Source organism: Phytophthora ramorum (assembly GCF_020800215.1).
Source record: "Phytophthora ramorum isolate Pr-102 chromosome Unknown Phyram_PR-102_s0009, whole genome shotgun sequence".
Taxonomy (NCBI): domain Eukaryota; phylum Oomycota; class Peronosporomycetes; order Peronosporales; family Peronosporaceae; genus Phytophthora; species Phytophthora ramorum.
This window is the reverse complement of record NW_027150655.1, coordinates 817,182-926,619: the sequence shown is the minus strand read 5'-3', so window position 1 is coordinate 926,619 and position 109,438 is coordinate 817,182. Positions and strand designations below refer to the sequence as shown.

At 53.9% G+C, this 109,438-nt stretch overlaps 36 protein-coding genes across 42 annotated transcripts; 24 read left to right on the top strand and 12 right to left on the bottom strand.

Annotated features, from left to right (window-relative positions):
• Nucleotides 1-17,380: 17,380 nt before the first annotated feature.
• Nucleotides 17,381-18,076, bottom strand: KRP23_10000 (uncharacterized protein; the record flags this gene model as incomplete). Its single annotated transcript, XM_067895629.1, has 4 exons — nucleotides 17,381-17,525; nucleotides 17,585-17,687; nucleotides 17,771-17,855; nucleotides 17,921-18,076. The coding sequence occupies 4 exons, from the start codon at nucleotides 18,074-18,076 to the stop codon at nucleotides 17,381-17,383; spliced, it is 489 nt and encodes a 162-aa protein (XP_067741829.1).
• A 221-nt stretch (nucleotides 18,077-18,297) lies between these two features.
• On the top strand, nucleotides 18,298-20,412 carry KRP23_9999 (Transmembrane prolyl 4-hydroxylase; the record flags this gene model as incomplete). The annotated part of the gene is made up of 1 exon (XM_067895628.1): nucleotides 18,298-20,412. One exon carries the CDS (start codon nucleotides 18,298-18,300, stop codon nucleotides 20,410-20,412), a length of 2,115 nt encoding a protein of 704 aa, XP_067741828.1.
• Nucleotides 20,413-22,558: 2,146 nt separating this feature from the next.
• Nucleotides 22,559-23,098, top strand: KRP23_9998 (uncharacterized protein; the record flags this gene model as incomplete). The annotated part of the gene is made up of 1 exon (XM_067895627.1): nucleotides 22,559-23,098. One exon carries the CDS (start codon nucleotides 22,559-22,561, stop codon nucleotides 23,096-23,098), a length of 540 nt encoding a protein of 179 aa, XP_067741827.1.
• Nucleotides 23,099-23,529: 431 nt separating this feature from the next.
• Nucleotides 23,530-24,150, top strand: KRP23_9997 (uncharacterized protein; the record flags this gene model as incomplete). Its single annotated transcript, XM_067895902.1, has 1 exon — nucleotides 23,530-24,150. One exon carries the CDS (start codon nucleotides 23,530-23,532, stop codon nucleotides 24,148-24,150), a length of 621 nt encoding a protein of 206 aa, XP_067741826.1.
• A 468-nt stretch (nucleotides 24,151-24,618) lies between these two features.
• KRP23_9996 (uncharacterized protein) lies at nucleotides 24,619-25,038 on the top strand (the record flags this gene model as incomplete). The annotated part of the gene is made up of 1 exon (XM_067895626.1): nucleotides 24,619-25,038. The coding sequence occupies one exon, from the start codon at nucleotides 24,619-24,621 to the stop codon at nucleotides 25,036-25,038; it is 420 nt and encodes a 139-aa protein (XP_067741825.1).
• Nucleotides 25,039-25,277: 239 nt separating this feature from the next.
• KRP23_9995 (ATP synthase subunit 4, mitochondrial) lies at nucleotides 25,278-26,347 on the top strand (the record flags this gene model as incomplete). The annotated part of the gene is made up of 3 exons (XM_067895625.1): nucleotides 25,278-25,511; nucleotides 25,586-25,710; nucleotides 25,780-26,347. 3 exons carry the CDS (start codon nucleotides 25,278-25,280, stop codon nucleotides 26,345-26,347), a joined length of 927 nt encoding a protein of 308 aa, XP_067741824.1.
• A 462-nt stretch (nucleotides 26,348-26,809) lies between these two features.
• On the top strand, nucleotides 26,810-27,202 carry KRP23_9994 (Transcription elongation factor 1-like protein; the record flags this gene model as incomplete). Its single annotated transcript, XM_067895623.1, has 3 exons — nucleotides 26,810-26,922; nucleotides 27,000-27,070; nucleotides 27,138-27,202. 3 exons carry the CDS (start codon nucleotides 26,810-26,812, stop codon nucleotides 27,200-27,202), a joined length of 249 nt encoding a protein of 82 aa, XP_067741823.1.
• Nucleotides 27,203-27,563: 361 nt separating this feature from the next.
• KRP23_9993 (uncharacterized protein) lies at nucleotides 27,564-35,087 on the bottom strand (the record flags this gene model as incomplete). Of its 2 annotated transcripts, XM_067895621.1 has the most annotated exons (12): nucleotides 27,564-29,891; nucleotides 30,855-32,021; nucleotides 32,096-32,189; nucleotides 32,273-32,715; nucleotides 32,804-32,886; nucleotides 33,607-33,703; nucleotides 33,776-33,979; nucleotides 34,052-34,080; nucleotides 34,151-34,171; nucleotides 34,243-34,276; nucleotides 34,341-34,760; nucleotides 34,836-35,087. In XM_067895621.1, 12 exons carry the CDS (start codon nucleotides 35,085-35,087, stop codon nucleotides 27,564-27,566), a joined length of 5,172 nt encoding a protein of 1,723 aa, XP_067741821.1. The 2 variants fall into 2 exon arrangements, with proteins under 2 accessions (XP_067741821.1, XP_067741822.1); XM_067895622.1 differs by having other exon boundaries at nucleotides 34,052-34,171; nucleotides 34,247-34,276.
• Nucleotides 35,088-35,770: 683 nt separating this feature from the next.
• On the top strand, nucleotides 35,771-40,414 carry KRP23_9992 (the record flags this gene model as incomplete). 3 transcript variants are annotated; one of them, XM_067895620.1, is made up of 2 exons in its annotated part: nucleotides 35,771-38,530; nucleotides 38,610-38,714. In XM_067895620.1, the coding sequence occupies 2 exons, from the start codon at nucleotides 35,771-35,773 to the stop codon at nucleotides 38,712-38,714; spliced, it is 2,865 nt and encodes a 954-aa protein (XP_067741820.1). The 3 variants fall into 3 exon arrangements, with proteins under 3 accessions (XP_067741820.1, XP_067741819.1, XP_067741818.1); XM_067895619.1 differs by having other exon boundaries at nucleotides 35,771-40,414; XM_067895618.1 differs by having other exon boundaries at nucleotides 37,583-40,414.
• Nucleotides 40,415-40,606: 192 nt separating this feature from the next.
• Nucleotides 40,607-44,425, bottom strand: KRP23_9991 (Kinesin-like protein KIF15; the record flags this gene model as incomplete). 3 transcript variants are annotated; one of them, XM_067895617.1, is made up of 3 exons in its annotated part: nucleotides 40,607-40,780; nucleotides 41,010-44,337; nucleotides 44,406-44,425. In XM_067895617.1, 3 exons carry the CDS (start codon nucleotides 44,423-44,425, stop codon nucleotides 40,607-40,609), a joined length of 3,522 nt encoding a protein of 1,173 aa, XP_067741817.1. The 3 variants fall into 3 exon arrangements, with proteins under 3 accessions (XP_067741817.1, XP_067741816.1, XP_067741815.1); XM_067895616.1 differs by having other exon boundaries at nucleotides 40,665-40,888; nucleotides 41,006-44,337; XM_067895615.1 differs by lacking the exon at nucleotides 40,607-40,780 and adding an exon at nucleotides 40,886-40,888.
• A 2,395-nt stretch (nucleotides 44,426-46,820) lies between these two features.
• KRP23_9990 (uncharacterized protein) lies at nucleotides 46,821-47,729 on the top strand (the record flags this gene model as incomplete). Its single annotated transcript, XM_067895614.1, has 1 exon — nucleotides 46,821-47,729. The coding sequence occupies one exon, from the start codon at nucleotides 46,821-46,823 to the stop codon at nucleotides 47,727-47,729; it is 909 nt and encodes a 302-aa protein (XP_067741814.1).
• A 187-nt stretch (nucleotides 47,730-47,916) lies between these two features.
• Nucleotides 47,917-49,216, top strand: KRP23_9989 (SRR1-like protein; the record flags this gene model as incomplete). 2 transcript variants are annotated; one of them, XM_067895613.1, is made up of 4 exons in its annotated part: nucleotides 47,917-48,064; nucleotides 48,206-48,573; nucleotides 48,669-48,850; nucleotides 48,940-49,216. In XM_067895613.1, 4 exons carry the CDS (start codon nucleotides 47,917-47,919, stop codon nucleotides 49,214-49,216), a joined length of 975 nt encoding a protein of 324 aa, XP_067741813.1. The 2 variants fall into 2 exon arrangements, with proteins under 2 accessions (XP_067741813.1, XP_067741812.1); XM_067895612.1 differs by having other exon boundaries at nucleotides 48,203-48,573.
• Nucleotides 49,217-49,700: 484 nt separating this feature from the next.
• On the top strand, nucleotides 49,701-52,316 carry KRP23_9988 (putative myosin light chain kinase; the record flags this gene model as incomplete). Its single annotated transcript, XM_067895611.1, has 2 exons — nucleotides 49,701-49,988; nucleotides 50,073-52,316. 2 exons carry the CDS (start codon nucleotides 49,701-49,703, stop codon nucleotides 52,314-52,316), a joined length of 2,532 nt encoding a protein of 843 aa, XP_067741811.1.
• A 112-nt stretch (nucleotides 52,317-52,428) lies between these two features.
• On the bottom strand, nucleotides 52,429-54,565 carry KRP23_9987 (K(+) efflux antiporter 5; the record flags this gene model as incomplete). The annotated part of the gene is made up of 2 exons (XM_067895610.1): nucleotides 52,429-53,355; nucleotides 53,435-54,565. The coding sequence occupies 2 exons, from the start codon at nucleotides 54,563-54,565 to the stop codon at nucleotides 52,429-52,431; spliced, it is 2,058 nt and encodes a 685-aa protein (XP_067741810.1).
• Nucleotides 54,566-55,130: 565 nt separating this feature from the next.
• On the top strand, nucleotides 55,131-56,090 carry KRP23_9986 (uncharacterized protein; the record flags this gene model as incomplete). The annotated part of the gene is made up of 1 exon (XM_067895609.1): nucleotides 55,131-56,090. One exon carries the CDS (start codon nucleotides 55,131-55,133, stop codon nucleotides 56,088-56,090), a length of 960 nt encoding a protein of 319 aa, XP_067741809.1.
• A 1,807-nt stretch (nucleotides 56,091-57,897) lies between these two features.
• KRP23_9985 (uncharacterized protein) lies at nucleotides 57,898-59,681 on the bottom strand (the record flags this gene model as incomplete). The annotated part of the gene is made up of 3 exons (XM_067895608.1): nucleotides 57,898-57,953; nucleotides 58,021-58,302; nucleotides 58,373-59,681. The coding sequence occupies 3 exons, from the start codon at nucleotides 59,679-59,681 to the stop codon at nucleotides 57,898-57,900; spliced, it is 1,647 nt and encodes a 548-aa protein (XP_067741808.1).
• Nucleotides 59,682-60,008: 327 nt separating this feature from the next.
• Nucleotides 60,009-60,467, bottom strand: KRP23_9984 (uncharacterized protein; the record flags this gene model as incomplete). Its single annotated transcript, XM_067895606.1, has 1 exon — nucleotides 60,009-60,467. One exon carries the CDS (start codon nucleotides 60,465-60,467, stop codon nucleotides 60,009-60,011), a length of 459 nt encoding a protein of 152 aa, XP_067741807.1.
• A 1,533-nt stretch (nucleotides 60,468-62,000) lies between these two features.
• KRP23_9983 (uncharacterized protein) lies at nucleotides 62,001-62,450 on the top strand (the record flags this gene model as incomplete). The annotated part of the gene is made up of 1 exon (XM_067895605.1): nucleotides 62,001-62,450. The coding sequence occupies one exon, from the start codon at nucleotides 62,001-62,003 to the stop codon at nucleotides 62,448-62,450; it is 450 nt and encodes a 149-aa protein (XP_067741806.1).
• A 930-nt stretch (nucleotides 62,451-63,380) lies between these two features.
• On the bottom strand, nucleotides 63,381-64,788 carry KRP23_9982 (Pre-mRNA-splicing factor cwc2; the record flags this gene model as incomplete). The annotated part of the gene is made up of 2 exons (XM_067895604.1): nucleotides 63,381-64,399; nucleotides 64,476-64,788. The coding sequence occupies 2 exons, from the start codon at nucleotides 64,786-64,788 to the stop codon at nucleotides 63,381-63,383; spliced, it is 1,332 nt and encodes a 443-aa protein (XP_067741805.1).
• A 435-nt stretch (nucleotides 64,789-65,223) lies between these two features.
• Nucleotides 65,224-66,011, bottom strand: KRP23_9981 (GTP-binding protein SAR1B; the record flags this gene model as incomplete). Its single annotated transcript, XM_067895603.1, has 3 exons — nucleotides 65,224-65,636; nucleotides 65,695-65,814; nucleotides 65,969-66,011. The coding sequence occupies 3 exons, from the start codon at nucleotides 66,009-66,011 to the stop codon at nucleotides 65,224-65,226; spliced, it is 576 nt and encodes a 191-aa protein (XP_067741804.1).
• A 253-nt stretch (nucleotides 66,012-66,264) lies between these two features.
• KRP23_9980 (Vacuolar-sorting protein SNF8) lies at nucleotides 66,265-67,065 on the top strand (the record flags this gene model as incomplete). The annotated part of the gene is made up of 2 exons (XM_067895602.1): nucleotides 66,265-66,768; nucleotides 66,829-67,065. 2 exons carry the CDS (start codon nucleotides 66,265-66,267, stop codon nucleotides 67,063-67,065), a joined length of 741 nt encoding a protein of 246 aa, XP_067741803.1.
• A 140-nt stretch (nucleotides 67,066-67,205) lies between these two features.
• On the top strand, nucleotides 67,206-67,603 carry KRP23_9979 (Zinc finger matrin-type protein 5; the record flags this gene model as incomplete). The annotated part of the gene is made up of 2 exons (XM_067895601.1): nucleotides 67,206-67,335; nucleotides 67,404-67,603. 2 exons carry the CDS (start codon nucleotides 67,206-67,208, stop codon nucleotides 67,601-67,603), a joined length of 330 nt encoding a protein of 109 aa, XP_067741802.1.
• A 130-nt stretch (nucleotides 67,604-67,733) lies between these two features.
• KRP23_9978 (Serine/threonine-protein kinase SRK2H) lies at nucleotides 67,734-69,090 on the bottom strand (the record flags this gene model as incomplete). Its single annotated transcript, XM_067895600.1, has 5 exons — nucleotides 67,734-68,027; nucleotides 68,102-68,209; nucleotides 68,286-68,507; nucleotides 68,581-68,679; nucleotides 68,746-69,090. 5 exons carry the CDS (start codon nucleotides 69,088-69,090, stop codon nucleotides 67,734-67,736), a joined length of 1,068 nt encoding a protein of 355 aa, XP_067741801.1.
• A 935-nt stretch (nucleotides 69,091-70,025) lies between these two features.
• On the top strand, nucleotides 70,026-84,891 carry KRP23_9977 (uncharacterized protein; the record flags this gene model as incomplete). The annotated part of the gene is made up of 7 exons (XM_067895599.1): nucleotides 70,026-70,253; nucleotides 70,319-70,457; nucleotides 70,528-70,653; nucleotides 70,711-70,833; nucleotides 70,903-71,025; nucleotides 71,086-84,606; nucleotides 84,680-84,891. 7 exons carry the CDS (start codon nucleotides 70,026-70,028, stop codon nucleotides 84,889-84,891), a joined length of 14,472 nt encoding a protein of 4,823 aa, XP_067741800.1.
• A 362-nt stretch (nucleotides 84,892-85,253) lies between these two features.
• On the top strand, nucleotides 85,254-86,217 carry KRP23_9976 (putative calcium-binding protein CML22; the record flags this gene model as incomplete). Its single annotated transcript, XM_067895598.1, has 2 exons — nucleotides 85,254-85,565; nucleotides 85,642-86,217. 2 exons carry the CDS (start codon nucleotides 85,254-85,256, stop codon nucleotides 86,215-86,217), a joined length of 888 nt encoding a protein of 295 aa, XP_067741799.1.
• Nucleotides 86,218-86,540: 323 nt separating this feature from the next.
• Nucleotides 86,541-87,949, bottom strand: KRP23_9975 (putative acyltransferase; the record flags this gene model as incomplete). The annotated part of the gene is made up of 4 exons (XM_067895597.1): nucleotides 86,541-86,689; nucleotides 86,776-86,863; nucleotides 86,941-87,739; nucleotides 87,813-87,949. 4 exons carry the CDS (start codon nucleotides 87,947-87,949, stop codon nucleotides 86,541-86,543), a joined length of 1,173 nt encoding a protein of 390 aa, XP_067741798.1.
• A 451-nt stretch (nucleotides 87,950-88,400) lies between these two features.
• Nucleotides 88,401-89,681, top strand: KRP23_9974 (uncharacterized protein; the record flags this gene model as incomplete). The annotated part of the gene is made up of 7 exons (XM_067895595.1): nucleotides 88,401-88,451; nucleotides 88,516-88,737; nucleotides 88,813-88,920; nucleotides 88,993-89,088; nucleotides 89,154-89,237; nucleotides 89,303-89,508; nucleotides 89,594-89,681. The coding sequence occupies 7 exons, from the start codon at nucleotides 88,401-88,403 to the stop codon at nucleotides 89,679-89,681; spliced, it is 855 nt and encodes a 284-aa protein (XP_067741797.1).
• A 970-nt stretch (nucleotides 89,682-90,651) lies between these two features.
• KRP23_9973 (uncharacterized protein) lies at nucleotides 90,652-91,359 on the top strand (the record flags this gene model as incomplete). The annotated part of the gene is made up of 1 exon (XM_067895594.1): nucleotides 90,652-91,359. One exon carries the CDS (start codon nucleotides 90,652-90,654, stop codon nucleotides 91,357-91,359), a length of 708 nt encoding a protein of 235 aa, XP_067741796.1.
• A 128-nt stretch (nucleotides 91,360-91,487) lies between these two features.
• On the top strand, nucleotides 91,488-93,965 carry KRP23_9972 (Serine/threonine-protein kinase PLK4; the record flags this gene model as incomplete). The annotated part of the gene is made up of 5 exons (XM_067895593.1): nucleotides 91,488-91,520; nucleotides 91,592-92,049; nucleotides 92,122-92,283; nucleotides 92,356-92,458; nucleotides 92,538-93,965. The coding sequence occupies 5 exons, from the start codon at nucleotides 91,488-91,490 to the stop codon at nucleotides 93,963-93,965; spliced, it is 2,184 nt and encodes a 727-aa protein (XP_067741795.1).
• Nucleotides 93,966-94,067: 102 nt separating this feature from the next.
• KRP23_9971 (uncharacterized protein) lies at nucleotides 94,068-95,414 on the top strand (the record flags this gene model as incomplete). The annotated part of the gene is made up of 1 exon (XM_067895592.1): nucleotides 94,068-95,414. One exon carries the CDS (start codon nucleotides 94,068-94,070, stop codon nucleotides 95,412-95,414), a length of 1,347 nt encoding a protein of 448 aa, XP_067741794.1.
• A 213-nt stretch (nucleotides 95,415-95,627) lies between these two features.
• On the top strand, nucleotides 95,628-95,996 carry KRP23_9970 (uncharacterized protein; the record flags this gene model as incomplete). Its single annotated transcript, XM_067895591.1, has 1 exon — nucleotides 95,628-95,996. One exon carries the CDS (start codon nucleotides 95,628-95,630, stop codon nucleotides 95,994-95,996), a length of 369 nt encoding a protein of 122 aa, XP_067741793.1.
• A 101-nt stretch (nucleotides 95,997-96,097) lies between these two features.
• KRP23_9969 (Calcium/calmodulin-dependent protein kinase type 1D) lies at nucleotides 96,098-97,150 on the bottom strand (the record flags this gene model as incomplete). The annotated part of the gene is made up of 1 exon (XM_067895590.1): nucleotides 96,098-97,150. One exon carries the CDS (start codon nucleotides 97,148-97,150, stop codon nucleotides 96,098-96,100), a length of 1,053 nt encoding a protein of 350 aa, XP_067741792.1.
• Nucleotides 97,151-98,024: 874 nt separating this feature from the next.
• KRP23_9968 (uncharacterized protein) lies at nucleotides 98,025-99,048 on the top strand (the record flags this gene model as incomplete). Its single annotated transcript, XM_067895589.1, has 4 exons — nucleotides 98,025-98,079; nucleotides 98,169-98,522; nucleotides 98,601-98,735; nucleotides 98,807-99,048. 4 exons carry the CDS (start codon nucleotides 98,025-98,027, stop codon nucleotides 99,046-99,048), a joined length of 786 nt encoding a protein of 261 aa, XP_067741791.1.
• A 486-nt stretch (nucleotides 99,049-99,534) lies between these two features.
• On the bottom strand, nucleotides 99,535-100,623 carry KRP23_9967 (Serine/threonine-protein kinase ark1; the record flags this gene model as incomplete). Its single annotated transcript, XM_067895588.1, has 1 exon — nucleotides 99,535-100,623. The coding sequence occupies one exon, from the start codon at nucleotides 100,621-100,623 to the stop codon at nucleotides 99,535-99,537; it is 1,089 nt and encodes a 362-aa protein (XP_067741790.1).
• Nucleotides 100,624-102,691: 2,068 nt separating this feature from the next.
• Nucleotides 102,692-104,007, top strand: KRP23_9966 (Golgi reassembly-stacking protein 2; the record flags this gene model as incomplete). The annotated part of the gene is made up of 5 exons (XM_067895587.1): nucleotides 102,692-102,886; nucleotides 102,959-103,162; nucleotides 103,232-103,386; nucleotides 103,455-103,645; nucleotides 103,715-104,007. 5 exons carry the CDS (start codon nucleotides 102,692-102,694, stop codon nucleotides 104,005-104,007), a joined length of 1,038 nt encoding a protein of 345 aa, XP_067741789.1.
• Nucleotides 104,008-108,715: 4,708 nt separating this feature from the next.
• Nucleotides 108,716-109,057, top strand: KRP23_9965 (putative adenosylcobalamin-dependent ribonucleoside-triphosphate reductase; the record flags this gene model as incomplete). The annotated part of the gene is made up of 1 exon (XM_067895586.1): nucleotides 108,716-109,057. The coding sequence occupies one exon, from the start codon at nucleotides 108,716-108,718 to the stop codon at nucleotides 109,055-109,057; it is 342 nt and encodes a 113-aa protein (XP_067741788.1).
• Between the last annotated feature and the right edge of the window lie 381 nt (nucleotides 109,058-109,438).

Genomic DNA, 109,438 nt, shown 5'->3' with positions numbered 1-109,438 from the left:
GGTGCCGAGCCCGCCTGAAGTACGAGCTGAGCGACGACACCCAGCCAATGCGAGGGGCCGTACCGAACTATCAGCAGCGGGAAAAGCGAGGGAAGAGAGCGAAGAACCCTGCATTCAAGCCAAAGCGCTCGCCCAAGAGCCGCTTCAACAAAGTCAAGAAGCCCGTGCGGGACTCCTAGCGCGTCCACAACATATCACGCATGCAAGCATTATTTATTGACACGTACTTAAGCCTATCTAGCGTCCAAGAATCAAGAGCACCACAGATCTCGAGCTCCTTACAGCGCTGGCACGTCTCTAAACTTCAATCTCGTTCCTCGGGTCGTCGGCTTCTTCTGCGTCACGTATCGGTCAATCCCGAGGTGTCTGCCAGTACTTCTGGCGCATCTTCTTGCCTATGCGACTGCGTAGGAAAGTCTCATCGTGCTTGCGACGCTTTCCGCGGTCGATGTCCTTCCATGCCCACGCGTAGTCTTGAGCCAAAGCGGGGCCATGGAGACGGCAGTATATCCAAAAGCGTCCGTCCATTGCCTGGGTATTTTCAACAATGAAGCGCTTTGTGGATTCACGATCCTGCGACCTGTAGAATCGGCTATTGATTGGGTGGTTTCACCACGTGTGCGTTGTTCATTGGCTGTTGACCCAACTACCGTGACGAATAGTTACGGTAGTTGTATCGTAGTATCGTAGTGGCATTCACGGTACTTTTATGCATAGTACCGTGATTGATCAATACGGTAGTTTGTTGAAGTCATGGTAAAGCCGCAAATTAGCGGTATGAAAGAAGGCAGTTCGGTTTCATTGGTACTTTAGATCAGTCTGGTGCATATGAGAACCGTAAATCAAAAGCTTGAGTATTAACGCCTCACGAGTTGCTATATTGTGCATCCTTAAGTGTCATTTCTGTGAACCACGAACTCAAGAATTATCCCAGACTACCTATCGCTTACGTCATGGCAAGCGCGTTGCCGTTCGCAATAGGTCGTCCTGGAGGTGCGGCTGTCGGTTCTCCAGTGGGAGCCCGCTTTCGAGATGGTGTGCGGTCTACAAGCATCTCGTTTCCGAAGTAGTCGACTACACCGTACTTCGCCAGTATGTGAATCAAGTGTACACAGGTATTGAACTTGGAAAACATGTTGCACTGGCATGTCTTGCGCGTTTATGTCCACTAGCCACCCCCGGCGCGGTTGATTCTGCACCTCCATTCCTGCGTAATTCAAACCCATCTGGGCTGACACAGCGACACCTTCTTCTGTTTTGTCGCGCGCCGTCACGGAAACACGTCGGGGCTGACCAGAAGCTACAAACTTGATGTTAGTAGCAAAATGCTCGCTTGAATCAGGATGGGGAAATACCTCTTGAAGCAGCTCCAACTTGACAAGCTCTCTGGATCGGCGGGCTACAGAGCTTGATGGTTCAACCACAACACGAAATCCCCGCAGCGAACTTGACTCATTATGTCAACACGATAGTAGCTGCTGCAGAAGGACTCCCATCTTCAGCCGTTGTCGCAGGGTGTAGTCACGTTTCAGCTTCTTGTTAAATTGCTCCACTGGGTTGTTCGTTGTTGCAAACGCGCCAGGTCTATGAAACGCCTGCCACCGCACAAACTTTCCGTGAAGCCACTGCGTGACAAAATACTCCGCAAATTTCGCGTCTCCGCGTCGGCGCGCCATTCCGCCACATTCGCTTGGACGAACGCGATGCATTGCTCCATGTTGCGACTGAAGTGAATGCTGTAGACTCCCTGATACACGCGGTCCTTGGTCTTCGATGACATACCTTTCGTACGTTCGACCACATTGGCGACTAAGTGATAGAAGCACATTAGGTACATGAAGTTGTTGTCCGCACGAAACACCTGTTCGAACGCATTGCATTGTGCGTCGTCTGTATTCCCCATAACCATGTTCACCTTAAGCGCTTTTCCCGTTACCCGGGTGGTGTTGTGATTCGCAAAAACTTCGCTAGTGCGGCTTCCACGCAATAACACAACAATTCGCCGAGTCAGGTCGGCGTTGTTGGGCTTGCGCAGGGTTCTGTTGTTTCCCTTTGCGGTTCGGCCCAGCCGGGTCCAGTTGAGGCCCTGCTCTCGCTGAGTACCAATCCAAACTCCAGAAGCTCGCTTGAGCGGGGCAGCTTCCATTCCTCAAACCCTGTGACCTCCACCAAAGGATGGACGTCGGCGCGCGAGCGCTTTTACAGGTCACCGAGCGCAGAGTACGCTCAGCTAGAAGATTGCGGTGTCCTGGGTTGTGCAGACCCACCGACTCGTCGATTCGACGAGGTTTGTCTTCGCTGGTAGCGAGAAGTGCCCACCCCGGGCCGACCTTGATCTCTTGGCGCTGCCAGTCGATTCCCCTACAAGCTATGCTTCTAGGGGAACGACGGCAGACATAATCCAGCCCACACAGGGACTTACCGGAAAGTATACGCTGTTCTTGGACTTAGAAGATTCTGCTCTGTTTTGTTATCTCTGTGTCTTCGGGGGGTCCCTTCGGGCTCCCCCGTTTGGTCTCCTATCGATCCTATACAAATACCTAGTGAAATGGAGTCGTTATAGATCTTCCACTGACTCTTCGCTCAGCTTCCCAATTTCCTCGACGAGTCGGGTCGTTATGGATCTCCGCCGACCCTTCGCACCGACTCCTGATTTATCCTCTTCCACTTGGAATAACCCCTTAATGGAATACGCTCGCCGAGTTCCGCTGCTCGCTGAGTCTCGATGCTCGCCGAGTCCGACCGCTTCGCCGAGTTCGCCGCTTAGGTGCGAAGTTCGATTAGGTACGACGTACTTAGCTGAGCCAGAATGGGTGGTCTACCCAAAATATGAGTTTCCCTACACCACAACTGCCCCGGGCATGATATGAGCCAGGCTGGTAAGTGTCTCAACCATCATTTTGGTGTCAACTGTCCAAAGGTGAGAAACTCTCTCCGTCTTGTTTGGTGCGTACACCAAGCGCCTTGTCGTCTTCCTCTGGTGACCAGGTACACCTTGCTCCTCCGTATATCGCTTGTTCTTCCCGATGGACTGCTAATCATTTACCCTTGTGCGTCTGGTTGTATTTCTCTACCTGCCGCCATTTCTGCTGACGTGTCCGACCGTGCCAAGACATTTGACCCCCTCTGAATCTCGTTTCTTCCATGTCGAACCGCGTGAACCCTCCTCGTGCGTCAACAAGTTCATCGCCGAGCTGGGCAGACCAGTGTTGCCCCCCGCAAACGTCCGACAAGTCTGTTTTGGAGTCGTAAACATGGAGAAATCGCTGAGTCAAGATGGGCCTTCGGCTGCGGCTCTCTCGCCGACTCATACTGCACCATCGGAGGACTCGTCGACACCTGGTAGAGCTGGAGCCTCTGCTCGCTCCCACTCGCTGAGCTTCTCGGTCCGGTCCGGCCCGACTCGTCGAATTTCCGATAAGTCGTCGGATCTCGCTGCAGGCAATTCCGCTGGCCTCGCTGGCATCCAGTGCTTTCGCATCAGCCAAGAGGAGAGCCAGGAACAGCAGGACGCGTCCCTTGTTCAGCTTGTCTCTCACCGTGAGACGGGTTCGACACGTCCGGACGAAATTCCGTCGCGTCAGTCCATCCTGAGCGCCAATCCACTGGCTGACACCCCGACGGTGCTGAAACAAGGCGCAACATGGCTTTCAGATGCGACCAATCGCTGAGATTTGGACGAAAATCGCCAAGTCCGGACTCGCTGAGCTTCGGACGGAACTCGCTAGCTCGACGAGTCCAGTGAAATTACTCCCCACATTCGTCCCGTCAACACGTCGATTCGCACTACCGCCGGCTCGGCGAACAAGGCTTCGGTTAACTCGGCGATTCTCGCTCCCATGATCTCTTCGACAGCTTCCGCTACTACTCCGAGGCAGCCTCGCTCCAAGCACTCGAACGTCCGATCCCAAGCAAGGAAGTCCTCAGCCTAGCGACGCCTTTTCATAGCACAGCGGTATTTGACGAGTCCTCGGCTTCTCTTACACGTTGCTACGTCAGAACTCGGCGAATCCGGCAATCGTTCGCTGTCCTCGCTGAGTACGACTAATTCAAGCACGGCCATCTCGTCGGTTATGCTGGTGGGCTTATCACGTGCTCAAGTGACTCATTTCGATAGCTCCAGTCCTTCGTCGAGTGTTGCGTCTACATCTGCACATCTTCCAGACTCGTCGACCTAGACAGCTTTATTTGCGCTGCCTCGGAACGCATCGAGTGGCGCTTCGGCGGGATCAGCTCAGCTTTCGTCGCTTTCGGGAAATGTTTCCTCGAGTACGAAGCCAAACAGCTCGGCGATAATAGCTCAGTTGCCTACTCCAACCGTTTCGACACCGGTCCAAGCTCGTCTTGTTGCTCAGTTTGCTGTGAAAGGTGGAAGGGCTCCAGCTGCTTCCGACAAGCCATCTAAGAAACGTGTAGCGTCGAAGTTTTCTCGCCGAGTTACCAAGAAGGCCAGGAGCTCGTCGAAACCTGAGGCAAGCCGAAGGCTAGTTTGACTGCCCCTGCCAGCAATTCATTGATGACCGCTATGCATTCTTCGGTTCGACTGGTCCTAGCAAGGTTCGCTCAGCAAATCATACCTGACCGCTTCGAGTGTTTTTCCGTCAAGTTCACCCCATGTTCGAGGATATTTGTGACGAGTCATAGCCTGGCTAGTCGAGATTCAGCCGGCAGGTTTTCGCTGAGTACCTCTCCCCGAGCCACCAAGACTTAGGCTCGTTCAGTTGCCGATTTCGACGAGTCTTGGTTTTTTCTTGTTCTTTCGTAATTCGCACCTTATCCATTTCGTAATACCAATTCATATAATTGACGGAGTAGCTTTCATCCACTCGTCCTGCCTGTTGTCTTCACAGGTCGGTGATCAATCTTCGTATGCAATAGCTTTTAACTCTCGTCTGCAACTTGCACCATTTGCAGACGGCTTTCACGTTTTATTTGGCAGAGGTAGCCAAAGCGAAGGCTTCCCCATCATAAATTCGACAACGGTTCCCACCTGGGTTCATCGCAATCGACCCATTGGCTAGGAACCGACGTTGAGCACGGCCGGTACTCGTCCAATTCATCTTGCAAGTACTTCTAAAGATCTGGCCACTTGCATTCCTCGTCCTGTGTTGCTGATATTCGTTCACGGTGTTCTGTCTGAACGACTACTGGGTCGATGTCGTGTTCACTTCGTGATTCCAGTCGTTTGTGTTCAGGGTGACCTTGCTCGGTCACTCGCTGAGCTTTTGGAGGCTTGTTCACTACTTCCAAGACATCATCGGAACTACCAGCATCGCGAAAATTCGGCGAGACATCATTGTATCGTGCATATGGCACTACCCGTTCATTCGCTGAGTCATCTAGCTCTTCATCGGCGAATCTGACTCGGCGAACGTGGTGAGCTTGGCTTCGCATGGTCACTGAGACTTTTGGAACTTCTTCTACGTTCGTTGAGTCTTCGACTACATACAGCTTCTCTTGGATTCGGTTTAATGTTCGCAGCTCTGTTTTTCGATCTCCGCTGAGGATAACATGTCCTGTCATGGCTTCGAGAGCTTCAGTGGCTAATGCATCTGCCGCCAAATTATAACGGCGGACCACATGTAAGTAGTGGACCGAACTTAAGCGTCCGACGAGTTTTTTGTGGCGTGATAAACCAACTTGCAGGGTCTCCATCGTGCATGCCATCACCCCCATGGATTGCTGGAATGCGAACCTGGAGTCGCCGACAATGATCAAATCGGTCACTCCTCGATCAACAGCCGCAAGGACACCGTGGTTCATCCCGGTGTACTCAGCGATGTTGACCGTGGTTGACGGCAGGTGAGCACTCACAGCGATCACAATGTCCCAATTCGGTAAACGCCACAAAATCCACGAGCAACTTCCATAACCGCCGTACTTCTCCGGCTTTGCTGACCCGTCGAAAGACAGGAAGTGCCCCTCAAAATCACGCGGCACTCGGGTGTGCAACAACTCGGGATCCAACCGTTCACTCGCCGGGTTAGCTTCGGACAGCGTCGTCCGACGATCACTCGTCGAAACTGTAGAGTCAGCTTCACCCGGGTCCCATTGATCACCTCCGTCCATCTCGCTGGAACACCTTTTCTGTTTACCGTTGCTTGGAGGAGAACGAACCATGGGGTGTTTGTGACCTACCAAGTGCTCTTCTTCAATATTTCCATCGGATGCAGCTACTGTAAGCGTCGGTGGTGGCTCATCAGTAAGACTCAGTGAACTTCGTTTGTAATTGACCGGTTTGAGTCCCGGAATCGGACTCGCTGAGTCTATTTTGGCCTCACGATTGGGCGAATCATCGTGAAATTTCGCTGGGTCCAACTTTGGTACATTCTCTGAGTCGTCAATTTCTTTCCGCAGTCAGCAAGCGCGGAACTCCCCTGATAGTCTGGGGGCTCGCTGAGCTCTTCCGATGCTTGTACCCCCGCTTCATCCGTGAACTCGCTGCGACTCAATCGTTCCTGAATCGCCTTTGGGGTGTTGTAATGATGTTGCTCGACTGCGGGAGGCTGGCGACTCAGCCATTCCATGTACAAACGCTGCTCTCGCTTGAGAAGCCTGTTGTCGAGAGCGCCTTCGTAGGCAAGTATTTGCCAATCGCGATATTTCGCTGAGTTCACTCGCACATACCCTTCACCTCGTGGCAACACTCCGTGAGGAATCCACATGATCACCGGAAAGTGAGCAGGACACCACGTGAGTCTTGACGAAATATTCGTCAGCAACACTCGCACTGCTCGTCCCTTCGAATTATGTTCGATCGTCGGGATCACCCCTTTCATCTGTCGAACCCACAGTTCGTGAGTTGAATCGCTGGGTTGCCTCCGTCGTAGCTTGAACTGGGCGATAGCTCGGCTTGTAATATTTAATGACACCGGTGGACCACCGATTACTTCACGCCCGTACTCTGTCTCGTCGAAATCTCTCGATGACTTGATCAATGGAACTACAACCTCATCGGGCAGCTTTGCCGTTGAGTTGTACAGGTCCAACCTAATACCAGCTGGTATCATGAAGTCGGTGCCTAGGATCAGGTCCATCCCTGCGTGGTGGGGCATAATCCACACCTCGAATTCGTAAGCTACTTCCCATCTCAGCGTGATTTTAACCATTGCTCGAGAAGTAGTCACCACTTTGGACTTCGCAATCCCTTGGACATCGATTCTCTTGTCTAGGCTGGTTAATCGCTTCAACCGCAGCCTTCTCGCAAACGCTCCAATTACTGCGGAGACGTTTGCCCCAGTATCCAACAATATCTTGGTTCGTTCATCATTCACAGCTCCCATAACAAAAGCTCGCATCCGTACTCGGCGATCGAACTTCCTCGATGACCACCAACCGAGTCGCTCGCCAGGGAGCAGTTTCCACCTCTTGGCTTGGCCAATCGATATCATCGACCGTTGAGTTATATCCATACTACCAATTACTCGTTCGTCGTCTTCGTTCGACTGGCCGAGTCCGGCATTCTTATCCATATCCATCCGTTCCGTCTCCCCGTCATTCTGTCTCCACTCGTCGGGCCGTTCCGCTTTACCAACGAAAGCGAACACATAATTCGCTTCCACTGCTGGTTCAGCTGACTGTGGCAGCCCGGTTTTATCCAACCCAGTCAACGTTGGCGAGCCCACTAGTTTAAATGGCTAGACGAGTAAATGTCCTGGAGATTTTCCGGGACGGTGGACTTGTCGACTGACGTCTTGACGAACTTGGCGAGTTTCTCGAAGCGAATAGCTCGCACCGGTCCACGTCATGCACTTGCTTGCAGAATTTGCAGTGTTTGCGGCAAAGGTGTGCATCGTGGCCTGAGGCTCCGCATGGGCCATATGCTCGTCGCTCGAGAGACCCATCTTGGCGGTCTCGGCGATCCGGTCGGTCTCGACGTTCGCTTAATCGGTCTGGGCGATTCGCTGAGTTCTGACGGGACCGGTATGATTCCCCGCGCTCATTGAACGAGCGGGGTCGATCGCTGGTATTACCAGCATCGATGTAGTCGGACCCATAGTCAGATTCAGACTCGCTGAGTTGATCTTGATCGCTTCCGCCGTTCGACGAGTCGTATAGATCAGTGTCTCCCGTTGCACGGCGATTGTCGAGTGTGACCCACAGGTCGTTCACAGAAGCGTCTGCCAACGTGACACAGCGATCGCGATCGTCTTCTCGACGGCTTCGGCGCTCATCACGTCGATCACGCCTGTCTTCTCGACGATCGTCGCGTCGGTTATCTCTGCGAGACTCGCTCCGACGACTTGGGTTTTCGGGTCTCCTCGCCGAGGTTCTCGGCTACGGGCCGTGCTCAGGCGGTCGCGCTGTTTCTTGCGCTTCCCGCCGAGTAGTCGCTGATTGATTATCTTCTCCACCTTATGGATATCGCTGAGCCGCTGTGGATACAGCAGGTCCATGACGTCGTCATCTCCACAGCTTAGCAGGAAATGCTAGACGTGATCAGCGGCGTCCGCGCCCCCTCTCTCATATTGGATCTGGGCCGTCCGGGCATAACCATTCAGTCGCAGCAAGAAGTCGCAGAGGTGTTCGTTCTCCCGACGCCTTGCTGAGTAGTAGCGGGACCTGGCCGACTGGTCGAATTGCGAACAGTAATAGTCCAGGAAAGCTTCGCTGAGAAGACTCCACTTTTGCTGGGTCTTCTTTGGAAGCTGGCGATACCATCCCTTGGGAGCCTTGCCCAGACTCAGCGAAAATGGTTCGCACCACTCATCTTGCCGCTTGCACGTCCATTTCATCTCATAGAATCGCTTGATCCATTGCAACGCGTCGTCAGACCGATAACGCTTGCCATCGAATGTTGCAATCTTTTCGAGCGGCGCATGCGTTCGAATCTCCAATACTTGACCTCGGTCCTCTCAGCTTCATCAAAGCTGAGTTGGCGAATGCGGTCGTACGGTGACTCGTCGAATTCGCGCCGATCCGCGTAATTGTCATCCTCGCTCAGCTCGTCGTCTCTACCTGACGCCATTACAGCATCAGCGCGCACCAAACGCCTGAATTCTGCTGCCTCCTCATCCTTCAGGAATTCCGCCATCGGACGCCGACCGCGCTGTTCTCTGACCTTATTGGGAGACGGCATGTGCGAGTTGACGAAGTACGGTGTCCCTTCGGAGCGTCGGAACACCCCGCGCTTGGTCTCGGGGGTCTTCGGTAGCGGGACCTTGGATGGGTCCTCGCTGAGTTCCGGGAACACATACGGTTCCGCGACGTACGGTTGTGCGGTCGCGAGTGGAGGTGCCTTCTGCTCGTCGAGTAGTTCATCAGCTCGGCGGGACTGCGGCACTTGTCCCTTAAGTCCACCCTGCATACCGAACAAGTCTTTCAGCTTTCGTTTCCATCTCATCAGCTCAACCCCCACCGAACTCACATTACACGTCGTCAGCGCAGGTTTGCTGGGCTTGTGGCCACATCGGTAGCCCATCGCTCGGAGTAGCAGCACCGTGTCCTCGACGAGTTGCTCAATAGTCTGGCTATTGATCGGCTGGCTCACTCCTCGCTGAGTTCCGGCGATTTCGCCTGGCACATGTACATGGGCGCGAACATGTTCATCCACCGGCTCCCAGTTCTCATTTCTTCGACGAGTCGGGCCAGGACTCGATTAGCCTTCGGAGTCTCGGCGTTCCTCGTGGCTTTCGGAACCAGTGGCGGTCGGTCACCCGGGGCCAGGCCTTGTTCATCATCAGCATCTTCGCTGAGTTCCGCCGCTAGGCTGCGCTCGACAGGTCGAGGGTTCCCTACGCCGCTGACTTGCAGCGATATTTCTTCCACTTCTTCGCGGAGTTCGGCGGCCGTCGTACCCCGTCTTCTCATCATCATCATCCTTCTCTTCTTCTTCTTCTTCTCTTCCTTGGTCATCGTCGTCGAACTCATCGAACTGGACGGTCCGCGTCACATCCGCCTCCATGGCGGCGACGCTTGCCCTCGTCGAGCTCGACTCAGCGAGCGGCGATCCTCCGACCGTCGCCGGACTTGTGTCGCTCGGACTTGTCGATCCCTTGACCATCTTCTCTCACTTTTTGCTCGAAACTTGGCTACTTGGTACCTACGAAAACAAAGCACACTCCTGAATCCCGGGCCGCGGCACCAGTTGTGGTGTTGTGATTCGCAAAAACTTCGCTAGTGCGGCTTACACGCAACAACACAACAATTCGCCGAGTCGGGTCGGCGTTGTTGGGCTTGCGCAGGGTTCTGTTGTTTCCCTTTGCGGTTCGGCCCAGCCGGGTCCAGTTGAGGCCCTGCTCTCGCTGAGTACCAATCCAAACTCCAGAAGCTCGCTTGAGTGGGGCAGCTTCCATTCCTCAAACCCTGTGACCTCCACCAAAGGATGGACGTCGGCGCGCGAGCGCTTTTACAGGTCACCGAGCGCAGAGTACGCTCAGCTAGAAGATTGCGGTGTCCTGGGTTGTGCAGACCCACCGACTCGTCGATTCGACGAGGTTTGTCTTCGCTGGTAGCGAGAAGTGCCCACCCCGGGCCGACCTTGATCTCTTGGCGCTACCAGTCGATTCCCCTACAAGCTATGCTTCTAGGGGAACGACGGCAGACATAATCCAGCCCACACAGGGACTTACCGGAAAGTATACGCTGTTCTTGGACTTAGAAGATTCTGCTCTGTTTTGTTATCTCTGTGTCTTCGGGGGGTCCCTTCGGGCTCCCCCGTTTGGTCTCCTATCGATCCTATACAAATACCTAGTGAAATGGAGTCGTTATAGATCTTCCACTGACTCTTCGCTCAGCTTCCCAATTTCCTCGACGAGTCGGGTCGTTTTGGATCTCCGCCGACCCTTCGCTCCGACTCCTGATTTATCTGATGGAAGGTATGGATCTTGGACACCGAATCTTGACGGAGCGGAGGGAGGGCAGCACTCTGGGCGAGACCGGAGCGGAGACTGGAAACCACTTGAGGGGTAGAATGAAGATTCGAAAGTGATTGATTGAGGTCTTTAGCTCGCTAGACTTCTCGCTACTCTAGACCTACTGGATATACACTACTTGATTCTTTACTGGATACTGAGTTACTTCAGCCAATCAGATAGCGCCACGTCGAAGCCCATCTTATACCTACAATCTTGTACCCACAGGTGGCGTAATCGACAGTGGCGTAATCCTTGGTGGCGTAATCGGCGTGGGTTCGGATTGGACCGGTTCGGGTTAACCGGTTCACGGTCAACAACCGATACCAAACCGGTAACCCTCCATACCCTCAATACGCCCCCTCAATGCGAAGTCCCATGAATGCCGAGAGCCGCCGTCAGCTCCGTGTGGCGTGGTCCCGCAAGCGCCTTGGTCATGATGTCCGCCAGCATCACAGAAGTCTCGCAATACTCGAGCTTCACTTCACCGCGTTTCACTTCGTCGCGGATGTGGTGGTACTTGATGTCGATGTGCTTGGCGCGGCCGTGGTTCACCGGGTTCTTGGTCATCTTGATGCACGACTGGTTGTCTTCGCGGATCATGAGCTCGGGTCCCGTCTCGTTGGCAGCCGCCAGAATCTCGCACAGCAGGCGATGGATCCACTTGCCTTCTTGGATAGCCAGACTGAGTGCGATGTACTCCGCTTCGCTCGTGGGCAGCGACACACTTGACTGCTTCGTGCTTCCCCAGCTTACAGGCGCACTCATCAGCATGAACGTGTAGCCTAAAGTGGACTTGCGGTCCGCGAGGTCGCCGGCCCAGTCCGCGTCCGAGTAGCCACGAAAATCGATCTTGTCGCCCGGCTTGAAGCAGATGACATGCGTCTTGGTGCCTTGCAGGTAGCGAAAGATGCGCTTGACCGCAACCCAGTGTTCCTCTTGGGGGTTCTCCATGAAGCGCGACACATAGCCAACGGCGTACGCGATGTCCGGGCGCGTGGCGGTCATCAGGTGCATCAGCGCACCAACAGCTTCGCGAAACGGAGCGTTCACCTTGGTCGCAGCGTCGCTTGGAACCAGTCGAGTGCTCATGTCCACCGGACTCACCACTGCCTTGCACTCGTCCATGGCGAAGCGTTTCAGGATGTCGTCCACGTAGCGACGCTGGCACATGGTCACGCTGCCGTCCGGGCCGTCCAACAGCTCAATCCCAAGAACAAACGCGCACTTGCCGCTGTCGGTCATCTCGAAGCGCGTCTTGAAGTCCGTCTTCGTGCGCGAGATCAGCTCGGGCGAACTCCCGGTAATCCGCACGTCGTCCACGTACACCAGCACGAGCACGCACTGACCGTCCACCACCTTGATGTACAGGCACGGATCGAAGGCCGATACTTGGAAGCCGATAGAGCACATGAACTTGTCGAACGTCTCGTTCCACACGCGCGAAGCTTGCTTGAGACCGTAGATGGCCTTCACCAGTTCCAGGCAGTCAAAGCCACCATCCAGTTCGACGCCTTCGGGAACCACGCAGAACACCACCTCCTTCATGACCCCGTACAGGAACGCTGTCACGACGTCGAGTTGGTCGAGGGTCCAGTCGAAGTACTTGACGATCGCGATGATCATGCGCAGCGTCACGTACTTGACCACGGGCGAGAACGTCTCCGTGTAGTCGATGCCGTACTTCTGCTTGAAGCCCTTGGCCACGAGGCGCGCCTTGTACTTCTCGATCGAGCCGTCCGCTTTGCGCTTGATCTTGAACACCCACTTGGTGCCGATGGCGCGCTGGCCGCTGGGCAACTTGGCAGCTTGAAACACACCACGCAGTCGCATCGACTTGAGCTCCGCGCGGATCGCCTTGCGCCAGTGCACCTGATCCTGACCGTTCACAGCCTCTTGGAACGTCGTCGGCTCCGATAGATCGGCTGCTGCTTCCACAGCGTTGGCACTGGCACGCCAAAACACGGGAGGCGTCGAGTCGTCGTCTTCATCTTGGTCCCCAGACTTTTCTTCTTCGTCGGGTTCAGCTCGGCGCGAGGAGGATACGTCCGGCGCACTTGCTTCTTCTAAGCCAGCTCGGTGGCGAACGGGGCGCGATCTTCTGGCAGTGGCATCGTCGCCACTCGGTCGGCTCTTGCGCTTCCCCGCCTGCTTGAAGCTGGTTTGGCGCGGTCCATCGTTGTCGTCCAGGTCCAGCGCAGCATCATCGACGTCTTCATCCGAAGTATGCGCCGAAAGTCCAAAGGCCGCCTCATCGAAGTTGACATCGCGACTGACAACCTCCTGCCCCGCCTCGATGTCATAAAGTCGATACGCCTTGGACACTTGTTCGTAGCCGAGGAACAACCCAGCGCGAGCCTTGGGGTCCCACTTGCGCCGCTTTTCCTTCGGCGTCAGGATGTACGTCTGGCATCCGAACACACACATGTGCTTCACACTTGGCTTGGACTTGTACACGATCTCGAATGGAGTCTTGTGCTCCACCTTGGGTGACGGCAGGCGGTTCTTCACGTAGATGGCCGTCATGGCCGCCTCAGCCCAGAAACACTTGTCTAACTTGGCGTGATGCAGCATGCTGCGGCCGATCGTAACGATGGTCCGGATGGCGCGTTCTGCCGTGCCGTTGGTCTGGTGCGCGTACGGAACCGTGGTTTGCTGCTCGATGCCTTCGTCTTCGTAGAAGGCCTTGAGCGAGTTGGTCGCGAACTCACGAGCTCCGTCGTGCCGCACAAACTTGACCTTCTTGCCGAACTGCGTCTGCACCTTCGTGATGTACGTCTTGATGCAGTCTTCGCTCTCCGACTTGGCACGCAGGCAGAACCCCTTCATGCATCCGCTGGCTTCGTCCACGATCAGCAGCAGATACTTGCTGCCACCCAGAGACTCTTCTTCCATGGGGCCGCAGATGTCGAAGTGGAGCAGCTCGAACGTGTCGTAGCGACGCTTGTCACGGTTGCTTGGGAACGGCTTCTGGACCATTTTGCCTTGATGACAGCCGCGGCACACGCTTGGTCCACTCGACTTGGAAGGTGCCTTCGCGTCCTTGATCATGTCGTTGTCAACCATCTTGCGAAGCACCTCCACCGGAGCGTGACCCATACGCGCGTGCAGGTCGACCGTCTTCCCACTGGTCGCCGCATTCGCCGATCGCTGAGGCGTCTGGAGCCAGTAGAGGCCATCCACGAGGTTCGCCGCCGCCACCACTTGCTTGGAGGCCTTGTGCGCAACGCGCATCTGGGTGCCGTCGAACACGACTTGGAACAGACCACTCTTGTTGATCTGTGGCACGGAGAGCAGATTCTTGCTCATGCTCGGCACGTACAGCGCGTTCTTGATCTCGATGTCGCGCTCGTCGCCGTTGGGCAGAACCACTCGTTCCACGATGGTCCCCACACCCATGATGGCCGCCTTGTTGCCGTCGGCCACCGAAAGTTCGCCCTCGTTTCGCTCAATCAAATCGGCGAACTTGGCCTTGTCGTTGCAGATGTGGTGCGTTGCGCCGCTGTCGACCGCCCACATGCCGAGCATATCCTTGCCCGTCGAAATGCCACACTCCAGTGAGACCGCGAACGCCACTCGATCATAGCCGTAGCCGTAGTCGTAGCTGGCGTCGTCGTTCCTCGACTGGGCATTGTTGGCCCCGCGTCCACGGCCATTGCCATTGCCGCCGCGTCTTGGGCCCCGATTCTCGTCCTTCTGCTTGGTCCAGCACTTGTCGATCGTGTGCCCCAATTTCCCGCAGTACGTGCACTGGCGAGACTCTCGGTCGGTGTTGAACGCCTTGGCCGCGTCCTCCGTCTTCACCGTCGCCGTCTTCTCGCCTTGCCGCTTGATGTGCTCATTCGTCAGCACCTTCACGACGTCTTGCGATCACAGCTCAGCGCTGCTCATCTCCAAGTTCAGCACGACGTTCTCGTAGCTTTTGGGGAGACTGCGCAACAGGCAGATCGCCACGTCCTCGTCCTCCATCTTGGCGCCGATGCTGCTGAGCTTGGCACTGATGTTGAGGACCTCGTTGCAGTGATGCAACACGTTCCCGCCTTCCGACATCTCCATGCTGAAGAGTTGGCGCTTCAGGTAGATGCGACCAGCCTTCTGCGAACCACCGTACAGCGTCTTCAGGCGCGTCCACGCAACCCACGCTTCCTCGCAGTCGTCGACCACATGGTGGTAGTCCGCGTCCATGTGGAGCAACATCAGTCCGAACGCGATGTTGCTCGACTTGACGTACTCGTCCTTGGGCCGCCAGTCCGTGAAGCTCGGCGTCGTCTCTCGGTTCACGACATGCCACACCGACTTGGTCAGGAACACGCCACGCATGTAGCGGTTCCACGTCGCGTAGTTGTCTCCGTTGAACTTGTCGATGGAGACCTTGGTGGAGGCGTCGTGGGCAGAGGACATGGTGCTTGGGCTCATAACCTGATGGAAGGTATGGATCTTGGACACCGAAGCTTGACGGAGCGGAGGGAGGGCAGCACTCTGGGCGAGACCGGAGCGGAGACTGGAAACCACTTGAGGGGTAGAATGAAGATTCGAAAGTGATTGATTGAGGTCTTTAGCTCGCTAGACTTCTCGCTACTCTAGACCTACTGGATATACACTACTTGATTCTTTACTGGATACTGAGTTACTTCAGCCAATGAGAGAGCGCCACGTCGAAGCCCATCTTGTACCTACAATCTTGTACCCACAGGTGGCGTAATCGACAGTGGCGTAATCCTTGGTGGCGTAATCGGCGTGGGTTCGGATTGGACCGGTTCGGGTTAACCGGTTCACGGTCAACAACCGATACCAAACCGGTAACCCTCCATACCCTTAATATTATCCTCTCCCACTTGGAATAACCCCTAAATGGAATACGCTCGCCGAGTTCCGCTGCTCGCTGAGTCTCGATGCTCGCCGAGTCCGACCGCTTCGCCGAGTTCGCCGCTTAGGTGCGAAGTTCGATTAGGTACGACGTACTTAGCTGAGCCAGAATGGGTGGTCTACCCAAAATATGAGTTTCCCTACACCACACGGGTGTACACGTCTCGTAGCCCTTTCAAGGAGTTCAGGTACTGATACTCCGTCCGCTGCGAGCTGACAAACATGGCGACCAGATGAAAGCTTCTACACCGATCCGAAATTCCACAAACAATCACTGGATAGTCGACTTGACTGAGCTTGAAAGTAGCATCTAAATGCAGAATGAAAGAGTTGGCGGTGCGATCCATCCTGGCTAGCAGGCGCTTCGTTGACACTCTGACAATGAACGGCTTTTCGTCAGATCCGTTGCCGACAAACATTTCCCCATACTCGTCCCGTTTCCAACCAAACGTGAATGCAACTGTGTCATTTTCATGGCCCGATAACTCGTTTTGGTGGATGAAGTTGGCGATATCCTTGTGCTTGTCGTGGTTCTGCAGTTTGATCTTGCCATAGTAATTCAGGAAGTTTTGCACATCGGAAATACTTGGCAGTGTCTCCATATCCACGTTGAGCTTACGCGGCATCTAGTTTCGAATACGCGAAGGTCTAAGGCCTTGAACAGCCATCTCTCGTAGATACACCTTGTGAGACTCTGTCACCTTGTTACTTTTTTCATCGCTGCTGACGCTCACATGGGTTTCATACTTGTGAATAGTTGATTCCCGCATATTGGAGCACTCCGGGAAACGGCCGCGCCACTGACACCTCCCATGAGAGCACGCCACCTTGCACGACGGCGATGAGCAGTCCAAAAGACGATAAATCATTGTGTGTGGGTCGGGAGACAGACACACGGTGCACGGGACCACGTTACACTTGCTGACTCGATACTGCTTGAACGTCTCAAGGAATGATGCTGCGTCATCTGGTGGCACATTCTCTGTCACCACGGCCCACTTCAGTGTCCTGGGCATAGGTGATGTTGGTCCAAGGCTCTGGTGCACCCGGCTTGGTCGTGATAGTGCTCCTCTTAGTTCTTGCCCTCTTGCTCTCGCTTGAAATGGGGAGGGAAGTGCTCGTCTCCATCATCCTGATTGGTTATCTGTAGATACTTAAAACCTACGTGATTGGTTCAAATTAAGGTTGTGTGGGCAACAGAAGCTTTGGGTGGCCCTTACCAGCCGTAGTGTGACTGCGTAGATCTATGTATGAAAGCTGCGCGGATAAGGTGCCAACCTTGACGTATTATGTGCGATCAGACGTTTTGTGTGAAAACTCACGCTTCCGGGTGATTATGCTATTTTCTCGTCAAATAGTATTTATTAGTAATACTATAATAGGATTATAGTATTCGCCCTAAATATTTGTAGGCAAAAAATCCGCCGGAGCGCAGCGGAGGCGCCTCCACCACCAACAAACCATGCCCATAGCGCTAGTTATACTATATGTACGTCGAATAATCCGTACAAGTGTAAAAAAAAAACTTGGATACGCGTCGTATCTTAGGGTGAAGTCCGTTAAAAGAACTCCAATGGATGAAGATTTGGACGGACAGCCCATTTACCATACTTCTGCGATACATGTGCAACGATATCTCTTTCAGTGAAGAATTCTGCTTGCTACGAGAACTGCTCTGATAGCTCGATCAAGTCCATGGCATCGTAGTCGACAAAATCCATGTGTCGTTCTTGCTCTTCTTTCCGTTCGGGTTGGTTTGTATTGCGTCCGTCGATTTCGTTGTCATATTTGTTGTCGCTGTGAGCACTTTGGGTATGTTAGGCACGAAACGAAAACTATGTTTACCTTTCCGATTTGACACGTACGTCTCGGTGGGGGAAATAGGTGGGGCGGCTTGAACACGCGGAGCTGATCGTCCTTCCTGCAGTAAAGTGAGCTGGAGGGCACGAAGGTGCGTTTCGCGCTGCTGTAAGGCTGGTTACAGAAACAAAGTACTCTGCGTTTTGGTATGCAAGACAAGCGTGCAACGAAGCAGGTGACAGAAAGGATATTGCACAGGAGATGGAGCTGTTGCAGCTTTCGCAGGGCGTGGACATCTCCTTGATAGGCGTCCACTGGGGTCAGCCTCTCGATCACCTGCAGCAATTGCATTGCTTCAGTTCTACTGACGGTCATTGTAAAGCTGCTTGATCGTCTCCTACCTCAGCCACCTTGGTCCACACTTGAAAACGATCGGCGAGAGCACCTTCCAGCGTCGCTTCATCGGCGTCAGGCACAGCCACCTCCACGTTGGAGGCGGCTTCTGAAGATGGCACTGATAGACAATCCGCTAGTGTCGGCGCATTCTCCAGCGACATGGAAGGGTGAAATTCAACGAAGCCTCTGCCCGGTCTCGTCACGGCTGAAGCATTGCCACGGCCCCGAGTGCTGGCTGTGGGTCTCCGGGACTTCATGTTCGGCGGCCGGCGGAGCAAAAGGTCGCTGCCATATTCCCAAAATTGTCCTTGGCTCGTTTCTGAACTGTGAGCAGTTTTTTTTTTTTTTCAGCCCAAGAGAGAGAGAGCACTGTTCCTTCGTGATGTCTCCAGTAACGATGGCGAAGACGAAGGACGCCGGGACCGACGCATCGGCATCCAAACCTGCGACTACGCAGCGCGGCTCCTTTTCGTCCATTCTCAAGCTTCTTTCGGTTGTCGTGGTGGCTCTCGCAGTCGGCGGCGGATGGTTCTTCCAGCAGGAAAAGTACCTGGAGGAGGTGGTGGAAGATGCACTGAGAGACACCGGACTGCTGTCTCGAATGCCGTCAAAGGTTCTCGACGCTCTGGGGCTATTGCCGGACAAGTACGAGTCGGAGATCGTCAACCTCGACGTCCGCCATTTGGTGAGTGACTTGGTCTGCAACGATTTGGACTACTCGGCCGCCCCACTCTTCGACGGCAAAACCTTCCACGTCACGGAACCCATGGAAACGCAGCAGCCCATGGCTGACGACCCCGTCTTCTTCATGCTCAACGGCGCCAACGACGGCGTCTACGTGTCGTGGAACGGTCAGTTCGAGTGCGTGGGTCAGGCGGCCGAGGTGGCGGCGGCGTGGCTGGGTGCAGACCGTGACGTCATGGTGAATGGCGTGCGGCTGTACAGTCAGATGGGTTTTCCAGTGCGCAATGAGGCGGAGCTGAAGGCAACGAAGAGCATCGTGCACGTGCTGCTGGACTTCCAGTTGTGGCAGTGGCCAGGTATCAAGAAGGGGTACAAATACGTGCTGGAGGACGGCGTGACGTTGACGACTGTGGGTATGAGTCCCAAGGTTTTCGATGTGGAGTATTTCCTGTCTCAAGATGAAGCAGACAAGGTCATCGAGCTCGGCTCCCCGTATCTTGATCGATCGAAAGTGGACGGCAGCAACTCGTCAACGGTGGTGACCAAGTCCCGCACGAGTCACACAGCGTTTTTACCCGACAACATGTTCACCAGAGAGTTTCGTGTTCGCTCCGCGAAGGTAGCTCGCCTTTCGAGTCCTTCGTTTGTCGAGCGAATGCAGCTCGTGCGCTACAACGCTGGCGAGTTTTACCGCAAGCATTTGGACACGTTTGCCTCTCGTGAGTTCTTACCTAAGGGGGCGGAGCACAAATTCGGTATGGACGCCTATAAGGAATGGGCAAACTGGGCTGCTGCCAAGCTCCGTTTACTAAGTACGACTCAAGAAATTCCTGAAGACTTTCGTGAGGGGGGGGCGCTCTTCCCAAACGCAGAAGATAACCATCGTTTCCCAAATGTGTTGGCGAAACTTTTCTACCCCGCAGCGAATATCAGCAACCTGTTCAAAGCCCTTTCAGATGAGGCGTGGTTTAAGTGGTTGGATTTAAACGTCGGGAACGACGCGCTTGGGCTCATGGACAGCCTTCTCGCTGCGGACAAACGGCCAGCGTACTTGCCGCTGCTCGTGAAAGCATGGGAAAACAAGCTCGGACTTCCGGAGTTCTATTACACGTTTCCGAAGCCCGAGGTGAATTCGGTGTCACACTTTTTCGCATGGGTGCGCTGGGCTAAAGAGCGTATCGAATTCTTGGGTACCGAAGCGCCACTTTCGGCCCGGCCTTCGGGAAAGCTGTACCCGAAGTACACTGTGCAGTTTCAAGAGGAGCTGCTGGGCTTCATCCTTGACGACTACACTCCAGGGCTGATCACACGCATCACCAATGCTGAATGGTACGACTGGATGGTCGAACACCGGGGTGAGAATCACGTTCTCTTCAAAGTGCTCAAGATGTTCCCGCAATTCGCAGAACTAACGATTAAGACATGGGAAACCCGCGTCGACGCGCCCACTCAACTGCGCTATACTCTGCCTGCTTACGTCAAGCACTTCAACCCGCAACGCTACGTTACCTTGTTCCTGTACTTGAACAACCAGACCAAGATCGGCGGCGAGACAGTATTTCCTTACTCGTTGGATCGGTACTCTGATGAGACGATTGTGCGAGACGGCATGGACGAGTGCTCCTCGGGGTTGGCTGTCCCTCCGCTTGGATTGCACGCCTCTCTTTTTTACGTGCAGTCGCCTACTGGGGATGTCGACATGATGAGCCGCCACGGAGGTTGCCCACCTCACGAGGGAACGAAGTGGGGAGCTAACTCTTTCATGTGGGACTCAGACGCCGATGAAGCAGCAGATCTCTGGACTACGAAGTAATCTACATCTAACGTGAGCAGCGTCGAGTAATTTGTTTCTCATCATACAAACGAAATCGTCTTCACAAATCCGTATTTCGGCCAGCCTACAATAATTATTTCGCTGATTCTCGTCCCGTTGGTAGACAACCCCATATCTACTCTTTTTGCAAAGCACACAGCGCTGGGAGGGGAGATTTGAACTTCCCAAGTTCTTCACTGCCACAAGGCGCATTTTCCTGAGTCGCGAGAGACATCGATTTTCCAGCAGTTCTTACAAGAGTTGTTGCTGCTTTCCTTCCTGTCAGCAATGGCAAAGTCGACGACTGATTCTGAAGTCGAGGGGGTGACGGCGTTTCCTTCACCTCGTGGGTAGCTACCGCTATGTAATCTCTCTCCAGAGTGAAAAGGTAAACATTTGGCTGGAGGACCGCTCGAGCAAGAAGTAATGGTACAATAAAGAGAACTCTTCGTTCTCGAGATTGAATCTTAAAACGCACTGTTGTGAACAACAGGCAAATAGGGTTCTCGAGTAAGGAAGACTGCGTCGCGGCTGCATACGTTTTGTTGATGCATCAGCGGCACACTGTGCGTCGGTAAGCTTTAATGTTGGCTCGAAGAATGGAGGAGCACGCTGACTTTAATATTTTCGAGCACGCAGTGTTTCAAGCAATGCCTGGATTGTTCACTAGGGGAAATCAACGAGAAAACTGACGCCGGGAAAGAGCGGCAAGTTGAAAATGGAGTTGGGTTTCAAGATCCGCCTTCTCTGTTCGGCGCGCAACATCAAATACGAATTTGAGCTCCAGCCAGTTGCTGTCGAGCGGATTGACATTCTGGAGTCGAAGTTGAAAGACCAGCAAGAGGAGCTGGAGAGACTTCGCCGTAAGATTGACGGAGGTGGTGAGAGCGTCAGTGCGTATGTCGAGAGTCTTGGGAAATATAAGCCCTAAAAAATATCGGGGCCTGAATGAGAGCGACGTCTCTAAAGTGTAATGGAAGAATGTGTCCTTCGATGATTTTGCGCTAAGCGAAGACAAGAAATCGATTAAGATTCTGCGTCCAGGTCTGTATGCTGTCGGGGTTGTTGTGAACCACGTTTCGAGCTCAAATGGTGCTGTCGGGTGTATTTTGCTGCGAAAGAATGATGTTCTAATTCAACGCGCAGCTAAAGGTGGTGCCCTCCATGCTGGAATTCAGCGTATCGGACCCTTTGGAGAGAATTGTTCCTCTTGCGCGACTAGCACCTCCACTGTGTGCATCGTTCAAGTTCAGGAGGAAGAGGAGATCGGCGTTGCCTGCGAGTCTACCTCGCCAATTCCAAGCGTGTCTTCGTACATGACGCTGGTGCGGGTCGGCGCTTGAGTGGCTGAGTCTACTTATGATGATTCCGACGCTGCTACATGTATGAGAAAACGAAGGCTCAGCATTTGTGTTTTGCTTAACTTTTCATTCTGTGGCGTGTTACCATTCGCCGATTGTCTTGTCCATGGTTTCGACTCGGTTCTCGGTAACCGAAAGCTTTGCTGGACACACAACGAGCGTGTCCACCTAAAACAACATCTGGGCAATCAAACCCGGTCATTCACTGAAATCGTGCTGCTACCAGCTTTGTAAATCCATCACCATCACGCAGCTGGAAGTCTAACCTCGAGCTTTCGGTGCTCGGTGCAAGACGCTCCACCACGTGCCAGCAATTGCTGTGGCAAACGCTGGTGATGGCCATCCAGCTCGATACGAGGGGCATCCCAGCAGGCCGAGGCACGTCAACTCGGATCTCCACGTACAGGTGAGGCGAACCTGCTGGTTGTGCTTGACAGATCCCATTGTCGACTAACTTTTACAGATCGTGATGCTAGTTTTCTACATGTGTGCGGTACGAAATAGTCACTGCCTGAGACTTTCGCTGATCGCCAACACGTTGAGCTCCGTTGCCCATATCGTCAATGAAAACAGATAGTGTACCAGTCAATGGCCACAACACCTGCTCACGCAGAACATGGATCGGATACTTGATGAACGCGTACCAGGTTGGACTCGTGCCAGAACTGTCAAGGACACCACCCTGTCCTCGGAATCCAAGTAACCTTTCGCATTGCAGCCTCACTCACTTTCCAATCGACCTCGTTCCCAACACCCACCAACCAACTTAAGACTCTCCACTCACCATGAAGGTGTTCTCGATCCTCGCTATGGCTGCTGCTCTCGTCGCTCTGACCTCGACGGTCGAAGCTCAACGTCTCCTCCGTTCGGAAGCTTCGACCACTTCGGACTCCACCGTCAGCACGGACTTTGCGGCGCTCAGCTCCGGTTCGGGCTTCACCCCGGGAAACGTCGCGGCGGGGAGTAGCTTTGGTGCTCTTGACCACGAAGGTTCAACGTCGGGCAACCGCCCTGCGGGCTCCATGCACGGTGGTCGTGGTTTCGGGGGCTCAGGCCATGGGATGCACAACGTCGGCTCTGGTGAGGGCTTCCACCCCATTGGCAGCGGCTCTTTTGATGGTCACATCGGTGGCGGCCACGGCCACCAGGGAGGTGGTTCGTTCTCGGGCGGCAACTTCGCAGGCTCCTTCGGCGGCCACGGCGGCGTTGGTGGCTCTCATTTCGGCGGTGGCTCGTTCAGCGGCAACGTGCCGTCCATCGGCTCGGGTGAGGCACCGACGGAAGGCTCGGGTGACGCCCCTGCTGCTGCTTCCGCTTCGGCGTAAGCGTAGCCACTTACCAAGTGGCGAGAGTGCGTTAACGAATCCATGTATCAAGCTCGAGAAGAAGAGCTCAAGTGTATGTGTGCTGTTTTAGTTAGATCAAAGGTTGAGTGGCTGCACTGACGATGCAAAATATACCATAGCCGTTCCCACAAACACGACTTGTATCTCTTTCTCGATTTCTTGTCGCAGCACTTCAACCGTTTGTCGATTGCACACAATCAACTCGAAGTATGATGCTGAAGATTGTCTGTGTGCTGCTTGGTGTGAGAGCACCAGTACTTCGGGGGGAAATCGACGCGAACGATTACGTAGATCGATTGAAGGTCGGGATTTTAAGGAGAAAGGAAACGCCATTTTAGCGTCGGTTGAAATGACAAATTTCAACCGACGCTAAAACGCCCGCAATGTAGATATACCGCTGCTGCCAATTAATGAATCTACTTACGAGATGGAGCTCAGGGGCGCTTCCGTCAGAGACCAGGAATCTGATCAAACACTCGCGACGCCTCGTTTCCACGGATTCACTACGGAACACGTTTGGTGGTTCACCAGAAGGTGGCACAGCCGTGTACGTGTTGGCAGAGGTTCCTGTCTTCGACTTCGAGCACTACGTTGGTGTCGACAACAGTATGATCAACAGTAGTGAGCCGCATCAAGCAGTCGCTCGTCGTCTCAGAGACCATCCCGAAGTCGACGAAAAGCTTATCCGTATTGCCAACGCGGAGCGTGGCCTTCACGACTCAGTACCCACACCGTTCGTCATGCTGGAAAACTCGGCGGAGACGGGAAGACACAAATGGCGTTCAATCTCCAAGCCTGTGGAGTATGTGACGTGTTTTACATCGTGTGCGGCGCATCGAACAAGGACCAATCGGTATACAAACCTTATCCGAAGCGGTCGTGCGCTTTCCATGTGTGCTGAGGAAGATGCAATGGATACGAAATTCGGAAGCCTTGAAGACTTCGACCACATTTGCCCCGATATGGTTGTGTACTCTTTTCTCGCCGCAGCTTCTGTGCAGCAAATTCAGCTTGGCCGACGAGTACAATAACCCGATCGACGCTCATTTCGCCCGCCTCATGCCATTGAAACCCTTCGAGCTGGGAGTCGATTCATCGGACACGTTTTGGCCCAAGCGAGAATTTTGGCTGCGTCAGTGCGCATGCACGTATGCTCTCCCAGGAACAGACTTGCTGCTGCATGTTGATTTGACGGCCGGCAATGCATTTCGACCGCTGCAGCATCCTCTGCATAACATAAATCAGCCGAACATGCTGCAACTGATGCAGTTCGACATGGCATTAGAAGCGCTGACCACAGCTGCTATTGTATTGGCAAGACGCCACGGAGGCGTTCATGGAGCAGGTTTTGCAGCACCTTTGGGGTGTTGCTGTTCGAGCTGGGCATGGTAGCGGAGCCCGAGGGGTTTCAGCTTCCGTTGGGACTTGCAGATTCCACAGCCAGTAAGCTTACCGTGCCGTTCCTGTCACCTCCGAACGTGGTGTGATCGGAGTGGTTTATGACGGACTGGGAAACCACCTCCGCGAACTTTGCCAGCCTGAGCTTTTCCGCTGCCGCTGACGCAGACTCCGACCGCATCGATTTCTGCATGTCTTCCGGTGCCATTTCTGGCGTGTGCAGCTATGCGTTTGACCTGACAGAGGTCGAGGAAGTGGTGTGTCGTATTTCGGGCGGTTCGTCGATCCACTTGGTTGTAGCAGATCTAACGGAGGGGGCGATATTGAAAACGACAACTAAAAAGTCCGACTCTGGCGAGGGTGTTCGGTTCGCCGCCTTGTACCTCGTCTCGAAAGGGTCAAACTTGAACCTACTCGAAGCGTCTGGTCCAAGTGGCAGTTCTGGTGCTGCCGGCGCGGACAAGTTGGTCATCGTGATCGAGCTGGCGGAGGCCGCGGTGTGGTATTATCTCCCCTTCTAGTCGTCACTGAAAGACAAAGTCGCGTGTTGCAGGAATCCCGCAATTTGCAATTTGCCTTTTTTCTGATCACTGAGCCACTCGTTACGTTGCATGTCCGGTGCGCAACATAATATGGCATCTCACGCACCTTAAACGGCTTAAGTCGCGCGAAGGGGGTGGCTATCGACCGCACAATTCTGGTCGAAGGGCGGCCACTTTCCACTAGAAGAAGCCTCGTCCCCAGCCGCTCTCTGTTGACCATGCTCGGCCGTATCGCTCTCCGCCAGGCGGCGCTCACCTCGTCCAAGCTGACGTCAGCCAAGCTCCTGCGCCCCATGGGCCTGCACACCTCGGGCGTGGCCCGTAAGCAGGAGGAGGCCTCGGAAGAGATCGCTGTCCCCACGCAAGGTCTGCTGGACCAGGCCGGCCTCACGGACTGGAAGATCTCGGCCCCGATTATCGGCGCTCTGTCCATCCCGGCCATTTCCAACCACGTACGGGGACCTGTTGTCACGGGGAAGAGTGCGACGAACTTACCCAAATTCGTGATTTGTGCCTCTTTGAACAGTTCTACGTGCTGAACGAGGAGTCGCAGCTGGCCTGCTGCTTCCTGCTCTTCTGCTCGGCCTCGTACAAGTTCGGCGGCGAGATGATCGCCTCGTACTTTGACGAGCGTGCTGCTGCCATCCTGGGGTCGGTTTTTGCAGGATCAGGGCACGTTAGGGGAGCCGAGATTTTGACTTTTTGTGCTGTGTGTAATAGGGAGCACAATGCCGTCGAAGACGCCAACCTGGACCTGGCTAAGGAGACCCTGGAGACCCACAAGGCCATGCTCAACATCCACGAGGACATCGCTGCCGTGGCCGAGGCCCACAAGGAGGCCGTCGCCCTCATGTGCGAGGTGCAGGCCTACAAGCTGCGCCACAAGACGCGCGACACGTTCGTGAAGAACCTCGAGTCCATCCGTGAGATTGAGGCCAGCTACAACCTGGAGCTGCAGAAGAGCATGGTGGCATCGGCTACCAGCAAGGTGCGCGCCGTCGTGCAGAAGGGTGACAAGAAGCTCAGGGACGCGGCCTTCAAGCACGCCCTGGACATCCTGGGCAACGCCAACATGGACGACACCAAGGAGGACGACGTGGCCGCTCTCTTCACCAAGGAGCTGCGCGCCTACGCCTCGGACCTGGAGGCCAAGCAGGGCCAGGTGGTCAAGCTCACGGAGGCCGAGCAAAGCGAACTCCAGGCCGACCTCGACGCTTACATGAAGCGTTTCGACCTCGAGAGCGCCGACTTCAAGGCCCCCAAGGAGGTCAAGCTCGAGCTCATGTAAGCTGCCGTTGACTGAGCTGTCGTACGGGACCGTACGTCCAGTGCAATGCAGGTGAAGCGAAATGCGTGCAAGTTAGCAAGAGCCAACCAGGGATGCAGAAGCCTGGCCCAAAGCCACTAGGCAGTTTAAAAATGAATGGATCATCCATCTACTTGAGAGAATACAGTACACTCGTCAAAGAGGACATCGACTGACGAAGCGAAGTCCACCATGATCACTTAGCTCTCATGTATCATGTCTCAGGATACCTGCTCTTTTCGGCTCCAACATATTCCTGCAGGGTATAGCTTTCCATAGGTTCAACATTCCTTGTAAAGAGGAATCCCCTCTCTTGAACAAGAACTAACAGTACACGTGCCGTTGTTGGTGGGAATTGTGTCATTTTTGAATTCTTCATCGAGGGACGCAAGGCCGACACAGGAGTGACAGCAGGGGGAGAGCAGCAGAGCCAGCGACAGAGCCATGGGCCGAAGGAAGAAATCGACCAAGAAGATCCAGACGCGCAAGAAGCAAGTGGTCTCCACCGTGTTCAAGTGCCCCTTCTGCTCGCACGACGAGGCTGTGGAGTGCAAAATGTGCGTGCACCGCCCATTCGACTCCCCCACAGTAATTCCTGACTGACGTATAATTCTATACTGATGCATGTGTGCAGGGACCGCGAACGCAACATCGGCCACTTGTCCTGCCGTGTGTGCACCGAAAGCTTCCAGACGCCCATCCATTGTACGTCTGTCGCTGCAGGATGAATCACCTGCTGGAGCTGATGAAGATTATCTACTACTTTGTGTAGATTTGAGCGCACCAATCGACGTGTACACGGACTGGATCGATGAGTGTGAGGCGCTGAATGCATAGACACAGGATGCAGTAGCTCACCGTCCAGGGGCCAGACAGGTTTCTCCACTACAGAGTGTCAAAGACCCCCTTACGAAGGGGAGGGAACAGCCGACGACCAGATATGAATAGGGTCAGCAGATTAGCCGCAGCGAACCCTGCAAGCCGGCCACCCTGTCACTGGCTGCCTGTACGCGATGGGTGAGTCTGGTGTGCGAGGCCCGAGTCATGTTTGATGCTCCGAGGTCAACGCAACGTGATTGAACTTTAGGTAAATAGACAGGATGGGCTGAGGCAGACTGATGACTGTGTTTCTGAGAATAACTGTCCTTGTTTTCCTCTGAAAGAATTGGTTAGCTGCTGAGCGCGGCTTATGGGATGCCTAGGTATTTTTCTGCTGGGCAGCCATCGCTTTCTTCTTCCTCTCCTTCTTCTCGCGGCGTCGTGTTTCCTCGGTTTCTCGGTGACGCTTACGCTCATCCAATTTGCGTATCCGAGCGGCCAGCAGCTCGCGGCGGCGATCGAATTCGTGCGGGTCGTTGCCACTTTCGGCTAGTTTGTCCAGCTTGCGCTGCTGTTTTGCGATGGCGAGCTCTTCCTCCACGTCTCGAAGCTTTTCGGCTTTGCGCTGCTCGCGTGCAGCCTCGGACTTCGCCTGCTTCTCTTGAAGAGTACCCTCTTGCTCCGCCAGTTTGCGTCTGGTGTATTCGTCTGGATCCTCTTGCCACAGACGTTCGAGCTCGGCTTCCCCATCAACACGTTGCTGGTCCTGCAAAAGACGTTGGGCCTCGCGTTGAGCTGCCTGACGTCGACCCTCAACACGTTGTAGTGCAATCGTACGAAGCTCGTCCTCCTGCTGCATGCGAAGACTCAAGTGCAGAACGCATGCGTTGAAGATAAAGTCTCGACAGAGAGCTGAGAAGGCTGCAAACTCCAGTGGTGGCCTCTCCGCGTCTTCATCCTGTGCGATATCGTTCTCAAAGAGCTCAGGTGCAATATATCCGAGCAGGAAGTCAAACACAAATTCGTCCCGGAAGTATACCAGCCGTTGGCGATGAGTATCAGGAAGCAACTTCCACAGCTCGGCAAAGACAGCACGGAGGCTTACCCGCAACTCTTCTGGACCTTGCTGTCGCCTGCGGTGCTTGCTGCGTAGCTCCTCCATTCGGGCTGCCTCTGCAAACTGGTGCTTTTCAAAGAGCACCTCAAGTGCTGCAGTGAAATCGCGTCCGTCTTGTAGATATCGTGCCAACGCAGTCATATCCTCATCGGATTGTGCACGCATCATGACTGTGTCGTCCCAGAAAACGATTTTCCCCATGGGCACGTAGTTTGCCCACCATGTCGGAAATCGCTGGTACAAGTTGACAGGGTGAACGCTGTCCACTCTATCGTCGTCAGTGATAAACTCCGTCTCGATACTAGCAGATTTGGTCTCAACCCTCGCTTCGCCCATATCTACTGGTTTCGCTGCTTGCTCACGAGTAACGACAGCATGGATCAAGAGGTAATTTTTGTTGGACACGATCGAGTGAGTGAACGTAAAGCGCTCGTCTCTCTGTGCTGCGCTACCCATAAAGGTAGGGCATGCTGTTCCATCAAGTGGCATATTGTCAAAGTCTGGCTCAACCCATGCTGCCAGTGGACCAACAGTAACGTTGCGAATAGATAATTTAGTCTCGTGGTCTTGTAGCAGCGTTTCGAGCCCGACGCGCATCCCACCGCTCAACACAATAACGTCTCGGCCGCGGTGTTTTGCTTTCCATCGGAAGAGCAGATTTAGCAGTTGCTCTAGCTGTCGACGGCATGAAACCCAATGCTGAGAAATCGTCTGACGATCGTATAGTTTCCAGCGGCCTGTAGCCTCTTCTTGAACAGGGTCAGCACCACCAGACAAAGTTGCCTCCTCGCGCATCGCGTCTACATGCTTTGCGTCTGTGAGGATCAGTGGAAGCTCCAAGCAAAGAACGAAGACCATCACCGCCTTCTTTTTTAGTGCCTTTTCCAGCTGCATCCACTGCTTTTCACCGATGACCGCGCGCTCATGTGGCGTGAGGGGGGTTAAGAGTCGATTATTGCAGGTAACAACGTCATTCCGAGGCGTATTCCGCATATCACACACGAAAATGCCCACTTCACCGTTATGAATGAATTGAGCAGTGTCAATACACTTGCTAGCGTTATCCACATCTCCCATACCTGCTTCTGCCTCCTTCTGAGTTTGATTTCTCTCTTCAGATTTTTTCAAATGTTCCTCAGTCATAGACTTCGGCACATTTATACCTTCAGAATGTTTTTTCTTGTCTTCAGGTTGCCCAGGCCTATTTTCTTCGGACGGATTTGGTAACAGGATATTGCCAGCCTCAGTGTTAGGCGATGAGTCTGTGGTAACATCAGCTACCACTTCGGGGTCTTGCTGCATCAGCGAGAGCTGATAGTCAGCGACGATGGCTTTCGCTTCACCCAGTACAATACGTGCAGCTTCAGTGAAAAGCGCTTCGTGGTTGCGAAAGAACGGTGCAACGTCGGCTTGAGAGCGTAGGAACCAGTTACTCGTGTGTGCTAGCGTTTCACGCACGTTCGGTACGTTCCAACACAAATGATAGCGCTGTTGCAGACGCTGCCTTACTTTCCGACGCAATGAGGCCAGGAAGAGTTCCGCTTCGCCACCTTCTGCAGCCGTCCCTTGGACATTTAGCTCACGGCGAACCTACTCGAAACACTCGAATGCAGCCTCATGCATCGGCACCTGGCCACCCAGATGTAAAATCATATCGAAACCACACCAGGACACTTGGACGCGCTTTCTAATCGCTGCCCACAAACTGTCAGTAGATTCGTCCATTTGCTCGGGGAAATTGGAGCTGACAGCTAAAGCGTTGAGTATCGTAGAAGAGCTCGGAGGTGTATGAAAGCTGCCACGGCGACTCTGAGAGTTTGCGATACCTTCAAAACGGTAGACATAGCGACGTTCCGGAACCAGTGCTAAAATATGAAACACACATGGATGGTAGCGCTTCAAATCTTGTGCTACACGTACGTCTTCGTTTGCAAGAATATCCGTCACGACGCATACAACGTGGGCATCTGCGTTAATTTCCAGTAGAATGGGCACAGAAAAATACTTTTTAATCGGATCACCAGGATCACCTTCAGCTAGAGGTTCTTCAGCTCCTTCTTTTGATGCTTCACCAAGAACCATTCTCCCAATAACAGGACCAATAACAGCTTTGGGCATGGCCAACCACGCTGGGAAAAAACGAAGGGTCTCATCAAAGAAGCCTCGGCGATAATCTGTGACGAAGCGGTAGCTCGCAAACGTTTTGCAGCATGCTTTTGTGCGACTTGCTTCAGCACTGCTTGTGGGTTGCTTCTCACGACCAACCGCTGACAAGTTAGAAGCAGTTGTAGTCACAGGAGTATTGGAAGTGTTCGTTATACTCCGATAGGAAAATCGTTTCGAGAAATGGCCCTTCGATATTGCTGCACTTTTTACTAAGCCGGGTACTGCACCCTTGACTTTCTTGTGCTCTCGATGGAGCAATTCACGGCATTCGCTGATAGAACCGATGCATGTTAGCGTGAGTTTTTCGCTAAGTTTTTCGTCTCTGACCTCGAACGTGATGGAGCTACCATTCGTGCGACTGCATATCACTGAAATTTCTCGACGAACTCGGTCAACGATTTTCCATGCGAAAAGTTTCTCGAACAACTTTACAACCTCGGATCGTAGTGCTGGAAACAACTTTGACCCACCCCACTCCATGAGGTCCCCCGAGACGACCAGAACTAGCTGCTGGACCGAGTTCTTAGGTCTCGCCGGTGTCGCCCCCGTGCTCCCAGCCTCAGATGCGGTATTAGAGTTCTCCAGAGCTTCGTCAATGATCTTCCAGGAGGCAGCAGAGAACAGGCTGATAGTTGGTGCATTACTTGCTTCGCCTGAGGTTTGAGCGGCCATTTTAGATGCGCTCCCTTCGGTTTCCACGGCATTGCAATATGCATGTACTTCATGATTGACATTCGCAACAACTATTCGGTTAATTCCAAATGTGGTGGAAAATGCAGTTTTGTTGCCGCTGCTCTTGGTATCATATTTTAATTCCCGTTCAGCGAGATCGACCCAAAGCTGATTTTGATATAGCTGCCATAATTCGAACGCGAGCCCCCTCAATATTGCCACCACACTTCCAAGTGCTGCATCAGATATTTCGTTGCGGTCGTCTGCACCAAGAATACGGAGCAAATTATTTCGGCTGAAGTAGAGGTCAGAGCCTTCATTGAGCAGCATGAGATTACTACAGTATCGCAGTAGTCGTTTCATGGGCGGGACACCCCATGAAACGCGGTAGGCTTCCTGCATCCGGTGGCGCAGTTCAGCTCGTAGCTTCTGAAACTCTTCAGTATCCTCGTTGTGTTGGCTGCTCTCCACTAGCCCAGCTAGACGAACTATCAATTTGGCAAGCTCCTCGTTGGTGAATGCACGGCTCATATCCACCTGACCGCCGAGGTGAAGCAGCAACTGAGGACTTGATAGCGGTTCAGAAAGATATTCATCTTCGATACTGTGCCAGGGGTTAAAATTTTGCTGCTCTTCGTCATCACGATCACCGAGTGGGTCACCGTTACGGTGACTTATATCTCCAGCTAGCTGGGCGGTGAAAGAACTCATTCCGTTGGCTAGAATTCGGGGCCATTGCGAGGTCTCCAGTGAATCGGTACGCTCGGTGGTCAAGAAATCCGCCATCGAATTACAATTTACAACAAGCCATTCCGAGGTCAGTGATACCCATGGAGGAGTTAGGACGTAACCCAACACTGTGTCTTTACTCTCCATTAAGCCCTGAACACACCGCCCACATCATAGTCGCCAGTCAAATATCATCTTCTCTTAGTTTAAAAACTTGTTTACCTTACCTCAAAATGTATAGAGTAGCGAGTACCCGGCTGAAGACCTTCAATTTTGAGAATCGTTGGTGTGAACGCGTCTACCTTCGCTTGCATCGAGTAACTATGTCACCATCAAATACGTTATATAAGTCAGGGCTCGACGTCAATAGCATGGTACTTATATAGCTATCTAAATTTGCCTACCTGTGTGCTGTTGCAGAGTCAGTGAGATGACAAACCAGATTCAGTACGGCTCGATCAAGTTCGACGAGAATTCTCGCGGTCCGAGGTGTAATTCGACCGAGTATAGGACCAAGGATCAACCGAGCTTCGCTGTAATTCTGGATGTAGAACTTCGCGTCACTTGAAGCACCGAGTGGGTGTGGTACTATCTCGAGTACGCAATACTGTTGAGACTTTGTTGCTCCCATCGGTATCTCTCGCTTAATCGAATAGCAGGTAGCCAGATCATCATCACTAATACTTGGTGGGGCAGTAACGGCTTGATCTTGCCATGCAAATGACTTCGACTTGGAAATAGGTCCCACGACAACTTGATTAAACGAAAGCTGCGTCGCATTATCGGTGATTGTAGTTCGTGCTGCGTATCCTCCGCTGCAAACATATATAACTTGACATTTTGGATTCTAGACGCAACAAAACCACGACAGTTTAGATCAACCCACGCCATCACAAAATATTGATAGCATCCATGAAAGTTAAGCACACTGGTACCTTCTGGAGCTTGCAAAAGATCAAGTGAAGTAATCGTGCTTGCTCTTTTGGATACAAATTCCAAGAGCTGCTTCCCACTCCAGCTAGATAAGAGCAACTCGTCGCATCAGCTTCCCTTTGTCCACTTCGATTCCATATTTGCCTCATTTCGCCTCTTTCTCCGCGTTCAGAGAGCAAAGGAAGGTCACACATAATCACGAGAGTGTTTGGCCCAGTCTGTGGACTCAGCCAAAACTCCAACGTTTTCCATTGAATAGCGGACAGCAGCGTTTCTGGTAGCTGCACGAAGGATGATAACTCGGCGCTATTAAGTATTTCTTCGAGTGTGTCAATCATCAGCACTGCCACACCATCTTGTAGACGACACAAATACTTCTCAGGAGGCAAACTGCTGTGCGATCGTAAATCACCTACTTGTTCGTATTCCGCCAAAGTAAGTTGGACCATTTTCAGGAATGATACAGGAATGTCCTCTTTCCTAAGAAGTGCTCGTAATACACCAATACCTGGAAACCAATGCGCACCGCGTGCAAGAAGCTGTTGACTTTTGTGTGTGTTCCAGTGGTGACGTACGCACTGTCGTACCGTATTCTGTAGTCGCTCGATATCATCTGGCTGCCCCTCCTGATTGAAGAGGGTATACGTTCGCTCAAGGTCATGTGCCAACGCAGCAATGCATCCTAAATGCACGGTCGCATCCGCTTGAAGTGTACCGACTAATGGTAGTATGTTGCCCGATACGTTCTCGATGTAAGAAGGAGATGTCCTGGCTTCAGCATCACTTGGATAATTGTTTGCTGTACCGTCCAAATAGCGGTCCTCGGATACAATCACCAGTCTAAAGGCAGGGAGATGTTCACGAGGTGTCTGTAGAACTCCGGTTTCTTTCTTCAATAGTCCCTAGAAAATCCTCAACAGAAAAAAGCATCAGTGAAGTCACTGACTACGCCTACAATTTGAGAGCAGTATTACCCGGTACGACAAGTCGTACGTGCGCCCTGGTGTAAGTTCTGTCATCACAAAGATCGCTGGGCGGTATGCTTTGACGAGCTGGGCGACGCAAATTTCTTCCAAAGTGAGACGATCGATGGCCACGCAAGCCACTTCAGCGTCCCCGTCGCACTCAATTAGGACACGAGCGGAGCGAGGCGACACGCATCCTATCACAGGACCGAGCTACAAAGCATCCATAAGATATAGACTTAGTTCGTTCACTCAACGTCCGAAGAAGTTGGTTAGGCAACGTACGATTTGGCAAACTGCATGCAGCTGTTGAACTGGTACGAGTTGCGCTTGGAACGGGGAGGACGATGATGGAAATTCTTTCAAATGTGCAGGAACTCGTACAGTAAACATCATCTTCCCTTCCTGCGTTGTAAGCACACACAAAAGGAAATGAGTGAAACGTTCACCACGTCTTTAGTGCTTCGCAAACGTACCCACCTCCAGCACGCCAGCCTCCGCTGCCGATACCTGTGTAACGTGGCAGCGAATAATGTCAGAATTAGTAGCATCCCAATATTATCGTGTTGCGAACCTTGCCAGCCATCGGACCCGCCAGAACTCCAACACCCTCCGCCTGCTCATCCAACGAACCAAAATGCACGTCGTTATAGCGACGAAATAACTCCACATTCAAGCTCCGCCTGCGTTCCTCCAGTGCCTCCTTCATCTTCCGCACTGCATCACACACAGAAAACAGACAGCTGACCCTCTCCAGTAGCTCCTTGGGCCTCGGGTGAAAGACGAACCACTTCAAGAACATGGCAAGCGTCATTTTGTCTCCGTCTTCCAGCTCCACAAAGTCAAACGCCTCGTAGGCGACGGCCATGGCGTCCATCTCCGTCATCTCTTCCTCTTCCTTAATCAGTCCGAGCCTCAGGAGCCCGTTGCAGCACGTGCTGATCACGAGCGCCAGCTCTGCCTCCACGATGTCGTCCTCCGTGTCCAGATCCACCTATGAGAACACGAAGCGCGCCTTGTCCGCCAGTGCGCCCTGTGCCAGCAGCGCTGCAGTCGTGAGCAGCGTCACGAGGTCCACGCGCGGCGACGAGATGTTCCTTGTAGAGAGGGATTTCCTGCACTGGAACGTATCGAAGAGGAAGGTCACGTGCTGGTCCAGCGCCGGGAACTCGAGCACGCACTGCAGCTCGCGCCGGGAGAGTGCCATGCCGCCCTCCACGCCCTCCATGTTCACCCACGTGCGGTACACGCGCAACATGCGCTCCAACCGCGGCAGTGCCAGCAGCGCGTTCAGCGCGCGCGCGCGATCCACCTCTTCCATGAGCGGGATCCAAGAGTGATGGTCCGGAGAGTTGAAGTGCGACTTGTCGGGCTCAATGTGCGCCACACCATGAGGGCGGACTTGCCATGTCGGACCAAATGGGTTCAAGAAAAGCTGATGGCAACGTCGGAATGCCTTTCGGCGTTTGCCTCGGCCCAGGAGTGCCTTCGTCTTGGTGCTCTGCAGGACTTGGAATTAAGGGTGTTGCTCGTGCATGCACTCTCTCGGATGTGAGGCGCTGTCGCCTCGAGCAAGAGCCGATTACTCCTCCAGAGTTTTTTTTCTCACGACCACGTTTGCGAGACCTCAAAGTCCTGCCGTGCTCTACGCGCGCCATGCCCACCCTGGCAGGCAGCTTACGCCTCAAAGCTACAATAGCTAGCCTTCCTTTTTGTGGACCATTGGACCGCGTCCCACCGCTGCAGCGCCAAGTTAGCGCCAGTTGTGGAGACGGCGCCGCGCTGAATCCTCTGCCATCTGTCTCGATCGCCGCCTGCGCCGCACTGCTCTAATAGCCCGCAGCTCCGCGACAGGCGCTCGTCTTCGAGCAGACCTCGATACTCGAGACAGTGGGCTAAACAAGCCAAACCACCGTAAAAAAAGAATCGAAAGAAGAAATCCCCCACAGTGGTTCTCTCCAACAACTTCAAATCGACACAAAACGCCCGACGCGATCACTCGCAATGCGCGCTCCATCGACTCCGCGCGGCGGCGGCGGCGGCTCGCTGCGCCGCTTCTTCTCTCGGCGCCGGCATCGAGCAGCTCGTATCGCGACTCCCGCGCTCGGAGCGGCCGCGCAGAAGATGCAAGCGCGACGCACGCGGCTGCTGGACTCCTGGAGCCTACCAGAGCTCTATGCGCTGCGAGAACTCGTGCACGTCGCCATCAACAAGAGTGCTATCGCGCCGACCGACCCGCTGGCTCTTCAACGAGCTGCTCGCGGGGACGAGCGGACGCGTAATGTCGTCAGCAGCTCCGCGAGCTCCAGTACGACGGCTACGTCCGTAACGCCGCCGCCTGTTGCCAGCCTCGAGGACCTCAAGCACCAGCAGCTGCTGCAGACGCGCGTGGACGCGGCGCTCGTACGTAGCAAGCGCTTCTATTTCAGTCGGCGCGCCGACTCGCGGCTGCGACTCAGCACGCGGCGGCAGTTCGTGCGGCTCTTCCCGTTGCTGGAGCGCACGTCCAAGGCGGTGCAACGCTCGCTCTACAGAGCGTTTGATGCCGATGATTCAGGCAAGATCGAGTTCGACGAACTGTGTGAGATGCTAGCCAGAGTGAGGCAGGCGAGAGGGTCCTCGGTGCGAGACATGGCGGGGCTGGTGTTTTCCTGGTTCCAAGGAGACAGAAGCGACGCGGTGTTGACTTATGCAGACGTGAAGCTGCTGGCTGTGACGGTGATGGAGCTGGGTGGGGAGAGTAAAGTGCTGACGGAAAATGGCTACGACTTGGTGGCGTCCCTGACGAAGTTGGTGCTTGGACGAGGTCAGACGCAGGTGTCGGAACAGACTTTTTGCCAGGAAATGGACTGCGGACTGGGAGCTCATGTACTGCATGTGCTGTTGGCACCGTTTGGTGTGGTGCAAGCTCTGCTGGATGAAGAGACTATTCTGCATGAAATGGAAAGCACGCGGTGGAAAGGTGGAGATACAGCATACGTGCTGTCGAGCACCTGGTGGGCTCAATGGAGAAGATATGTTCAACCTAACCATTGCAAGGCTAGCGCCCAGCAGACAAATAACGGAAGCAGGATCAATACTGATGAGAACGAGCAGGCGGCTGGAGAACGGCAAGTGCAGGAAAGACGGCATGATACACATCAGCCGCAACACACGTCCGAGTGCCATCCTCGACCAGGTCCTATCGCGAATAGTGATATATCTGCAAACGAGCAATTAGGCACGTTGCGACTCGGGCTAGAGGAAAGTAAAGACTTTGTACTGGTGCCTGCTGGTGTCTGGAGGCGACTTGTACAAGCCTATGGTGGTGGACCTGAATTTCCACGACAAATCATGGATGCCTCCAAGAATGACGAACAGCAAGGAATGCCCCCCAGGGAGGTGAACGGAAACCTCGAGACGCTGACTGGTATCACCTTATTGCTGAGGTCTGCGGGAAATCAACAGATGCAAAGATTTCTGGTTGATTTGTATCCCGTCGCGTTGCAGGTTCGCTTGGCAAGACACGACTCTCGACATGTTTACCTTGTGTATGCTCGGCGGTTCTTGCTGCACCGAGCTGCATCTTTGAAGGAGATTGTGTATCGGATGGGAATTTTTCCTGGCGTGAACGCAAAAGAGGTGACGCTTTGGCTTCGTAGATACCGTCTCCAGTCGTGGGTGCGTCTTGAATGCAGTTTAGAAGCCGCTCATGCCACGTTAGAAGGACTACAAATCACGAGTGCTCAAGAAATACTCGTGGATTTCCGCGCGATGGACATTGATGAAGATCCACAGAGTATCGCCCAACAACGACGTCGGAGTAGTTTGGCGTCAATGCCCCGTCGAAATCTTCTTTCTGTGCCCATGCTGCAGCCTGTAGGGAATGACTTCATTTGCTGTCCGAGTACGAGCCTTGCCAAGTTTGCCAAGACTGGAGACTGGAAAATCCTTCGCGAGAGCATGGTTGCCGAGCAGGAAGCAGCAGCCAGTGCCTCCTTAGTGTCTGCGCGAGTGGGCCCGGGAGGAGTGCTTGTTGGCCTAGCTAAGCATATGGAGGCAGCTACGAGATCTTCTCGCGGAAGACTTGTTGCCCACGACGGTTTACGCGCAACGGGACTCATTAATATGGGGAACACTTGCTTCATGAACAGTGCACTCCAATGTTTCGTCCATTCACCAGTGTTCCGGGAGTACTTCTTGTCGAATAGATACGAAATTGAAGTCAACAAGAAGAATCAGCTTGGTAGTCGTGGTGCGGTTGCTGCAGCCTACGCACAACTGCAAAGTTCCCTGTGGCGCGAGCGTGACCAAGGCTACCTGCTTCCTGGTCGGTTTCGAGACGAGTTCACACGTGTTCGTCAACACTTCGAGGAAACACGCCAGTATGATGCGCATGAATTTATGGTTGCTCTTCTGGATTGCCTGCACGAGGACCTTAACCAGGGGTGTCGAATGCTGGCAGCTTCAACTGAAGATGCAATTCAAGAGAAAAGCTCGAAATGTTTAGGCTTTGGTAGCTTTGCTGGCAGTGACGCAATGAATGCTGACGAAGAACGATGGCAGGCTAACCACGAGGAATCCGAATCACCATCGGATGAGGTTCAGGGTGATGCAGCTTGGCGTGCGTATACCAGTGTTAACTCCTCCGTGGTGGTGGATCTTTTCCATGGCCAGATGCGTAGCGAGACTGTATGCGGTACCTGTGGCGAGCGCAAGTGCACGTTCGATCCAAATTTGTTTTTCAGCCTACCAATTCCAGAATCGAACTTCGTGCGCGTGGAGGTGAACGTGGTACTACAGGCACGAAAGTTACCAAGTGGTGACATGAACGAGAAAAACGCTGACACTGCAATCCAAGCAGTTCAGCGTGGCTATTGGCTGCGACGTGGGTGTAATGTCGGCGTACTCTGCGACCGCATCGCGACAGTGCACGGTCGCTCCAGTGGAAATCGCTTTCTGCTTGTAGAGGTGCGTCGAAACCGCATCAAGCGAATTGTTGAAGGAGACGAAATCGTTGATAAATTGGCAACCGCTCCCCCTGGCTCACTAGCTGCCTACGAACGTGCATGGACACTTGCAGAAATCCCAGCCATCCCTGCTATTTTGTCTGAAAGCATTGACGTGCATGCGCACGGAAAGTCAAGAAACGACGATTCTACCAAAATCATTGCTGAGAGGATCCGAAGCTTTTCCGATCTTCGCGTTGGGTCTCGAGTTGATGCGAGGGACAATCACAATGATTGGCATCCTGGTACAGTGATTGAAACTGCCGGGGGCAGTGAGCCCGAACAGGAGGACGTGCACAAAGTTTCTGCGGTTTACTCAAAACAGTATCACCAGCGTGTTTGTGTTCACTTTGATGCCTTCAGTACCAAGTGGAACAAATGGTTCACCGCGCGCGACTGGAAGGCAAAGCGACTACAGCCACTACACACACGCACTTCAAAGCAAACAGAGGTTTTTGAGGTGCAAGTCGTGCATCGATTCGATTCGCAGCCATCCTCTGCGGTAACGCGCGAAGAGGGCCAAACACAGGCAAGCGGTGACGATCATTCGTTCACAGGCGAACTTCCTAGCTCACAAAAACTCAGCTGCCCCGATCCAGAAGAACGACTATCGTTGAATGTGTTCGGCACGCCACTCTTTGTGACTATCGCTTCTGACAAGTCGGCTCAAGAAATGCATCAGGCGCTGCTGCTGCAAACAGCTCGATTCTGGCAAGACTTTGATGGGTCCAGGTACCATGATTCCGCTGAGAGCAACAACGGTGGTGAAGACGCAAATCCATCCTGGCAGACAAATCTGCCGTATAGGGTGCACGTTGTGAACCTGGAGGATCTAAGCACTGCACGGGGTGTACCTTTACCATTTGACTCAAGCGCCCTCTTACAGCATTTCTCAACGCGCAGTGTGCTTGCTCTGGACTGGATTAATCGACACGACTACACCAGCGAAGAAGTGAAGGTGCCTGATGACGTACCCGTTGATGTAGCCGAGGCGGCGGAAACCGATCCAGATTTACGTGCTGATCTCGACGCTGCTGCATCACTCAAGCAACAAGATAATAATCCAGCTGAGGCCTCGTCGACAACCGATGATGATAGCCCACCACTGTACGCTGTCCCGCTAGCTAAATGCATGGACGCATTAATGCGAGAGGAAGTGATATCGCTCGAGGACCGCTGGGTGTGCGAGAAGTGTGGGGTACCACGCGAGGGCTCACGCTTGTCCGCAATCTGGAGGCTCCCTGACCTTGTCATGGTGCAGCTCAAGCGCTTCCAGTATCTCGAAAATCAGCACAAGCAGAAGGTGCGATCCCTGGTTGACTTTCCTCTGAAGGGCCTAGACTTTTCGAAGTGGCTGGGTCGCCATGATGGACCAGATTCGCCCGTGTATGATCTTTATGCTGTTGCCAACCACGTTGGCGGACTCACGCGTGGACACTACACAGCGTACTGCCGCTATGATGCTGACTTCCCAGAGAGCTCAGCGCTGTTCAAAGTGACTGAAAACAGTGATGTTCAGTGTCCTGAGCTCTGGTTTCGCTTCGACGACGAAAAGGTGTCGGAAATCGCAGCGGGTGATGTAGTCACGGACGCAGCCTATGTGCTCTTTTACAAACGCCGCACGCTGTCGCCCCACAATGTACTTCGATATGCACTCTAAGAGGTGTGAGATAGACGAAAAATATGCGAACGTAACAGCCATTGAAGGTGCAAACCCTGGTTCCTCTTCTTCCGATTCACCCGCTCACTCGCTTGAGCACCGCTTACTTCTTCTTTCAACACAAAACGACCTAGTCACCAAAATAATACCCTTGTTGCTCCAAACACGTTCCTCTTCACCTTGGCCCGAGGATTAAATGCCACATAGAAACTCCGTGGAGAGTGCACCATTGCTGCTGTTCACAGCTGCGTTACGCTGAGCGCGACGAAGCTCTTGTTCCAGCCGCGCTATCGTCTGTTGAGCTCGGTGTAACCTCGCTCTCAACTTCGCGCGCTCCAGTGCCAGTCGCTGGATCGTCTCGGCGGGCTATGAAAATCGAGGGGCAAAATGCGAAGGGGACCGCAAGTGGTCGCCGTCCAGAGGCAGAAGAAGTAGCAGAGGAGTCGTCAGCACTCCATGACCAGCTGCGCACTACTACAGAGCAGAATCATACACAGCACAGCCCAGCATAGGCCCAACACGCCAGCATTAGACACCATGACTAAATGCTACCGCATTGAGCCCATGCAGAGCCTGCCTACGACCACTTACTTACTTTAGCGAGGGCCTCGTTGTCCACCCCCGGGGCATTCTGGTCGGCTCCATTTCGTTGCAGCCTGAGTGTGGCAATTTCATGCCTTAATCGGGTCAATTCGTCAGACTTGATGTCCTCGCTGGTGTTCTCAGAATCCGTGTTGCCATCCGCAGCCGCAGAAAGTAACGAAGACAATAACTGCAGGTTGGCACCACTACGCTCTCGCTTACCTTGCAGGTCACGCACCGTTTCTAACAGCTTCGCGTTGTCCTCCAGAGCACGGTCCAACAGGGTCTGTAGTTGAGTTGGTGCCGCTTCATTGCTTCGGTTTGGCACCTCCGCAGCCATCGGGATTGATTGCGAGACCTCTATTTCTCGCTCTAAATCCTCGATACGCTTTTGAGCCGTCTGCAGTGCGCTCTCCAGCTGTTCTTTATCGTTTTCGTTACCGCCGGAATCGCTGCTGTTGCGAAGGCTGTGTTCCAGATGCTCAATCTCACGCCGGGCCAACTCCTGCTCATGCTCCAAAGCACGCGCGTCTTCTGCAGCCTTATCATCAAGCACTTGGGCCATTTCGTCCCGTTGGGCACGTACTGTCTGCTCCAGATCATCCAGCTTCTTACGCAGTTCCTCCTCCGCTTGGTTCTGCTTTGCCTCTTCATCGGCTGCTAGCGTGCGCAGCTGCTGAAGCTGGAACTCAGCAAACTTGGTTGCAGCACTCGAAGTTTCTAGGTCGTCCTGAGTGGTCTGCAGCTCCTTCTCCAGGCGCTGGATAGCATCCTGGTAGAGATCCAGTTTCCGCCCAAGGCGCGAACTCAGGGCGTTAACACGACGAGCTTCTCGGAACCCGTCGCTGACGCCTGCATCGCCGTCTTCACTTGCATCAAAGCCATCCAGCGAGATGCAATCGTCTCCGATTTCATCCTCATCACCCGAAGCGTAGCTAGTCGAGTTGGAATCTGTGACCACCGATGATCCAGACTTCGGGCTGGGTGGACTGCAAAGCATCGGCTTCTTTGAGTACATCAGTTCGGTGACCTCGTCGAACAGTGAGCGGTACACGTTCAGCAATTCTTGCATTTCCTGCATCTCTTCGCTCGGTACAGTGGACACTTCTTCAATGGATGCTTGTTGTTTCTCCAACTCAATTTCCTCTTGAAGATCTAACGGCACGGCGTCACTGACACGGCGTCGTTCCCCTTCGACGAAGGCCTTCCACTCTAACAGTTCACAGAGTTCTTGCCGGATAAGGTCATTTTCGGCCTCGGCCTCCAGTGACCGTTGCTGCAGTTCGTCAATACGGCGTTGCTGCTCTTGTACCTTCTTGTTAAGCTCACGCTCTCGCATCTCTGATGCCGCTAGCGCAGCAGCAGTTTCATCGTCGTCTGCTGAGTGCTCCTGGTTGTCCACATGATGATGACGCGCAGCAGCACTACTGTATCGCTTGGGTGCGGGAAGCATTGACATTCGCGGGACAGGAAGCTTGCTCGGCTTCATTTGACGACGACTAACCCGGTAGCGATCGGGATCGAACGTGATCTCTTTGTACTCTTCAAAGCGGCAAATCATGCGGTACAGTAGCATCTCCAGTCGGTCGCAGCGAGTTTCTATGACATCACGCTCTTGCTGCTGAGGCTCCTCTTCATTTTCCTCAGCAATATCTGCGGGCGACATAGCTCCACTCGCGCGCAGCAATTTCTGCATCATATCAAACGCTGGTTCCCACCGGTTTTGCTTCATCTTATCCTGGGTTCGCGCCTCTGCTTCAGCCTTAGCTATTGCCTCCAACTGCAACATGTGCTCACTCTTCGAAGGGTCCAAATCAGTAGAGCCGTCAATTGCCACCGTGGTAGTGGCGCCAACACGGCTGCGCAAAGTCGCAATCTCGACCATCATCTTTTCAATCTGCTGCTTCAGCGCAGGCACGAGCGAGTCAGCATCTTCGTTCTGTACAGCATTATTCTTGATAAACTTTGCGCGCTGAGCAAACTTCAGTGTGCTGAGCGTTTCTGTAAAGTACTTTTCTTCGGGGGAAATTGTGGCCACAATACTTGTAATAGCGTTGCCGCCCAAAGCGTCACGCAGGAGAAAGGTAAGCTTCGAGTCTCGGTAATGCACGTGTCTCTTCTGGCCGTTGCTCACGTCTACGAGGGCCATGATGACGTTGCCCAGCGCTGAAAGAGACTTATTAATCTGGGCAGCCTCTTTCAGTCGTTTACCGTGCACACGAGTCTGCCGCTGCTTTTCACTGCCTGCTAAATCCACCAAGTGCAAGCACGAGCGGCGTGTGCGTTTTACACCAGCCGACGTGCGTTCCTCGAGAACCAGTTTAACCGAAAAGACCGCGTGGGATCGCGAACTTTCACGATTCATATCTGTTGAGGAAATATGTCGATTCTGTGAGCCGAGCTGCAGCAGAGTCAGAGCCTCCTCTTCACTCCCCACGTCAATCTCGCGCAACTGATCCACATACACCTCCTTGTTGCGGTCTTCACGAAGACTCTTTGGCTGTTGAGCAGCGACTGAGCCGCTAGGTTCCAGCAAATCGAAAATCTTCTCGTTGTAAATCTCCAGGTACGAGCATGCGAGCGTATACTGCAGCGCCCGTTCCTGTTCCTCTCCACTATAAAAAGCGGCATTCCGCTCTCGTGAAAGCGCCGCAAGTCGCTTGAACAGATAGTCTAAAATTCGCGGTGTAAGTCCGCGCATCGAAGACAGCCGCAACTCGTGAGCATTCGCCGTCGTACCACCCAGCATCGTGAACGTCTTTCCCGAGCCCGTCTGTCCGTACGCGAAAATGCTGCCGTTGTATCCCTTAATGGTGTTCTCTACAGCTGCACGACCAGCATCCTGGAAAATATCGTCCTGCTCGCAGCTCTCAGTAAAAACTTGGTCAAACCCGAACCTCTTTTCCTGCTGCGTGGACGGCGCCAAGGTCACTCCACGACGATCAGGGGCGACCTCCAGGCACTTCTTGGTGTCACCGCCCGCCGACGGTCTGATACGCAGCAACACCCGAATGTTATCCGACTGAGTAGCCTGTTCACTGGACGACACCAAGCTCGACACTGCAGCAGCATCCAGCGGCATGGGCTTGGGCACCTGGAATTGAATTGAAGTCTGCACCTGTCCAGCGTCCTCCAGTGACTGGTTGCTGAGCTGGTGGCTAGGGAACTGCAGTCTCTTAGGAGGCCGCTGGCACTGAACCGGAGACGTCGTGACCCTCGCCGCTCTGGCAGGTGACGGTGCTGCAATTCCCGACTCGTGAGCTCTGGGACCTCCAAAACCAGCGCTGGGCGGCATCAGAAACGACGTTTTGGCCGTCTTGCGGCCTCCAGGGCCTGGAATTCTGCAGTAGTAAGAGAACAAATGTTAGAGGAAGTGTATAGTATTATCTCCGCAGCTAATTCGTCCCACCGAGACGACGGGAAGGGCATGTTCTCCTCTCTCCTTCTCTCTCTTCGCTGCTCTTCTTCGCTGTGGAGCTCTGATTCCGCAGCCAGTCGCGTCTGGTTGGCAGTTACTGCAGAGAAAAGAGCGACTGAAGAGGCCAGTGCTGCTGCTCTGTGTGGAGCCCTGGCTTCTTCCAAGGGAAGGCGAGTCGGTTCCTGCACTCGAGTCGCCCGCCGAATTCAAAATGACGGAAAGACTGGGATTTATTCTAATTCGCGGAAGATTAACGGACGAATTAGAGACAGTGCCAGCTGGATGGGAACGTTTTGACATGGAGAGCGTATGGGACACTGCAAACAGGGGCTGGCTGCAGCAAATGCATGTGTGCCAGTAGCCTTTGCCTTTACCTGTTCGACCACCTGGGCGAAAATGGCTACGCTGATGTGACCATCGTGAAGAGACACTTGACGTTGAAGTGGTTGAAGTCAAGTGATTTATAGTGTCAACGATGGGACTCTTCAATTAAGGCAGAGCTCGATCAGCAGTACGAGTCGATGGTTCTTGGTGGCGCTCGTTTTACAAAGGCTGCTACGCTGACGACTCTTTTTTATGGTCAGGAACTCAAACGGGTCTTGATCTTCACCACGATGACCTTCAACGGGCAAGAACAGCACAATAAGAAGCAGTCGTCTGGAGTTGGCCACACGGAGAGGTGCCACCACTACGCACAACTGTCTCGATATTCACCAGGAGGGTAATTCCTCGTTTTCTCTCAGACAAGTGAAGTGATCGTTGGCTTTCTCATCGGAGGCCTCGAGTCCGAACTCCCCCTCGTCGAACGCCTTGAGCAATTTGCCCTTCTATTGTAACACGTGGGTGTAGTTTTCATCTTGAGGCTGAACCACGAGCAATGAAGTCATGGTAGCGGTTGTTTAGCGTTGAAGGAATCACTAACAGTTTGTGTGTAGTAAAATTCGCAAACATGCCCGAAACATCTCGTGCGACTAGAAGATTTCGTTCGGTTTCTGAGAGAAAACGTTTCTCATAGCGCGAAACACTGATGCGTTCGTCTGCAACGAGGTGACCAAGGCATATAAAACTCGTCACGGGTTTGAGGTGGCTTTCGCTTGAGAATTTCGTGGACTTGCGCCGATCCTGCTAATCTCACCTTTTAATACTGCCACGATAAAGCCATTTTACATCGAGACATCGCTTGCTGCGAAAATCTCCTACAGACCCACCGTTCCGCATAGTGGGTAGCTTTCTTTACAGTAAAATGGTTGAGACCACGTCCGATGTGCTCGATGAATCGGCTGTTCCTTACTTTTTGTCGTGAATCAGGACTGTCAAACACACCACTCGATTCGAGATTGAACGCCATTTGGGTCTTGCCAGCACCCCGTGAATCCTCCAGCATGTCAACAGATTTCTCAGCTTGACGCATCATAGATTCCAGTTTCTTGGTTGTGATGTTTGAGACGCTCTGCAACTTCTCAGTACAGTTGAAAGTTGGATATCGTTGATACAAATGCGATGCCACTAGCAATCGGATGGAATTCTTCGCCAAAACCATTTTCGATCGTCTTGGTAGAATCAATCCCATTCACTTCATGTACTTTGAAGTAGCAAATTGTCAATCATATACCCGTTCGCAACTTCACCATCGCAAGCCAGCAATTCATCTTCAATTTGCCAACTCGGTGGTATCCAGGGACCTCGAGTAGGCATACTTCTTCGCTTTGATCACTTCTTTTCATTACCGCGATTCATTTTCCACCAAGAATGCCGCCCAATGTTTTATCCTGCAGATGAAAAATTTGACAGCCGCATACTTGGGGCCATTACGTGATCTTTTCCGTAACAGGATGTGGATTCATTATACCTTGCCGAGAGGCACGATATACACCACGACAACACACTACGGTCCACAGTATTGGATCACCACCAGAACAGACGATCAGGACACTCAGACCTCTGCCCATGTCAAATATAGTTAGGCAAGACAGGAAGGAAGGGCATGAACTTTACGAGGCCTATTCTGAGCTGAGCATGTCGTCGTTGGGCATCATCCTGCCCTCGATCGTCCTCGCTTTCTACTTTACACAAGCCGAGTAACACCAAAGGTTCGCCTTTTGGAAGCACAATTTCCCAGGTGGCGTGCCGGAGAAATAGGCGCTCTTCAGGATGATGTACCCGTCCACGCGTGGGCCCTCGGCGAGAGTGGCCGTAGACCTTGGTGAGACGGAAGAAACTCTCGATGAAGGCTGGACGACGTCGCGGTCCAACCGATTGCCTTCACCTCAGCCAATTCAGCCTGAACGACCCCCAAGAGCGCGTCCGTACTGGCGGCGACGATATGAGCAGTGGTCTCACACCGATGGAAGCCAAGAGAATCGAACTCGAAAGGCGTATGCCCCTGGTACAATCGCAACGCTGCCGATGTCAATGCAGATAGCGTTCCGGCGCAAGATGCTGTCCATATTTGCGCTTCAACTTATGCTCCTAACAGCACTTGTGGCTGCGCTTACGTATGACTCCAAGTTGAGCAAGTTCACACACGACACGTTTAAGAAAACTGTGGACCTGATGGGCCCATTGGCAGGCTCAATCATAGCCCTCGGAGGGGTCTATTTCGTCCGCACCCGCTTTCCTCTGAATTGGTTGATGGTGGCAGCGTTCAGCTTCGTGCTCAGTCTGCTTGTAGCAGGCGTGCAAACGTGGCTGAATACCCCAGCAGGACTCTTTTGCTGCGCCTTCACCTTCGTGACGGTGTGCATCATGATTGTGCTTTCGGGTCTCTCTTACCGTTACCATGGAGATGCCATCCCCACAGGTCCAAGCGCTGGGCTACAGCCCGATAGTGATGGTGAAATTATACTTCGATCGTCGCTGGTCTCGGGTTGTATGGCGTTCGCGCTGTCCGCCATCATATCGGGAATTCTGTACGCCATCATCGGCGGCACCGACGCCTTCGTGTCAATTCGCGCAATGGGGTACTCTTTGGCGCTAGAACTGGTGCTCATCGTGTGGTTCTCGTACGATGCCAGCAGCATGTACAGCATTATGACACCTGACGAGTACATGAGCGGCGTCGTGTACTTCTACGTGGACCTGATCGTGCTCACGTGCGCCGCCTTCTTCCTTGCCGGTATCATGTTCGTAGCGGCCATGTTCTGCCCCACTGCGAGTTTCGGCTACTGCAACTGCAACGGCTGCTTGTGCTTCAGTCGGAACCACCAAGAAGACGAAGAAGACACCGACGGAGGGGTGATCCCGTACGACGTCGACGAAGACGGAGCCATTTCTTACGGTATCGTCGAGACTGCGCGAGACGTAGAGCGTGGATAGCGAGTGACACCTTGATGCTGATTTAATGATTGCATGGGAGATCCGACGCATGCAAGACGTGGAGCTCTCCGATTCAATACACAAAGTTGTTCATGTACGCTTGCCCTTCAACACCTCGTATCAGCGTAACATGGCTACGTTTTTTCGCTTCGGATTGGACAAAATACCAGCAGCTGCCAGCGCCTCAATGGATCAGGAATGGCAACTCGTGTCTCGCCGGCGGCGTGGGAAGCCTCGTAATGGGCCTCCGCATCCTCAATCAGCGCCACCTAAAGCTCTGAAGACTGCAACGAGTGGTCAAAGCGCAACAGCCAATTCCAAGCCCCGTAATGCAGGTAAAAATGGCGGTGCGTCAATGCCACAACGATTGGTCCACAGCGCTCTGCGATGGTGGCTTGCTGTCTGCTGCTCGTGGTGCTGCATTCTAATTATTTTTGCTGAGTAGTATTGATTGTTTGTTGCCTTATTTGTAGCAGGTGAAGAAGCGGTGGAGCCTGTGGCGGAGGTCTCAGCTGAGAAGAAGAAGCAGATCATCCGAAGAGTTCGAGCAATTGCCGATGTGCTGCGTGACTCGTTGCTGCTGAAAGATGCACTGCAGGTGGTGGTGGAGAATTTTGAGCTCTCTACGGGAAAAACAGAAGAAGTTAAAACAGAAGAGGAGCCGGCGAGCAGACCGATGCTTGTGGGCTACGGACTCGGGAGCTTCTGTACATCTTCCAACGCGGTGCATCAGCTAGGCTTTCTTGTGGCGTTGAAGGAAGCTCTGGATGAAGGAAAGGCTGTGGAGCAAGGTTGCGACAAGATTCAGCATTGCGCCGAGATTTTCGACCCCGCCATGAACAAGGTCAGCAAAGTGAAACAAACAGATTGTTCTGCACCATTGCAGACGAATGTCTTAGCTGAGGCAGTGCTTCTAACTGTCACTGCTGGTCATTGTAGAGTGACGCTGCGATCACGAAGCATTTCAAGCTGAAAGTTCTCCAGGAGAACGAGCACGGTCGACGACGGGTGGAGCGCAACACGGTGTTCTTCATGCCCCACTGTGGCAAGGCTCTTTACCAGAACGTCCTGGCTTGTAACTGGGGCCCCGAGATGGCAAAGCTTGTCATCATCGGCAATAGGTATGCGTCGTGATGTATATACATCGTCGTGTGGTAATCCACAACTAACTTGTGATGTCATGTCGTCTTGGCTTTGCTCTTCCGCTAAGTTTTTCAGCCTACGGAGACCGCGTGCTTGCAGCAAAAGAGCGTCAGGAACTGTTGCTCGTCTGTGCGTTGCCGTATCTGGAGGAAAAGACTTTATCGTGCGGCGTCATCAAGACCCACGAGGACTTTGCTCGCTATGAGGCGGCCTTTAACGACCTCAGTGTGCACAGGTTCCCACCGCAACTTCTGGCGAGTGCGCTTCACGACACCAGCCTCAGCGAGAAAATGGCTGTAGTAGCTAGTGCAACAGCAGATCAATCCGACGACGGTGAAGCCTAAACTGCCGATATGCAGTTGTATCGATTGCAGTTGCATACCCGTCAGTCATGACGACATCGATCTGCATAGCATGCCACGCCGAAGCACTCTTATTCAATCTCACTCTTGCGTCTGTAACCGCGGAAGGAATCACCGACAGCAACGGATTCGTTCGCTGGAGAGAAACTGGAGCTCCGTTGTGTGAAAAAGCGCCTGTTACTTTCCAGGAAGCTCCAACGTCTGCAGCATCGCAGCTCGGCAGCTCCGCCAAAAACCCTTTTTTAAAAATACAAGTCTCGCGTTGTGCGCGGCGCCGCAGAGCCGGCCTTGAGCAACGCGTCCGTTTCCGTCGCCGTCGCACGTTTCTCCTCCCGGTTGGTGCCTCCTTCCCCACTTTCCAGAGTTCGGTCGGCCCGAGAAAGGCATGACTTTTGCTCGCTGCATCGGAGGCGATCCTGACCCTTTGTGTTGTGCTGCAGTGCCCCGCGACGTCCCGCCCGGACGGATGAAAGTGCGGCAGCTTCTGGGCTGGACGCGACCCGCGACCCCGACGGATATGGCCATGCAGCTCTCGAGCAGTCAGAGCAGTAGGAAGGGTGCTGCACCCAGCAGCGCCAGCAACAACAGGGAGCACGAGCACGAGGAGATGGTGTACTCTTCGTTTGAAGACATGAGCAAACTCTCCATCGACGAGCTGCCGACGCCCGAGCCGAACGCTCCTCGAGCTGGTAACAACAACTTTTCAAAGGAGATGAAGGCCTCGCACCTCGCTGCTTCAAGCAACAGCAACAGTGTACGAAGCTGTTGCCGTTTATTACATTGCTAACTTTAAGAAGCTCTTGCCTAACAAGCGATCTTTATGCTTTGTTATTGACAGAACAAGAGCGATGGAGATAACCCAGAGGAACCTGAAGACAAGGCTACTGCTGACACGATATCCTCGCCGTCAGGGCATGGCGCAACGGAGAAAGGAACGAGTCGGCCACGAACATCTCGCTGCAGCAGTGATGACAGCAGTAACAGCAGCACCGCTTCATCGTCTCGCTCTCCGTCGGGTGGAGCTGTGCCGACGAGCTCAGGGTCTCTGATGAATGCAGCGACAGCTATCCTGTCACCGACAGCCTCGCCGCCCCCGAAGGTGACGTTCCGCAAGGGCGAGAAGAGCTTCCTCGACTTTCACCAACACTATGCCATCACTAGGCACTTGGGCGAAGGCTCGTACTCGACCGTGAAGCAGGTGACGCACCGCAAGAAAGGTGGTTTCTACGCCTGCAAGATCGTGGACAAGTTGAGCCTCTCGGACGTGGATCGAGCAGCGCTGTCGCACGAGGTCCGCGTGCTCTCGAGTGTAAGCCACGTGAACATCATGCGTCTGTATGAGGTCATCGAAGACGATGCCAAGTGCTACCTGGTCACCGAGTTGGCTGAAGGTGGCGACTTGTTTGACCGGATTGTCAAGCAGGGCAAGTTCCCTGAGCGCGAAGCACAGAAAGTGGCTGCAGCATTGGTGGAGGCGCTGCACTACTGCCACATGCACAGCATTATTCACCGCGATGTGAAGCCTGAGAACGTGTTGCTGTCAGGTGACGACGTGAAACTCTGCGACTTCGGCTTCGCAAGACAACTGAACCACCAGGAGGACCAGGCCTCGGACTCGTGTGGCACGCCGGGCTACGCAGCACCTGAGATTTTGGACGGACGGTCGTACGGCCTTGAGGTTGACGTGTTCTCGCTGGGGGTCGTGACGTACATTATGCTCTGCGGCTACCCGCCATTCCCCATGAAACTTGCACAGCTACGCACTCATCGCTTTAACGTGCGATACCCTTCCAAGGACTGGGCCGCCATTCACCCAGACGTCAAGACACTTATTTCCAAGATGCTGCATGTGGATCCAAAGGAGAGACCCTCGATGGCAGTGCTTCGTTGTCATCCGTGGATCCAGGCAGGAAGACTGACTTTGGAGCGTCTCCGAGGAGTAAACGAAGAGCGCCGCCGACTAGCTGATTTAACCCGACGGCAGCAGGCAGCTTCGGCGATCCGCAAGAAGCTGGTCATGGGTGGGTTTGAGGCTGTCAAGTACGGCCGGAACGGCTTGCCACATCGAACCAAGTTGCGTTTGTCGACCGATGGTAAAGTTCTCAGCTGGCAGCCGAAGTTGCTCAAGCGCAGCCTGCTCCGTTACCAGAACGCGCGCAGCTTCACGAGTTTGTTTGGAATTGGCAAGGACAACAATGGTACCAGTCAGCCTGACCTGCATGCGGTCGAACCTGAAACGAATCGAATCCCGACCGGCGGAGTCGTTGGTACGCCTAACAACGAGCACGATGACTCGGAGCAGAGTGCTAACGCCGCTTCACCTCCCCATTCCACTGACAGCTCGCCAAGCAGCAGCACGTCTGACGCAATTAACGAGAAGCGTTTGTGGTGGCGTTCGCTACGTCGGGAGCGTGGTGCGAAGACCGAGCGCACTGCCAGCGGCGGATTCACACTCAACTTTGCCACTCGACAGACCGGAAGCACCCCGTCATCGCCAGTGACCCCGCCGGCAGCGAAGACGCTTCGAATGCGGTCTTCTAGTCCCACAACGGACCAACACCCTATGACTCCGTCAGCAACGTCTCCCGACCGTCTTGACGACTCCATCAAATTACACGACATCCGTCACATGCTTGTCGGTGACAATGCTCCTTTCTTCGCAGGACACGCCACGAACTTACCAAACACCGCCAAGCGAGCAGTGGACCCAGCTTGTGTCCTCTCAGTGTGTACGCGCTTCCGTGAACTCCACCTTGAGTTCCCGAACGAAGGCATACGCGATGGTTTCATGTATTTACTCCAGCAAGCTACACTACCGCTGCCGCAGTTCATCCAGAGCCAGCCACCTCGTCTATTGAAATCGACATCTACCCCACCACCTCCGCCACAAAACCTTTCTAGCAGAGGATATGACGCTTTCGTGCCCATGACACCACCCGATGAAGAATCCAAGATGCTGTCTGACGACGTACTAGAAGCTGGAGGTGATGAACATAGCAGTCGGCCTGAAGTCGACGACGAGGATGCGGAGACCGTGGCGAAGCAAGCGACGGCAGCCGTTTCTAACAACCAGGACGAATGAGTTTCTTTTAATTATTAGTCCGCGTAATAATCGACAATCTCTAATGGAAGCATCTTGTTGTCAGCATAAACTATCTTGTATGGTGAAAGCATTGTGTGCTCGATGCAGTGCGTCAATCACCAAAATTCTTCGAGGATTGACGCCGCAACCTGGAAGGTGGGGAGTATACATCCTCCTCTCCTGCCGAATCCACATAGGCGCTACTGGAACCTGCACGCTGTCGATTATCGATCTGAAGGTCGTGCAGGTCACTTGAATTCCGGTGTCGTTCCATCGGCTTACCCCGCATTGTTGAAGGCAAGCGGTAAATTGACTTTCGGCGCGCGAGAACAATCCTTCTGTTGAAGATGGACGAGCAAGCGAGGAACACGGAAATAGAAGCAACAAACAGCAAATACGTCCGGCGCGAAACCAGCTTCGATGCGTGAGCCTTGATCATGAAAATGAGTGCAAGCTCGCCAATCTGACAAAGGCCAACAGCGGCCATAAATGCCTTGCGGGGACTGATACGGAAGAAAGTCATCACGCCTGTCATGGACACTGTCTTGATACCCACGATCAGCAGTACCATGGACAAAATTTCACCAGCGTTCCTGATTAGAAACATGGGGTTCAAAATCATGCCAACACAAGCGAAGAACATGCTGCCGAACAGATTTTCCATCACACGGATCGACATGAAGGCTCCCTTGGCGTTGCCTGAGACGTGCACAAAGGCCAACCCAGCCAAGAATGCTCCACACTCAAGCGAAAGACCGATCGTCTCTGAGAACAGGGCCATGAACAGGCACACAGACACCACTCCTAGCAGCACCAGCGGGGCGTTGTGAACCTCTTCCATGGCTGTCAAGAAACGGAGTAGTTTTGGCACTACGTATTGGTGCAGACATACAGTCATACCCACCACCACAGCGTAGGCTATGACAGTGCGTACCATTGCCACTCCAATCCAGCCAACTGAACGCACGGAGAACCACTCCGGCGTACCAAGCGCAAAGCTCATCAGCACATCCTGGATCGCAATAATCGAGGTCACCGTCTAGAGAAGTAACCAGACAACCACACACACCATGAGAGTGAGAACAAAACATAACCTGTATCATGCGTAGTGCACTTACCCGGCCAAAAGAAGAGTCCTGAATCCTGTTTTCCCGAATATGTTCGTACAGCGGAGCAGTGGTTGAAAAGCACACGCCCACGCCAATGCTCAGTCCCTCCATGAAAGACGTCGTCCATCCGATATAAACCGCCACACCGGCAACCAGCAGCACCGTCGACAAGATATACGCCACTCCTCCAACAAAGTACTTCTTGAAGATATCTTCTGGCTGCTGTGGAGAGTACGCCGCTCCATGTCCAAACAGTAGAAAGATCGACCCAAACAGTGATATGGTTTCCACTTCCTTGTACAGCCTCACGACCCCCAAACATGACGGTCCTACCAACGCACCACCAAGCAAGTATCCTGCATGCGGCGGGATATTAAAGTACGTAGCGATAATGCCTCCAATCGCCGACACACCTAATAAGACCGCCACTTGGGCCAACAAATCCATATCGTAATGTAGCACTGCAGGGTCCGCCTTCTTCTCCACCGCTTCCAGCTTCTTCAACTGCTCAGCATTTAGCCCCGTCGTGTTCTTCAAGTGGCCCGTTTCATAGTCCATTTGCTTGATTCCATCTTTCTCGAGCTTCTGCTCCCTCTCCTCGTCTTCCTGGTGGGCCAGCACCTCCTTGAGCTTCTTGGACTGCAGCTCCTCCTCCTGCTCCACGTGCTCTAGCTCTAACAGCGTGCCATTGAGTCCCTGGGCGAGTCTCTTGAGGTTGTTCTGCACGGCCAGCAGCTCGTCTTTCAGCTGCTGCCTCTCGCGTGTCTGGGCCTGCGTGTACTTGGCAAAATGGTCCCCGAGCTCCATTTCCTGCAGACTTTTGCCCACCGAGAGCTCCAGCTGCTGTACAATGTGCAAATGGTCCTCCACTTGGTCAATGGACACGTCAGCGGCCGTAACTACTGCGGCCACAGCCTCTTGGGAGCCTTGCAGACTGGAATCCAGGCTCGAGAGGCGCGTGGGTACAGCGGAAGACCCAGGTTTCGTCTCGATAGTCACCGGGTCCGACGTGGGGGTCCTCTCGGGGGATGCTGAGGGCGCTAGAGACGCGGCGAGGACGGGGATTTCAGGCTCCGACACCACATCGATCTGCGCTACGACACGAACGTATGGGGGCGAGAGGAGGTGCGCTACAAGCATCAGGAGAGACGCCCAAGCGACGCCATGAGGAAGTCGAGGCATGGTGTCAACCGCCACGTTTTTTCGACAGTAGAACTTTAGGTAAAATGGCCCAATATTATTGGGAAGTTTTAGTCCGATATATATTTTGATCCATTTACTTTCTTCAAGTCAACGGCAGTTACACAGTGTAGCCATGATGCCACGATAACGGTTGAACAGCAGCGGCGATCACTTCAGTTTGATATAGGCAGCAATTCTGGTAGTCCATTACAAGGAAGCTGGACTATTGGTGCGGTAGCTTGCATGGGACCATTGGATTGAGATTGGAGAGTGTCGAGATGCCATCTGACCGTGGATGTCCAGATGCGAAGCATGCTGTGGGGCTTGCAGCCTCCTGCCACAACGCGCTGCCAGCATATGCCGAAGCGCTGCGGCCATTCAGTTCTCGATTACGCTGCTGTTCGGCCACCACAGCTGACGGGCTCCGATAAAGTGCAGCGGATGCAGGATTCACTCGCACCGGCTATGCTGTTTGTCGACGAGAGCCACGACGCCATTCTCGCTCTTGACTCGTGGCGCAGCAATGACACCTTCCTCGCCGTTCGCCACTTGGCAAGGTGCTCTACTGCACGCTCAAGAAGCTTGGACTGACGCTTGGCAGATCGAGGTCCTCCCGTATGTGTCTTCCAACGCCTTTGCGGTGGCGCTGCAGCTGCTGCTCGTGATGGTCGCCCTCACGTGGCTGGCCAGTGTCGTGACGCGCAATTATTCGTTCACAGATCGTTTGTGGTCCATTACGCCCGGCGTGTTTGCTTGGCACTTCACCTATCACGCGTTCGTAGCGGACGGCGGAGTTTGGGACCAGAGACTTTTGCTCATGGCGGTGCTGACGACGCTCTGGGGATGTCGACTCACCTTCAACTTCTGGCGCAAAGGAGGCTACAAGCTCAGCGAAGAGGACTATCGCTGGGCGGTGGTGCGGCAATACATGCACTGGACGCTGTTCGAGGTGTTAAATCTCGTTTTTATTGCGGGGTACCAGCACTTACTCCTCCTGCTGCTGGCGGTGCCTTCCTACGTAGTGTATTTCCACCGTGGCGAAGAGCTGAACGTGGTGGATGGAATCGCGACGACGTTGTTCTTGCTGCTGTTGGTGCTTGAGAGCGTGGCGGACCAGCAGCAGTGGGTCTTTTACAAGAAGAAATATGAGCTCATTGCGCAGAAGAAGCCGCTCACGGGCGACTACAAGGCTGGTTTCAATCGCAGTGGACTATTCCGCTACAGCCGCCACCCCAATTTTTTCGGCGAGATGTCACTGTGGTGGGCGTTCTACCTGTTCAGTGCTGCAGTGTCGGAGCCGATGTTTAACCCGTCGAGTTTGGGAACGCTCTTGCTAACACTGCTGTTTCAGGGATCGGCGCCTTTCACAGAGTACATCACGGCGTCCAAGTACCCCCTCTACAAAGAGTACCAGCGCCGAGTGTCCATGCTCATTCCGTGGCTCCCGTCGACTTCAACTGAGTCTCACGCCCACAGCGAGTAGCCATCGAGTACGAGGGAAAAGAGCAAGCAAGATGATAGCAGCATTTTCAATAGAGTGTGCTAACTGACTGTGGATTGCCAACGCTTTGCGGGGAGGGTGAGGAACAGATCTGCCAGTTTGGAATTCGTTTCGAAAGAATATGATTCTCCTCTTTGTCTTGGTGGGCGTGAGCGGCTCGATCTATTGTGTTGCCATTAATGAGGATGCATCTGTGGGCGAGTTGAAGAAGGCAACTCACTAGAAGGTTCCTGACAGAATGGGCTCGATGCTCGCTGATGACTTGGATTTGTTTATTGGTAAGCGTGGAAACCAGTGGCTGTCGGCTTATGATCCGTGGGCTGTACGCTTGCAAGGTGGAATGATCCCGAAGGGAGTGGAAGAACTGATGAAAGACACAATGGACCCAAGCGAAAGGGTTGGAGACATCTTCTCTGATCGTGGTCTAAACGTAGACCGTGCTTGTTTTGGTGAGAGCTCCGGGTCAACCAGATTTACGCCGCCGTCGCCGATATTTCAAGATACGCACATTGTTAGTCTTGATACTAGACATACTAAAGATTTCCAGCATTACGAGTAGGTGGCAGAGCGTCTGAAAGACAGCACTATAGTGCAAGATGTTGTGTAAAATCTCAAGACTACCCGTTTGTTGTCCTCAAGAATTCGTTCGGAACGGGCAAGACACAGCTGATGTTCAATCTGCAAGCCACAGACGAGTTCGACGTGGTTTACCTCATTTGCAGACCCATAATGTTCTCCGTGCAAGGTGACTTCGTCTCATATGAGCTACGGTCTCAGGTTTTCCGACGCTGTGTAAAACTGGATTCTTGTTTGATGGAACTCCCAGCGACGTCGACGAAAACACAAGCTTACAACTGTATGCTTTCATTGCTGCTGTACTTAACGGGGACGATTCCTTTAGCGGTCGGGCAAGCCGTTCAGACGTCGAACAAATACTTCAGCAGCGACGAAGTGAAGGCTCTAAACCCTTGGTCATTTTCCTGGATGACTTCCCCAGTTGGGAGCGGCTATTATGTGGCATCGTAGACCTGACGAACGTGAAGACTACCAAAGGTAGCTACGGATGATGATCAATGTCATTCTACGGCACACCTGTCGGCCACTGTTTGTGAAGCTGTTGCTGGCCATCACTTCAAAAGCGAGAATCAGGGCACTCTGCTCCAATTCTTGGATGAAATGATCTCTTCACTGGCTGAACAGATTCGCTCCATCACGAAGGAACTCAGTCCCTTTGAAATGGGGACGCTAGCGTTTCTTCTCGGCCCCGGTCTCAAATTAGTTGGATTTTTGGGGTACATGATTACCTCGCACTTGAGGAGAAAAGGTCATGTGAATTGGAGCTGTACGACGAGAAATTATGGTGTGACGATTTGCATGGGAGAGTCAAGCCATTTCCCCTACACCAGACGAAGACATGCTGGTGTACTTGACTTTTCTGGGCGGAAACGATTTCTGAAGCCGCTGTACATTATGATATTCCACGATCTAAACCTGCAGCCTCCGGTAAAATTTGGCTGCCATGATGAGGAAAAGCTGAGGGTGCTTATGAACGCTGCCGTTGTGGTAGCAAGTCGCCAAAATGGCTTCCAAGGTGCGCCACTACCGACGTTCTTAGGTTCACTGTTATATGAATTGGGTGTGCCGTGGCTCTTTCGCTAGCTCTTGTGAAGTCTGGATTTATTGCTGTTTGTTTGGTGGCAATACTGTGTGGTAAACTCCAACAATCTGTGTAAGTTGTAGTACTTCGAAGACCACGGCCACCTAATTGAGGAAATACCCTCGAGCTGAATCACTCGGTGGTCGAGTTACGCTGAAGCCACGCAAACTCGAACGTGTAGTCCGTGCCTACCGAAGTATCACACCGAAGTTAGATCGACCCACAACAACTGTCGTGGATGGCATGGTATCGTACCATAGTGATCGAGGGAGATCTGCGTCGTGTAGAAGACCCACAGGATGATCGCTGTTTGCACGTCAATCATTTGCTGATCGAGCACGAATGCGAGCTGGTGCAGCGTCGAGAAATTGAGCCGGCGCTTGAGCGTCTGACTGAGCACGACGAAGGAGGTGAATTCAACGAGGCTGTACAATAGAACGTTCAGCACCGTGTTCGTCAAGTGCGCCGAACTCATGCTAGCTAACTGCGTGTAGTAGTTGCGGTTGGGCATGTGGAAAATGATAGCCAAATACAACGCTGGACGAAGCATCAAGACACAGTAAGTGAGGACAAAACATGAAATCGCCATACACACAACAGCACGTACAGTATACGATGGGCGTGATAACCTCCATAAGCGCTGTGAGGATAGAAAACTCGGACGCGAACATGAGTTTCCGCACTAGCCTGGCGTACTTGCGTTCAAGCTGCTCGAGTTTAGGCCGCGTTTCCCCCACTGTGTTTGGCGCAACAATGTTGTGAGATTGAGCTGCAAAGTTGTCGTTGATGGTCGCTGGGGCGATTTTGTTTTCTTGGCGTGGTTTAAGGGCGTTCGGTATATCACTAAGCATCGGGCCTGCATCACCTGTCTTGGTCGTGTCAAAGCTGTACCTCTGGAAGATATCCACAGCTAGTGGCAGCATGCTAGCAGTGAGAAGAACGCTTTCGCGGACTGGCAGCTGAGAAGCATTTTTATCACTCTTCCTCAGACGAATAATTTTCTCCGTCGTCGCTGCAATCCTTTTGCGAATGACATCAATGTCTCGGGTCATCAGCACCACCTGCACCACGTTGGCCAGCATGAGCCCCGCCGTCGTCGTGAGCGACGGCTGGTATTGCATGCAAAAGTTGATGAACAGAGCGTTGACCAGGTCGGCGTTGAAGACGACCACGACGGTGATCCGCTCGCCGCTCGCCGAACGGCACAAGTAGTAAAACAGCACCCGGTACAAGAGCCTAAGTAGTGGGAGCATGAAGGTGAACGCAGTACGCTCGATGCCGGGGTCCATCTTGATGAACACGAAGTAAAAGAGCGGATAACCGATGATGACAAGCCCATGGCAGACGCAGATCAAAATGGCATCCGCGATCTTCCACAGCAGACCCCAATTGCGACGGACGTGCGGGTACCAAACAATGGCCAGGCTGATGAACATGAGCGACACGTACGGCACCGCCATCATGTGGATGGTGTACGGCACGGGGAATCCGATCCACCAGGCGTACAACAGCTCGACTCCCGTGGACAGGGCTGCAACAACCACCGTGCTGACAACGAGCTGCGTCTTGGAGAGTGAAAGTAGCGGCATGCGTTCGCTGATCATATGCGTCTGCAGCAGGCACCACATCGCGTAGGAGAGGAAGAATCGTCCGAAGAAAGTTTTGTTTCGAGCCATGCCTTGAGAAGCCGGGTTCAAGTCGACTGCCTCGGGTAGACAAATGTAGAGGAGGCATGGCAGCGGTGTGAGCACGATGACGGCGACGATGCGCCACCAGGGCGTAGATTTGGTGTACTCGTGCAGAGCGAGCACTCGTGCGGGGGAGTACTCGCCTTTGAGCTCGACTTGGATGATATCCCAGGCGTGGACGAAGGAAGACAGCACCCGCCCAACTCCACCGTCTCGACCGGTAGCCATGGAATGCCGATCAATAGGATAGAACACGAAATCTCTCTGACGTGAAGGAGCTCGGTCTATGATTGCACCTACAGTAGTCCATGTCTCGAAAGGGCAGTATATTCTAGGCGGTCAAGTGATAGATAAGCTATTTATCGAAGTCCCGAAGGCATCGACAAGGCCACTGCCTATATTCGTCTTGAAGACCATTTTTGTCTTATTCTACGAAGTGGAATGAAAAATGTCGAGCAACTCGACAAGGTTAACTTTGTTTTCATACTCACTAATGAGTGTTTTATAGTCCTGACTTGTTGTGAACTGGTACAATTATGTGTTGCCTTGGCTTCTTCACTCCACGGCCGGTTGTCGGAGTCGCCGAGTCGAAGAGCTTCCGCCGAACAACTTCTTCCACCACCTCTGAATCTTCTGCAAGAGTCCGTTGTTGTTGTAGATCGTGACTGTGACCGTCTTGCCTCCTGAGGTACTCGTGGATACTACCGTGCCTCCAGCCCCCGTTCGCGCTCCTTCTCCCCCTGCAATGGCGGCCGCGCTGGCACGCTCTTCAGCAACAGTCGAAGTGCGGTTGAGCAACTGGATGGCCAAAAACTGTCGGAGGCTCGCAATCGTGGCCGTTGCGTTCTTCGAGGTGATCTCGATCCTGCTCGTAGTAGCGTTCACCTTGGTGGTCTTCAATGTACTGGAACCCGTCGACGCGATTTCGTTCGTGGTGGCGGTAGTGGCAGCGAAGTTTCCCACGATTGAAAGCAGAACCACCAAGGTTGTCAATACGACTTGAGCCAGACGCATCTTTCTCGAGCACAGGGTAGAGGGATCTTGAGTTGTGTTGATGGCTGAGCGCAAAAAGCGGAATGACATGATCGAGGAAGGTTTCGCCAGTGGTTTGATATCCGGACTTTGAAATGCTGGATAGGCAGGATCCACACGCCATTTAAAGTGGATCAGCGGCTGATTCAGCCAGCAGGTGCGATCTGTTCCGCTATCCCTACTGGGGATTCGAGACCATTCTGCTGTACAGTATCGCATCTGCGGGTGTTCACAATCGTAGGATAACGAACGAGACTTTACACAGGATGTACTGGACTCCAGTCTGGAGAATCGATCAATGGATCAGCACATTCTGGCTGTTCGTGTGGAACCAACTCGATTCCGTCACTTTCGAGCACGTTGGTCATCAAGGAGTGCTACACGCAGATAACGTGGTATATATTTCGGGTATATTGACTGCTACTTCACATGTACTGTTGTTCTCGAATGTGACGGGCCTTTTACGTGTGACCAAGTCTGGCCGTCAGACGTGGTGCCACCATCGTAGACGACAATTTGTAGCCTACAACTCGTTTTTGTTAGCGACGATAGAGGATGACCGAGCGTGCTTTGTACGGTGGAAACTGGTCCTAAAGGTATGAGTCACGCACTACTGGCGAGATAATAGGCTGCCGCCACGCCCTGCACGCAGTGCGTCGACTGCAAGGGTAAAAGTACTGTACCGGTACCGGTAAGCTCTGTTTGCTTACAAAGCACGCGCGATGGTGGGAGAAGAGCTGCAGCTCCTGGGCCCCAGGCTGCGATGTATTGGCAGTGTCAATTTGGCACCCAGACTCGCGGTCCGCGAGTGGATGGATCGGAAGCACAATGCCCGGTTTGTCGGAATCTGTGCAAGATTCTTGCGATGGACAAAAGCCACCCAGCACCTTGGTTTGGCGGTAAAGCAGCGAGAGCGAGTGTCGGCGGGTTTACCATGCTGCGACCAAAATGCTGTACGATTGCACACCTATAATAGTTTTAAGCTTATGTGGTAATTTCACTTGCATGTGTACATGTAAGCCTACCGCATCAATAGAGCGATTGTCGAAATTCTCTAGCGCTTCAGCATTTCACTGTATTAAGGCCAGGTCGGATCTCTCTCTTTCGATCTCGTCCTACTGACGTCGCAACAGTCGACAACGTTTACCTTCAAAGTTGGAAACGATGGAAGTCAAAGGACCTCGAATTTGGGGATCGAGCCCAAAGTAATCTCCACGACTCGAGCACGTACAATGTAGGTACAGTATAATTTGCATGATCGTTCCCCGATAGGCAAATTAGGGTCAGAACACTATTGACGACGGGTTTTTATCCTTCAATCCCTTGGCACGCTTACGAAGATAGCGAAATGTCGGCTGACCCACCTTGACCCACTTCAAATGTTAGAAGCGGTTTTAATCCCCGCCAATCCAGCATCTCAAAGTCCTTTCCCGATCATTTCTCCACACGTCATTCCGCTTTTTGCGCTCAGCCATCAACACAACTCAAGATCCCTCTACCCTGTGCTCGAGAAAGATGCGTCTGGCTCAAGTCGTATTGACAACCTTGGTGGTTCTGCTTTCAATCGTGGGAAACTTCGCTGCCACTACCGCCACCACGAACGAAATCGCGTCGACGGGTTCCAGTACATTGAAGACCACCAAGGTGAACGCTACTACGAGCAGGATCGAGATCACCTCGAAGAACGCAACGGCCACGATTGCGAGCCTCCGACAGTTTTTGGCCATCCAGTTGCTCAACCGCACTTCGACTGCTGCCGAAGAGCGTGCCGTCAGCACATCAGGAGCTGGTGCCCGGATAGGAGCTGGAGGCACGGTAGTATCCACGAGTACCTCAGGAGGCAAGACGGTCACAGTCACGATCTACAACAACAACGGACTCTTGCAGAAGATTCAGAGGTGGTGGAAGAAGTTGTTCGGCGGAAGCTCTTCGACTCGGCGACTCCGACAACCGACCATGCCGTGAAGTAAGATGATGTAGTCAACAAACAGATATGTGCGCTAGCGTCAGCGCCATTAGACTCGGTTCTACCAGTATAGCTAAAATGAAAGCAGCAAGTAGACCTCCCGACAAGAAATGAGAATCAAATAAAGGGGAGGCTGTGAAGGACAATCCTCCTGCAAAGAGCAGTCTTCTTGCATCGCTCCAGCCACGCTCGTCGAGTCATCCGGTTGTATTTCTGCTGAATGCTGCAACGAGTTTGAACCTTCGCTCTTGGGCAAGTGCGAGTTCGTATCCCAGAGGAATCGATGGACCGCTTTGTCTTGGCGAGCGGAGTCGTCGCTAATGAAGATTTTGACCATGCTGCATCTTATCGCATTTTGAGCGGATCTAGCACGAAGACCTGTCTAGTTCCTCACTGCTAGCACAAAAGACAGAATGATACCGGATTTCAATAGGTCACACGAAAGCGGATCTTCCGAACAGTCACGCGTTGCAGACGAGCTTTTCATTGCTTCATGGTTCAGAGACCCTCCTAGATGCGACGGCAACACACTTCCAACGTCGTCCTGAAGGTGGTGATTGCTATCCAATGCACCATTTGGCAAGTGGTGGCAGCAGAGTGTTGGATCAGTTCCAACGGGAACGAGGTGTGCTCGACGGACCCCACAGGAATACGCGCAACGTGGTGGTTCTTCTTCGCGCTGCTGCTATTTGCAAGTGTTGCAACTGGTTGCTTCGACGCAGACTGGTGGCCATGCGAACCCAAAGACGGCGCAGAACAAGACACCCAGACTGCACTTCTCGAATATGGCGAAGGTTTGAGCGTATCAGTAGTCCAACCGCTGTTGGGGGACCAGAAGCAACAACCAATTCCGTCGCCTCCGAAGCCGGTGTATCGCTACCTGTAGCCAGTCAACTAACATCTATTCGGAAGTAGAAAAAGATTTTGCTCTACTCCTGTTCGTCTCCCTCTGGCTGGTCCGTCAAGGCCTCACCGTTGGGGTCGGCGTAGCTCAGCTGTGCGTACAACGCCTCTTCAGCTGCAGCTGCGTCACCTTCTCCGCTAAACTGCGTGTCCGTGTCCGGGTACGACGCGAGCGTGTCGCCCTCGATACGCTGCCGCTTGGTCGCCGGCATCTGGTAGTGCTCCGGGTAGTCGAACGCCGCGTCCTGCGACGTGCTCGCGCCCTTGGCCTGCACCATCGCCACAACCGCATCATGGTCTGCGCGCTCTCCAGCCTGTTGCGCCACTGGGTTCGGGTCGTCGAACGCCCAGCGCACATTCAGCACCTCGTCGCTCTGAACCGATTGGTTGGCCATGGCCTCCTTGGCAAACTCGGCACTCGTGCGGTGGCGGTATCTCACAAAGCAGATCGATTTGCGGTGGATCACGTTGATGTTCTCGACCTCGCCCCACTCGCCGAATTGCTTCCAGAGTGCCTCCTCCTGCGTCTTCACCTGCTCCCGACCGCTCGTGCTCTTGAGTCCTCCCACATACAACGTGCGTGAGTTCCGGGTAAAATTACCCACCCCGGCCATATCGTCTCGGTCCGTAGCGTGGCGTTCACGCCCGAAGCAGTCATGCATCATGCCCATCCTCGTCTCGTCCGCCGCCGCCGGGAGCCGGTGGTAGTAGCTGCACTCGGCCCCTCTGGCGCACATGCCGCGCGCAAAGTGCATGCAAAAGTACCGGTTGGCCTTGCTCACCACGTCGGCCTTGGTCTTGCCGGCATCCAGCTCCAGGTCGCAGCGCGTAGCTGCCGGCTCCTTGCCGCGTGCGTCATCCCAGTGGTCTCCGACGTACTTGTCATACCAGATATTGTATTCGTAGGCACCTTCAAGCTGGGAATTGGCCGTAGGCATCACGTCCAGCTGCTTCCTGGCGGGTCGCGACAGGAACTTCTTGTTCAGCCTCTCGTACCGGTCTCCTTCATCCACACCAGCCTTGCCACGCCCGAACCACCCCGTAGCTGCCCAAATAAGAAGAAAAAATAGCCCTTTAGTAAAAAGAAGATCCCCAAAAATATAATGACCCGAAAACGTTACCATGCGGCGCGGAGCCCATTTCGGCCGGGCGCTCCCACTGCGTCTGATTGGTCTGCGTGTTGTAGTAGTAGATCTGGTGGGACGCTGGATCCAGCGCCTCCCGCCACGTGTGGCGGTCGCCCTGGCTGTCCACCACGAGCGCGTCGGGACGCGCCACTTTGGGCGCGCGGCAGCGGAAACAGCGCTTGCGGCGCGCGAAGTTATCATGCGCGCAGTCGGGGCACACCCAGTTGCGCTCGTACACGGCGTAGGCGGCCCCCACGTCGCCCAGCGTCCCCACGGCCGTGACCTCGCGCGGAAGCGTGGAACTCATGGTCAGCAAATTTTGATCTCATTTTATGGATGCTAAAAATGGTTGGGCACAAAAAATAGAGATTGGGGGACAATAAATGAGATTTTGGTCCTTGAAGTGGAACATGGCTACATGTTACCTTTTGTCTGCTCCGGCTTATCTGAGCCATGACTGACTGCTCACATGCGCCATGCCAGTCACGAGGCGTGTTGTCGCCACGTGAGGCGGATCAGGTATAGATGGCTTCACTACGTGTACTGCCTACTTCGTGGAGGTCCCGTGCTACTGTTAGTGTTTGGCGAAGAAGACCGATCGAGTCAGCAACGATAAGGGATTCTGTGGGGCGTGTATTCCTTCCTGATCTGCTTCTCCTCCTCTCTGCTAATACGCCGTCACGCTCTTCGCGCGATGTGTGCTTTGTCGGGCGCGAAAGAAAGCTGCTGACTGGCCGATCGTCTACAAGAACTGCGCCATCCAGCGGAAGCCGTCGGCGTAGCCCATCCGGCGCACCACGGAACACATGTACAGTTCGATAGGGCGGATGCCGGCGTCCTTGGAGCCGCTGGCCTCCTTGCCGTACGTCTCGTACAGGCCCAGCGCGCTGCGCAGCTCGTCCTCGGACGCGGCGCGCGGCACGTCGATCTTGTTGCCCAGAACGAGGAACGGCACGTTGGCCAGCTCGTCGTAGCCCAGCAGCGTGTCCAGCTCGCGCTTCGACTCAGGGAACCGCTCGCGGTCCAGCGCATCCACGACGAATACCACGCCGTCCACCGTGGCAAAGTAATCTCGCCACAGTCGGCGCGCCGTCTCGTGGCCACCCAGGTCGAACGTACGCAGCCGCAACTTGCCAATGATCAGCTCCTCCGAGTCTGCAGTAATAATACAGTTAGTTCTCCAGATTTAACAGTTATAAAACAATGGACGTACTGGGGTGGAGCGTGGGCTCGTGGACGGCGACGCGGTCGTCCTTGAGCATGTGCAGGAGCGTGGTCTTGCCGGCGTTGTCCAGACCTAGGAACAAGATCTTGGCATTCTTGTGGTACAGACCTGCAAGATAACGGGATAATATTAGCCGAGAATTAAAAAAACGGACTTATGCCAGATTGGATTTGGAGCGCGATCCGGCGGCTCTGGTGACGGCAGAGCCCGCGACAGAAGCGTCTTCGTCTCGACTATGGAGTGGAATGCAGCGAGCACGTACCCAGGTAGCCTAGCACGTTGTAGAACCAGTCGAAGACGAACATATTAGTCTGGGGGACGTTTCGACGCTGCCTTCCTCTTGATCGCTGACCGCAAACCGCGAAATGAACAGGAAGCTTACGGAAGAAAAAACAGGGGGCCGCGACGCACCCATTGGTTGAAAAGACGGGGCCACGAAACAGGACTCCATTCGTTAAAATACGCTAGACCCAAAATTCGTATCTGCCAATCAAAACATCTTCGTTCTGCAATTGGCTAAAATACATCTCACAAAGTAGCCATCCCGTTATTGCCAGGATGCGGCGACGCGGCGTGGGCATCGGCGCCGTGCGCAAGAAGCAAGAGCAGGCCAAGCAGTTCTCGGAGGTGGGCGAGCAGCTGGTGGAGGCCAACCTGTCGCACGTGTCGTCGCAGCTGGAGCTGTTCCGGTCGAATCTACAGGCCTTCGCCGTCAAGTACAAGAGCAACATCAAGAAGGACCCAGACTTTCGGCGCAAGTTCCAGGTCATGTGCGCCAAGATCGGCGTAGACCCGCTGGCGTCCAAGAAGGGATTTTGGTCCGAGCTGCTGGATGTGGGCGATTTCTATTACGAACTGGCGGTGCAGATCATCGAGGTGGGCATCGTCACGCGGCCCAAAAATGGCGGTCTGCTCGGCATGAGCGACCTGCTGCGGCTGCTGGAGAAGAAGAGGGGGCCCGCCATGCAGGCGATCACGGACGACGACGTAAAGCGCGCAGTGAAGAAGCTGAGCGTGCTGGGGGAAGGTTTCCAGCTAATTGACATGGAGGAGAGGACGATGGTGAGAGGTAGCTGGGGTTGGTGGGGATGTCTGAAAATTCCTGACCTTTTTGTGCTGCAGATTGTGACGGTGCCTGTGGTGCTGAGTCAGGACCACTCGACCATCCTGGCGCTCGCGCAGACGACGGGCGGCATGGTGAACGTCAGCATCTTGTCGCGCGAGCTGCAGTGGGACAAGAAGCGCAGCATGCTGGCGCTAAACGTGCTGCTGCGCGAGGGTATGACGTGGCTGGACGAGCAGACCAGCGAGCCGTCCTACTTCTTCCCGAGTATTACACTCTCGGGCACATACACTTGAGTCGGGGATACTGTGCAGGTAGGCTGCAGTTAAGCGAACAGGAAGCTAGGCAGTCTTGAATCGTACTTTAGACAGCGCACAAGCCAAACTACCGGTAGTGCTCGTTATGAACAAGCTCTGTTTCAAATTACCTGTACAATATGGGCAAGCTCCGCTTCGTGTGCGAGTACTGCAACAAGTCGTTTGAGGACTCGCAGGAGGCGCGACAGCGGCACAACCGCGGGCGCAACCACAAGGCCAACGTCAAGCTCTGGTACGACAGCTTCGCAGGTAAATGAGTTGCTCACTTCCAATCGCTCTATAGGAGCTCCTCCACTCATCTTCACTTTTCCGTTTAGACCAAGAGCGACATGCAACTGCTGCTGCTTCAGCCTCTGGAAGTGAAAATTCGGCCTGGGCGCCAGTGAGTCCATCCACTTGCACGCCAGCAAATAGTCAAGGACCAACACAGCCGACGTTTGTCCTGCAAAACCTGCCGCCATCAATGCACCCAGCTCCGACTGGTGCGTTCTACTACTGCCGGTCGGATTGGGGCTGAGCGAGCATCGTAGGCATATTTCAGTCAGGAGCAGAATCAGTTGACAAGGTTTGCACATTTTGACTCTGCTAACCAGATACGATCACGAACGATTCCTTTTGAGATTCTTGCGCTGCTGCAAGCCCTCAGCCTATCCGCCCTGGATCCACGGGTGCATGGCAATCTGCTCTACTGTCAGGCGCCGCGATGGGTCGTCCACGATCAGCATTTTCGACATCAGATCACGAACGCCCGCCGAGACGTGGTCCATGCCCCACGAGTCTAGCATGTCACTCATGAGGCCCTGCGCGATCATCTGGAAGCGCGGATCGGCATCATCGGGGCGCTCGAAAGGAGGTGCTCCGGTTACCATGATGAAAAGCATGACACCTGTCGACCAAATGTCCGCCGAGAAGCCATTAAAAGGGACTTGGTTGCGGTAAATCTGAGCACAGCACCACGTGTTGAGTGAGAAATCCTGTGGCGACTAGCAGTCAGAAGATGAAGCTGCAAACGTACCTCAGGGGGCATGTAAAAGATTTTTCCAACTGCGCCAGCGGGCGGCAGCGAATATGTCATACCGTGTGCATCAACGGGAATACCGATTGACAGGCCGAAATCGATGATCTGTCGAGTGGAGAAGCAGACAGCAAGCATATTAGCCGTCTGGAGTGCTTCTATCGCAAATTTCCACTCTGCTTACCTTTGAGGTATCACCATCCAGCAGTACATTTTCTAGGGACATGTCGCGATGGCAAATGTAGCGGCTCTGCAGGTAGGAGAGACCCGCAAGAACTTGAGTAAACCAGTGGCGACACTCGGCCTCTTCCATAGCGCCGCCGCTTTCCACCACGGAGAACAATTCTCCACCATTACAAAACGGAAGAACGGCGTAGATGAAGTCGGCGTCGTGCAAGCACTCGATCTGCGGATAACACCATCAGACCGCGCGTGAGATGAAATGTAATCTCTCGCACTGAGCAAAAACCCAAACTTACCAGCGTGAGCACGTTTTCGTGGCCGGGTACGGACAGATACTGCTGTGCTGCCAGCTCGACAAGTGGGTTCTCTTGGAGGTTGCCCTCCTCTATAATAACCTACAACAACAAGCGCACCAAGTCAGTGCCGCGCCATCTCCCTCAACACTATTGAGTCCACTGTACCTTGCTCATGACCTTGATGGCCACCTCGAACTGCGTGCGCACGAAAGTGCCATTCTGCGTCATCTGGAGCCGCACGGCGTGCTTCACCTTTCCGTAGATGCATTTGCGGAGCGTGCGCACGAACTCATACACAGCCCCAGATCCTGAAAAAATGGCCAGCACCATGCCGACGCCTTCCACGGGGCAGCGCCGCAGCTCGGCGTTCATGAAGCGCACTTCCTGCGGGATGGGGGAGCTCAGTCCGTTGTGGTCGAACTCCTCCGAGCCTGTGCGGAACACGTCGTCCGACGGGTTGATACCCAGCGCCTGCATCTGCTGCTGGAGTTCGGGCGAGACCTGCTGCATGGCTTCCTCCTCTTCCTTCCTGACTGTCTCTTCACTGGTCGGTTCACTGATTGGCTGGAGCTCCGAGTCGCTGGCGGAGCGGCGGTCGAAGCCGCTGGACAAGTGCGAGGCTGGCGGCTCTCTGGGTGCGGGCTCGGTGGCTGCGCGCTGTCTCCTGCTTTTGGAAGTGTTGAGGAGTCCGCCCGCCCAAGATCGGAACCGGTCGAATGCGCGCGCGCGGGGAGGGCGCTGGCTGCCGGCGTGGGGGACGCGCGTCACTTTCGTCGTCGTTCGCTCCGTCGGCGAGGAGACAGGGAGGGGACGGCGCGAGGTGGAGGGGGGGGGGGGCGATGGAGACGGCGATCGAGCGATATGCAGACGGCGGTTTTAGAAGCCGGACGTTCTACGCTTCCGCTATACAAACGCCAGGTATACAGGAATGGCGCAAACTTTTGAGAATGGTGGGCTGTGGACCACGTGAAACAGAAGGTTCTACATTTAGAAATGGCTCAGAATTTCGAACACAGAACAGTGATCTTAATTCGTTTCAACAATGTTGAAACGATTCAAACCAGTTGTGTCTTTCAGCAGCATGCGCGCGTTCAGCAGCCAAGTTGTACTGCATCGACATCGAGGGGAGCGACACGGAGCGAGTGCAGCGCGAGAACGTTTAGCACAGGTAGTATAATGCGTTTGGCATTGAAAGCCCTCCACTGACGTGTCGTTTTCGTACGACACTGTGAACGAGGTCCAGTAGCAATTCGATCCGCGTGAATGAGTTTTGTGTCCTACAGAAGCTGGGTGTGTTTACCTCTAGGAGTAGAGCGAGCTGCTAGCACAGAGCAGTTCAGCTCGCCAACCCACTTGAATATGCACCGTTTCAACGCTCGAGCAAAGGGTCGTGGTCGACCAGCGAAACAATCGGCGACTCTCGCCTTGGATCCCGATACTCGAAAATGGGGGCGTCCCAGTCGCTGGACGCGTTCTTTGGGTCGCCGAACCTCCAGTCGGACTCGCAGCAGGCCGATGTGTACCAATATCTGCGTCGAGTGGAGAAGACCTTGTGGCTCACTGGTCCCTGGTGGGAGCACGACAGCGACGTTCTGGAGATCGAAGCCGCCGACGACAAAGCACACAGCCCCAGCGAGCGCAGCTCAGCACCTCGAGACCCTTTCAAGAAACTGGTGGGTGGTTATATCGCTTTCCAATGTTATACGTCTAGTGGAGGCTGATTGTCGGGGATCTATAGACCCCGCACGAAGCTTTGGTGATCATCCCGACCCTGCTGGACGATATGTGGGTCTCTCCACTAGTCGCACTCGTAGACAGCGTCGATCCAATTGCAAGAAGTGCCGGGCTTGCACTTCTCTCTCGGATTGTCCAGAGAGGTGAGCCGCAATGATTGAGCTGTGTTGGGGCTTTGCAACTTTTTGTTGACTGTGCGACGTGCTGTTGCAGAGTCGGTGGCCAAGGTTTTCCTTGCTGTGAAAGGGATGCACAAGGTCATGGCCCTGCTTGACAGCCAAGACCGACAAGCGACACATCTGGCACTTGAAGTCATCTTCGCTCTCTGTGCTGGCAGTCGTACGTTTCACTTGCTCTTCATCGTCACAGCTTCGAGTATCTGACGTTGGGTTGAAGCGAGTGTCATACTGCCATTCTGCCAGGCAGGACTCATACCTCGTCTCGCCGAGTTGACCAAGAGTGAACATCTGGAGCTTGTGCTAGCATCGCTCAAAGTTCTACGACTTACGCTGCAGCAGAGTGGGTCACCGTATCATTTCTCCATCCTGCAGCGAGTAATGACCTCCGAATTCTGTCATTTTGTTGCAGCCGCCGTGAAAGTCGAGTTGCCAGCATGCAAGTTGTTATCCGTGCTGATGGACCTGGTACATTCACAGCAGACGGCAATCGCGAAGACTGCCATCATGTGCATCGGTCTATCGCTCCCCAATGGTACGGCGAGTGTTCTTACGTTTTATTTCCTTTCTCTCACGCTTTCCATTTTACGCCCAGCGGAAAACTTAGCCGAGATACTGCGTCTCGGTTGCATCGACATTTTCTTGCGCCTCATGACGCCCTCGAATCCCAGCGTGGACGCCGTCATTTTCGCGCTGTCGCTGATTGCTGATGAGACGGACACAATTTTTCCTCGTGAGCAAACGACGACAGCACTGAGTCGCATGCTCGAAACTTTGAGAGGTGCAGCAAAACGGTCTGCAGCAGCGAGCGCGACGAGTTTTCTGTTCGCGAGTCTGGCCAAGTCCAGCATATTCCACGCAGCGATTTGCACAGAGACCAACCTGGGGATCCTCGCTAAGCTGCTGGTTGGTGGTTCGCCTGAGGTGCTGGGATCTACTGCTTATGCGCTGGGTATTGTAGCAATTCATGCAAACGATCGCGTTCGACAAATACTCTTTCAAGTTGATGGACCACAGAGCCTCATGCAGCTGGTGATCTTGTCACCTGCCTCGACCGGACTTAGGCGTGATGAGAACGTAGCGAGTCTCGCAATATTTGCGCTAGCGGCCGTCACTAGCGAATCACTGGTTTTACGCGCCGGCGCACTGGTACACCCGGAACTTTTGTCAGAAACCCCGGAGCCGCTGCGTGTTAGCACCATCGCGACCTGTGAAGACATGCAGGGTTCCGACTTCTTACCACATGTGTACGCACGAGCGATTACAAGGTTTGGTGCAGGATCCACCTACGCTCTCAAGTTGTTGGCTGCACTCAGCACAGCTTCTCACGTCAAGGAGCGTATGTGTGAAGCGGGAAGTGTGTCGAGAATGCTGGAGTATCTCCGTGGTGCAAGTGCAGTATTTTTGCCAAGTTTGTTGGTGCTGTTCCTCGAGTGCTGCAGTTGTGACCGTGGCTGCAAATGCACTGGTATCGCAGAAGACGAACCTGCCCCAACGCTCGAAGATGATGTTGATGTACCTGGCAGCAGTTTGTCATTTTGTAAGCTGGTGGAGACAACGCCCGATGCGCTGCGGATATTCGGAGTCCTTTTCCAGAACCATCAACCGGAGCATTTGCTTGGTCTTGCGCCTCTGCTTGCCGCGTTAGCTGCTCACTCAGCACAACTCCGTGAGGATATGAGTTCCTCAAAGTTCTTTGTAGACCAAGCGCTGAGTGTTGCCATGCGACTCAATCTTGAAGCCCTACATGAACAGGTCCTTGGCTTCTTAGAACGCCTCACAGCACGAAAGAATGCGCGTGCACTGGAGCAGCTTTTTGCCAGTGACCCAGATCGCATCGCCAACCTGCTGCAGGCCTCACTCTGCACGAGGGTCCAACTTCTAGCCGCTATATTGCTACGCCGGCTATTCAAACGATTGAACTCGCGCGATATTCCGTCACGAGCGGCGCAGCGCCACCTAGCAAAATTGCTATCAGCCTCAAGTGTGGATCTCATGGTATCTGTTGGGGCATGTCGAGTTTGGGGCAACCTCTTTCAGTACGAGGACAAACGTATCGCATTTGCTCAGCTTTCAGACTCGGTGCCGGGTCTTCTTCAGTTGTTACAGCGGTGCATTGACAGTCAGCCAGCTAACGATGAGCACTCTATAGCGCTGATTCAGACGTTAGCTGCCAGCACTCAAGCCTTGGAAGCCCAAGAAAAGCGCTCTGTGCCACCAAGCCTAAAGCCTCTGTACTGGGTTATCCGAAGTACCTTCCGAGCATCGTGCTGCGAGATCACCAAGCAGTCCATCGTGACAGCGCCTCACTTCCTGTGTATTATGACGTTATTCCCACACCTGTGTGACCCGATTGCACGGCTTGCAATTGATACGATGAGTGAGCTTGCTCGATCGAAGACTCCAGGTTTGCGTCGAACTTTAGCGGTTCCTGTGGTGCTCAACGCTATCCAGCATCTCCTGCGTGATCGAGATCGTGCCTCCGGTGGGCGAGGTGTCCTTCCACAGCGTCATGTACTGCGATTCCTCGGATTGCTTGCCCGGAAGGATGCAGCGATTCAGCACGTGGTAGTTGAAAACAGGCTGTTGGAGGCGTTGCTACTGCTGCTGCATTCGCCATCGACCGCATTAAACCCCGAGTTACTTGCTGAGGCACTAGACGCATTAGCTTGGGTTTGTAGTGCAGTACGGTCACCTACTGACGTCGAAGCACAAGCTGAAATTGACGATGAAACGGAGACGGAGACTCCAGTCGAAGGTGAGGCACCGGCAAGGCGAGTCGTGGCCACGCCTAAAATGGTGGACTTTGCACTTCGTCATGCCGATTCGTCTCTCGCTCCTGTAGCCCGTGCCAGTTTGCATTTGCTTCAACGACTTGCTTGTGAACAGCCAGGGGTTCCGCGATTTGTGTTTGACGCAAACGGTGCTTCGGTGGTAATGCGAGCTCTGCAGCACCGACCTGAGAATGCTGTTCAGCGTCGAGTCTGTGGTCTTGTGCGTCACTTGGTATATCAACATGATGGCAATCGTCAGCAATTCCAGGAATTAGGAGCAACAAGTTTTCTTGTGGAACTAGTAACGACGGCTCATGCAGACTCGGAGGACCAATGTGTGCCTCGAAACTTGCAGATCAAAGGGCTTCAAGCCCTTGCAGCACTGTGTGAGGGTTCTGGGCCAGCTGCACGAGCAGCGAAGACAGAGTTGCTGGAGTGTGACCAGTCTGCTAAGCTCGTGCGACTTGTTAGTGTTGATGATACTAATGACGAAATACTTTGTGCAGCTTGGGCCCGTGCGCTTGCGATGGGAGCACTAGCAAGCAGCACGAACCAGCGGCGGTTAGTCTCTGCTGGAATTGTTCCGTTGCTCACCAAGTTGTTGCGCCACCCAAGTGGCTGTGTGCGTGTCCCAACGGCACAACTCCTCGCCTACTTGGCTGAAGCACCGGAGAATCGCGGCACCATCATGGTCGAGGGTAGAGAACCTCTTTTGTCAGCGGTCATTGCTGCCCTGCAATCGGAACTTCCTGGGCTTCAGCGCTACACGGCTCTCTTCGTAGCACACGCAACAACACGGCACGAAGCAAACAAAATACGCTTGGGGGCAGTAGGCGCTGCTGCGCCACTCATTGATCGCCTGTCCTCTCAGCGACGCCATGTTCTGGAGAATGTACTGCTAGCGGTTGTAAAGCTTGGATCACACGCTGGTAACAAGGTCAAACTCGGTGGAAAGGTGTGCTTTGAGAAGCTACTTGCTCTTGTTCATCACGAGGCACTTGGTGTCGCGAAGGGTGCAGCTAGAGCTCTTGCTGTGCTCGTTGTAGGCAACGACGCCAACAGAAAGTTTCTTCTTCAGTGCGAGGCTCCTGTCGTCGCTGAGCTAAGCGCGTTGCTGAAAGGTTCGAACGGTGCCATCGTGGAAAGTGCCATGCTGGTATTGGGAGAGTTGGCGCCGATGCCAGCGCAAGCACTCGAATTGTCACGCTGTGTGGACGTGCTATCTGTCGTGAAGCTGCTCACTCACATCAACCCACGCATATCTCGAGCCGCATTACTCGTGATTCGTCATCTCACCCGCGAGTCCTTCAATAAGACGCGCTTTGGTCTCCTTGAGTGTGTAGAAGCTCTTCTAGCACGTCTACGGGTTGGACTTGGTGGCACCAGTGGGGCAGATGAGCTGGAGATAGTGGAATTGACCATCACGTGTCTTGCGAATTTATCCTTCGCTTCCTCCAATGCGTCACGTATTGCGGAGGCAAGAGACCAACGCGGGGGCTCGCTACTGCTTTTGCTACAGCTAGCAGTATCGGCATTGTCTACACCGATGAAGGATTATCTTTCGGACAAGGAAGTCACACGACTGATGTCACAGGATGAAGAAATGGATGTTGATGCTGTCTCCTCCAGCAAAAATCAACAAAACGATTCGACCATTGTGTCTACGGATAATAACGATTCGTGGCCAGTTCGTGGCGAACAAGTGGAGTTTGATGACGAAGAAATGTACGAAAGCATGGCGAGAAATTCCCCTAGGAAGGGTGAGAGCGGCCGAGGTGCTTCACCAAGAAGCGACGAGCTTGGAGAAGCTGAGATCGAGTCACAAACGCAACTGCTAGACTTCAGTGCATTTCCCAGTCTGCAGACGGCTGTGCTGGAGCAAACGCTACTAGTGCTGAGCAATTGTGCCGATCACTACCGCACCGCGAAAGTCGTGGATGTCCTAGCTGTTGCTCTGTTGTGTCAGGCACTACTCCACTCAAGTGAACTCGTTGCGCGCTGCGGATGCTATACGCTGGCATGCTGGCTAAAAGACCATCACGCACTCCAGGACGCAGCTACTAGACGTGGAGCGCTTCAAGCATTGTCCAAGTTGCTAACGTCTACGAGCCTGGTGGTGGTTGAGGCAGCCGCCTACGTTCTCTCCAAGTTGGCAGCGCGTGGTGATAATCCGATAAAGCTGTTGGCTCTTGATGTGCCAGCTACTCTGGTGCATAGTATTCTCCGCAAGCCTGCAAACGTGCCGCACGATCGTGTTCTCGATCGAGCAGTGCGGTTACTTGGCACTTTGGTGCAGTTCTCACGCGTACGACAAACTCTCAAAGGCGAAGAAATTATCGCTGACGTTCTCACGCCACTGCTGCAACTGCATCCTCAGACGCTGGGTAAGAATTTGAGTCGTCTTGTGCTGGCACTGCTGGCTGATGACTCGCTCAAGTTTTTCCTGCCCAAGAAAACCGTGTCGCTGCTCCGAGCGTGCTTCGTTCATCAAGCTACGAATGCAAAAACTATTCGAAATGTGCTGCACATTTTCGCTCTCCTTGTCACGGTGGAAGAACACAAGACAACCATTACTCTTGAAGACAGTGGCGAGGCACTTGGACGTATGGTGCAGGAGCTGCAGCTGGGGGAAAGGGTTCTGGGTGAAAACGACGATACCGTCCTGGGTCTTCTTGCGTGTATTGCAGGCACGCGGAGAATCGCGGTCATCCTGCACGAAAATGACGTGTACGCGAGATTACCTTCGTATATCACGGTGTCTTCAGAAGAGAGCGAGAGTTTGCCATACCCAATTCATCATGAGATCGATGCGGCTGCCGACAAAATATTGAGAAAGCGACGTCTCCACACGGTCCAAGTAGCAACGAGACTTTGCAAGGCACTTGGCGAGCAAGCAGTGCGTCGTCTATCTGATTTGGAGTTCACCAGTTTGCTTTTGGATCTACTCCGTGTCGGTCTGCCACGTTTGCCACCACCCGAAGCGGAAGAAGATGTCGAGGAGCTGCACGACACGGCTAGACCGACACCGCTATCGCTGTTGGCGTGGGAATGCATTGACGCTGTGCGTCAACTGTGTCCAGCCGCTTACGACGAGCAGGTCATCGCAGAAGAAGGCGGTGTCGAAGTCCTCGTTGCATATTTCGAGCTCTGGTTTTCGGTTGCGTCGGGTATGGCCCCCGCGTTGTTCCCAGTGGAGGGTGGTGAAGCTCTTGTCCTAGCGTTTGCAGTGTCCCTCGCGATGATCATCCGCATATTGTCGGCACAAATGCCCAACCGCGAGCTGCTGGTACAAGCTGGAGGGTTTTCGCTAGTTTTGAAAGCTCTTGGTCTCGGTACACCCGAGCTACCCGATCCACAACGTGAGCAGCTTGCAGAAGCCCTCGCTGGACTAACCGCGCTGCCGATAATGATTCCGTACCTTAAGGCATCTCCTGATCTGGTGGCTCCACTATTCCGCGTTTTGGTTGCGCCTCAGACACAACAGCAATCGCGACTACTTTTACTTGTATTGAGAGCATTCGCAGATGTGATGGAAGTATCGCCAGCAAGTCGTGCGTACGTGCTATTGATCACTGGCGGCACCATTCAGCCACTGCCATTCCTGTTGTCTTGTCTGAATTGCTCCAACTTATCTACCAGCGATGACAGCATTTTGAAGCTGCTGCATACAATGCGCTCACTTCAGCACTTAGTCATGGACGAAGCTGTGACGCGGGCCTTATCGTCGCTTAGCGATCTACCAGCCATTGGAAAACTACTATCTCTGGTGCTGCCAGATCTTCCTACTTACGATGATCGATTGGAGATGGTACAGCTCATGGCTACGGAGACTTTGGGGTACATGGCATTCTTTGGTCATGCCCCACGACTACGTCTGGAACGTGCTGCGGTTTCCAGGTTGCTGGCCCAAATAAACCATGCTCATGATGAACGCGTTAAACCAGAAAGCATCGCAACTAGTATCTGGACGCTAACACTACTTGCAAAACCGCAAATTCCGTCCTCTCTAGAAGCTGAAGCTGAGAAACGAGCCGAAATCGTGACGACGGCCACTTGTGTGCGTGCCTGGATGTGGGGTGATGCCCACGGCCTTGACGTACTCATCGGGTGTGGCCTACGCAGTCCTGAATATCTTAAATTGCCAACGTCTGTCACCTCTGATGTGCTTGCTGTGCTGACAACAGCCACGGACCAAGAGCCAGAAGCGCGAACAGTACTCGGCCACCTCGTTCAAAAGCGAGTATGCACTTCCGTTGCTTCCCTTTTGGAGGCTGTGGAGCCTGGCATTCGGCGTCCTGCGCTGCTGCTTCTCGCACGCTTGCTCAAAATGCACTCGTGGTCTTTGGATGAACCTTTGGTGAACAAATTTACAGGCAAAGAGCAAGGTCGTGTAGATACTCCTTTGATCGGGGATAATGATCATGACGATATTCCAGGTGAGCGATGGAGCGCTATCCTGCTACAACTAGCCGAATGGATGCAAGTATTTGCTCAAGACCCTCAATCAACCTCGTTGAGCGAGCTGCGAGATGCCTATAGCTGTCTGAGCGTTCTGACAGCAAACAGCGATCTCGTAGCAAGAATTCAGCGTGGAGATGAGCCTCGTGGTCTCATTGATGTTGTGGCGACCGCATTGCATCATTTCAGCGGTAGACACTTACCAAGTAGGCCAGAGAGCTTGGTGCTCATTCGAAAAGAGTCTGCCTGCAATGAAGAAGAGCTGAACGGAGGGAGCATCGAATCCGCAGAGCGTGCCAGGGCGGACTGGGCTCTGCAATTTGATATCGTGTTTCACGCATTGCGAGTCTGCAGACGGATGATGTCGTTCTCACTACGCCTCAGCGATCGTGCTCTTGGGCTTCGCGTGCCTCGTGCGCTTGATAGCCTTGTGATGTTGCATGATCGGCAAATACTAGACGAGGCTCTGCGCTGTATGCTCCATTTAACAACTCTGCGTGGTGAAGAGACCCACCTGCTCTTCTCATCGGACCGCACGGTTGCGCGGTTAAAAGGACTGCTGCAGAGCGAGTCGAGGCCTTTGCAGGCACGTATAACACCGATCCTAGCTCTCATGGCAGCGAATATGCCAACGTTACCAGGGTTATGTGGCATGGATGGCATTCTCATCTTGGCCGACCTCGCTGCCAGTAGCGCTGCAAGCGACATCCTTGTGCAGGAACGAGGTGATGCATCTCTGGTGCTTGATCGCCGCGTTTTTGAGGACTCGTGTACCATGCTCCATGTGATCTTTTCACACGAAGAAGGCGTCGTCCTCGCTTTCGATGTGGCTCAAGTAGTGCCAAAACTGTTTGGCATCGTGGAGCACATGACTGCGAGCTGCATTGTGTCGCTAGAAAATGATGCCTCTGAGGCACCGAAGCTTCTCCATTTGTCATTAGACGTGCTTGTCAGGGTTTCGGCGGCTCCAGCAGCGCATGTACGCTACCTGGAGCTGTTACCACGCATTTGTCGTCTACTGGATGGCGACAACGGTCCTGCAAAACGCACGGGTCGGTGGTGTGAAATGTTGCTTTCAATTTTATTCAATGTGTTTGGCTGCCCTTTTGGAAGCAGTACGGCAGTATGCAAAGCATCTGTGGAAACGTTGGCGCAAGGAAAACGAGCTCTGCTTCCTCAGTTGCTACCTTTGGAACGCTGGTTGTCGGTGGTGGAGACTTTCCCGGCTTTGGGTCGGTTTGTGATTGAGTTGATCCGTGCTTTCGTAGGAAATGGAGAACCCTCCTCCCCGTATGCGGCCTTGTTCAACAGTGGTGAAGACATTCCTGCTCTTCTCACGCTCGTCGGGTCACAGAGTGATGCAGTTGCCATTCCGTCTGCTCAACTGCTGCTTACGATTATAAGGCAGCGCGGAGTTCGTGTTGCCTTGATCGTCGCAGACGGTGTGGCTGCACTTGTGGCAGCTCTGTGTTTAGCTAAAACCATCAAAGTGCAAAACCTCCTTCTGGCTTTGATTCTAGACTTGTCAAGAGGTGATACGGAGGTGCAGGCGCTCTTGTTGGGCGCCCCAGGGTGCGTGACGCGGTTAGTGGGGTTTGTACAAGAGTGGGTCGATACCCATGCAACAACTGAGAAGCAAGAAAACTGGGATAGTCTTGGCAAAAGGCTCACGCTAACCTGTACGCTGTTGACCGAGTTATCGCATGCGTTGCGTGGACCAGAACGCGTCGTGGAGGCAAATGGGCATTTGCCTTTGCTGGCGTTGAGCATTCAGCAACAGAAAGATGATGATGTGCAAGGCGCTCAGACAACCGTGCAAATTCTCACGAACCTCGCTGTTGCTGGCATGACCGTAGCACCCGGTCTTGCTGCCTCAAAGCTACCAGCACACTTTCTGTCTTGCGTACTCACGGACGAGAAAGTATCGGCGTGGCTGAGCAAGAAGCATGCGCTGCCGCTTAAACGACGATTGGCATTGTCAGGGTTGTTGGCTTTGGCGAAGGCAGACCGGGAGCTACGGTCCAATCTCGCCAAGAGTGAACCGCTGGTGGTGTTACTTGAAAGCTTGCTTCAAAATTCAGAGGAGAAGGCTAATATCAAGAAGGGGGAAAACTCACCAACCATATCTCGAGACGCGTTGCTGCTGCTGTACTTGATGAGCACTGTCGGATGCGCTGACGTGGCTAACCATTCGTCACCCGAGATTCTGACACGGGTATGTGATATCGTCAGCCAACACTTGGTCGACGATAGTTTGCAAGATGATGGTCTAGCTCCGGTGGAGGTCACGCGTGGTCTTAAACTTCTTGCTAACTTGCTGGATACTGCACACGATCAAGAGAGCGAGTTTGCTTGGCATCCAGAAGAACTGCTGGGTCTGGCGCCTTTACTTGAAGCACGTGTGGCAATGCACCAGACACCAAAAGAGCAACTTCCAGCGCTGCGTATACTTCGTGGTGCGTTCTCGTTAACAAACACCGACAAGCCCAAGGAGAGTTTTTACTTCCCGTTGTCTCCGAAACTGCTCGCTGAGCTGCTCACCGTCCTGCTCGTAAGTGCATCCCGCCAGCACCACGACATCGCAGAGCGCATCGTGGTGTCTGCTTTCCAAAACGACCCGGAGCGCGCCCGTGAATCTGTGGGCGACAACCAAATTCTTGAGCAGCTACTGATCGTGTTCACACAATCAGGAAGTGATGCAGCGCAGCGAGCCTCGGATCTAGCTGTTGTCCTCACGCAGGTGTTATATGTGTCCATCGCTCGGGGGTTCATCGTCAGTCAGCGGTTCCTGGCAAAACTGCTAACGCTGTTGGCATCGTATGCTCATGAAGCCTTGCTAGGAGAAACTGAAGGTGCAAACCAGTCTCTGAAAAGAGCTCTGAGTGTATACCTCAGCTTCGTGCACTCAAGTTGTCCACCTACTTCGACCATGAGGGCAGGCATTTCCGAGATGCTCCGGTCTGAAGGAGATTCACGCCGTGCATTGATCGTTTTGATTCGCCAGCTTTTGCTCGTACATCCTGTCTTCTGTCTTATAACCAAGTCATCGGATACGACTCTGAATTCCGAGGACATTATGCTTTGGACCTGCGTCGTGGAAAGTGTTAGTCCTGTAACCCCTGCATTTGCAGCATTATTCACGGCTCAAGCCTCAAATACGACATGGTTGTGTCTACTTCGCGACTGGTTCAACTGGGTGGGAGCCATAGAGCAACCTGAGGATGAGCTCTTACGGAATTCCTGTCGGATGTTGTCTGTGGTTACTCACCTGGCCATTGCTGAAGAAGAAACGGAGGAGTTGCTTGCTCCGCCAAGAAATGATCTGTGCTCGCGATGTCTTGCGGTGCTCAGTCGTGGACATGACGTACTATCAGTACGCGTGATTGAGGGTGCATTGCAAGCACTAATGGATGTATGTGAAGCGTGGGGGGATACCTTTGTACTTACCGGGTGCTCTACATTTGATGGCATCGTTGCGTTACTTCCTAAACTACTTCAGATTTTCCACATACCGGAGCGAGAAGCTGATCGATCACGGCACTTGGTCCTTCAGCTGCTACTGCTGTTAGCTAGCACTGGGCATTTCATTGATGAGATAAAGGCTGCTGGAGTTCGCAAAGCTATGGAGAATAACCCGTTGATTTCAGCCGAGGATAAGGCCTTGCCAGTTGCGTTGTTGGGCATGCTAGGATACAGCGCTGATCTTAATGAAGAGTTTGCTCGAGCACTTGCTCAGTTTGATGGTGTGGAGAATGAGACGGAACGCCAAGAGCGCGTGGCTTACTTGCTGCGCTTCCTTGAGCGGTACTCCCTGACACACGCACCGACCAAGGAGCAGGCTATTGATTCCTTCATGACGTACCTGGTGGCAGATGCCGAAAAGGCCCAAGCAGCAGCTGCATCGACTGAGTTGGCACCCGAGGCAACCGACCAGCTTGGCTTTGCTATTGCCAGCGATTGTCTTGCATCGTTGGTCAAGATTGCTGGCTGGAGCCCAACACCAGACCCTAGCCTACTGCAAAGCAGTTTTGGAGAATTGTATCTTGCCCGCTGGGATTTGAATGCACTGCTTGCGGTTGCTTTCGCAAGGCAGCGCGGAGGTGAAGATAATGATTTCCAGGAGCGCCCGCGACTATCACTAGCTCAAATCGCGCAGGTGTTGGAGTTGGCTGATCTCGTCCGAGCCCAACTGGACGAGAACGTCCAAGCTAGTGGGGCTGAAGTTGTTGCTGGGCAGGTCGACTCACGATGGCTCTACAATGCCTTCATGTTGGTAAATGGGCACCTGTCCACATCTGACACAAATGCGCAGCCTGGATGTGACGATCTACGGCTCGTGGAGCAAGTACTATCTCTGCTTCATTGGCTTGCAGTGAACAGCTCTGACTGCTTCGCTGATCTATGCAGATATGCTGGGCTGCTGCGCGTGTTCTTAGTGCCATTGACACCCACGCTCTGTGGATGCGAAGCTCGTATTAACAGCGAGAATGGTATTGGTGATGGCGCCATGGAGCTCTTCCTCAGTCTCGTGGAAATGACGGTCAATACTCCTGCTCCTGGGTCTGAGGCGACTGCTAGTGTCGATGAAGTTCTCATTGATCTGCTCAAGTTTTTATACGTGCAAGTTGATAATGGCTTGCGTGAAGGTGTACGGGCACGCCTGTTACTTTGCGTTCTCGTAATACTGCAACGGACCGGAGACGCTGGGCGTGCTGCAAGTGCGGCTTACGAGCGTGCAATGCAGCAAATATTGTGGCATCTCCACGCATCGCCAGCAACAGAACTCCAGGCTCGATGTAGTTGGGAACTTCTCAGCTCTCTCTCCGAACACGACCCAGCTATCACAGCCCTGTTTAATCTCGATGCGATTCCAGTTCTTCTTCGCGAATGCGGTTGTGATCCCACTTCGCAGCAGCGACCTCCATCAGGAAGTTGGCGGCACTCTAAACGCGCAGTGGCCTTCAGACATGCTGAGGCGCTCAAGTGTCTTTCGCGTGCAGCACGTACGCACGATGAGGTGCTGCTGAAAATTGGTGAAGCTCCTGGTATCGCTGCTGTTCTCTTCGGTGCACTTGCTGCAGGTCCTGACGATAATACCCATACTAAAGGAAAGAAAAGCTCACACGCCATCACGAAGACACCGTCAATTGATAGTGCGGGTACGCAAGCTCATGCAGCACATTTGATTGCCAGAATTGCAGCACAAGAAGACCTCCGTGCCTCGTTGGTATCTCCCGAAAACGTATCTCTGCTCATTGAGTCACTCGAATCGGTGCATCTACCCGTGGTCTTACATGCGCTGCAGGCTCTAGCACACCTTTGTGCTTTCTCACTTTGCCTGGATGCACTGGTGCGCAACGCCACTGTGCCTGTACTGGCACAAATTCTCTTTTCACCGCTGGTTGCAACACCGCGCCGTTGCGAAATTGAGGCTTGTGTGCTGGCCCTGCTTGGCAAAATGTGTGCACGCAGCCAGATTGTGAGCCGAAGAATCGTGTCCTCGAACCTGCTACCAAAGCTGTGCGAGTTCCTGGTCGTCGAGAAGCCGCATCAAGCGTACACTCGACGGGAACCTCCCGCAGGTGAGTTCAGCGTGCACAACAACGCTGTCCGGATAGTGTGCAGTTTGTCCAAGGACCCAGAACTGGTACTCAAGCTCGTTGCGCATCGTATACTTGAAAATTTGTGCGATCAACTGCTGGCTTACGAAGACATCACTATCCAGCGCAAGGCATTAGGAGCAATGAGTCACCTCGTTAGCGCTGCAGAAATGGATGCGGAATTGTTGCAGTCCGTCGTTGCGCAGGTTGTAGAAAACGTCAGACGCAATGTTCCTGTCCCGGAAGCACACCGTACAGTGGCCAATGCTCTAGCGGTGTTTGTTGCCATCATTAAGACTGGGAAGAACTGTCACAGTATTATTCAGCAACATCAACAGCGTCGGCCACAGAGTCAGCAACAGCAGCGGCACAACGGACAAAGCTACGAGGAGGTCAATGCCCGATTGCTCCTGCTCAAAGGAGAGGGTTTGCGGGTCACACTCGACCTTCTAGGGGCTGCGGACCTGCACGTCAAGCTGGAAGCGTTCCGTGTGGTGTCGGAATATGTTGAGGATCACCCAGACCCTGATGGGGTGCGTGAACTTCTTCTCGGGTCGGAAGAGCAAGGCGGCTCTCACGCGTTGTTGAGCCTCGTTCGAGCTATCTCCGATGAAGCCCGTTCAATGGCTGCAGCGGTTTTGCCGTCGAAGCACACTCGTGGCAAAAACGATCTGCTTCTGGTGGTGATGACATTCTTGAACATGCTTCTCGCCGACGAAATACTCAAGACTAAGCTCACTCCAACGACGTATGATGTTGTTCTTCAGGTGGTGGTGGCCACCTCTGCGACGACGATTCAACAGCTACGAGTGCTTGCAGAATCACTCAAGGCGCTTACCACGATGACCCGCGCAGGCCAACTTACCGAGCTCTGTCCTGAAGTAGCTCTGGTGAGCAGTGTCGAGTCTCTCGTGAAGGTGTTACGAAGCCTACATGCCGCTGAGGGCTCAAGTAGCAACACTGCAATCCGCCTGAATGCGTTGTTTCTTCTGGTGAACTTCGCTTCATCTGATCAGTGTCGGAACAGAATGGCACATTGCGGCGCATTGGAAGCTCTCCTTGAAATCATTCAGTCTCCCGAAGGTGGCGGTGCGACTCAAGACGACCAGCTTGTCCAGCTCGCTTTGCTTGGTGTGGCCCTGATGACTACCGGTGGAGTTAGCGACGCTGCTGCTGTGGTCGAGCTGTCCACAGCCGTGAATACACTTGTGCGATTACTCAGCTCCAAGAGCGCCAGCATCCAGGCCAATGCAGTATGGGTCGTCTCCAACATTTCATCTCAAGGTACGATAGAACCTCCTGCCTTCATATACGTCGTTTGTCGAGCACTCAACCATTTTTGCCGATTCAATTGCAGCAAGCCTGAAGGACGCCATTGTCGCGCGTGGTGGTCCTACAGCGCTTCAGGCCATGTTGAACGACAACATGAGCACCATGGACTCAGCTGCGGCCAGTAATGGGATAATACCACCTCAACGACCATCGTCATCGACCATGAGGATACGTGAATACGCGCCCAAAGCTATCAAAGCGCTGGGGTTCGCTCCCATAATGCCACCCTCCACTTAGTCTAGATAAGCAATCGTCAACAGGATAGCCACAATGAACCGACGAGGATGACAAACTCTTTCCAACGTGGTTTTCAGGTCCTCGAGGCCGTAGATGACGAGCAAATTCCCTCAACGGTTTGTCGGCATCATCTTCGCAGAGACGCGCAAAGGCGATCTCACGATAGCTATTTCCGATCCTCAAACGCGAAGGCTCTGTGCTGCCTGCTGCTCCGCTAAAAATGAGCTCTCGGATAGCTTGTCGAGGACGTTCCCTGTTTGGCTTTTCGCGTTATCTCCTGCATCCAGTGAGAGAGAATTCTTCAGCTACCATCTTGCTCGGTCACCTCTCAGTTGGAGCTGGTGTGATATTGACCGAAAACTATGGGCGGTGGTGTATCCAAGACGTCGATCAGGAGCTCGAAGGAGAGACTCAGTACCATCAGTTCAGCCCGCAAAGCTAGTACCCATGCCAAGGATGACAAGCGAGCTGCGAGCGAGGGCCGTCTTGAGTCCACCAAGCAGCCCACCTCGATCGATGCACGCATTGTATCCACGCTGCGCCAGCTCAACCTCACGCAACGTGCAGACCCGAAGAAAGGTCGAGCTCTTCACTTTGAGCGCATCGTTCTTCAGTTCACGTTGGTGGGAGACGCGTTCACCACCATCCGTGCTATCTACCGCCAATATGCCAGTGTGAGTGCTCCCCCTTGAAACAAGTAGTGCCTTGGTGTTTGGGTCTGACTTGTTAAAAATCTTAACGCTTGAACAGACTGAAAAGGATGGACTGGACTTCGAGGGGCTCAAGGCAGCTCTCAACGCCATGGGCGCTCAAATCAAGGAGACCGACATGTCTGAGCTCTTCTACGAGTCTGACATGGTTCGGGACAACTCGCTGAGCCAAAACGAGTTTGTCGTGTCGCTGGCAATCGCGCACTTGCTGGGCCTCATCACCAATTTTGACTCCATCAAAAACTCGCTCGTGCACGCTCCGGAAGACGTGACATTGATAACTCCTCCTGACGAGCAACCTGCCGACAGTGAAAACGCGTCCAAGCTCATCGCCAAGGCTCTGGATCTCATGATAACTGCGTACCTGCTCTTCGACAACGACGCTAGTGGCACCATTCAAACGAGCGAAGTACTGGATCAAATGCGGCAGGGCACGAACGGCGTTGCTTCTCCCAGACGTCTCGAGCGCGTGGCAAGTGGATTCTCATCCAAGGCCATACGCGATGAGCGGATAAAGGAGCTGGACTTCGATCGAGATGGCACTATTACCTTCCAAGAATTCGTACTCACCTTCCAGCGCTGGGCTGGTTCCGACAGCGACGACGAAGAGGAATGAATTTCAACACAGTCTGCCCAACGCTGTGCACGTAACACCTACGACAAAAGACAAAATATTCGCAGATAGATCGTAGCAACCACGCTCAAACCTTTGATATCCAAGCCACTTAATTAATTTGGTGTGGCTGCGACTGCTACGCTTTGAAAATTCGCGATCACTTTCCTTATCTTCAGTGAAAGTGACACTAATGTCAAACGTATTACGCACCGGCACCAAGTGAACGCCATTTTTGACATTCATTCCTAGGGCAAGCGTCTACCTTCCAGCATACCCGAATGCAAGCAAGCACACGCATTGCCAAGTCGGCTCTCTGGCTCATCTTACATGTACTTCGCCTGGTGACGCTTGAAGTGATCGTGAGTCTTGGCGGCGCGCTCCAAAAAGAGATTGAAAATGTAAGGCCACCAAAAGTTCGTGGTGCGGTCGTAAACCGAGTACACGAAGCAGTAGACTACCCAAACGAAATACACTGGAGCACAATAACGAGAGTCAACGCCATGTTGAGGTCAGTTGTGATGACATCGCGCAGGTTGAGCTACCATATAGAGTACGTACGTGGGAAGAACAGCATCATCACGAATGGCAAAATAATGCACGACAGCGTGATACCAAGCCACAGTCGGAAGACAGCTCCCACCGACGACTGAGCCAACAAGCAAAGCACGTCATCAAACATTAACATTTCTTCCTCATAACACAGTAGCACTCTCATCCACGTACCGAGAGCTCAATCTCCACCGCTTTCTCGTCAGCCGGGAACTGTTGGTGCTTGATGAAATAGTTCAGTCTCTCCTCCTTTTCCTTCCAGCGCGCATCCAAAAATCCCTGCAAATCCGTCGCGGCGTCTTCATAGCTAAATTTCCGCGAGTGGATCGCCACACGGCCCTGCGGCGCCTGGCCCGCCAGGAGCGACTTCATCGACGGCACTTCCGTGTCAACCTTGCGTCCATAGCCCATGTCAAACGTGGGCACCTCGCCCGAATACGACGGGAACGCCAGTGTGAAATCGTAAATGTCGGGCTTGGCCTCTGCCACGGCGTCCAGAATGATCTGCATGCCCGTCGTACGTGGCAGCAGCACTCGCTCGAACTTGGGCCGGTCCTCCCGGGCTGCGAACACCTGGCTCTTGGTCACGTATTCGCTGTGGATGGTCGTTCCTTCAGGAAACAGCACGAGCCAGAAGGGAAAGTCGTCCGTAATGAGCCCATTCATGTACTTCTTAATGTGCTCCTCGTCCTGGTCGATGCGGCGGCGCAGGAAGAGGAACTGGAAAAGGCGCATGCCCCAGCCGATGATGGGCAGGTACTTGAGCTGGTCCTTGAGCACGATCTTGACGTTGCCCGCCGCCTTATGGTAGCGCGCAGCCTGCCAAATGTACCACCAGTCGGCGTCCACCTGGTGGTTGGCCAGGATGATCACCGGTCGCTGCGGGTCAGACGGCAGCTCGCCCGAGACCGATAGCTTGGTCCGCGGGAAGCTCGTGGACGTCACGTCAACCCATAGCGCTTGCGCCACGGACCTACGGGAGTGGGAACGTTAGGGAATGTGTATACAAGCAGAGTGATGGTCCATTCCACATTCAGCGGACGCACCCCATGAGGCGGCGATAGAGCGGCTTGTTGAAAGGCCGCACGAGGCACCAGAGGCAGAACTGCAGGAAGTTGATGCATGCGCTGTTGCAGAGGATCCACAGCAGGTTGAGCGCCGAGTACAGGTGGAACACCGCCATGGTGGCCGGTGGCAGAGCAGGTTTCCTCGCGAGGCTTTTCGAGCAGAATGCGGAATGCGCTGAGTCGGACCAGACGGATACTGCAGAGGTTGCAGCTGCGACTACGACGCATCACGATTGGACAAAAAGACGCATTGGAGACCAGTGGTTGGCGAAAAATGCCCCTTCATGGGTTCAATGCAGAGTCCGACGTGCGTCTGCAGTGCCCAAGGCTGCTATCTGCATTGCGAACTGAGTTCTAGCGGCTACGAACGGTCGACGCGTCGGGGCAACACCGCCACGCGAGATTGGTTGGGTGGCTATCAACCTGCATCATACAGAGCATTAAAGAGCAATAAATGTCAAGCTTGCCGATGATGAAGGCACAGTCGCAGGACAAAGCTGTAAAATTCGAACAAAAATAGCGAACATTCGTCTACAGATATAACAATTGCAGCTTGTGCAAGTCTCCATGCCGGAGGCCGGGACATGTAGCTGCACGCTGCAGGCGCGACTGCATCAGGTACAACCATAACATCTCGTCGAAGGCTTCAGTCTGGGTTGATTGATGGGTGAATACGATACAGGTAGAAAATGCTCGAAGCCGAGAGATGACGGCGCACGGTGAGCTTGTGCAGCAGCTGGAAAGCGAGCTAGAGAGTCGACACATCAGCGAGGCAGAGATCCGTCTCGCTGCCGCCAAGCTGCGGACGGAAAATTGCCGCCTGGAAGCCGAGCTCAGCGTAGTAAACGCAAAAGCGCGGCAGCTGCTCGAACAGCTAGACGCGCTGCGCACTGAAAGTACCAAGGTGAGCTCATAAGCGAGTGGCTCGCTTCAGTGTGTGTACTATGGAGGTGCTAAGCATATTCCTTTTAATTTGCAGCGTGAAGGCGAATTCAAAACCGCAATCAACGAGAACGAGCGTCGATTTCAAGCTGCTCGAGACAAGAACGACCAATTGCTCGAGGAAATACGGCAGCTCAACGTTGAGGTGTGTTTACGCCTCTTTGAGAAAAAAGTCTGGTCTTGAACATGATCAATCATTTGATGCGCCTGTGTGTAGCTCTCCGAGTGTCGAAATCAATTCGAGAACGCTTTGAGTGAAAAAAAGCTTCTACTGGCGAAGAATGAAGAATTGTGCTTGACAGCAAGTTCCCGGGTAAGATCTGCACTGCGTCAAAGGATGTAAGACATCAACTTCTTAAACTTTTTGCACGTCTATAGATTGCAGAAACTGAGAAACTTTCGACGGCATTGGTGAGCAAGCAACAGGAAATTGAGGCTTCTGCAGTGCGTTCACAAGTTCTGGTACGATTAAACTATAGTTCGTTCGTTTCTAAACATGCTCTTAAAATGTGGCTTGTTGCCCTCAGATCGACGAGCAAAATTTAATGCACGGGAGACTTCAGGAGGTGGAACGCGAAATCAACCGCACATTGGTGGCGCGAGATCGGGCTCTGCACTGGAGACGAAAGCGCAATGAGATACGGGATAACCAATTCCTATCTTATGGCGTCTTTCTTACTTGGAAATCGGTCTCAGTTCAGGCAAGATTAAGCTCTGCTGCCAAGATGGCACAGTGTAATGAGCACAATCGTGGTCGACTTCAACTCGTTGAACAAGAGGTGCTGAAGCGCTGCTCACAGGCAAAAGAGAATTTGCAGGGGTTTCGGCAAGCTTGTGCTGGCGAGCGAATGCGAATCCAGTTACTGCGAGACGAAATTTGCCAAGTGGAGCTACCGAAACTGCTAACACAACTTAAAGCTCTGCACAAAGGGTTTGACCGGGAAGGCCTCGAATCACAGCTCGAGAATAAACGATTGAGTCTCGGAAACTATCGAGCTCAGATTGATTTGTCGCGCCAAGAAAGTGAGCGTCGTTTGTACAAGATACAGAAGGCTCACGTAGCCCAGCTTGCTCGTCAGAAACGTCAAAAACTTGCTGCTTTTCAAGCGCTCGCAGCCCGGCGACAGCGAGAATCTCAATACCGCACCTTCAGCGCCTGGAAGGAATTCTACCTACGCTCGATTGTCGGGCAAGCTACGCATGCGGCGATGATATTCAGCTCGCCTCAAACTCAATTTTCTGCGGTGGACATCCTTAGCCCAAGTGACGATAGCGGGTTTCAGTCATGGGCAATGCCAGCTGCCATACGACCAACTTCAGTTCCTATTCAACTTGGCAAGGTGGGTCATAAGGACAGCCTCCGTTCTCCAATGTCCGAAGCGGCCACTCCTTTTGATGCAATGTGGCGGAAGTGGCGGCGTGTCGATGCTGGGATGGTAGGTAAAGGACAGAAACTTCGTCCTTCAAATTCATCATGCTAGCAGAATATAGTTAGTTATGTATGCTAGTTTCATTCAATTCATCGTCATGAATCGGCTCCAAAAACCCGAAGGTTGTGAGCAAGCACCAATCTGTACCCCCATGCAACATGGCTACTCCACGTGAAGTTCATCCTCGGACTCAGACTACGGCGCTGTACACGTCCTCAATCTCAATGAGGACGGAGCGTATAAATAGTGGATACCTCCGATTTGGCAGGCCTCAGCAAATCGATGTGGTTGGTGTTGAGCGCTGAGGAAATGAGCGTGACAAGTTGCAGATGGCTTGAGCATATGAATCTTCTTGCTTGCTGATCTGGGAGGCAACCGATCCTCCTCGGTGCAGCATATTGGTAAACTTGTCCAACTGCTCCCATCTATCGCTTCAGGCTAATAGCATGACGCTAGACGTCGACGGTGTGGGCACGAAGGGCGGCACAGTGAACGGAACCAGCGGCGGCGGCAGCACGCACCCGCCTCTTTTTGATTCTCCGTCCAAGCATGGTATACACCACACGATCGCAACATACATACCAACCGAGCAGCGTTTCCGATGGCAAGGCGGTGCCGGGGCTACGGACGCCCTGTACACCCTACCAACCAGCACCGGCGCTGGTCCAAAGAAGAGTTTTGGCAACAGTACACGTGAAGACTGGGACTTCGCCCGCAAGCGCGCAGATCCTGGAGCAGGTCCAGGTTCATATGAACCTGCGATGTCCTGCGGCATGCAAGTGAGTTCCGAGTGTCGGTCCTCGGGTTCCGCGGCATTTGAGAATGCCCCACGCGCACCTGTTCAAGAGAACACGACGGCGTCCCCAGGTCCAATCTACGACCTACCTCCAGTCATGGGTCGTGGCTCCACGGCACCCAAGCAAGGGACATCATTACGACCGCCTCTCAACGGCAAGAGCATTGGTCCCGGCCCCAATCTGATGCTCAAGGGGTCGTTCCGCGAGTGCCGGTCACTGGTATCCCCGACCTTCGGCACCGAACTCCGTCTCAGGTCACCCGGCTCTCAACAAACACCCGGTCCTATCTACGACTTGCGCCCCACCGGTTACCTCACGGGCCCTCGCCCTTCCTTCAGCCACGCCAAGCGCTTCTAAGACGACTTACGACCAGCGAAATGCCGACGTTGAAGTTACTTTTCCGAATTTCTAAATATTATATTTTGGTTAATTTATGTTTATGTTCAATTCCAGCCAATCAGATCGCATTACCACGGTCAACAAGCATGGAGCACTTGGACACTCCCCACTCGATCTCCGTGCGTCTCCCGCGCCTCCCAGGTTCCTCTTAGCTCTGCTCTCTAACTGTGTGCGTGTTTGTGATACGTAGGACTATACGCTGCTCGAGTTCCTGGGCGAGGGTGCCACTGCACAAGTGTATTTGGCCGAACACGAGGCATCCGGGGCTCATGTGGCCATTAAAGTGATCGACAAGCTACTGGTGCAACGCGCACAGTTAGAGAGCAAAGTGCGGCAAGAGATGGTATTACATGCTGAGCTGCAGCACCCACACGTGCTGCATGTGGAGAGTGTCTTCGAGGATGCTCGAAACTATTACATGGTGCTCGAGTACTGTGCGCGAAGGTCTCTTTCGGCCGTCGTCAAGACGCTCCCAGGACGCAGAATGGACGAACAGATAGGCAAGAAAATATTTCGTCAAGTGGTGGCCGGAGTCGTGTATTTACACGCCAGCGGCGTGATCCACAGAGACCTCAAGCTCGCCAATCTGCTGCTGGATGCCGAGGGACAAGTCAAAATCTCGGACTTTGGACTGGCAGCGAGACTCGGGTGCGAACTTGGGAGCTTTTTGGAGTTCGGAGGAGGTGGAAGCTCATTTTCTGTGGTTTTGTGGGGTTTTAGGGGCGACCATGTGACCATGTGCGGCACGCCGAACTTCATCGCGCCGGAAGTGCTGACGGCGGATGACGCACCATACGATGAGACGGTGGATGTTTGGTCGCTGGGGTGTATTTTGCATTGTTTGTTGCTAGGGAAGGCGCCATATGAAGGACGCAAAGTTAGGTGAGAATCAAGAGCACAAGTGGCGGTCGTTCATTGTTTGATCTAATGCGTGTATATATGTGAACCGTTTAGTGAAACGCTAGAAAATGTGGCGAATGCAGGGCAGAATCCACTGAAGTTCCCTGAGGGGTTTTCTTCGTCTGCTAGTGATCTTATCAAACGCCTGCTTACGGCAGTGAGTAATTGTGAACGAAGTAGAGTTCGCTCTGCTCATTTCTGAGTTTCTAAGCTGTTGTTGCTGTTGTCTGCTGAAGGATCCTCGCGGTCGTCCATCTGCCCAGCAAATACTGCTACATCCATGGCTACGCGAATCGTCCCAGAAGCGCTCTACCCTTCCATCTAACGGGAGGCGCAAATCTTTGCCGCGTGGGCAGCAAGCACTGCCTCCACGGACGTCCTCTGGGTCTCCTGAACAGTTACGGGAAAGTCGCAGAGCTGCCGTCATTCGATCAATGAAGAAGGAAGAATTGTTGCTATCATCATCCAGCTCATCGGTTCCGGTCACAATGCTTCCTAGGCGGCGGCGCACGCTCGGTGATAGTCGCGCTACCACTAAGCAGCGCGGATTGTACGAAGCGAATGCGAATCGGATAGACTTCTCGCGACGTCAGTCAGGGCCGTCTGCCCTTGGAAATAACAGCAGCGATAGCAGCTCCAGTATCGATGATGACGAAGATGATAGCATGGCCCTGCACGATGATTATAGTGATCTCTCTGAGCTATCATTACCGACTACTTACAATGATCGCGGAAAGCAGGGAGGAGAAAACGAAGAAGAAACGAGTGAAGATCAAGAAGACGAATTATCATCACTTCTTGGCGTTTCTAGAGGTACTGGGCCAGCGATATCGGTAGTGATCCATCTCGAACTGCAAGATGTGTCCTGTTTTGGTCTTACTGGAAGCAAAGATGACGACATGAATGACGCGAAGGTGCAGTTACAATGGAGCTGTAAGGAACCAGCGGAAGTCGCTAGGCCGCCAAAGTTTGAACTGAAAGTGTCAAACGGATGGGAAGTTGCCTACGATCCCGCTAGCGGGGTGCTCACTGCTACGACACCCGAACGTGACCCGTTGCGATATGAAATCCCAGGCGTAAATGGAGCGCGAAGTGGTTCGAACTCGGCTTCTGGATCCTCACGTGCGTCGACAATGCGATTCACTCAGCGTATGTACTTGCCGCCATTGGTTCGGTTATGTCAATGCCTCGCACTGCGTACAATGCAACTGCGCCAGATCGCGCTGCGTGGCCAAGCGAGCAAACTTCCATTCGTTCACTACGACACTCTTCCGGAGTCGCTACTCGAATCATTCCGATATCGATCCGGTCTGCTTGCCACTCCTTATCAAGCAACTGCCAATGGCGAAGTGCATGAGGAAAACTCGCCCAGTTTCGCCATAGAGGCTCAGCGTGGAGTTAATATTGCAGGCGTTGGACGTGGGTGGATTGACACCACGGGAGACCTGCGGGTTGTATATCTGGATGGGGCACAGCTCACATTGGCGGCAAGTGGATTGCAACTGCGTTTTCGGCCCTCTTGGGCAAATGGAGACGCAAATGTTCAAGAGGATGTGTTCGAGCTTCTCACGACCAGCAGCATGTCAGCCTTCTTACCGTCAGCGGTCAAGCACAAGCTGGAGAGCATCCCGGAATTTATCCGCCGTCTCAAGGCTGCTAGCTAATCCAATTATGGGCAACTACTATAGTAACGCCAAAACCGACGCTTGCTAGCTGGTGAGTGCTGACAGGTCCGTGTACAGACCTCAACGCAGCAGCGCCGCGATATGGAAACCTCGGCTGAATACTCCAAAGAGACAAAAGACAGCAGAGCCGAAGGGACCTTGGAATCCAGCAACAGCACAGAAGATCGTCTTCAATCGGCACAAGAACAGCTAGTGGAGCTTCAACTGTTGGCTCGTGCCGATCTTCAGTCGCCTGCTTCTTCGTTCACAATACCTTCGGTTGAGATAGCTGAGACTTCTTCATTACAGGATGAAGAGGTTGCGGCCCGTGATAGACTTCAGCCCACGGCAGGCGGGCTGAGCAGCTTTTCAGCTATTCTGGCAGCATCGAAGAAATTGGCGGCAACTTCGACTGACCTAGCGTATATGAATGCACCATTGGGCAATGACCCTGCATTGGGAATGGCAGCGCCTGTTTTACCGCTGGACCAGGCTCGTCAATCGCTCACAGTGGAGATTTTTGGGCGGTGCTCGAGTCCGAAATCGTCTGGAAAAGCCCTCCCGACACTGAGCGAGGAAACTGAGGGTGGGGAAGATGAAGAGGAAGAGGATATGAGGACACCTGAGACGGTCTTCGTCAGCACCGCTCCAACACTGGCTGACAAACTATCACGCTCACATACCGAAAAACTTCCTGTAAGGCAAGGGCAGGAACTGGATGAACCAGACATTGACGACGATGAATTCATCGAGATGCTGGAGCACCTTTCGCGAGGCAAGATTGACTTCCTGGCACTGACAGCTGAAGACCTCGCAGTACGTAAATTGAAGCGCGTACAGGCTGCGCTGAGAAGATCTCAAACCGCTACGCCGGCTATACCGTTCGTACGAGCACTCGTGTCGGTGGATATGTTGCGGCTACTGCTTCTTCGTCTTGGCGTGCAAACTGTTCGTGATGCCGTCTACCGAGCAATACGACAAATTGGCGAGAGGGAAGAAACAGCAGACCCCGTCGCGCTTATGACCAGCAGTAATATCGCCGCTATCGTGTTAGAGGTGCGTCGAGATCTCACGGCAGAAAGCAGCGTCGCGTCACCTCCGCCTCGCCGAACCACAGCAGCGACCAGCACCAAACACCACGTGCGTCGTTCTTCCAATATGTCTCCAAGACCCAGCAGCTCTCCCTCCTCATCAGTGTCTTGTTCACCTCGATGTGGAACGCCTCGAAGTCCCGCAGCCGACCGCCGCAGCATTTTGGCCAAGGAAGGCGCGCACGTGCTCATGCAAGAAAAGATAGTGTCGTTCGACCATCGAGGTCAGGCCAATGCGCTGCCTGCATTCCGAGTACGCGGCGCCAGTGCAACCTTCACCGACTCCGCCGCTAAGAGACGCCAACGAGGGCTGCAGTACGCCAACGATCACGTCACACACCGCACAGTCCACATGTAGCACCACCGACTTCAACTTGCCCTCATTTCCACCAATCCCGTCTCAATATCCTGATTTCTACCAATCCCGTCGTTTCAATCTTTATTAATTCATATATCCTAAGTACTGACTTCTTTCAACCACAAAACGCTTAGGATATCTACAGTTTCCATTCTTGTTGTTTTTTTCGCCACGTGCACAGTCGAAGATCATCAAGTCGCGCCACCAACCAACATGGTGCACATTATCAATGGCGAAATCGTCCCGGACGACGACCCGCGGGTGCGCGCGCGCCTGAACCAGCAGCAGGATCAGCAGCCGCACAGACGCTTCGGGTCGGTACACGGAGGCGGAAGCGCAGACGCTCCGCCCACCGCTGGCGCCGCTCCTCCAGCCGGCGCTTCGCCGCTGCAGGGACTAGCGAGACAGGTGGGACTTGAGGGGTCCGTAACCATTCCCGCGGTGCTGGGGCTGCCTGCTCGACCCGTGCAGAAGATTCACTTGGCGGTGGCTGCGCTGCTCACGGCGTTTTTCGGCTGGCGGGCGCTTGTGTTCCTGGCCTTCGCCTACTTTTTGTCGACGCAGCAGCCGAGACGCACATGATGACAAGTCTTTAGGAAGAGAAATAGGGGGTGGACACAGGAGGACAGCAGTGCTAATATACGACTTTTATTATGATGAGGGACAAGACAAGGGTGGACACTTCACCTTGTGAAGCAGTTGTAGGTGGACGTGTGGTGGTACTCGGAGGACAGGAAGGGGTGCTCGGCGACCTGCTCCAGCGTCGGACGCTTGGCTGGGTTCACATTCAGCAACTTCTCCAGGAGGTCCCAGACCACGTCCGACAGCTTGCGAGGGAAGACGCGATGCAGCTTGCGCACGCCGCCGCCGTGGCTCAAGACGCGGAACTGACGGTCATCGCCCGTGGGTTTCTCGACGAGTGGGGCTCCTGCCAACATGATCGCGAGCAGGACGCCCAGGGACCACATGTCGGCTTGCAGCGGGTCGTACGGTTTCTGGGTCGCGAACACCTCCGGAGCCATGTACCAGGCCTTGCCCACGCGTCCGGGAGCAAGCAACTTGCCGTGCTGCGTGGCCAGCCCGAAGTCGCACACGTGACAGACCCCTTCAGCGTCCAGCAGCACGTTTTCCAGCGAGATATCTCGGTGTGCCAATCCGTTCTGCTTCATGCACAGCAAGCCACGCACGACATCGCGGAGGAACCGGCGAGCGGTGGCCTCCGGGAGTCGACCGTCGAGCGGACTGTGACGTACCACGTCGAACAAATCACCGCCTGAACAAAATGGGAAGACGAGGTAGAGGTTCCCGCCGCATTGCACCTCTTCCTCCAGTAGCAACAGGTTGGTGGTTTGTGCAGCTACGAGTCTGCGGTGTACAGCGCGTTCCTGCTGCAGACTCTCGACGACGCGGATCTGCTTGCCGACCGTCACTTGGGCGCGCGCACAGCGGAGGTCCACGCGCTTGACGGCGAATTGGCGTCCGGTCTTGGTGTCGAGACAGAGCAGCACTTCTCCGAAGAGCGCGGGCGCCAAGGTCTCCAGTACCTTGAAGTCCGACAACCGCTGCGGCGGTGAGCGGGTGACGGTAGCGGAGACCGGCACACTGGGAGCGGATGGCAGCTTCTTGTTGCCTTTTTTGGGCGTCGTGGCGCTGTCCGACGACGATCCGCGGGGCGACGAGAAGGGCGACAAGGTGGCCGTCAGCATCGCATCCATGTAGCTGCGTAGGAGGCCCATGTTCACCGCCACGCAGGACAAGGCGGCCGAGTAGATTCAGGTGGCTTGTGCTCGCCGGAGGCAATTGGGGAATGAGTGCACCGCCCTGGTGGGTGGCTAGAGGTGCGTCCAGATAGATCCACCGCCGGAGACGTTCTCCCCGAAAGGTGGCACTGCCGTTTCCGTGCTCGTTTGAGAAATGAGCAAGTCCGGAGGACGCGAATGACTGCGGGTGACGTGTAGGGTGGTCTCCATGAAATCTATGGAAATGGCTTGGAGCGGCCCAATGCGCACCAGCGGATGCTCGTGACGCCGGCATCGGCGGCCGCCAAATCATCGCGGCTTCGCTCGAAGCGCACGCCAGAGTGGCTGGTAGTGGGAGATCACGCCGTGGCCAGCGGCGGCCCGGGCGCGACTCGCCAGCACAACTCAGCCCGTTATCGGCGCCTTCCTGCGCTTGGCCACGCGCGCTTCATGCCGTCGCACCGCATTTTTCTTTGAAAAAAGACAACGTGCAAGCTGAGCCTGGTGCTGAGATTTGGCGCCGGAGCATTTGGCTCCGCGGCGTAACGCTGGCACCTAAGCAGCTTTCGCTGCCATGCCTGGGCATGTTGCCATTTGCCATTTGCTCGCCTTAAGTACCGACGTTACTTGCTTGATGTTCGATGTAGTTCACTCTCGAAACGGCACTGGCTGAAGTTGAAGTGGTCGGCCAATCCGCGCCAGCTTGAAGTGCTCGGCCCGTCAATTTATAGCGACGATGCCGAGGGTATGGTCTCGAGGATGACTGGGCAATGCAAATGCGACGTTGTCGGTTGGTTCCTTTCACCTTCATCGGAAAACGTTTAGTCGTAGGGAGCGTATTGTCAGTTTGAAGGAGCCCCGCTTGGCCAGCATGCGCGCTTGCCTTGTATTCAGCGCGCTGCTCGCGACTACCTGGATCGCACAGGGTATCTGCACACACTTGCGCTCGATCTCCGACACTAGCGAACTAATTGCGTCCTGTTCTGTCCTGCGTTTGTTGTTGACGGTGTCGCAGTGGAGGCGGCCGCATGTGCCGAGATCTGCTACACGACCGAGCTGACGGGGTTCGCACCGGGCGGCACTCCCGGATGCACGTGCAGCGGCTCGACGGCAGGAGCACGCACCGGAGCAGGGGACTGCAACTGCGGCCAGTGTTACGAGGAGACCCAGGGTCTTATTATCGGCTTCGCCATCAACAGCGACGGCACCTGCACCTACGGCACGGACTGCGGAAACTGCGAGCTCGTGTCCAGGTCGCCGACCAGCTCATCGACCAACCCACCTACCAACACGACCTCCACGCCAACGCCAGTGCCGGCCACTTCGGCCCCAAGCTCGGGGTCTTCTTCGTCCACTACCACTTCTATCGGTAGGAAGCAACCCTCGAAGCTGTAGACGCGCCATTGCTAATTCGCTGCTTGATGGTGTCCGTTGGAAATGTTTGCAGGTGCCTCTGCCTCTGAGGGTTCAGCGGCAGATTCCTCTTCTTCCGCCACAGCCTCGAGCTCTGAGTCTGGCAGCAGAAATTCAAACTCAAAGGATAAGGTTGGGAACAGCGCCGGCAGCAAGTCAGGCAGCAAAAGTGAGTAAAATGCATATTGGACTGCCCGCCCAAGGGGCTGCATGCTAACACGACGCCTGCTTCGTGAGCAGTAAGGGACGAAGGCCTGAGTCTGTGGCAGATCGTGCTGGCAATTTGCTGCACCGTGCTGATCTTCATGGTGGCCGTCGTGTCTGTGTTTGCGTGCTACTGCAAGGCGCGCAGCCGTCTATACGAGCACGAGGAGGACCAAGCTAGCTACTACAACCAGGTCGCCCAGCAAACGCCCTCCTACCAGCCTTGGGTTCCTAACAGGACCGCACAGCCAGTAGATAGTAAATCGAACATTGTCTAAAGGTTTTTACTGCTCTGCTGCGTTCCGTTGAGAGAAGACGAAAGTTAAGATGAAACCATACATGCAGAGCGCAATCGCTGGCAAGTTGGCCGTGGCAACGCACGAGAACAACAGGTTAAGCAGGTACAACGTGCACCTGTCGCCTCAGCATCGTGTACGTTAAACCCAAGGTTTTGGCATCTGGTGAAACGGAGGTTGAAGTGAGAGGCAACTGGTTGAATGGTGATGACAAAGTCTGCTTCTTGAGCCTTATCGCTATGCGTACATGCGTCTATCTAAGTTAGACTACTTTTGATGTTTCTACTTGTCTTACAAATGGATGGTAATTGTGGGCACGCAGCCGAATAAATACACGTTCCCCCCAACGTCCAGTGTCCTGCGGCCCCCGAGTGCGTGGGCAGGATCAGCCGACAGGCTGCTGCGATGTGGCCGATTGATAGCGACCACGAGCTCCGCGAGCCCACGTAAACGACGGCCTAGCCACCTTCAGGCGGCGTTCGCGAGGCGCTTGGCGTGCGCGCGCTTGGACCCGTGCACGGCCATCACGCGTTTGTTGTGCCGGCGCGAGAAGAACCGGTGGATCTTGTGGAAGAACAGGCGGCAGCCGCTGCGCTCGACGCCGTCCGACTCGGGGCGCGCCGAGTACATGGACGGCGCGGACGAGTACGAGGCCGTGGATTGCGGCGTCTGCTTGTTGGGGACCTGCTGGGGCGACACGAGGGCGCTGGAGCGCAGCAGGAACGGGTGGGCCACCACGTCGTCCATCGAGAGGCGCTGGTCCGGGTCCACCTCGAGCATGGCGGCCAGGAGGTCAATAGCCGCTGCAGGGAGTTCGTCCGTGAGCCCCCAGCGGTCGATGAGCTTCCGCACACCCTTGTTGGCGATGAGGCGGAAGCGTGCGTCCGACGCCGACGCCGTCTCTACGGGCGGCGCGCCGATGAGCATGATGAAGAGCATGACGCCGAGCGACCAAACGTCGGCTTTGGCGGCGTCGTACTGCACGCCTGCCAGCACCTCAGGCGCCATATAGAAGAGCTTGCCCACGGTCTCACGGTTGCGCTGGGCTGTGGACGCCGCGAGCCCGAAGTCACACACCTGGCACTGGTCGTCCGCCGTCACGAGCACATTCTCGAGCGACAGGTCGCGGTGCGCGAAGCCGCTGGCGTGCAGGAACTGGACGCCGCTCGCGATCTGCCGCATGTAGCGCGTGACGACGGGAAGCGGCAGCTTGCCGTCCGGGGCCGCGCTCACGAGCTCGTACAGCTCGCCGCGCGCGCAGAAGCTCGACACGAGGTACAGATACCCGTCGAACTCGATCTCGTCGCGCAGCTTGAGTAGGTGGCGGTGGCCGCCCACGCGGTTGAGCTGGTGGTACAGCGCGCGCTCTAGCGCCACGTTTTCGCGCACCTTCTTGTTGCTCGCGAGCGTGAGCTGCGCGCTGGCTGCGCTCTGTAGCACGCGCTTGACGGCCACGAGGTCGCCCGAGGGCTTGTGCTGGCACAGCAGCACGTCGCCGAAGAGCGCGGGCGCTAACCGCCTCTGAATCACATAGTCGTCCAGCTTAGCCGCCATCATGTCGGAAGAGCGTGTTCGTACGGAGCGCGCAAATTGGGTAATGAGCGGCCACGGAGCGGGCGCGATCTGAATGGGTTCGGCCGTTCTGTTGCGGTTTCTCATATGGGGGCAATCAGACGACCGACGCGCATAGTGGAGGCAAGTGTTTTCCGGCAGAGGGAAACGATCGGGAATTGGAAGAATAAGCGAGTGCACCTGCATTTGCCGGATCCTGAGTTTTGCCGTGGCTGGCTGCGGCAGATTTTAGGCCTTGGAGGAGCCTTCTTGCCGTATGTGCAGTGCTTGGCTCCAGTCGGGGGCGCGGTGTGTGAGTGCCTCGGGCAGACTTGCGCCCGAAGAAGGCCAGGTGTGACGTGGCGGGCGACTAAGACGCGAACCTGCTCTTTTCAGCGGCGAAACGGATCCGTTGCCTGAAAATCGCCAAAATTCCCTTGCTTTGCCGCATGAGTTAGAGGGACAAAAGTGGAGTTTTCGCGGAACTCGACCGTGAATTTTGGGCTGGAGCACCGTTTGCGGCAACAATTGAGTTTGTGCTGGTGTCTGCTCGACTCGCGGCTTTCCCCGGATTTGAATGCAATGCCGCCGTTGACTGCGACTGGAGACGGTGCTATTGAGACAAATGGCTACCGTTGTGCAGTTGTGCGCAATTTTGCCGCCAGGGTGGTGCGATCCGGGCGCTGGCGCGCGGCCATTGGTCGAGCGGTGCCGAAAGTACCAACCTCTTGGAGTTAAGTGTTGATGCCATTTCGACCGCGCAACTTGATGCCTTGTGCCTCCAGATGGCGGCATCTGCTGCCGCGCTGACATGGGACTGTGGAGAGAGCTTCAACCGCGCGTCCGGTTGCGCCCGTGTCGCGCGGGATGTCCATGCAAAGCTTCACGGCCCGTGCTGACAGCGGCGATCAGCGTGAATAAGTTGGATTAGAGGCAGCTTCGGGGCGTCGCAGCAACAACAACAGCGCGACGCTGGGTACGACCGGAGATCACCACAATGCGATGGAGGCCGCCGCGCGTACATGTTGGACAGCACGGACTTGTATTGTAAGGCAGCGAGGCATGCGTCGACAGCCGTGCAATGCTGCGTTCGCAGCTACAGTACATGCAGCAGTCAACACCAGCGAAACTCCAAATCAGCTTGCACCAGAAGAAGATCGGAAACGGGCCTGCTGCGCCCGTCGCCATACTGGAACGGCTTCACCGCCGTTTCCAATGCGCTCATGGCCGGCAGCGAATGCAACACCACACGCAGGCGCGCTAGCCACGCAACTCGCAAAGTGTTTTGTTGTTCGCCTGTAAGACGCTCGTCGCTCGGATAACGATGACCCGAAAATCGACTAATGCAGTATGTACGTGCTCCACACCACATTTACCTTTTTACGACTCGTAATTACAAGATCTACTAGCCAATCGCAGCGCGCAGTAACCATTGGTGTTGAACGTTGCAGCTGTGCGGGTGCGGCACTTGGATCGGCATTCCGACAATTGCGGCTCGCAGACACAGGTCCATTTTCCCAGACGATCATCTATTTGCAAGGAGGTTCCAGTGATGTCCAACTTTTGTTTTGGAATTACCGTCCGAAGAAGAATGAGGATATAAACTGGCTGTTTTTTACTGAGGAACTCTCCGTCCACCTATTTGCGTGTTGCTGCGTGTGTACATTCTAGTGCGTGGGATAAGTGATGAATAGCTTTATATTCTGACACCTCTTGTATGAGTGCGGGGGATGGCGATTCGCACCGCGTGCGGTCGCGTACCTTCGTGCGTTGAGCAGAATCATGATTTACCTTCTGATCTCCCATCACCAGCAGCTTAAGTCATTTTCGCTGCCAGCTAGTGGCAGCCGCGTACGTTCGGTGACGATACAACCAATCATCTAATAACTTTCGTTCTTCCTAACACACCGTGTGGAGACTTTCCTATTCCGAGAACTACGCATCAACACCTTGTATATCTTGCTCAGCTGCTGAAGTGCAGCTCATCGTTCACGCGCCATATTTCGTACTTAGCCGAACTCTAAATTTGGTGCTGACGTATTTTAGTTGTGGTGTACTGCCACATTCGCAATCAATGGGTAACAAGGGCTCGACCCTCGCTGGGGGCGAGGAGGACCATCGCCACGACGCCAGCAGAGATGACGGCGCAGTCGAGGGTGGCGAGAGCTGCGGCTTCCGCGTGTTAGGCATCCAGGAGCAGTCCCCGGCGTCGGCCGTGGGCTTCGTGAGCTTCTTCGACTTCATCCTCGAGGCCAACGGCATTCGCCTCGTACGCCGTGTGCGCCCTAATTGAAGCGCGCTTCGTGCCTAATAGAATCTTCTGCAACGTGCGCTATTTTAGGACACTAGGGACGCAACCCTAATGGAGCTCATCGCACAGAGCGAGGACCGCCCCATGCAGCTCAAGGTATTCAACGTTAAGGCGCAGACGACGCGGGAACTACAGCTCACGCCCAGCCGCAAGTGGCCGGGCAAGGGCTTGCTGGGCGTCACCATCCGCTTCGACTCGTACGAGGGCGCCGAGGACCAACTACTGCACGTGCTCGTACGTGTGTCAAAATGCTGCAAAATGTGGTGAACAGATATCTCAGAATGTGGATGTCAATGGGTGCAGGATGTAGCAGAGTCATCGCCGGCAGAGCGCGCGGGACTTCGGGCGGACGTGGACTATTTACTGGGCACGCCCGAGCGGGTGTTCACTGACGCTGAGGACCTGCACGACGAGATTCTGGACGCACTGGACGGGTCGTTCCAGTGTTATGTGTACAAGTAGGTGGTGACTGTTGGTCTGCAGGTGGTAGAGGGGGACATTTTGGCTAATGTGTGTTGTTTGCCAGTTCACTGGAGGACCAGGTTCGTATCGTGTCGATCGTGCCTACCGAGCGCTGGGGAGGTGATGGAGTGCTGGGTGCAGAGGTCGGCCACGGCTATCTCCATCGGCTGCCGTCGGTGTGCCGTGGCACGATCGGCTCCTCTGTGGGCTTCGTCAATCTGTCTAAAGATGCTAGGGCAGCCACGGATGCGTTCTGTAAGATGGGATTCATTGATGATATATTTTCGCTGCGAGAGTCTAATTCGTCATTTTGATGCTTAACAGTGAAGCCGCAGCGGTTTATGGAACAAGTGCTAACTAATGAAACGGAGTCACAAAACCAGCGAGAACACGAGGCAGAGTCGGCATCGCAGGATGCTTCCGACGGTGACACTCTCCAAGCAGGCGCCTCGACAAGTGAGGTAGCTTTGACGCAGCAGCAGGATACAGGATTAAATTCTGAAGCCGCTTCTGAGACCACCACAGCAGAGGCACCTTCGCCGACAAAGCCCCGATACACAGCACGCATGGATCACCAATTCCCTATCTCGACTGTCGCCGTACTCGCTGATCCGTGAGAGAAGGTAAATGAATGGAGAGGCAACTTGCAAGTATTTTTTTACGTTGTTATATTGGATCATCATGCGTGTCGCGACCAGGCAGATCTGTGGTGAAGTGCTATGGTACATGTAGCTCTGAGCGAGCTTGTGTTGACTGCAATGAATGGTAGTTAACCTTTTATAAACAGGTTACGATCAAGCGGTGGGACGTGCAAAGTGCTGTGCTTATACTACCTCTTCTGGTGGTTGATGAAACGCAGCGACAGTAGCGCCAAAAATCGAATGCCCACAATGAACGCGATGACAATACCAAAGTTGCGCCAGATCTCGTCGTACTTGTACTCGAACGTGGACTCGACGTACTCCTTGATGGTGGTGTGGCTGATGGTCACCGGCGGATTCGTCATCGGTTGGCAACCGAGACTGCTGCCAACATTCACGTACTGCTGCGTCTGCGTGTCGTACGTGGGGAGGGTATCACAGTCGCTGAATATGTAAGCTGCCAAGATCGCGAGTGGGTAACGCTGCGGACAAATCGTGTAGAGCCACTTGTAACCCGACGGGATGGCGTTGGCCGGCGGGTTGAATCCCATGAAAAGGAAAAGAATCGAGTTGAGCATAACACCCAAGAGAGCAGCAACCTCCACACTCGGCAGGGCGTACACCAGCAACTGACCAAGATACGTTTGCAGAAGAACCAGCAACGACGTGTTGATCCAGTATAGCACTGCAGTTCCGAAGCCCGTGAAGCCCACCATCCAGTAGAAGATGACCGTGTAGAGCAGCATGGAGCCGAAGACGTACGGGATCTCGGCAACAGTCGAGCCCACAAAGTACCAGAGCGCATTGTACGACTGCGCCGCTCGTTCACGGTAGAACGCCTCGCGATCTTGGGATGTAATCGGCAGGACGCTGTTGAAGGCCACCACACCATTGAACAGTGTTGTCATGAAGACCATACCGACGCCAGCGTTAACTCCCTGGTACGAGGTGTACGACACACTCACGTAGATCAATCCGAACAGCAGACCCAACAGAGGAGCGATAGCGAAACGTGTCAGGTTGTACGACGGCGTTCGCCAGTACAAGTTCATGAATCGCCCCACCAAAGCCGTCATCTGTGTCCACGAATTGGCCGCACGCTTCTGCGCAAACACAAGCTCCGTTGACCCGGGCGCAGGAACTGACACACCCTCTGTCGCCAGGTGGGTATCCATCGCACGCTTCGTATCGCTCGAGTCGAACACATCCACAAAGTCCACCGGGTTGTCATTCAAGTGGTTGACACCTGCACCGATGCACTCAAGCATCCACGTAGCAGGATTGTAGCCCATGGGAAGCGGTTGCACCCCCGGGATCGCCTCGAAGTAGTCCACCATCGTCTGAGCGCGCTTGCCCAGGTCACCGAAGTACACCGTCTGGCCACCACGCTTCAACAGCAAAAGCTTGTCGAAGAGCATGAACACCTCGGTGGAAGGCTGATGAATCGTGCACACAATGGTGCGACCCGTGTCGGCCACCTTGCGCACACCGTCCATGATAAGTTTGGCAGAGCGGGCATCCAACCCGCTCGTGGGCTCGTCCAGGAAGAGTACTCGTGGGTCGGCAGCCAGCTCCACACCGATCGTAAGTCGCTTCATGCGCTCAGTGGGACTACCGCGCACAATCTCATCTGCCACGCCCTGCAAGTCCAGCAACTCCAAACACTCTTCCACCGAGTCGTACTTCTGACTATCGGGCACTGAGCTGTCCTGCCGCAGGAACGCGCTAAACACCAGCGCCTCACGGATAGTCGACGCGTCCGAGTGGATATCCATCTGCTCGCAGTAGCCCGTGCAACGCCGAATCGCCAAGTCGCTCGCCTCGTAGCCGTTGAGCAAGATCTTGCCCTGGATCGTGCCGCCAGTCTTGCGACCGGCAATCACGTCCATGAGTGTCGTCTTGCCTGCTCCCGTAGACCCCATGAGTGCCGTGATGGAACCTGGAAGTGCATATCCGTTGATACCCTTGAGTAGCGTTAGTGACTCCTTTGGGTTGTGTGGATCCGGGACGGAGTACCATAGGTCCTGGAAGGCGATGATGACGGGTTCGAACTTCCGGGTGGTGGCCCTCACGTGGAGTGCGACGTCTTCATCAGCAGTTTGTGCGTCATTGGCCGGTGTCTTCCGTCCGTTGGTGGGGGTCATGGCCAATGTGTAGTCATCGGTGGCGGCAGCAGTTTCCACAGTCAAAGTAATGTGCTCGGGGCTTTCGTAGCGCTTGTACTCGAGCACAAGCACACCGAAAAACAGGAAAATGATGTACGTGGCTAGCAGAAACACGATCCCAAGCCAAACCCAGTTCTTATCTGAAGGAACATCGTACAGTGACAAGAAGTACTCGCCCATCTTCATCTGGTACTGAGTGCAGTAGTCAACATCCTCGTAGATGCACACATCAAATTCGTCCGACCGGTACTGGTTCACTGCAATTCCACGCAGGCACCATGCAATGGGGTCAAGCCAGTAAATCCATATGAAGTAATCCGGCATCTCACTTTTCGGCACAACAAATCCCGCAAAGACCACGAAGAAGAGAACGGAGACCATCGACAGAGGCTTCGCGAGGTGCAAATTTGGCGAAATAGCAGCCAAGAAGAAGAACCACGCAGCGAAGGCCAAGATTGTCAACAATAGCAGGATCTCGAAAATCACGAACGCCTTCACAGACGATTTCAACCCGCACATCCAGTAGACAAGTGAGCCAAAGACGATTGTCTCCGCGAGTGCCCAGGGAATTTGACTGACGGAGTTGGCCAGAACGTAGGCCGACGTACGGAGAAAGTTCGAGCCACGCTGCTTGTAGAATATGGGTCGAGCATCGCAGTAGGTTGGAATTTGTGCAGCTTGACCAAGTCCGAGAAACAGCACCGACTGGAACAGGACTCCCATCACAACTTGAGCGCTTGTTGCATCCAGCTGATAGAATGTGCTGCCATAGAGGAGGCCAATCAAGATCACCATGAAACCCCTGCCTCGGATAAACGCGACGTTGCGCATCATAACCATCATCTGCCGCTTGAATATCGTGAGCGTATTCTCCTGGAATGACTGGTGGAATTCTGGCATTGGCTCCATGTGAGCCTTCACGTTAGCCACCAAATTTGGTTTCAGTGGCTCATCGAGTCGTGATAAGGTATCGCGAAAGATCCTCGATTCTTGGAAAATATCACCGAATTCGGCAGCTGAACGAGGATGTCTTGTCATCCCAACAGGAAGTGCATTCTGATACTTGACCTGCTGGTTCGTGCCAAGATCCAACAAAAAATCTGCCGTGTCACGATGCGGCGGACATTGGAAGCCTAGACTCTCGAAGTAAGGAAGTGCATGGTCACGGGGTCCATGGTACATCACCTCACCGGCGTTCAGAATCAGCACGTTGTCAAACAACGCGAAGATTTCAGGTGACGGCTGCAGCAGCGAGATCACCACCGTCTTGCCGAGCGTCTTGGCAATGCTGCGCTGCGTAGTGATAATGTCGAATGCTGTGGCACTGTCCAGGCCCGTACTAATCTCGTCCATGAGGGTCATGTACTTCATGCCAAACTCCATCTCACCCGTCGTCACACGCTTGCGTTCACCACCAGAAACGCCACGCAGCATACCGTTGCCAATAATGGTGTCTTGGCAATTCTGCAGTCCGAGCTGCTCGATGACAATGTCAGGGTAGTGCTGGAACAGCGTCTGCACCGTCTTCAAAGCCTCGAGGTTTTCATCCACAGACCCGTTGGCCAGCAACTCCTCACCACGTCGTAGCAGTTCTCCACCCGTGAAAGCATGAGCGAACTCGAGCGTCTCCTTGACAGTGAGCGTCGGGAAGTGCACGTCGTGCTGGTCCACGTACGTGACGAACTGCGGCAGGCGACTGCCCAGCTCCTGCTGCGGCACTCCGTTGTACGTGATGTGTCCATCCACAGTCACGCGCTTCTCCTGCGGGAAGCGGCCGCTCAGCACCTTCATGAGCGAGGACTTGCCGGAGCTCGGCTGGCCCAGCACGAGCGTGATGGTGCCCGGCTCGAACACGCCGCTGAAGTTGCGCAGGATGGTCTTGTGCACCACGTGCTTCTTGGCCGAGAGCTTGCGCGCCGCCGTCTTGATGGTGTGCGTGAGCGTGGGCAGCTCTCGGCCGTCCTCGTGTCGGCCCACGACCACGTCGACCTCGACGCTGAGGTTCTTGACGCGCACCTCCATCTGAGGCAGCGGTCGACCGAGAGCGGCCTGTAGCGTGGTGGCGAGGTGGTCATTGAAGGCTTGGGAGCCGTTGGTCATGAGCGCCTTGGCCGCCGTTTCCTCCAGCTTGGATGTCTCCATTGTGGAAACGGAAGACTCGGCTTGGGGCTGATGCACTGGAAAGCAAATTGAAGAGTGAGGTGAGACTGGCCAAGCGATTGGAAGCGCGTGCCCGACTCAACATGTTGAAGCGCGACTGGTTGTGACAATCATTCTGCGTGATGGTCAACCTGATGAACTTGATATAACGATTTGTACTTTGTTATTTTGATAATCGATGACGTGATCAAATAAAGTTGCTGCACCACAGTCTTTAATAAACGGTAAAACTCTAATATTACATGTTTGCAATGAATTGCGAAAGGTTTTTGTCGGAGTAAACGCTCTTCGCTCACCGAAAGTTGACTCCGAAAGGGGATGGGCACGGAGTCAACCTACCAATACAGTTGGTACTGTTGATGCCGCACGAAGTGAAAGGCAAGTTGACTTTTTGTGACGATTCAGCCACGACAGACTGGAGGACTTCGGAAGGCTCGCAGCTTGCGCACATGCTCGACTACTTCCAGTACCAACTCAAGGGCATCAGTCTGTTACCGAAGCTGGAGCTGGGCGCTTACAAGCAGATGCCATACGAGGAGATCAATGCTCGTACCTATCACAAGATGAACCAGAGCATCGAACCACTGCAGTTCAACGTGATTCAGTCCACCGAGGTCCTGGACGTCCTTGATAAGTATGTCCATCGGCCTGCTCAGTTGCGAAATACTTCGTTAAGTGGCAGGAAATTGGTCGACTTCTAAAGCTGACATTTTGCAAGCGTGTTCATGTACTCACCATTTGTTATACGCTGTTTCGCCTATTCACGCTCTACTTCTTTTGGTGGGTGATGAAGCGCAGCGCCAGCAGCGCCATCACCCGAAGAATGACAATAAACACCAACACGATGCCGAAATTGCGCCAGATCTCGTCGTACTTGTACTCGAACGTGGACTCGACGTACTCTTTGATGGTGGTGTGGTCGATACTAGTCGGCGGATTCGTCATCGGTTGGCAACCGAGACTGCTACCAACATTCACGTACTGCTGCGTCTGCGTGTCGTATGTGGGGAGGGTATCACATTCGCTGAAGACGTAGGCCGCCAAAGCAGAAACCGAATAACGCTGCGGACAAATCGTGTAGA